Genomic DNA, 139,912 nt, shown 5'->3' with positions numbered 1-139,912 from the left:
CTTGTGAAAGAAATGACCTTTGGAAAGGTCATCGCTGCTAAGATAAATAAGCAAATACTGGTCGAGGTGGAGGCCAGCAGCAGCTAAGATGACCAGACATGAAACTTAAGATTTCTGGGATGGAAGACTGTGTACACAGCTGAATCCCATGTGATCTAAAAAAATCAGGCATGCGTGCTTATGAACACGCATGCCAGGGGGGAAAGGGTGTGCACTGACAAAGACAAGGACAGGTGCTGACAGCTAGTGACTGGCTGAAGCATGAAGGTGGTTCTGTACTTATGTGCAATATCCCTCTCTAAAAGTTTTGGAAAGATTTCCAAATGGAACACAAAGCCCCACAGAGCAGCCCTGCTCACCTTCTTTTGCAGACTCTGAGAGCTGCTCAAATTTCTGGCAGCACGCCTGCTGGTGCGCCTCGGCCACCTTCACATCTCTGCTCTTCAGCCGGGCCTTGTCCAGAGCTTTGTTCGAGTTCTCGTAGTCAATGAGGGCTTTGGTACGTCTGTACAGGAGGTCCTGGAGGGAGAGCAGCAGTGACTGCATAAAACCCTCTGGGGAACACAGCAGGAGTAGCAGACAGCTACCAGCCCAGAGGCCAACACAGCACCCACACACTGCCAGAAACACATGCGTGAGAATCTTCCTTCACACAAGATCTATAGAAAGGGGCCGGGGATTTAGCAGTGGCATCACACCTGCCCTGCAAGCACAAGGTCCTGAGTTCAATCCCCAGTACCACACACACACACAAAAAAAATCTATAGAAGGGATGCACAACTCAACATCTGAGAACTTTTTCAGAGCTTTGTGCAGATCAGGTGAAAAAGCCCAGGGTAAAGACAAAACACACCCAGTTGCCACTGGGTAAGTCATGGGGATGAAGAACATACAGCCTGCCCTGCAGCCCTGCTTCTGAGAACCCACACTCCGGTCCCACCTGGCCTGAACAGATTCCCTGAAATCTCACAGCGAAGTAGAGGTTCCCACAGCATCTAAAATAGGCAGTGATGTGATAAAATGGATCATGCTGTCTCTAAAACATTCAAGACTGGCAGCCGGGTGTGGTGGCACACACCTGTAATCCCAGCACTGGGGAGGCTGAGGCAGGAGGATCACTGCAAGTTCAAGGCCAGCCTGGGCTACATAGTGAGTTCAGGGCCAGCCCGAACTACAAAGGGAGACCCTGCCTCAAAAAACCAAAAAAGACTGGCAAAGAATTATTGAAGCTCATTGAAATTATTGTATGTACCTGTATTCACATGTAAAATAAACTCTTATCCTGTAAAACTAGAGGACACACTATAAATAGTAATCTAAATGTTACAAATCACCCAGATGACACTAAGCAACGTGTCAAAAGGCCTGTGTGTGCAATGTGTAGGCAATGTGTGAGGCATATAACAAGTCTGAGAAGTACCAGCACCTCCTATGGAACAGCAGCCAAAGGGACGCCTCACCTTGGCAGCCTCAATGTTGAGCATGTAGTACCGGAGCAGCTCTGTCAGCTTTAAGTCTTCATCCGAGGAGACACGACCCTCCACTTTCTAGTTAAAAAAGGAAAAGGTTACTATTAAGGCAGATGTCTACAAATTACTAAATTTATATCATCAAGAACACAAAAATCTTACCCGAAGTTTTTCAAATAGCTCAGCAACCTTCAATAGGTACCTGAAAATGCACACAAGACAAAGGTGCCATTTAAAGGCCTAAACTGTCTATGTGATATGATCTTATCAATACTCGAACATGTGAATGTCTCCCACCAGAAATACCCAGAATGGAGAAATTGTGAAAAACTTAGTAGTATCTTTCTAGGGTCGGTTTCATAACCAAATACCTTCAAGAAAGTGAGGGCATCACCAAGCCAAATGGTGAGAACCAACTGCCTGAGGACATGGACCAAACTCCTCTCAAAGGCACACAAGATCACTGTACTGAGGAAACATTCAGTGACAGGACAAAAGGCTTTGACAAGAACTGCATCTGCTGACCTGCAGAAGAGCCCGCTCAGTTCCCTGAACTGTCTCAGACCCATTATCTAAGGGCACCTCTCAGGCTGGGAAATGCTTCCCTACTCACTCACTTCTTGATGACAGTGGGCTCCTCCAAGGCCAGGCTCTGCAGACAGGCCGCTGTGTGGATGTAGTCATCTGCGACACCTGCAGAGACAAGCACAGCCCTTTGGCGGAGTGGACCAGGTGCAGGGTGGAGCTCAAACAGCCAAGAGCGGAGGGCACTTACTTTTATGTGACCGGGTCATCCTGTCAGCTTTGCCACAGGAGTCCTTGATCCTGTTGTAGTAGTTAACCAGGAAGTTCTTCTCCTGCTCAAAGAAGTCATCCACCTCCTAAAGAAGGAAAAGGAAACACAAGAAGAAACCCCAAGAACATGAGGATGTGTTTTGCATTAGAATAAACCCTACGGGGGGGGGGAATGGAATTAATATGAGAAAATGAAAAAACAGAAACAAAATCTTTGTAAATAGGGAGGGATGGAGGGGTTGAAGACAGGGAAGGGGGGAAAAATAAGAACCAAGAGAGACTATGTAAAGGTGCGTATCTCCAAATGATGAATGTCACTATATTGTACACCTAAAATGTACCAATAAAAGGATATACAAAACAAACACAAAACCCTACGGTAGGGAAGTCTGTGAGTCAGAATGTACACCGCTACTGACTGGGACTTCCACATCTAAACAATACTATATATCTATGACTGGCAAAACCGGGTGCTGACAGAAAACATCAACAGACAGCCACCATTACAAACAGTATTTTCCAGGGCCAGTAACGCTGGTGCCCCAAGACCCAGCGAGTCTACTCTGGGGCAGCGGTCCTGCAGGTGGGAACATGACCCAGCTGTGGTTGCTCATCCGTATGCAGGTGGATTTGTTAGCTTTTAACCTGGCTCACTTCTAACTGAGGCAATCCTGCTCATCCGGCAGGCACTGGTGAGAGGCCCAGCATCCCCCGGTGCACAGACACAGGGTGTCCACAACCTTGAACTGTGCCAGTCTCCAAACTTCTGCTGTTCCCTCCCCGCGCAAGCCTGGACGGGCAAAGCCTGACCCAGAGAGCAACTGCGAAGGCCACTCAGCCGTAAGGTGGGCGAGGATGAGAGTGAATGCATCACAGCTAGGGGAAAGGAGAGGCGGGTTCTGACCCTTACACAGCACTGCCCAAAAGGACAGGTGAAACTAACATTAGCATTTCATTTAAGTTTACCTAAAAATATAATTACAGGTAAATACTAGTGAGACATTTTATGTTCTCTTCTTTGTACCAAGTCCTTAAAATCCTGAAAATGTAACCGTGTCAACACCAGCCACTAGGGAATGGCACGCAAGACTGATCTTTCACCTCATTTCAGTACCGGGTATCAAACTCCGGTCCTTGCACTTGCGCAGCAGGCAGCAAAACCACTGAGCTAAATCCCCAGTCCTCACTTTTTATTTTTTATTGGTACCAGGGATTGAACTCAGAACCTTGCACTTGCAGGTCAGGCATAGTGCTACTGAGCTAACTCTCCGGTTCTTCATTCACTTTTTAAAAATGAGTAACCTCTGTCCTTACAGAGAAGGAGAGAGACTCGAGTGGCAAGGCTCATCTCAGCCCTCCTGAGAGTACAAGGCTGCTGGGGGAGGTGAGACGGCTGAGCTCGGGTGGCCCCAAATCCTCCTGTTTGGAAGGAGCCCGGTGGGAGCAAAAGGCCCATCGCATCTCCCTCCTGCTGCCCTGGGAGTGGAGACCCTGAAAGTGAGTCGAGGTAACCTTTCCTGCTCTACACCTGGGCATTAGGGTTGTGCCCCACAACCAAGTCAGCCATTTCTGAAAGTTAACGTGGAATGAGTCACAAGGAGCTGGAAGGTCACTTATTCCCATCAGTCAAGAATTTTCTCCTCCAACCAAAGCCCCTTACCTTAACTCCAGAAAACAGAACTTCATCAGCGCTCTTCACCACGCTCTTAAAAAACCCACCAAACACCTCTTTGGTGTTTTTCCGTCTGACGCTTAGCTGTGAAAGAAGGAAATTCCAAAAGACCACTTTACTTTACACGCTTTTTCCTAGGATCCCACACAGGTGCTGAGCAGCATTCCCAGTGACTATTACGACACGGCCGAGGAGAGCCGGCTAGGACTCCGCCTAACACCAAGTCAATACACCTAACACGTGGCCAACCTCACTCAAGCCCTCTCCTGAAAGGCTAACAGGATTCTGGACGGCTGTGCAGGTGCCAAGGCTTACGGTTTCTCCGTCCTTGGCAATATCATCATGCTGCTCTGGCTTATGCTGTTTCTTAGGCGCTCAGTGTCAGGAGACACTGAAGAAATGTCCGAACCAGGGCTCACCTCACACACATTATGTAGCAATGACTACAACGCTGAAAACCAAAACAGGCTACATATGTATGTTACCGCTTGAGCTCCTCCTCTGTTTCAAACATACACTGAGGGAAAAGCCAGTCTTTGAAAGGGGGAAAATGCCAAAATTTAGGTGGCTTTACAAAACTGCCTTTGTAATGTGGATCTCTGGGGGAAGCAGCATCTAACCTGCCCACTGCATCTGTGTTGGTAAGAAACTCAAAAAACTTTAATAGTCAATTTTTCAGTTGCCCAGGCTAGGCTCAAACTTGCGATCCTCCTGCTCAGCCTGAGTAGCTGGGCTGACAAGCATGTGCCATCTCACAGGCTAAAGCCTATTTTTAAAAGCCCAATCACACATTTTAACTTAAAGGACCATGGAAATGGAATAAAATTGCCTTACATCCTGATCATATTCCAGGAAAACATGAAAGTTGCGGTCTTTACTGAGGACGGGGTGAGAAGAGAGACGCTGAAGAAATACTTCGTGGGAGGACACGGTCTTCTTAAAGACAGCGAGGTACTCCCTGCAAAGAACCACACAGGACCCAGCTGGCACCACTCATCATGGGACCAGCACCGCTCACTCCCTGGCAATGGAACTGCTTCGGCTCACCTTACTGTAGATACCATGGCTAAACCAGAGCATTATTTTGGCATAACTCAGTATCTAGTCAGGGACTAAATCGAGGAATCCCTGTGCTACAGCTTGTGTCTAGGTGTCTCCCCTAAGCCTCATGCGGTCATAGGGGGGACTTTTTCAGAAGTGGCTGGATCTAGAGTGCTTGATGCTGGGACGAATTCATGGTGCAATGCTAGGATCAAGGGCTCTAGGATTAAGGGTGTGAGTGGCATCTGCTCTACATAGCCTGGATAAGATGTAAGGGCTAGATGTGGTCCTCCCTTGTTCCTTTGCTACCTTCTGCCTGCCACGAACTGTTTCTCCTCTGCAATGCCTGTCTGCCATCCACCCTGTCTCGGAGCCAGCTGATTATAGACTAAAACCTCTACGAACAGTGAACTAAATAAACTTTCCTCCCTTAATTTGTGTGTATCAGGTATTTTGTCTCAGCAACTAAAAAGTAATTTAGACACCATGGAATCAACCAGTGGGGAGGAAGTGGTGCTGTATGGACTTGCTGGATGGACTCAGCCTCAGAGCCCTCAAACCTACACCCAGCCACCGCAGCACCTGGTGCAGCACACTGGTCCAGCCAAAGGAGCCCGGCCACACAGGCGGCATGGGCCCAAGCAGGACCGTAGGGAGCCGCAGAGATGGCACCTGAGTCCCACATGCCCCTCCTGAGGGCTGAGTGCTTCTGAGCCAAGAAGAAGGGGTAGAAACCTCCCCACCCCAACTCCTAAAGCCCACCTTGTATCTGTTAAGTAAGACTTGTTATACAGATCTTCCTCCTGAACTTTCAGATATTTAAATGGCATTATTTGTGGTTTCAGAGTTCATGTTTGACTCATTTGGTTTTCATTTTAAACCCAAATACTCAAGAATGAAAACCTAGCCAGGGATTTAGCTCAGTGGTGCCGATGCCTGCCTTGATAGTGCAAGGTCCTGAGTTCAATCCCTGGTACCAAAAACAAAACAAAAACAAAAACAAAAAACTTCTCACCAAAGAATGAAAATCTACAACTATGACAGAGAGTAAAGAAATCCATTTTTTCCTTTTGTTTCTTTTTTTTGGTACCAGGGATCAAACTTGGAACCTTGTGCTTACGAAGCAGGTGGGAGAACCACTGAGCTAAATCCCCAGCCCAAGAAATCCATTTTTGCTCAGAAATTACAACCAGCTTAGAGAGAATACGCTGCCTGTGAGCCTGGCCCCTCCAGTGAACCATCAGAAGTTACTTGGACAGTTCTAACAGCACTCACTGCAGTCTAGTTTCTCCTGTATCTCTGGTAACCAAACTTTAGGGGAAAATAACCTTGGTACCACCAGCCTGATAATGTATAAAGAGCCAGGTGTGGTGGTACACATCTGTAATACCAGCACTCAGAAGGCTGAAGCAGGAGGAATGCCATGATTTCAAAGCCAGGATGGGCTACATACCGGTAGAAAGCCCTTGCTTCAAAACAAAAACAACAAAGAAACTATTCCAGACCCACAACCCTAATAGGCACAGCCTGTGTAGAGAGAAAGAAAAACTAGTTTGTACCATGTTAATGGCCTCAAGGAGCACATCCCATCCTCAGCAAAATGCAGTCTTAGAAAACAGCAGCAAGACAGGCATGATGGCTCATGGCTAAAATTCCAGCACTTAGGAGGCTGAGGCAGGAGGATTGCCATGAGTTTGAGGCCAGTCTGGACTATAGGAGACCTTGTCTCAAAAAACAAAACAAACAAAAAAGAAAATAGCAGCAGGCAATTAAGAACTATGCTAAAACAAAATAAAAAACCCAATCATCTAGCTTTAGGTTGTTCTTCTCCTATGTGTACAGGACTTTGCTACCTCTTGAAGATGCAGCCAGTAAAAGCACACTTACGCCTCCAGCTCCTGCTTCATTTTGGCAAATTCCTCTTTGGTCATGGATCCTTCCCCTTCTCCCAGCTTCTGCATCTTCTCACGGGGGCCGTCGAAGTCTGGCTTTGTAGGAGCCGGAGGGATCTGCAGCAGGGACGGGGACCCATGAGCACTGTGTGAGCGGCATCATGCTGGCTGGCCTCATGCCCATCACTGAGCTGTCCCAACCAAACCCTGCTCCTGAGGGAAGGAGCGTCCTCCACAGCTGGGTGTTCAACTACAGACAACAGCAGAGCACCAGTTTCCAAATGACTTCACTATCAGCTTAAAATTACATACTATAACCAGTGCCAAAAACCCATTGCTAACCAAGATTAAGTTTTCAGACATCAAAAAGAATCCAATTACAAAGGATAATCAAAAGAGTGTCATTTATGGGCCGGGGATTTAGCTCAGTGGTTTCGCCACCTGCTTCGCAAGCGCAAGAACCTGAGTCCGATCCCTGGTACCAAAAAAAAAAAAAAAAGTGTCATTTGGAACAAAAGGGACTTTTCCACACAAGTGTCAAGTACTAATTTTGTTCAATAACTCATTTTTCATTAAGAAATCAGCATTTGGTAGAGTCTCCGGTCTCCCAGCAGCACAGGATTCTCATCTGAAATACCCAAGGTCCTGTTCCTGAAGGCAAGGATTGACCAAGAGCCTCCTTCATTCTGTGGCACCAGAGAAATCTTACTACACACTGTCAGCAACACTAAGGTTTCCTAGAAACCAATTCTACTGGGGTCTGAAAAAAGAGCAAAACCAAACCTAAAGGCAGATAAGATTTGAATCAGTATTATAGTATTTTATATACATATATAGTCTTATAAGCTTCACCTCATTCTCCATGCGTCTCACACTTTACCCACAAGGGAGAAAGCAAACACTCTAGGCAAATGAAGGCAAACTTCACAACACATTATAGAAGTAGATAGAAGTCTCTTGACACAAAGAGAATAGCAAGGTAGGAAAAAACAGCCTTCTTGTTTTCCTTTCCAAAGTGTACTCACAATAAGCCCAGCATAGTCTGTAGTTTCAGTGAGAGTGTCGTGTAGCCACACGAAGTCCTCATGTTGCCTTGTAACAGAAAACTCTGGACTCTGGAACACGGGCAGTGTGGTCTGTGAAGACAAGGGAGACACAAACTGCTAAGCAGCACCTGATGGGGTGCCTTGGACGGCACTGCAGGAAAACTGCATAAAACATCAGTGAGAGCCAATAAAGAACTAAGTACCCAACACTCGAGAGGCTGAGGCAGGAGATCACCCAAGAGTCCAAGGCCAGCCTGGGCTACATAGTGAGCTCAAGGCCAGCAAGACTCTGTCTCAAAACAAGCAAGCAAGCAAGCAAGCAGTACTACTGCATCTCCCCACCAAGAAAGCTAGTAGCCAGGACTCAAAACTGATTATATATGTCTCTCCTTTCTGAAGCTTGCTGTGAACATCCAACCAAAATGACAAGAATCTTACCAGTAAAAGGAAAAGCCCCAAGGGCCAGGGATTTAGCTCAGTGGTTTCACTGCCTGCTGTGAAAGTGCAAGGACCTGAGTTCAATCCCTGGTACCAAAAAAAAAAAAAAAAAGGAAAAGCCCCAGGAAGTTAAAGCCAAAGGCAGAGGACCCGGCCTCAGAGGCAGGGGCAGGAGCTGTGCCTCCGGCTGCCCCCACAGGCTTGTCTAATGCTCACGGCAAGCCAGGTGGCCAGGTGTCTCACCCAGCAGCCTGCACACTTGCAAACAGCACAGCATCATCTCAGCTGGAGGAGTCTCTCCCCATATCCACATGGAAAGCAGGTGGCCACTCACCTTGGTGTGCACTGTGAACTTGACTTTGTCCCTCTCGCTTAGCGCATCAGGTATGTCGATTTGCAGCGAAGGGTCGATATTCAAGTCCACAGACACAGATCTCAGCTGAAAGGGTTTTTCAATTATTAGTCTCAGATTTATTTTAGTCCTAGAAAGTATCCTTCCAAAGTGAGAGGCAGCTACTAAAAAGCAGCCTACAGACAGATCATTTAGGGTAATGTCACACAGCTTTATTTGGAACAGAGAGGAAACCTGCTTCTCAGTCCCTGAGTCCTAAGCATGCTTTTTTTTTTTTTTGTACTGGGGATCAAACTCAGGACCTTGCACTTGCCAGGCAGGTGCACCACCACTGAGCTAAATCCCCGGCCCATGAAGCATTCTTGTCATGTGAACAAAGCGAGTATGATTTTGGCACCAGTGAAACGTATTTAACCACATACCTGACTCCACACTTAGGTTTAACCAGATGAGAATAAAATCCTGACTTTGCATGTAAATCTTCAAGTACAGAAACATTCAAAAAGCATTAATCAGACCATGCAAAGATGTCTGTTTTTTCCAGTAATGAGGATTGAACCTAGGGCTTTCATGCTGAGTTACACTACCTGACCTTGTTTAAATTTTTAGGTTTCAGACAAGGTCTCACTAAATAGTCTAGACTGGGCTTGAACTTGTGGTCCCCCTGCCTCAGCCTCCTAGATTGCTAGAATTCTGGGGCACTACCACATCCAGCTCAGAGACCAGGAAACCTACCCTAGGAAGATGGCAGAACCATTTGGTGGGGCAGACAGATAAATGAGCCTGTTTACATTTGGACTGCTGCCAACAGCTGAGAAAACAACAGAAAGGGTTAAAAACTGACCACTGCGGTTACATAAGGCACAAGAGGGAGCTCCGCCCTGTAAAACAAAGTTTGTGTGCTAGAAGTTTAGAGGGCAAAAATTTATGACTCTACCTTTGCCAGTTTAAACTGTTTCCTTTTTTTTTTTTTCATACCGGGGATCAAACTCAGGTCCTTGTGCTTGTGCAGCAGGCACGAGAACCACTGAGGTAAATCCCCAGCCCAAACTGTTTCTTCACAGTAAGAAAAGCAGTAGCATTAATAAGAGCTAGGCTATCAGGAAAACATGGTTAAATGGATTTCCTGCTCAATTTAAAACAGTGAACTCTCAACACCAGCAGGTGGTCAAGGGTCCCACTTCCCCCTTCTGCTTTCTGTTTCTGCTGAGGTGAGGCTGCCCAGGCCATTGATACAGGGAGAGCTGAAGACATGTACTTCTCTCTCCCTGTGTCTTCTAAGTACTTCCCCTTTCTTTAAGCACTGTGCCTTTAAATTTTTTTTCAAATTAAAAATACACTAGCTGTGGCCCTGACAGCTTTCCTTCAAAAGTTTCAAATTCTGTCAATGAGCACTGATCACAACCCCAGCAACTAATAAGATCACAGTATAATCAGTCTCAAACCTCAGCCCAACCATCTCTCCTTCCCAAATGCACTCTTGACAACTGGCACGAACCACATGATTTGGTGTGGTTTAACTCAGATGACCATTTCTTGAGATCTCTGCATGAAAATAAAGCATGGGGGCCAGGTGTAGTGGCAACGCCTGCAAACCCAGCACTCAGGAGGCTGAGGCAGGCGGATCACCAGGAGTTTGAGGTCAGCCAGGGGTACATAGTGAGTTCAAGACCAGCCTGGACTACACAGCAAGACTCTGACTCAAAGAAACTAAATGACCCTGGCTCTCATGGTTTTTCTGATAAAAGCTTCTTTCTTCCTGAGAAATAAAAACCAACACAGATGCAACGTGACTACAGAGGAACACTGGCAACGCCCCTATCCTGTGCTATTAGGGCCATCAGGGCGAGATGGACAAATACAGAACAGAGGCTACCAGGCTGTGGAATGAGACAGATGCTGGAGGAGACCCGGGTGCGTCCGCCATGCACTTCCCAGGGTGCTGCAGAGTCCAGATTCATTTCCTAAGGAAGTCACAGCCCTGACCTCCAGCTATCTCAGTGTGCAGACAACTCCACTCTACTCAACACAATAAGAGTAAATATGGAATTGGGGTTAAGAACTCAAAGTAGGGCCAGGGATTTAGCCGTCTGCTGCGCAAGCGCAAGGACCCGAGTTCAATCCCCAGTGGGGGGGGGGGGGACGGGACACACCTCAAAGTAGATCTAATCAAGTAAATAAATGGGGTTTATTCCCATACCATGGTTAGGGCTGGGGTGCTTGTCTGGTATGCATGAGAACCCGGGCTCGATCCTGAATACTACACACACACACACACACACACACGGTTTTGTTTTGTTGGTTTTTTTTGGTACCGGGGATCGAACTCATGACCTTGCACTTTCGAGGCAGGCGTGGTGCCACTGAGCTAAATCCCCAGCCCACGTACAGATGTTTTTAAAAGGATTCGTACAGATGTTTTTAAAAGGATTTAAAGTTAACCACACGAAGAGTCCATGGCCAAACCATCCTGAACGTGCCCAACCTCCTTCGACTGATCTCAGAAGCTAAGCAGGGTCGGCCTGGTTAGTACGTGGATAGGAGACACACAGTGAAGATTTTGAAAACTGCTCCTCTAGCCGCCCGCTGTGTCCAGCACTGCCCTTCTGGAAGGACTGGAATGCAAGTCCCAACAACCAGATGTGACAGCCTCAGCCACCACACAATGGGCTACTACTGCACAGCAGCCGAACTGGGGCCACAAAAATGGTCTGACAGCAATGTAAACCCATACCACCCCCATGGACATCATAAGGGGTCTCAGAAACCAGAACTGGACCTCCCACAAGACTCTGTGCGCAAAGTGCAAAGGCCTGTACCTCATTTATGGTGAGCCTTTCCCAGGAGCCAAGACTAAAAGCAGCCTAGGTGCCAAGGAATGGGTGAAAGCATTAAGAAAATGTGGCACACACACGGAGTATTACTCAGTCGTAAAGAACAATGACATGTCATCTGCAAGAATGGATGGAGTCGAAAGCAACCAACTTAGGTGAAATAGAACAGACTGAGAAACATAAGTAACCATGTGTTTTCTCTGGTGTGGAATATAAAAAAGATGACATACCGCTGGGCGTGGTAGACATGCCTGTAATCCCAGCACTCAGGAGGCTGAGACAGGAGGATTGCTGTGAGTTTGAGCCCAGCCTGAACTACAGCCAGATCCTGTCTCAAAAACAAACTAACTAGGGGCCGGGGATTTAGCTCAGTGGTTTCGCTGCCTGCTGCACAAGCGCGAGGACCTGAGTTCAAAAACTAACTAAATAAATACTTAAAAGACAACATGCAAGAAGGGGGACTATTACAAAAGGAGTTAACTGGGAGGGTAAGGGGAAGATGGAGATGATAAAATATACATATGTAGGAAGCACCACACTCAACTGTAAGTACACTGTAAAATTACTAAGCACTAACAAAACAGATTAAAAAACCAAGAGGGGCCAGGGATTTAGTTCAGTGGTTCCAGGGCCTGCCTCACAATCGCAAGGTCCCGAGTTCGATCCCCAGTCCAAAAAAAAAACAAACTAAGAGAATGTTCTCAAAGGTTACTGGCAAAGTTCCCCAGGCACTCAGGCCCCAGCCACCAGTAGAGGCTGAAGCAGGAAGAGCCCAAGTTCAAGGCCAGCCTAGGCAATTTAGGAAAACCTTGTACAAAAAAAAGGGCTATGAAATGCTTAGAGTTGCTAAATCAGCATCTGAATCCTCACTGCGGAAGTACTGTGTGATTATATGTTCAGCATTCCTTCTTATGCTTAGTCAAGGAAACCAATGTTCTCCAACCCTGTTTCAGCCCTGTTCCGGTGGTACTGTGCTTACTAAAGAAATCACCAGACTCCAGCGGGGGTGGTCTTCTTGCTCCCACTCAAAGAGCATCAGCGCTTAGTCCTGCTCCCACCTCCGGATCCTGACCTGGGCCAGGTGCCGTCCTGCCTGAGTGGCCATCATTATATTAAATCAGTAGGGAAGGGGCAGGCCTCATGTTGCATTTTACTGCTCTTTCAGATCTCGCACAAGTCATTCAAGACAATCCAATTTAGACCCATACCTACTCTTGCACAATGGAATTTCCGTTCTCTGACTCTTGTAGATTTCCCTAGAAACCACTGCACCCAGTATCCCATGTTTCAGACCCTTCTGCTCCCAACACAATCCTTACCAGAGCAATCATTAACAATAAGGAACGTGGTCACCTCCTCACAGGAGAAGCAAGCGGGGGAAGCAGCACTGCTTCACTTGGCCAAGTTTTAGCTCGCCGTAGAAATCTCCACATTTTTGGGAAGAGTCAGGGCACTTCCGGTTGGGTACCAGGCAACTGCCAGGACAACTGCCAGCCCTAGCTGCTGAGGGTTCAGGTGCTCACTTCTGAGCTATTCAGCAGTAAAAGCTCCCTCTTGCAGAGGTCTTCATGGCTCACAGATAGCAAAGGACACCTATGTGACTGACCAGACAACACAACAGCTAAGATTCTGCAATTCAAGAATCCTAATGCTGGCTCCTGGTACCACACAACTAAGATGACACAACAAAATTAAGCTCCACAGTAACCAGTACCTAGACTGTGGCTAGTCTACAGCTACTTTAATCACCCTGTACATGATGTTGAAAAGCTGGATACAACGTTAGCCCCCTTCCCCAGACCCCCCTTTATGGACAAGGGTTAGTATCCTTTGCAAGGATAAAATGGGGACAGGGACCTCACAAGCAGAAGGTCCCAAGTTCAATCCCCGGTACCCTCCCCCCCAAAAAAAGGGACAGGGATTTTGCTCAGAGGCACCGCACCTGCCTGGCAAGCACAAAGTCCTCAGTTCAGTTCCCAGTACCGAGAAAAAAAAAAAGTTAAAATGAAGGCTAGGCATAGTGGCACAGGCCTGTAATCCCAGCACTGGGGAGGCTGTGGCAGGAGGAGCTCCAGGAGCTCAAAGCCAGCCTGAAGTACATAGTTAGACCCTGTCTCAAAACAAACCAAAAAGTTAAAATGTTTTGGTACTATCTGTGAATATTGCTGTTTTTTCCCACGCTGAAGATAACCAAAGTTTCATTTACACTCGCCCGACGTCTCATTGCAGCAATGGTGCATGAGAAGCAGACCCAGCTTGAACTTTGGTCTCATCCCTGCCCTCCCTGACTGGCTGTACCTTCCTGTAACTGAGGCCTGAGATGCTAACTGAGCTCTTCTGACCTCAGACCACTAACTCTAACAGGTGCAAGCTCACAGAAAGCAGAAGGGCCACAGCAAGTGATCAGATTCCACCACTCATCTCGGTGAGTGGGACCCAGAGGCCCCACCCTGCCACCACCAACTGGTCCTCCTGCAGTCCCCAGCACCAGGCACCCACAGCAGAACACTGCAGGCTGAGGGGCACTGGGGGCCACACACCTGGGTTCCTAGAACAGGAACCTGGGCTTGAAGAAGGTCGGGACAGCACACTCAGCGAATGGATAAACCGAATCATCACTTCACAAAGCTGCGAGCCCATGCACCAGATGAATATCAACACGACAAGCAAGAGACCACAAGACCATGTCGGATTACTGCCTTAACTCACCCATGTCAAGAAATCCATTTAATTGTTGATGTCAACAATTTTCAGTTCACAAAGCTAAGTGATCTTTAAGGCTCTCCCAACTTGGAAATCCAATTGGGCTACACAAGGCTACAGAAAACTCTAACCAGTAAAAAAAGGGAAAAACCTTTTGACAAGCTAGTGTGGCCCTTGTGACACAGCCCAACCTGAGTGACCGGACATAGCACTTGGTCCCAAAGGACACCCGACTGTGTCTGCAGGTGTTCTGGGTTGTCAGGCCTGGAGGGGAGGAGCTGCTGTCACAGGAAAGGCTGGTAATGTTGCTTAACATCTACTGTCCACAAGGCCACCTCCCCAAAACACATGGGAGCAGTGACCAGGTTGCAAAAACCCAGTTTAAATTAATGGTAGAGATTAGTCACAAGGTCTCATGGTCTAGAAAACTCTAAAAGTCTGTTGCCCACTGCTTCCTGTGTAGTCAGAATGCCTAAGCACATCTTGACTTGATAAAGCAGTCACAAATGGAGACCAAGGACACTGTGTGTGATTACTGATCCAGAACTAAGTGTAGGCAGCTGCGATAAGCCAAACGAACTTCCTGAATTTAGAGAGAAGTCACATGATTGTGCTGAAGAAATACTCAAGTCTGCAAAACTGGTAAACGAGCAGTTGTTACAGCACTGAGCGAAGTTCAGGACGATCCTGTGGGAACACACTGCAGGCCAGCCAGCCCTGTCCCAGCGCCCAGGCGGCTTCCACACCTGAGGATCCTAGCAGCAGTTTAGTCTACACTGCTGCCCAAACCAATGTAACCCACTAATAATTACTACCCACTGCTTTCCTTTCCATGCGCAATTTCCAATGCAAAATTCATTCCCAAGGCAAGAAGCCTAAAGCTTTTCAGATTCAAAGTCCCAGGAGCCAGGACCCCACAGGCAGTACTGTCACACTCCATTTGCCTTCAGAATAATGGGAGCGGCTAACCCTCAAGACCCCCGGGGCACCCAGGGACCTAAACATGGTGCAACACAAGTAGAGAAGGGAAACTTATTTTTATGTGCGGCATAATCCCAAATTTCCACCTACCTGCTAAAATTCCCAGACATCTGAGTGGGGAGGGGGCAGGCAGCACCATTTCCTTAGCTACTGTAAAAATCTTCTAAATTGTAATGATCAGAACTCATTCTTTCCCATTAGCAGAGAATTAAGAACCCAATTAACAAGCAATTCTGCTGCACTCTATTTAAGGAAGAACACAAATCAACACCTTCAGCTAAAGCATGTAAATGTGTAGCAAGGTGTGGTGATGCATGAGGCTGAAGCAGGAGGACCAAGGTCAGCCTGGGCTACATTTATCCTGAACATAGTGAGGCCTTGCCTCAAAAAGCAACAAAAATTTGGGCCAGGGATTTAGCTCAGTGGTTCCGCTGCCTGCCTTGCAAGCACAAGGCCCATCCCTGGTACCGAACCTTGGGACACCCCCCCCCCGCCGGAAAACAAAGCAACAAAAATTTAAGTGTCTAGGTAACAGCTCAAAACTCCCTTTGAGTTTTGCTTAGTTTGCCCAAATGAGTACCTCATTAGCATCCAAACTTCAAAACCATCTTATGGTCAGTGTTCACTCAAGACTTGGCCTCTGGATCACTCTTACACTTGCCAAACCCACTCGGTCAACTCTTAGTGACCACCACAACACAGTGCCAATCTGCACAGGGCAGGCAGCAAAATGCAGCCAGGTGCTAGGTCAATTTACTCATCTCCTTTCTACAGCTAAAAAAAAAAAAAGGAAATAAGGCTGTATAATTTTCTTTACTAGACACTAAAACCAGGAGGCAGCTGATAGCCTTTGCTGAAGACCAAGTAGTAGAGAACTCATTTTAAAAACCAGTGTCATCTAATAAGATGGGAGGTTGAGCACTGGGTCTTTTTACTTGCCTCACACTGACTAAAAAAATGAAAAGGAAAGATACTGTACCAGGAAAAAGAATCTCTCAACTTTTTCTTAATGTTAGCAAAGTTTATTAAAGATAGGAAAGCTTTATTAAACATATGAAGAGAAACTGGCTGTAAAGTAAGTTTGGACCAAGTAAAAGTAGGAAAAGAAGTACACTCTACAGCATGAGGGTGGCCTGACATGCAAAATCGAAGGAAGGGGGACGGGGATTTAGCTCAGTGGTTCTGGCGCCTGCCTCGAAGGCACAAGGTCCTGAGTTCGATCCCCAGTGCAAATGAATAAATAAATTAAATAAAAAGCGAAGGAAGAGAGACTTCACTTCACAGGGTCTCACTCTAATTCAGTCCAGCCTTGAATTCGCTACGTACTCCACGCTGGCCTCAAACTCTTGGTGATCTTCCTAACAGTCTCCAGAGAGCTGGGACTGCAAGCATGCACCACCCTGCCTAGCTCAACTTTCAAAGAAATAACTACTGCAATCAAAACCTTCCACATAGACAACCCACTTTCTTGTTTTGGGGGGGGGTTGTTGTTTTTTTTTTTTTGGTACTGGGGATCGAACTCGGGTCCTTGCACTTACGGAGCAGGCGACAAAACCACTGAGCTAAATCCCCGGCCCAACAACCCACTTTCTTAGTGCACAACTCTCGGATTTACTTTCTACTTAATGGTTACTTCATTCAAAGATACTTCTAAAAGACGAAGTTTTCAGCAAGACTACTAGTTTCTTAAATTTGACAGCGCCTAGAATTTTTACATTTCCTTCAAAGACGATTCTGCATAAAAGACTGTGGCTCACAACTTTTATGCAATGCAAAACTAGTGGCTCAAATTCAAAGGACCAATAACAATAGACTCTGTTGCTGTATGACAACAGCAACCTTCGCTTATTGTACCAGTAATAAATTCAAAATACATGCGGCCTGCCTGGAGATTACAGACATATAAGCCTTAAAAATAAAGGCAAAAGTCAGGTGTGGTGGCGCAGGCCTGAAATCCCAGCACTCAAAAGGTGAGGCAAGACTGCCAGTAGTTCGAGGCCTGGATTACATAGTGAGTTCAGGACCAGCCTAGACTACACGGCAAGACCATGTCTCAAAATGCTAAAAAGGCAAGTTCACTAAGTATTTGAGCATCCACTAAAAATCACACAATTCCCACGTCGATAAACTAAGCGTTTTTAAGAAGTTGTAAGCAACATGGTACAGATGCCTGACTTAATAGGATTTCCTCAGCTGTTTGGGCTCAAAGAGCGATTTCTCCACGTGGGAGAGGCAGTTGGAGGCAACAAAATTTCGGCTGTTTCTTGCATATTAAGGGGATTTCAAGCTCATCTTCCAGTTACCAGAGACCCAAGGAAAGGACTATTTTGTCTGGCCTCGCTATGTAGTTCAGACTGGTCTTGAACTCATGGCGATCCTCCTGCAAACCGAATGCTGGGATCACGGTTATCGGCCACCAAGCTCGGCAGGAACTTTTAACCCCAACCTGTTTCTGAGGGTCTCCAGGGCTTAGCACGAGCCTGGCCAGTGGTCTGCTCGGGATCAAGTGCGGAACAGGGACCACCGGAAGGTCCCACGAGTCTGGCCCCACCCCGGCGGGAAGCTCGGGGTAGCGGCGCCCACGAGCAGCAAGCCACGGGCAGGGGGCGGAGGGAGCGCGGGGCCTGCCGTCCCTCACCTTGCCGCGGTCCTCCTCCTGCGACTGCAGCGACTCGGGAACCGCGGCCATGGCGACGCGGGCCTCGAGCAGGGGACACCTGGCTGCGCGAGGAAAGAAGAAGCTGGGCCGCCGCCGGGGCGCCTCTCGGGGGTGGCCACGGCCCCGCCTCCGCCAGCCTCCCTGCCCGACGGCAGCCGGCAGCCTCGGAGTCCGCCACCGTCCCAGCGGCCCCAGGAGCAGGCGAGCGACGCGCCACGTGCTCCCCTAGAGCGGCCTCCCCCGTCCCCGCCACCATCCATCTTGGAGCCCGGCAAATAAAGCAACGCGGGGCCTACCCTCGCTCCGCACCGCGAGGGGACCTCCGATCGCAAGACTGCGATAGGGACACAAGGCAACGGCCACTGTAGCAACGAGGATGCCTCAAGAAAGAGCGCGCGTCTGTGCGGAGGGGAATTTATGGCTCAGCCCAACTCCAATATGGCGACGAGCAGTGACGTACACAACCTCGCGAGAGGCAGAGCGCGCGATTTGGAGGACCCGCGCTTCCGCCTGAGGGGCGGGATCCCCACCGATAGTAGGTATATAGAGGCGAACTAGCGGTGAGGGGGCGGGGCATGAGCGCCGCAGAGCATGCTGGGGCTGCTTCCCTGGGGCGGGACCTAACACCAGTCCAAAGCGCGGGAACGATGAAAGTAAGGATCGCGGGAGGCTGCTCGAGTCCCGGAAGTTAAACAAAACGTGGTGACGTCCGAGATACTACCCCTTCGGTAACCAGGCCTTCTTGTCTCTTCTGGAATACAAACTGTCGTTCGAGGGGCCACCGGCATGCTGTCTGGGCATGTCCACACCTGTGTGGAACAGGGGTCGCAATGCTCCAGGGTCATAAGCGGCCCCGCCTCGAGGGTGTGAAGAGGGAATGAGAAATATCCATGCAGAATTTGTCCCCCGAGAACCTGGCGTCCCGCGCCTCCTGTCCTGGACTCGCTTTCCTCAGGATTAAAGCTCAGGGGCGGGCTTGAGGGAGGGAAAGGAATAGAATAAAATTTATTAAATAAAGACCAGGGGCGTCTTGCCCGGGCTCCCACCAGTTGGTATTTAACAAATGGTGGCCTTTCTGGTATTGAGTGACTTTGGAAGTAGCTTTCTCCGAACGTGTCCAGAAGTTATCCTGGATACAGCTCTGATAACAAAGTCGTTCCAATGCAGATTTCCCTTTGGTGTCTCAAGTACAAGGCGTCTACACCTAACACCATTTTTCTTTTAATATTTTAATAGGAATCCAAACTTTAAAAGGCACTCGACGTTGTTTGCAAACAGACTAAGGAAGTGGAAAATAGTTGAAGATGAAGGCATTTCAGACCCTTTGCAAGCAGCTCAGGTCCAAGGCGTTTTCTGTAGAACCAGCCCACATTGCTGGTTTTTCCACTTCCTCTTATTCATGTGGTCCAAAGAAGAAAAACCCCTATGAAGAAGTGGACCAAACCAGATACTCTGAGTTAGTAAAGTCAGTCTTGTCCTTCCGAGGTCCTGCTCAGACTCCAGAATCGCTGCTGGAGGAGGATGCTTTACTCTTTGGACCTGTGAGTAAGGCCAAACCCCCAAAGCAAGACAAAGCCAGAGTTCCCCGGAACTGGTTTCCTATCTTCAATCCAGGCCGAAGCCTAAAACCAAACACAAGTGAGCCTTCAGTTCCTTTGAAAATCCCTCTGCAAAGGAATATGATACCAAGTGTGACCCGGGTCCTGCAGCGGACCATGACAGCAGAACAGATTTTCTACTTGGAGAGGTGGAGACAGCGAATGATTCTGGAGCTGGGAGAAGATGGCTTTGCAGAGTATACTTCAAGTAATTCTCTTTAATTCTAGTTCTGTGTGGTCACTGTGCTTTCTAGAATATAGAGGCATTGGTGTCAAAAGAAGGAGGCCTTTTAGAAAAAACCTTACTAGAAAGGAACTACAGTACTTTTGAATAGTTAGCATTAACTAGCTCTCTTCCTCTGTGTGAACTCAAACCATGAAGCATAGATATATCATCCTTACTTTACAGATGAAACTGAAGCAGAGATCAAGTAATTTGACTAAATTTGCAAAGTGCATTTGTTTTGTAAACTACAAACTATCAGAGTTGCTTGTTTTTGTTGATTATGGAAGTCAGTCGCTTGCAGGAAGTTTTCTAGTTGTTTGGTAGGCATTCTGTCCAGAGTCTAGTAAATGCCCACTTACTAGTTCTACTTCTCATTGTAACTGATGGTGAATTTAAAGCCACTGGCACCAAGGCGGGACACGTGCAATCTATGTTATATCTCAGTCATTTGAGCTAGTCAGATGCTCTTGGTTAAGAACTGAGAGTAAATAAACTAGCCCTTAAGTCCTACTGGTGAGCAAGGAGCATAGCTTCCTTAAAGCACACTCAGCCAAAACCGGACCATTGACACAGGTGAGTTAGCTGGTCCGTGAAGATTACATGGGTGTTTTTGGGTAAAGCCGTGTTTTTGGGTAAAGCCATGTCTTACAGGCGTTCCTTAACGCATGCTTCCTCCAGAGCACTACCTGCTGGCACACAACCACTTTTATATTGTCTTCAGGCATCTTAGAAAAAATATGGAGGGACATGGTGGTGCACCTCTGGAATCCCAGCATTTTGGGATGCTGAGGCAAGAGAATCACAAGTTTGAACCTAACGAAGAGCTGGGGATGTAGCTCCATACAAAGGCCCTGGATTCAATCCCCAGTCCTGAAAAAGGAAAGAAAAACAGTGTGAGTGTGTTAACCCATTAATTTGCTAACTACGCAGTCACTTTATTTTTGATACTGGGGATTGAACTCAAGGCCTTGAGCGTGCCAGGCAGCCGCTATGCCACTGAGCTACATCCCCAGCTTTTTGTTTTAAGACAGGGTCTCACTATGTACCCAAGCTGGCCTAGAACTCACACCAGTCCTACTGCCTCTGCCTCCTGAGTGCTGAGATTACAGGTGAGCACCACCACACCCGGCTATGCAGTCATTTATGTTTCAAAGAAAATTGTTAACTATGTATGTGGTTCCTGGGTATGGCAAGAGTGGTCAAGTCCTGAGCCCCTTAAGAAAACATCCTGGGCCGGGGATGTAGCTCAGTGGTTCCGCTGCCTGCCTTGCAAGCACAAGGTCCACAGTTTGATCCCTGGTACCAAAGAAAAAAAGAAAAGACAACATCTCTCAGTGGCGTGGGGCAAGGACAGTGTGCAGGGGCTGCTGCTTAAGATGGTTCACCCATGATAACCACCAAGATGTGCTCTGCTTTCTGAGCATGCAGCATAGAAATCTATCAGTGAAATCTCCAGTCTGTATTTGTACCACTAGAATTTAGAATTGATAGTCTCCTCCTGAGGAGTTAATTTTCCTTAAGCCAGGAATGTAACAGCTTTCCAGAATCCTGAAATGCCTAATAAAGGAGCTAAAGGTAGAAATCTGCTGGTAGTAGGGAAGCCTAGGGTCTATAGCTCTGGACAGAGTAAGGAAGGGTGCTGATGGCCAGGCCCTTGACACTGGAGGGAAGGCCCACTATGGTGGTGCACACCTATTATCCTAGCACTTGGGAGGCTGAGGCAGGAGGGTCATCGTGAGTTCGAACCCAGCCTGGGCTACATAACAAGACCCAAAACCAAAGATACAGGAGCGGAGTTTCTGTTTGGAATGTGAATGAGCCCTGGTAGAGATGCTCACAGAGTTAGCTTTGTTGCTGCAGGTAGCACTTTGCTGTGTTTCGCAGTGAACTCATTGTAAGCCTTGAGCAGGAGCATGTTCACTCTTTCACAGCGGGGGGCAACCACAGACAGATAGTGTCAGGGCAAGAGTGAAAGACAAAGAAGAAGAAAGTGAATATCAGAGTCCAGCATGCCGATTAAGTGGTCTGGAGAGACCATCTGAAAAACACCAGGAGTAAATTTCTTTTGCCCAGTCTTGCCAGAATCCAAAGTGTAGAGATGTGCCAGAGCTAGTGTTCTACCCAAGACTTGCATGGTTTCCCCAAAATCACTTCTCCTTGGGCCTGGGGATGTAGCTCAGTGGCACTGTGCCTGCCTCATAAGCACAAGGTCCTGAGTTTGATCCCTGGTACCAAAAAAAAAAAGAAAAAATCACTTCTCCTTTTGAAGGTCGGTGAGAAGAAGAAATCTGATTTTTTTTTGTTTGTTTTGGAACTGGGGATCGAACTCAGGACTTTGCACTTTTGTTTCACAAATTTTTTTTTTAAACCCTAGAGTATCAGCCATCGTGCTGGGCATGGTGGTGCACATCTGTAGTCCCAGCACTCAAGGCCACCCTGGACTACTACATGACTACATAGTGAAACCCTGTCTCAAAAAACAATACCACAAGGACCTGAGTTCGATCCCCAGTACAAAAAAAAAAAAAAAAAAATCAGGCATCCTGACGGCTCTAGCATCAGAATATTGAAGATACATGTTTTTTTTTTTTTTAATGTACTTGTATGGAGAATTGAAAACATTTCACTTCTTTAATTGTTTTGGCTCAGTACTCTTGACTTGATGCTACTTATAATAAATTTACTCTTGGGTCATTTTTTTGTTTTTATAAATTGAATCATATTTAATGTCCTGATCCTAAAATCTAGATTTCCATTTTGAGGCCACTATGTGAAGAATGAAGGTTAGATATACTTCGGGGAATGAATCATCTCTTTGCAACGCTGATAGAGCAGTTTTTCTTGTTTTCTTTTTTGGAGGGGGTTAACGGGGCATCAAACCCAGTTTGCTAACTGCTCTGCTTCTGAAAAACCCCATTTCTCTTCCTGTTTTGAACAAGTTTGCCTTCTGATTTGTTGAGTCTAGGTGATTACTATATTTCTTTTCTTTTGATTTTAATTCCACAAGTCTTAAGTTTCTTGTAGGCTTTTCATGTACTAATAATTTCACTTGAGCCAAGTATGTGGAGTAGCCAGGCATGGTGGTGCACGCCTGTAATCCCAGCACTCAGGAGGCTGAGGCAGGAGGAGTGCTGCCAGTTCGAGGCCAGCCTGGGCTGCATAGTGACTTCAGGACCAGCCAGAAATACAAAGCGAGACCCTGTCTCAAAAAACCAAAAAAAACCCCAAATATGTGTGGAGTAAAGTAATTTAGCTCCTAGTTGAATTCCACTTCGCCCTCCAAGTAATTTCCCTGGAGCAGTTCCATGTTTTTGCCAGTGGTAGAACTGACCTCTCAGAGTCTGTGTGGAAGACACTTGCAGATGGAATGTGGCTCCCTGTCCCCTTACTGGGTGAAATTGCCCTCTCCCTTGGGGAGCAACCCCTCGCTGCCAATCTGGAAGGTTCAGGATGCCAGTCAGGCTTTTGCTTTGAGCAGATTAACAGCAACACCTGGGCCAGTAGGGCTTCATTCCTTGGATGATTGTCCACATCTTGCTGGATCCCTGTTTGAAATGAATGTTCTGACAGCATCAAGGCCTCTGCTTAGCCTAACCATTGTCCCTTTCTGTGGCTCCTTCCCTTAGCAACAGTCAAGTGACTGTACAGTATTTCTTACAATTATTAAACCTGTTTCTGTCCTTTTTCTTAACTGGGAAACATGAGGAAAATCAACCAGGACATAGCAGCTGCGTCTTCTCTCCAAATCCCACCACCTCCTGTCATTTTTATTCATGTGACTTGATTTTCATGTCTTGTGGTCACTAATCCTGTTAATAAAAGGATTCCCTGCTTAATTATGTTCATATGTAAAAAGAACTAAAGATCCCAAGTTCGATCCCCAGTACCAAAAGAAAAGAACTAAAGAGAGGCAGGGTTCCCTACTTTTTTTTTTTTTTCAGTACCAGAGATCGAACAGGCCGTGAAACCACTACTGAGCTAAATCCCTGGGCCGGTTCCCTAAATTTTTAATGATTTTTTAAATACAGCCATTTAACCCATTAAATTAGATACTTAATAGATAGTGCTATAAACTAGATGCACTTCTGTAACTCCCGGATCTGCAGTTCTAGGTTTGGCCTAATTCTGTGAGAAATACTTCACTTTAATGCATTTCATTTCTAAACTATTCTAATTCCTTTGGCTTTTGAAAGTGCATTCTTAGTTTTCATAAGAAGCTGAAATTTGATGTTGTAGGGCTTGCCACTTAAAGGTAACTTTTATGATTTTTTTTATCTTGATATCAGAAGTTTTTAGAGCATTTGGTTGTTAGTTCTCACTGGTTTTGTTTTCTGTCTCCTTGATTTTCTTTCTAGACATTTTTTTGCAAGGGAAGCGCTTCCACGAGGCCCTGGAAAACATACTCTCAGCCGAGGGGAACATAAAAGAGGAGGATGAAAGTCCCCTTGCCTGTGGCCACATCAGAAGTGTGCAGCATCTTCTGAAAGATGTGTGTGGAGTGCGTGCTCTCGAGAGCGCCGTCCAGCACAGGGCTCTGCAGTACGTGGGGCTGCTGGACTGTGTGGCTGAGTACCGGTGAGTAGGAGACGGTGCTGCAGGGAGAGATCATCTTGATGCCTGTCAAGAGAGATTCTTTTCCTCTCAACCCTGGCTGCAGGTACCATGGCTTCTGCCTCTTTAAAGTTAAACCAGGCTGGGCATGGTGGCACACGCCTGGAATCCCAGCCCTCTGGGAGGCTGAGGCAGGAGGGTGGCAAGTTTAAGCCCAGATTGGACAATGTAACAACACAGCAAGACCCTGGCTCAAAATTAAGTCCAACCTACATGAGAAGTAAAAGTAGGGCAGGAGGCAAGGGCAGATACAGTGGGTTAGAGCCATATCATCCGGATCAGTCAGTGTTCCACATCTGCACACTTCTCTGTCCCAGGTGTGGCCTGGCTTCCAGCTGTCCCCCTTCCCAAATTTGGATACCAGCTGTAAGCTCCAGTTGGATCCTAGCATTCTGTTTCCTGTTCTCAGAATTTTTACTTTTGTTTTTCTGGTCTCCTAATTTTTCCTCTTTTTTCTTTTCTGTGTTCCTGTTTCCCTAAAGACCATGATCCTTTGGCCTTGAAAATTGCTTCTTCCTGTCTTCCAGGCAGTGGCTGATGTGATAGGAACACAGACTCTCTACACTTCCTGCTGCTTTTAGACTGCTGCTGTGTTACCATTTTTGCCAGTTCCTCCAGATGCCCGGGGTGACTAACCCGAAGGGGCCTCGCCCCAACATAGCACAGAGCCCTAACAGGGTGGGGAAGCACCTCTGTGTGTTCCCCGAGGGCGCTTTGGTTGAGCTCCATGGGAGGGGTCCCCTGGCCATGTGCAGGGCCTCGGGTTCAAAAGCAGGACAGCAGACTCATCCATCTAGAAACTGTGGAGCACCTGACAGTTTTGAGGCAGCGCAGCTTCGTATCTGAGAAGAGCCCTGTGTGCCCAGAAATGCAGCGGCTCTTTCTGGCTCCCTGTAAATTCCCTGAGGGAGCCACACAGTAACTTCCGCCCACAGCCTACAACACATCCCCAACTTCAGATGCTTCTCATACAGATTATAAAACACATACATAGCACTGCTGTCTGTTTTTGTATTCTTTCAGTCTGAGCAACACGTGGTGCTGCACACATGTATTCCCAGCACTTTGGGAGGCTGAGGCAGGAGGATCCCAAGCTCAAGCCCAGCCTGGACAACGTAGTAACTTAGCAAGACTGTCTCAAAGTGAAAAATAAAAAAAGGACTATGGGTGTAGCTCTCTGAAGGCCCCATGTTCAATCCCTGGTACCAGAAAGTTTGTTAAAAGGGGATGGGGGGACAGAAAGTGGAGAATAGAAGCAGTGTCATTAGGTGCTAGTTGCAAACTGCACAGGGGGAAGTTCCGGTCTGACCCAATATGCAGATACTTCTCTGGTATCGTAGAGGCAAGCTGTGCGTGATCGACTGGAAGACATCAGAGAAGCCGAAGCCCTTCCTCCAGAACACATACGATAACCCACTGCAGGTGGTGGCGTACATGGGTGCCCTGAACCACGATGCCAACTACAGCTTCCAGGTCAGGTGGTGCTTTCCACCCCAGGGGTCCCACGCCCCCCTGAGAACCACCGTTTCTTCCTTCCCTGGCTTCTTTCCTCTGTTCCTCCTGCTCCTAGTCCATTCTTCAGTGTTGTGCCTGGCATCTTGGTATCCCCATGTGCCTTGGGTGCAGTCTTTATTTCTTTATGCTTTTTGAGTCAAGGTCTCGTCATGTAGTTCAGGGTGATCTTGAACTCCCTGTGTAGTCCAGGCTGGCCTCAAATTCACAGTGATGCCCCTGCCTCAGCCTCCTGAGTACTGGGATTGCAGGCGTGGGCCACCACACCCAGCACCATGTACAGTCTTTAGTCACCACCACCTTGGAGGTAGATTTTCCTGTAGTCAGGAGACGCTCTTGAGGGTGATGTGGTCCTGAAGTAACAAACCTGAGCTGTGGGCTCACAGGAACCCTGGCATCGCCCATCTCTGCGCAGGTGCAGTGCGGCCTGATCGTGGTGGCCTACAAGGATGGCTCCCCCGCACATGCCCACTTCCTGAACGCCGAGCTCTGCTCCCACTACTGGGCCAAGTGGCTGCTGCGCCTAGAGGAGTACAAGGAAAAGGTTCGGAGCCAGGATGGCCAGAAGCCAGGAGAAGGCCAGGACGCAGCCAGAGCAGGTGCTGCTCTCCCTGTAGGAGAAGAGGGATCGCTGTCTCCTGCTTGCTGAGAGCCAAGTGCCACACCGGCAGAGGCAGGAGGGTTGCTCTGCTGAAATGCACTAGTGCTGACAAAGGTCAGCCGCGGCACTGGCAACACCACCCTGACACGTCTTGACCTGACAGACGGGGAGCAAGGGAGCAGGCCCAGGCAACTCTCACCCCCCTGGACACTTCTTCATCCTTGGCACAGCACTTGGGGCTTCAGTTAAGTCGGAAGGGGCTTATGGGCCAAGGCCCACCCAGGGTGTGTGTGCCACCCCATGCCTTCTTATGGCATGTGCATAGACTGAGGTGCTCTTTCCCATCAGGGAAATAAGCTGTTTTTTGGTTTTTTCCTTTTTGGTTTTTTTGGTGAGGGGTACCAGGGATTGAACTCAGGACCTTGCACTTTCGAGGCAGACACAGTGCCACTGAGCTAAATCCCTGGCCCATCTTTTTTGGTTTTTTGAGACAAAATCTCACTGTGTAGTCCAGGCTGACCTTGAACTCACTTTGTAGCCCAGTCTGGCTTGAGACTCACAGGGATCCTCCTGCCTCAGCCTCTGGAGTGCTAAGATTACAGGAATGCACCATGCACCACCACACTGAGCCCTTTTTCTTCTTCCATTGTTTGAGACTGGGTCTGGCTATGTTGCTCAGGCTGGCCTTGAACTCATAGAGATCCTCCTGCCTCCACCTCCCAAGTGCTGAATAGGAGGTTTGGTTTTTTTTTGGTACCTTGGATCGAACCTGCAACCTTGGGCTTGCGAGGCAGGCAATGGAACCACTGAGCTAAATCCCCAGCCCCAGGAGCTCATTTTTAACATGAGCTGCATGTACATATGTCTGCCCAGGAGGAAGCACTGCTGTCTGACACCTGTGTCGCTCAGTGTCCCGTACCATAGCCAGGCCCCAGCCAAAGATCATCACTGTGGGTGTTCAGTGGCTGCTTCTGGTGTAGTGAACAGAGAAGGAAATTTTTTGTTCATGGGACTTTTCAGCTGTGGGAGCACTAATAAAGTCATGTTTCCATGTCTGAGAGGTGTTAATTATAAGCCCCCTCGGGTTTGAGAAAGTTGAGGTGAGCCGGGAGGCCTCAGTCACAGTTGCTGCCACTCTCGCCTTGCGTCTCTTGTCAGCCATTTATAAAAAATGAAGATGGGAGCAATGAAGTCGGCTTTGTTTACTTAAATCTGTGCAACTGGGGCAGTGTCACAGCCAGGAAGCTTTCACACTTTGTTTTTGTTTTGCTTATTTCCTGAGCTGCTGAAGCTCCAACCCAGGACTGCACATGCTGGGCCCATGCTCTACCCTGAACCACATGCCCAGTCCCTGCCCTTTGTTTTCTTGATTAGAGCTTTGCTTATTTTTTGGTCGGAGTTTTGCAGTGTTTCCCAGGCCAGCCTCTAACTCTTGATCCTCTGCTGCAGCCTGCTGAGGGCTGGGGTTCACACCAGACGCACTTGATTTTGAAACTCCCAGCCCCATGCCCCGCCGTGTCCATCCATACCCTGCCCCCCAGCTGTGTGTTGGTTCCACACAGGTGCATGGAGGAAGACACTATTTAAATGGCTCTCAGGCTGGGCATGGTGGCACATGGCTGTAATCCCAGCACTCAGGAGGCTGAAGCAGGAGGATCTCTGAGTCCTAGGCCAGCCTGGGCTACAGAGTGAGTTCAAGGCCAGCATGAACTATATAGCAAGACCCTGTCTCAAAAAGCCAGGAAAGTGAAAAGTAAATTCCCAAGACCTTTGCGTAGGGACTGAATCCCCCAAGCAAACGGCAGCCTGGAGACCCAGGGGAGAGACCCTCAGGAAGACACGGCTGTCTGAGGACAAGGCAGGTGTATCCTGGGCAGGTGTTCCAACCTGCTCATGGCCCCCCAGCTCCTAAGTCCTGACAGCCCCCAGATCTGCCAGCCAAGGGTGTCAGTGCCCAGGGAGGAAGTAGCCATTGTAAAGTCAGCGCCCTGGGCATGGTGGCACACACTTGTCATCCCCACCACTCAGGATGCTGACACAAGAGAATCGTCTGGGCCTGAGGCTCTAGACCACCCTGGGGCAGCACAGCAAGACACCATCTCTTCAAAAGAAAAGGCTGTGATCCACCTACTAGGGAGGGTGAGGCAGGAAGACTGCAAATTTGAGGCTAGTCTGGGCAACGTGGCAAGACTTCATCTTTAAAAAGTCACTACTAGGGCTGGGGATTTAGCTCAGTGGTTTCAGTGGAGCCTGCCTCAGGAGCACAAGGTCCCAAGTTAAATCCCTGGTACCAAAAAAAAAAAAAAAAAAAGAGAAAGTTTCACTACTAAGAAATAGGAGGAGAAAGCCAAATTTGCATTTCTAAATAACCACCAGTTTTGCAAGAGTTAGCAAGTAGCTGTGTGGATTCCACCTTGGCCCTCAAGGGGTATGTGGCAGATTAAAATGCATTGAAATGAAGCAGGATCCACAATAAGGAGAGATTTTTCTAGTTCTTTTTTTTTTGGTACCGGGGATCGAACTTGGGTCCTTGAACTTGCGCAGCAGGCGGTGAAACCAGTGAGCTAAATCCCTGGCCCTCTAATTCATCATTTTAAGCTGGGCGTTTTGGCGAACATCTGTGATCCCAGCACTTAGGCTGAGGCAGGAGGATCACCACAATTTCAAGGCCAGCCTGGGCTACATGTGAAACCCTGTCAAAAAACAATAGAGCCGGGGATTTAGCTCAGTGGTTCCACTGCCCGCCCACCTCGCAAGTGCAAGGTCATGAGTTCGATCCCCAGTACCAAAAAAAAGACAACAGAAAACAAGTTACTAGAGTGCTGAGGGGACCTGGGGAGGCTCCAGGGAGATATCCTGTTGAACCTTGGTGGGAGCAGCTGTCAGGTTTGAGTAAGGCATCGGCGAGGATCTGGTCACAGTAACATTCTGGGTTAGGGTTGAGGTTCTTCCTTTTTGCTTAGGAGCTAAACAGGGAGGAAATAAATAAAACATCATAAGTAAACCTAATCCCACTGGGAGTCTCACTAATCCCTTTGCCCTCTCCCATGGGACTAACACCATAAATGTGGTGTGTTTCTTTCCACTGTGTTCCTTTATAGTTTGCCACAGATACCAGTCTCCATGAATAATAGAGTTTGGTTTTCTGTGCCTGTAGTTTTTACTTGACTTTATCTCAATGTTTTGATTTTTTGGTGTTTTGTTGTTGTTATTCTTTTAGACAGGGTCTCGCTGTGCAGTTCAGGCTGGCCTTGAACTCCCTATGTAGCCCAGGCTGGCCTTGAACTCATAGTGATCTTCCTGCCTCAGCCTCCCAAGTGCTAGGATTACAGGCCTCTGCCGCCACACTTGGCTCTCTTAACGTTGTGTGTGTGTGTGTGTGTGTCTGTGTGTCTGTGTGGTGCTAGGGATTGAACCCAGGGCCTTGTGCATGACAGGGGCTCTGCAGCAGTAATACCACTAGCCCTCAGCAATTGCTTTTGAGATCTTCCTGTCCATCACTTCTTGATTACGCATAGCAGTATCCTTTGTGTGTGTGTGTGTGTGTGTGTGTGTGTGTGTACCTACGTGTGCACTGGAACCTAACCCAGGCTGTGTACATGTTAGGCAAGCTCTCTTCCCTAACTAACCTGACCCCTTTTTTAAAAGTTTATTTTACTGGATGTGGCGGCACACACCTGGAATCCCAGCACCCAGGAGGCAGAGCCAGGAGGATAGTTGTGAGTTCAAGGCCAGCCTGGGCTACATAGCGAGACCCTGTCTGTAAATAAATAAGTTTATTTTAAGACAGCCCTCATGGAGTTGCCCAGGGTGACCACTAATTGAGATCCTCCTGCCTCAGCCTCTGGAGTAGCTGGGGTGACAGGCTTGTGCCCCTCATTCTTTTCTGCCAGCTAACGGAATGTCAGGTCCACAGCGTTTTGCTGCTACAGGTAATGCTGCAGTGAGTGTCCCTGAGCGCCTCTTCCATTCCGGTACCCAAGAGGCACGAGATAGAATAGGAAAGTCACCTGCCTTCTGGCCTAGGTCCCTCATTCGAAAGTTGAGGGGAAGTAACAGTACTTAGGGCAGGAGGGCTGAAGGCGTTAAGCACTGGGGACGCGGCCTGCCACTTCGTGTCAGCCACCGTTCTCACTGCCGGTCAGCCCTGGACACGGCCTTGCTGGGCCTCAACATGCCCATGACGGCCAGATTCCTCTCCAGACTGGTGACGCAGACTGACGTTCCCACCGCGGTCCCGGATGCTCAGCCACACCAGCTTTCCGCTTTCCCTGACGCCCCGTGGGTGAAACAGCCCAACCTCTCCGGCGCCTGCCAGTGCTCGCCAAACGGGGCTGCCCTCTAGCGGCGGAAGGGCGCACTGCAGCCCGAGGCTGAGGGCGGAGGGCGCCCCTGTCGGCTCCCTCCCTCCCTAGGCTCTGCTAGGCTCTGCGTTCCGTTTCTACTCTGGCCACCTGGAGCCTTTTATCTAGCTCCGGGATAGAGGAAGCGCTTTGTGCAGACCCCTGGCGGATGGTCTCTGATCACAAGAGAGGAGTGTTAATAAAAATAGCTGGGCTTGGCGGTGCGCGCCTGTCATCCCAGCACTTGGGAGGAGGCTGAGGCAGGAGAATCACTGCAAGTTGGAAGACAGCCTGGGTCACATAGTCAGACTCTACTTCAAAAGAAAGAGGAGTTCGGTAAATTAGCACTGAGGCTCCCGAGCAAGCTGGCTCGGCTTCTCTGGCAGCGCTAGCTCCACACTCGAGACAGCGGTGGCACACCACTGCAGGTCACCTAGTGCTGCAGAGTACTGAGCTGACATCTTTCCACCCCAGCCTTGACTGCTGGGTGTCGCTCGGGGCTGAGCGCCTGCCTAGCGGATGTGGGGCTCTGGGTTCCATCGCAGCCTGGCCAGAAGCACAAAATCAAATTGGCCTGGAATCGTATCCGAGACTTTAGTGTTAGATGTTAATCAGCAAGGACAGCTGTGTGCCCTCTGCAAGCAGGGCAGTGAGCGACTGGGACAGAGGCCCAGGCCGAGAGACCAGTGTTGCAACTTGGTCTGCAACGAAGGCCTGGAGCCCAAAGGCTGGGGACCAGCTTGTGACGCCCGTGATGCCCGTCCGAGGTGGAGCCAGGTCACCTCCCACTGTGTCCTGCTCCATCCCCACACACCTGGGCTTTCAGGGCTCCTCTGCACCCCGACAACCCAGTGCCGCCACCCCCCACCCAGGACACCATGCCTGTTCCCTGAGAGCCCCTCAGCCGGCCAGCAGGAGTCCCTGGAGGTTTTCATGCTTCACCTGGCAAACAGGGAAACTGAGGCCTGGAGGCCCAGAGCACCTGCCTGGGTCACGCCGGCATCGGGTGGGTAACGGAGCAGCCACACATCCTCCCGACCCACACCTCTGGGGCGTGGCTCCCATTTCCCCAGCCCTGAATCTCACTGTGGCCAGGTATCGTGCAGTGGGGAGGGGGCATTAGGGGACAGGGCTCCTGCAGAGGCATATAAAGTCCTTGTACACAGGGTTCTTGGGGCTGTTTAGACTGGTGTTTTTTATTTTGTTTTTTGAGACACTCCTCTCCTTTTTTTTGGTACTGGAGATCGAACTCAGGACCTTGCACTTATGAGGCAGGTGCTGTGCCACTGAGCTACATCCCCAGCCTGAGACACTCCTCTTGCTATGTAGTTCAGGCTGGCCTCAAATTTGAGGTGATTCTCCTGCCTCAGCCTCCTTTGGGCTAGGAATCACAGTTGTGCACCACCACTTCCAGCTTGGACAACTGCTAACCAGCAAGAAGCTGGGGACAAAGAGCCCTGCAGGCCAAGCTGGGCCAAGGTCTGTGGTCATGCTGAGGCACCACTGGGGTCCACTCACTGACCACACTGCAGTGGCCTCTTTCCCAGCCCCTCGCTTCTCTGCCTCAGCTCAGTTCCTGGGGACAAACTGAGCGAGCATTGCCTCAGGCTGGCTTCTGGGGCGCCCAAACCAGGGCGGTTGCTCAATCAGTTGACTGGACCTGGACGTGGGGATGAGCAAGGGAGGAGGCGGAAGCCAGCTGGCCACTGTCCCCATGTGCACGTGCAGACCACGCCAGAGACATGTACAGCCGACAGTTCCGGCACAGGCGGAAGCACGCGCAGCTGTCCCCTGTCCTACTTGTCATTCCACCCATCTGCTGGCCCGAGAAGCTCACCCACGACAGCTAAAACGGTATGCTGGGCTCGGAACCCGCTGGGGAAATGTCAGCCCCACGGAATGGAGGGACCCAAAATAGCAGCTGGCACGGCAGCAACACAGATCGGCCCCTCCATCCACCCCTTCCTGGTGCCTGGCCCTCTAGGTCCTCCAGGAACCAGCCCTTTGCACCAACAACAACAGGGGAGCTGGGTGTGGTATACATGCAGCACTCAGGAGGCTGAGGCAGGAGGATCTCTGTGAGTTGGAGGCCAGCCTGGGCTCCATAGAGTTCAAGTCCACCCTGACTACCACAGGGAGACCCTGTCTCAAAATAAAAAAGTGCCAATGCCAAGGACGCTCATTGTGCTGTATTACACCAGGGAACACGCACCAAGAAAAGCTTCCTCCTGGGCCGGGGATTTAGCTCAGTGGTGCTGTGCCTGCCTCACAAGCACAAGGTCCTGAGTTCAATCTCCAGTACCAAAAGAAAAGCTGCCTTCTGTCCAGGCAAGTGCAGCATAGAAGCTGATGCCCCCACCTGCAGTGCCCCTCACCCTGCTATGGCTCTCATCCTTAGGCCGAGGTGTTCCCGTGGAGCCCCCGACCCTTGTGCCACATCCTCAGCCCTTTCTGTTTGTTTCTTTTTTATTTGGAGACAGCCTCACTAAGTTGCCAAGTTGCCCAGGCTGGCTCAACCTTGCGATCTTCCTGCCTCAGTCCCAAGTGCTGGATAACAGGTGTGCGCACCCCCACTCAGGGCCGGATCCTGTCCTGGTGACTAAGGCTGGGTACTTACTGCCATGCGCGCCTCTCTCCATCTTCTGCCATCGGTCGGTAGCCACGTCCCCACCTCAGTGCTCCCAGTAGCACTGAGCTCCTCTCCATCTCCCACAGCCAAGGCGAGCCGGTTCCCTGTTACATAAGCCGGGACCGAAGCAGACGGACAGACAGATGTGTAGTCACTCAAGCCCACATGAGCCTGCAGCAAGCCCAGCAGGTCTATTTTAAACCCGCCCAGCCTCTGGCCACTGCTCACAGCCTCCAAGTCACCCCAGGGCCAGGGATCCTGGGGCTCTGCTTGCTTTCTAGTGGCTTCTTAGTCCATCTCCCTACTTCTGCCATTGCCTGGCACACCCTGAGCAGGCCCAGTATGTCAACACAAGCAGCCTGGTCCTCCACTCAGTGCTGCCCTCGGAGCGGGCCTGGTGGTGGGCCTGGGAATTCCAGCTGCAAAGGAGGCGGAGGCAGGAGGGCTATGAGTTCCAGGCCAGCCTGGGCAACTTAGCAAAACGCTGTCTCAAAATTTAAAAAAATGTTTAAAGGGCTAGAGATGTAGTGGTAAAAAGCCTTTGCCTAGCATACATGAGGCCTGAGTTCAGATCACACACTGAAAAAACAAAAAGCAAAATCCTCTCCATGATATCTACTATAGACAGTTTCTGCCAGAGTTTGTTTTTTTGTTTTAGTTTTTGGGTGTTTTTTTTTTTTTGGTTGGTTATTTGAGACAGGGTCTCGCTATGTAGTTCAGGCTGGCCTGGAACTCACTATGTCACTCAGGCTGCCCACTTGTGGCAACCCTCCTGCCTCAGCCTCCCAAGTGCTGAGATTACAAGCATACAACAACATGCCCCGAGCTAGTTTTGTTTAATTTTTTGGTTTTGCTTTTGGTGACAGGGTCTCCACATAGTTCAGGCTGACCTTGAATTCACTATGTAGCCCAGGCTGGCCTTGAACTCTCCAGGATCCTCCTGCCTCTGCCTACTGAGTGCTGGGATTGCAAGCATGCATTACCATGCTCAGCTTCAAGGTGGTGTGCACTTACCTACTTGTTTATTGTCTGCCTCTGCCCAAGAGACTGAGGTCTTTACAGCATGGACCAAGGTCTCTTTTTCTTGCCTTGATATCTAGAAGAGTCCCCAGCCCACCACGGGCACTGGAGAAGTATGTGTTGAACAAATGAATCTTACTAATTAAGGAAAATCGCTCCTTACTATATAACTTGCGGGGCCTTCCGCTGAGGCGTGCGACCTTTCCTGACGCAAGTGTTCCCGGGTGTGTTTTGGAGCCTCTCCCTGTGAAGCAGACTCCCCATCAGCCATCTGGAGAACAGCACAGTGGATCCACAGCTCTGTGTGCACAGCAACCACTTGGCGATGACTGGAGATCTCCAAGTGACGTCCTGGAGGCAGACTGCCTGCCTGGCCCGGCTCATCAGACCACAGGAGAAAAGGCCCCAAAACAACCACACTTCTGCTTGGCCGAGAAAGAAAAAGACTCTGCAGAAGCCAAAGCTAAGTGACATCCCAAAGCTAAGTGACATCCCTAAGTGGACAGCCAGCAGCATAAATCACAGTCCTGAGACTGTGTCCACACAGACAGGCAAGCACTCAGGAAATCAGGGAGGAAAGAAGTCAGGCAGGATCGGGTGAAGAGGATGATACGTCGCTGTTCCCAGCAAGGAGCAGCTGCCGGCCCTGGGTGCAGGGAGACACTGCCCTGACCACACTGGGAAGAGAAAGGCACCCAACCCACTGGGAAGCCACTTCCCTATCAGATTGGCCAGGGACCAAACCCGAGCACAGGGTGGGCCCAGGGCAAGGACTGGGCCATGGCATGCTGTGAGCTGGCATGAATTACCGTGGAGGGCACTGAGTCCAACTCTACTATAGAAGGCAACCACAGGGACTGGCAGACAACTGAGCACAGCAGGCAAGGCCCGGGCTTGACCCCAGCACTGAAGACTGAAGGGTTTTTATTTTTAAAAAAAGAAGTTAGGAAAAAAACACCAATGCTGGGTGTGGTGACACATGCCTGTGATCCTGGCACTCTGAAGGCTGAGGCAGGAGGATTGAATTCGAGCCTAGCCTGGGCTATGTAGTGAGTTCAAGGCCAGCCTGAACTACATAGCAAGACCCTGTCTCAAACTGCCACCCCCCAAAATAAAAATGAAAATAGATTTAGGACTATTCTAGAACAAACTACTTGATGTATAATAAAAATACCAGCCAAGGGCCAGGGATGTAGCTCAGTGGCACCACGCCTGCCTCAAGAGTACAAGGTCCTGAGTTCAATCCCCAGTACTAAAAAAAAAAACAACCAAAATACCAGCCAAGCATGGGTGGTGCATACCTCTAGTCCCAGCACTTGAGAGGCTGAGGCAGGGAGGGGGATTGCCACAAGTTTGAGGCCAGCCTGGACTACATATGAGTTCAAGGCCAGCCTGAGCTGCATAGCAAGACCTTGTCTCAAAAAACCAAAATAGGGGCTGGAGACGCAGCTCAGTGGCACAGCGCCTGTCTGGCAAGCTTAAGGTCCTGTGTTCGATCCCTGGTACCAAAAATAAAAAATAAAAATACTAAGTACCATATAGTATGCATAATATGCTCTCTGCTAATTCAGACTTTAAAACAGTGAAAGGCGAGAATATACAGCTTGCTATTTATTTCTGTATGGGTGAAGCTAAATGAGAAGCTGGTGACAGCAGCTAACCAAGATGGTAGAGGCTTTGGAGACTTTTCTCTACGTACATTATATAAGTACGTTCATAATTTCTTCCTAGTCAGAAGGCTGAGGCAGGAGGATCACCTGAGCTCCAGCCCAGCCTGAGCTACATACCAAGTTCAAGACCACCTGAACTTCATAAGGAGACATTGTCTCAAAAAACCAAAGGAATTTCCTCCCCAAACACCACCTAATCTGCATTGACTGATTTACTTACTCAGCCACAAAGCAGGTCCTTTATCAAATACCAGTGACCCTGGGAGACAGCAAAGCTGGGGACCTCAGTGTTTGTGCCTCCACCTCCAGTGACTTCTCTCCTCCCCCCTGGAGCCCCAGCACTGTGCACCAGGTTATTTGCCCCAGCAAGTGGCAGCCACACATTGTCTGGGCCCCTTGCTCAAGCCAGGAGGTCTGAGACCCATTCACACCCGCAGCACCCCAGGATGAGGCTGCAAGTAGATTTCAGTGGCCCCTAAGCCTTTTTTTTTTTTTGGAGATGGGGTTTTGCTAAGTAGCCAACACTACCCTCAAACTCAGAGATTCTCCTGCCTCGGCCTCCTGACAAGGAAGAAATTGTGAGTGCTAGGGTTACAGGCATGTGCCACCACACCCACCTCTGCTGAAGTCATTTTGAACGGGTTTCTGTCATAGCCTAGAGTGCTGTTTACTGAAAATCTGACCCTACAGAGTTTGTCAGCTGGTTCACCACTCTGTGGGAAATGGGCTACAGGCCACCGGCCAGTCACAAGGATGCCCTGTCCTGGCTCATGCTGGTGGCTGCAGCCGCCAGGCCCTGCCCCTTCTAGCCTTGCTGTGGCCACAGCTGGGAGACACAGGTGTCAGCTTCGTGTCCACAGCTAACCCTGTGCACCAGCTTGGTCCCCAGAGGCTGCAACCTAGAGCCCACATCCAACCCTGCCCTGCCAGACACCTAAATGTGGCCAAATAAAACAGGCCACACGCGTGGAGAGCCAGGTGACACAGCTCAGACCCTGTTCAGCCCTGCAGGGGTCACCAGGACCTGGAGGGGGGTCCCCAAAGCTATCTGGGTCATGCAGTTGAACCTGAAAACAGCTCACTCGCTCTTTGGTTCGGTTTTTCTTTTTGGTACCGGGGATTGAACTCAAGACCTTGTGCTTGCTAGGTACCTGCGGTGCCACTGAGCTACATCCCCAGCCTTTTTTTTTTTTTTTTGGTACCGGGGATCGAACTTGGGTTCTTGCACTTGTGCAGCACGCAACGAAACCACTGAGCTAAATCCCCAGCCCCCTTTTTTGTTTTTTTGAGACAGAGTCTTGCTATGTAGTCCAGGCTAACCTGAAACTCAAGAAGATCCTCCTGCTTCAGCCTCCCAAGTACTGGGATGACAAGCATTCGCCACCATGCCTGGCTTCTCCTTGTGGAAGGGAGGGTGAGGACAGGAAGACACGGCTTGGCCCCCTCATGAGCAGCGGGCTCTGACCTGGGCAGCCCTTCGGTGTCCTGGGGCTGCTATGTAGCCCCACCAAAAGGCTTTGCTTCCTTCCTCTCACTCAGGAGAGAGACAGGCTCATGTTTGAGATGCCCAGATGTCAGCACAGGGCCAGGATCAGAGCAGCAGAGGGAGCGGTGGGGACAGGGACAGGAGAGCTGGGGATGTAGCAGAATGAGGGGTGAGCTGCGTGGGGACCAGGATGTGGCCTCGGCCCCCCCCATGTCTGCCTGGACCGTGAGGCCCAGGTGGTACCAGGGCTGGGCAGGTGGCGCCAGGCAAGCGGTAGGCACTTCCTGCTCCACATGCTCAGCTCAGGATCCAAAAGGCCCCTTGGACCCTGGGCTTCTTGAAGGCTGTACCTTCTGCGCCCATGCCCTCTGCCTAATCCACCTGGTGGGGCCTGGCCTGCTGACTCCAGCCATGGGCCACAGGCTCCCAGCAGCACCACACAGTGCCCAGCCCCCAAGAGAGAGCAAGCAGGCCTGTGCAGTGCTCTGAGCATTCTGGGCACCTTGAGGTGCTACTCTGCCCTAGCCGGGGGAGTCTACTCAGCAAGTGGGACTTGCCAGCCAGGCATGGTAGTGCATGCCTGTATCCCCAGCACTTGGGAGGCTGAGGCAAGAGGATTGCCATAAGTTCAAGGGACTATATAATGAGTTCAAGGGCAGTCTGAACTACATAAACAGAGCCTGCCTCAACCCGGCCCCCCCAACAAAAAAAAAGTCTTACCAGCCAAACATGGTGGCACACATCTAGAATCCCAGCACTCCAGAGACTGAGGCAGGAAGACCGCTGTGAGTTCAAGGCCAACCTGAGCTACATAGGTAAAGCCCTGTCTCAAAAAAATAAAAAGATTTGCTTTCTGACCCCACCCACCAATGCCAACCATTAACTCCCTCAAATGACCAGTGTCCACAGCAAGCCCCGCAGAGCTATAGCTCAACAGCCAATTTTTTTTAAAGTTTCACATGAACGTTTCATTTATTAAAATAATTTCTGTGAACTCTCTAATAAAATTCATTTTCCATTCTTGAGAAGCATTTCAAGGCACCATAAAATGATGGTCTAAGCACAGCCCTCTTTCCATGTGCTAAAATCATACCAAAAAAAAACTCTTGCTGTTGACCCCAGCCCATCGGCAGTGTGGAAAATGGACCCAGTCACAATCACACAGGAGCTGGCCACCTAGGAAGGGATCTACTGCTGCTGTCCCAAGCAGACAAAGATGAACCCAACACTTGTGATGAAGGGTGAGTGGGAGCCAGCTGTGGCTGACATATCTGTGACCCTAGCGCTCAGAGAGGCTAAGGCAGGAGGGTTCCAAGTTTGAGATCAGCCTGAGCAACTTACTGAGAGCATGTCTCAAAATAAAAAACAAGGGCTGAGAATGTAGCTCAGTGCGAAGGTTCTGGGTTCAATACCCAGTACTGGGGAAAGAAAACAGCCAGTGGGATGGGGGCGCAAGGCACCCTCAGACAGAGCCCTCACTTCCGGGCCTCTTCTTCGCTCAGGCTAGCGTCCCCAGGGCATGAGGCCACCAGCTTGGTCTGCAGCAACGCCGCCAACTTCTTGGAAGTCTTTTGCAGGAGGGCACTACCCGGGTGTGCACGGTGTGCATGCAGGTACAGGTCTTCCTGCGAGGGACCCGTGTGGCCACAGTCCTCACACACGTACAGCTTGTCTCGCCGCTGCTTGTAGGCGTACTGCTGATGCACGCCATGGATCTTCTTCAGGTGCGACTCCAGTGAGCAGCGTTGCGTGAAGGCCTTGTTGCACACGTCACACTTGTAGGGCCGAATGCCTGCAAGGAAGAGGGCGACAGCCAAGTCACCACCAGGTCACTGCCTCCCTCCCACCATGCCAGGAAAGGTCGCATGACCAGAAGGGGGCCGCAGCTGGAGGACCAGGACCCAGCGGTACCCAGAACTGTCTAGAGGGCGACATCTCCAAGGCCTGCCCTGCTTCTTGAGGGAGACCTGTCCTCCCCACTGGGGGCCTTCAAATTCTCAGCTGAGCATGCCAAAGGAAAGGAGATGGGTGTGGTGGCCCATAGCTGCCATTCCAGCATCTGGGAGGCTGAGGCAGGAGGGCCCCAAGTTTGAGCACAGCCTGGTAGCCTAGTATCTAAGTGAGATCCTGTCTCAAAATAAAAAGAAAGAGTTGAGGATGGGGCTCAGTGTAAAGGCCCTGGGTTCAATGCCTAGTACTGAATAAAAAAGACAGACAGAAAGAAAGAAAATTACAGCTCTTGCCGGGATGCAGCTCAGTGGCACAGCACCTGCCTGGCAAGCACAAGGTCCTGGGTTTGATTCCCGGTACAAAAAAAAGAAAATCACAGCTCCAAAACAATGCAAAATGAACCCTAAGGACAAGAATGGGCATGGTGGCGCAGGCTGAGGCAGGAGAAGAGGGTCACTCCAAGTTCGAGGCCAGCCTGGGCTACAAAGCAAAACCTTGTCTCAACCCCTCACATAAAAAAGCCAGGGGACAGCACTGGGCAGTGAGGGACCAGGGCCAGTGCCCCTCCTCCAGACTGAGTGTCCCAGGACCCCGACAGAGGCTCACAGGCCAGGGAGGGCACTCAGACACCTCTACTCATGAATTTCCTGTTCAAAATGAGGGAAAAGGGCAGGCATGGTGATACATGACTGTAATCCCAGCACCTGAGAAGCTGAGGCAGGAGGATTGGTATGAGTTCAGGGTCATCCTGGGCTACATAATGAGTTCAACGCCAGCCTGAACTACATAGTGAGACCCTGTCTCAAAAAAAACCCACAGGCATTGTGATGCATGCCTATAATCCCAGCACCTGGAGACGGATGCAGGAGGATTCTGAGTTTAAGCATAGCCTGGGCTACACAGTAAAGCCTGTCTCTCAACAAACTAAAGATCCTATCTTTGGTGGGGGTACTGAGGCAAGGTTTTGCTATGCAATTCAGGCTGGTCTTGGACTTGCTATGGACTCCAGGTGCGTGCCAGCTGGGGCCTTCCACCCTGCCTCCAATTACACCTTCACTCCCAGCCTGCCCCACTGCACACGTGTGTGTCCGCATGCCCACACACACACACCCTGCTGCTTCACCCTCCTTTTTTTTTGTCTCAAAAAATTAAAAGGAGGGCTAAGATGTAGCTCAGCATGAAGGCCCTGGGTTCAATCCCCAGTACCAGGAGAAAAAAAAAAATTAAATGCTTATCTGTAGATTTCAATTATCTTAATGCTGCCCAATGGAAATTAAAATACAAGCCACTTTATAATATTTCTGGTACTGGGGATCAAACACAGGACCTTGTGCTTACAAGGCAAGCGCGGTGCTAATGAGCTAAATCCCCATCCTGTTAATTTAGTATTTTCTAGGAGCCTTATTAAAAATCAACAGAAATACCTGAAATTATTCTTATTATACTATAACTCAATATATCTAAACCATTACCATTTCAATATGAAATCCATATTAAAAATTGAGAACTCTTAGGGTTTTCAGTTGTTGCTTTAGAGTTGTCTTCAAACTCTAGTGTCCACTGCTTTTTTTTTTTTTTGAGTCAGGGTCTTACTATGGAGCCCAGGATGTCCTTGAACTCAGAGTAATCCTCCTGCCTCAGCCTTCTGAATGCTGGGATGAAAGGCATGCACCACTGCGCCTGACAATATTTGTCCCAGCATTAGTTGTGTAGGTATGTTCCTTTTGGGAAAAACCTACACCTTTGGATTCTTGTTATTTGTGCACTTTTCTGGATATACGTTACCCTCCACGAAAAGTTCACTTTAAGAAAATATTTAAAAAGAAAAAACCAAGAAAGGTATCTGTTAGCATGGCAGCCCACTCCGCAAGGCAGGGGACACTCTTCCCAGGCCAGCACCTGAAGGACAACAAGGCATGATAAGCACTAGAAAAGAAAATCGAATACAGCAGACCTAAGACAGGCACTGTGGGGGTGAGGAGCTCCCCAGATGCTGAGAAGCCTAAACTCAGAAGGGGTGAAGATGAGGGCTCTACACAGGGCCCATTAGGAGGCTGTGGGAGGGTGGGCAGCAGCCTGAGTGGGGTTGGAGGGGTTAGAACCAGATAGATTTAGATGAGATAGTGCACGATCAAACTGGAAAGGGTTGAGATGGGATTTCCTGAGGGGTCTGTGGGTGGAGACTCAGGCCAATCTCTCAGGAAGATCACGACAACAGCAGCAGATCAACAGGGCTGGGCATTTAGCTCAGTGGTGCCTGCCTCAAAAGCACAAGGTCAGGGTCAGGGATTTAGCTCAGTGGCTTCACCTCCTGCTTCGCTCAAGGACCCGAGTTCAATCCCCGATCCCCGGTACCAAAAACAAAACAAACAAACAAAAAAAGCACAAGGTCATGAAGTTTGATACCTGGTGGGGGGGGGGGGTGGAATAGCAGGGATCAACAAATACAGAAAATGTTTAAATTTTAAAGTAAAATATACATTGCCATGAGTGTCCTTTAAACCACCCTCAATTGCTTCAAGTACACTTTCTTTCTTTTGGCTTTTTTTTTTTTTGGTACCTGGGATCAAACTCAGGACCTTGCGCTTGCGAGGCAGGCACCGGAACCACTGAGCTAAATCCCCAGCCCTCTTTTGGCTTTTTGAGACAAGGTCTCTCTATGTAGTTTAGGTTGGCCTTGAACTCATAGCAATCCTCCTGCCTCAGCCTCCAGAGTGCTGGGATCACAGGTGTGTGGCACCATGCCCAGCTCTCGTGTACACTTCTCCCATCATTGGTGGCACTTTCTGCAGCAGCTCTGGAAGTCCTCTTTCCTGAGTGTCTAGTTGTGCTTTCATGGGTGCCTCTATGTCCTGAATCAACTCAAAATGCCCTTTGTGGTCATTTTGACTTTGGGGAAGAACCAGAGTCTTAGACCCAGTGGATAAGGACACAGCATCATGTCTTTATGAGCCTGCCTTTCCTTTTGGATGGCACTCAGCAGCACCATTCACCATATTTTTGATCACACCTCATAGAGACTCTCAGGAAAAAGGATTCCAGAGCTGCTGCAGAAAGCGGCAAGGACGATGGGAGGGCATGCATACCCATGAGTTCTTTACTGTAATAAGTGGCATATAATTTAAGCAGTCACTATGTTTTTCTGTCACCCTGGTGTTTACCGAGTCAGGCCTCCTTCCTGGGAACAAAACAGAGTGCTGGAGAGGGACACAGAGCCACATGCTGGTGGCAGGGCCTAGGTGCTGACTTAGGTCCCCACCCAGCGTGTGTCAAGTGCCCCAATTCTACGAACCCCCTGACTAGCTCTGGGCCTCTCCAGAGTCCAAACAGGCTGGAGGAGCCCAGCAGGTGGCAGCATCGAGAGGGGACCCGGATGTCCCTGGTGACCTCACCTGTGTGCGTTCGGACATGCCGCTTGAGGTCGAAGGTGTCGTTGAAGCCCTTACCACAGAAGGTGCACAGGTGCCTCTTCACCTGGCTGTGGCACTTGAGGTGGCGGTTGAGCATACGCTGCAGGCGAAAGCCCTTGCCACAGAGCTCGCAGCTGTGTATCACTGAATCGCTGCATGTCCCTGTAGTGAACTGGAGTGGGGAGAGGCTGTGAGAGCCCGGGACTCCTGTGCGGACTCACAGGGGCTTGGCTCCAGGTAAGGTGGTCTCCTCTCTTCTGTACACCAGACTTCTGGTCCCCTGGCTTATAGAAGGGAACTTTCCTTGCAGGAAGGGGTGGCTCCTGGTGGCCAGGGCCCCAGCAGCCAGCTTGCACCACAAGGCAGAGCCCAGCAGTGAGGATAGAGTGGCAGAGGGAGGAGTATGGTCCTGTCCTAGTCTAAAGACTGTCAGGCCAGGGCCGGGGATTTAGCTCAGTGGTTTCACCCCCTGCTGCGCAAGCGCAAGGACCCGAGTTCGATCCCCGGTACCAAAAAAAAAAAAAAAAGACTGTCAGGCCACAGTTACTCCTTCCTGTGGTGAGTGCTGTCCATCATCAGGAGCTGGGTGCTGCTTCCTCCCCAACAGTGTGGGCAGGGATAGGACCCCTGGACCAATGGGTGAGATGGAACCCGACAATGCACAGCCCTAGAAGACCCCGCAGCCAGGGCCTCCCCCTCCTATGCCAGCTGCTGTGTACAAAGGCCGAGCCCACACACAAGAACACTGAGATGTGGGTGCTGACTCGGGTCACCACTGGCCACAGAAGAGCAGCTGGCTGAGCTGAGCCGGGCTCCTGACCCACAAGGTCTCAAACAACAGTGACACAGGGCCAGGCATGGTGGCGCATGCCCGTCATCCCAGCACTCAGGAAAGTGAGGCTCCAGCCCAGCCTGAGCAACTTAGTAAGACCCTGTCTCAAAAATTTAAAAAGTAAAAAATAAAAGAGCTAGGGATGCACCTCAGCATGAAGGCCCTAGGTTTAATCCCAGGTGAGGACTCTCTCTCTCACACACACAGTTGCTAGGCTATAGGGAATAATGACAAGAAGAAAGCCTGTGTCGTGTCCAGTACAGACACAGCTTTTCAGATTTTTTTCACTCCACACAGGGTTGAATCCCTGGACACAGAGGCCAAGCCTGTAGAGGGCTGACAATGCCGTCCATCTCCTTCCAGAAAGTTCTGCTCACATCTTCCATGGGGCTTGAGGCTCCCATGGCCCAAGGCCCTGGGGTCAGCAAGTGCGGCCCAGGCTGGAGTGTCTCAGGGAGCAGGTGTCTCCAGCCCCGAGACAAACCCAGGCACCCAGACAGCTATCCCTGAGGATGCCATAGTCCAGGTACACAGACAAGTCTCCAGGCCACAACACTGACAAGCTGGGGTGCACAGGTACCTCGGGGGCCACTGACCCTGAATGCAACCCGAGATGAGGGAAGAAAGGAGGCTGTGGCCAGGGCAGTGGGACCTGGAGACCAGCATGGGGCTCAGGATGGAGTAGGGGAGGGACAACAGCATCGGAAGTCCCCTTAGGGCCCTAATACAGCTGCACTAATTCAGACACAAGAGAGCGCCCTGGAGGGCAGAGAGCAGCCACTGCAGCTGAGTCTGTGACCCAACCAGGGGGCCACCTTCATCCCAGAGCCACTCCCCCATGGGCACCAGTAGGGGCCAAGGTTCCCCAGGTCTCTTCCTGTCCAGCCTTCCTGGTCCCTGCCTCCCTTGAGGGGACAGGGAAAGACTCTGTGTGGCCACTAACTGCCCTGCACCCTTCAAGGTCAAGTCTATACAACATAGAGGTCATAGGGGCAAAGGAAACAGGACAGACAACAAAACCTTGTAATTCCAGGTAAAGATTTGTGAAATGCTGCCAGCCTTTGAAAACCTTGCCAACTACAGTTAGAGCCTAAACTCTTTCCTTTTTCCCTTCCTTCCTTCCTTCCTTCCTTCCTTCCTTTTTGCCAGGGTCTCATTATGTAGCCCAGGCTGGTCTCAAACTCAAGGCGTTAGGATTACACAGGCGTGGGCCACCATACCCAGCAACTCTTCCTGATTGATTGACTGAGACAGGGTCTTGCTGAAAAGTCCAGGCTGGCTTTGAACTCACTATGCAGCCCAAGATGACCTCAAACTCGCAGGGATCCTCCTGCCTCACCCTCCCAAGTGCTGGGATTAAAGGTCTGCACCCTACAGCAGGCACTAAAGCCTGAGCTCTAGTTTGCCGACTTTAGTCTTTTTGGTAAATTCCTATTTTTAAAGTGTTCGGCATGGAATATGGGCGGAAAACTTCTACTGCTGTCCAGGAGGGAAAGCTCAAATCATTGGCGTTGTTTGTTGGAAAAGAGTAAAATCTTGAAGGGCACAGGCAAGGGTGCTTAGCAATAACTCAAGGGGCGCCCAGAAAAACCAAGGGATAAAACAGGAACAGGCAGGAAATGGGAATGGGGAAAAGGAGTTGCCTGTGGGCCTGTAGGTCTCTCCTACCCACGGTGACCTTTCCTCCAGTTTTCTTACTGCAAAAGCAGATATTCCGCAAGTTGATGCTCTATGGAGGCTTTATTTTTTTTTCCCATTTCTCCACCTTCCCATCCATCCCCATTTCATAGCATTTTAACTGAGTCACCATCAAGTGGCTTATTTAGGGAATTCACCCGGAGGCCAACCCCGCAATCCACCAAACTGGTGTGGTGCAGCACACCCATAATCCCAGCACTGGAGAGGCTGAAGCAGAAGGATCACCATGAGTTCAAGGCCATGGGCTACATACACAGACAGATCCTGTCTCAAAACAATCAAAAAACAAAAAGCAGACAAACAAAATGAATGATGGAAAAAAAAAAAAAAATGAATGATGGAAGAACCACTCAATGGAGCAGCTGGGGACCAGCAGGTGGCACCACACCCATGAGTGGCTCCCAGGTGCCCAGCCCAGGGCAGGAGAAGGAGAAGCCACAGCAAGAACAGCAGCCCAGTCGCTCATAAGGGAAAAGAGACCAAGAGACTACACCAATGCTTTCTAGGTACTAGGTTTGGGGTGACAGCACTGGAGGAACAGATCAGATTGGAATAGCAAGAACCTTGTCACATTCTCCTTAGAACACCAGATTCGCCTCCTTCCTTCCTTCCTTCCTTCCTGTTTATTTGCAGCACCGGAAATTGAACCTAGGGCCTTCACCCTGAGCTATATGCCCAGCCCTTTTTATTTTTATTTTCCAGACAGGGACTTGCTAGGTTGCTAAGTTGCCCAGGCTGGGCTCAAATTTTTTTTTTTTTGGTACCAGGGAACGAACTTGGGACCTTTTGCTTGTGAGGCAGGCACCAGAACCACTGAGCTAAATCCTCAGCCCACGGCCTCAAATTTATAATCCTGCCTCAAGCCCGAGTGCAGAGAGATAGGGGTGCAACCACCGCTCAGCTCTTCTTTCCTTCTTCCTGTGCCAGGCACGGAAGCCAGGACCTTGCACCTGAGAAGAGTGTGTCCAGACACTGTGCCACATCCTGCCAGGCCTGCCCATTTCTGAGTGTCCTGTCCCAGACGGGTCGCACAACACAGAAGACACAGAAGACTGGAAGGTCAGAGGACTGGTCACTCTCCCCAGGTAATCAGTCACCTGGCTAAGCCACCTTTATTAATAATAATTAAAAATGTTTCCACAGGTTTGTCCACAACTCTCTGCCTCCTAAAAGTTCAAAAATAATAGCAGCTTCCCTTCACTCCACACTACCAGCAGTAGACAAAGTTACCCCTAAGCCAAAACTTAGTCCAACTGTGGAACAAGAGACAAAAAATGCTGAAGTGGGAGTGCTAGCGCACATCCACAATCCCAGCACTCCAGAGGCTGAGGCAGGAGGATGACCATGAGTTCAAAGCTAGCCTGAGCTATATAGCAAGACCCTAATCTCAAAACAAAACAAGAGATCAAAAAGCAAACAAAATATATGTTGAAAGGGCCAGAGGTTTAGCTCAGTGGCACCAGCACCTACCTGGCAAACACAAAGTCCTGAGTTCAATCCCCGGTTCCTCAAAGAAAAAAAAAGTGTAACAAAATATATGTTGAAAGAAATACTGAATGTAATAAAAACCTAGCCTGGCTGTGTGATTTGTCATTTAACATCCCTGGGTCACAATGCCCCTATGCAACGACACCCTCTCCTCCAGCGCACAAGCAGATAGGAGCAGGGCCTGTTTTCCAGCTTCCCGAGTCCAATTCCTGCCCCACCAGTTCTTGTCTGAATGGTACAAGCAAGTCACTAAGCCTTTCTAAGCCTCCATTTCATCACCAATGATATTTGCCTCTTGGGAATAAATGAAAGACTCAAAGAAGAAAAACTTTAAACGGACCCAGCACGTGGTAATCCTACTACAATTAGACCACCTCCAAAATTCTGGGATCCTAAGAAAAACCTAGTGGGTCAAAATCCCTTGTTTCTCAATTTGCTTTTGAATCGTTCTCTATGATGCAGGGGAAAGACCAGGAACTTCTGGTGTTAACTCCAAGCCTACCCCTTCACCTGCACCTTTTTACCCCAAAAGTCTGGCAGTGAGACACAGTCCAAATCAATGTGAGAAGATGCAGACTTTAACCCCCGTAGCACTGACATCTGTGTGTTTGATGCAGAAGTCATTAATGTCTTTACTTTACAGAGCCCTGTCTCAGACCTGCCTCAGGAAGTGGGATTTACACCCTGCTACCTTCTGAAAAGGCCTGATGGTCTATCTCACCCTTAATCCAAAACTAACACTTTGCAAAAGGCTTATTAACAAAGTGGGGAACCTATCCTAGAGGATGGGAAACAACATCAGTCTAGAAATAATTGAGGTCAGGAAAGACAAAGGGTGAAGAAAGCAATTCCTGGAGCCTAGGTTGGCGCTTCTCTGCGGGATATCGGCTTTCATTTTAAAAGACACCCAAAATCCCCCTCAAATACTTCTAAAACCCAGGCCTCTGCAGCAGAACAAACCCATCATTGTATCAGGGCTTCTGAAGGGTCAGGAGCATCCAGGGAACAAGGACCTCAGTGGGCTCTGTGACCAACTTCAAAGCTGGCTGGGATCACTTACCTGTCAAAGCTCTGAAGGAAATCAACAAAAAAGGGAGACGACCCTTTATTTCCTGTTAATGCTGCCACCACACCAGTTCATTAAATTTATGGTCCTGTTTCCTGTGGGAGGACACACTAGGTCCAAAGCTATCTTCCGGTGGCCACTTGGACAAGCTCTCCACTGGTGTGTTGGCTGTGCGTTGAGTGCTCAGAACATGGCAAGTACATCTCCCACTTCCTCTGGGATTCAGACCCACTCTGGTCTCATGTACCATTTCCTAAGGCTTCGCAATACCCCGTTCTCAATGAAGAGATGACTACAGTATGGGTCCATGGGGCTGGGCATGACATAGGGGAGGGAGGAGGGAAATGAACCTCTATAGTATTTCATACTATGGTAAAAAGAAGCTTCAGATTCTTTATGTCCTGTGTCAGACTCAACAATGGCCAAAGCATCAAAGCCATACATTGACAATGGCTGCCATATTGGACAGCACCAATGTTCTACAATGCACTACGCCAATGCTAAAATAAAGATCGTTGGGTTGGGCTTTGCCACTAACAACTGAGAGAGTCTCAATGAAAACTTGGGTTAGAATTTTTCTGTAGCCTCAGAAATTTCTATCCCACATTTGAGTCCTTGCGGGCCAGGGATTTAGTTCAGTGGTTTCGCCGCCTGCTGCACAAGTGCAAGGACCCAAGTTCGATCCCCGGTACCCCCCCAAAAAAAAAGAATGGAATGCATTATGGCTCTGAGTCATTCTTGGAGCTTGGCTTAGTCTTTCTTTAGTTCACCTGGTGCCACATAATTAACCATCCTTTCTTTGCTTAAAATAGCTGCTGTGGATTCTGTTGTCTGCAACTAAACCCATGTGGTCCTTTCCAACAATAAAAATCCTCGTCAGTATTCAGATTTAAAATTGGCACAAGGTGGCACATGCCTATAATCCTAGTGCTTGGGAAGCTGAGGCAGGAGGACTACCATGAGTTCAAGGCTAGCCTGGGCTATATCGTGAATTCAAGGCCAGCCTGAACAACATAGCGAAACTCTGTCTCAAAAAAAAAAAAAAAGGTACAAGGGGTTGAGGAGGTGGCTCAGTGGCAAAGCATTTCCCTAGCTTGTTTGAGGCCCTTGGTTCAGTCTCCAGCACTGTAATCAATCAACCAATCAATCAATCGATCAAACTGGTATTATTAATAGATGATGTTCTCTTAGTCCTCCTTTCTTCCTTTTAATTAGGTTAACTTTTTTTTTTTGGTACCGGGGATCGAATTCAGGGCCTTATGCTTACGAGGCAGCAGAACCACTGAGCTAAATCTCCAGCCCTTAATTAGGCTAACTTTTATTCAGCATCCATTCCAAGCATTTCTCCAGATCTTGCTTTCCTCACTTCCTTTCAAATGCTGTCACTTGTGTCTAGGAACTGTCCCTTCTCCACTGCCTGCGCTCTTGTTCTATGTTGACTTGTGTCCACTCTGAGACACCACTCTGCCGGGTGCTGGGGATACAGCCCCAGCAGGGAGTCTTCTCTGGCTTTGACAGGAGCACTGTAGGAGGAGTCTGGTTGCTCCAATGCACAGCCAGGAGGTGAGCAGCAAGTTCCACTGGGGAAGAGGAGGGAATTTAATTCTGTCCTGGGAGATAGGAAATAGGAGGTCAGGAGTTAAGACACAGAGCTTTTGTTCCCTTCTAAACAACAGATGGATAGTTTTTTTGTTTTGTTTGTTTTTTGGTACTGGGAATTGAACTCAGAGACTCACACTTGCCAGGCAGGCACTGCACCATGAGCTACATTCCTGCCCTGCCCCTTTTTTGAGGGAGACAATTGTTTATTTTTTTAAAGCAAAACATGCATTCCTACATTTTAGATATACATGATAACATTCATCATAGGGAATTTGTACCTCTTCCCCTCCTTATATACAAAAGCTTTGTTTCCATTTTTCCTTCCATTTTCTCCTTTTTTAATCCTTCTATCCTTTCCCCCTCCCTCTTCCCTTGTTCTCCATCTCATTTGAACATTTTCTTCCCATTTCCCAATGTCTATTGTACATTTTAGAGATTGGCAGTTTTTTAAAAACTACTTAAAATCATGATTCACAAAGCCAGGTATTGTGGTACACACTTGTAATCCCAGCTACTCAGAGGCTGAAGCAGGAGAGTCAGAATTTCAAAGCCAACCTGAGAAACTTAGTGAGACCTTGTCTCAAATGAAAACTTAACAGGGGGAAGGGAGGCTGGAGGTGAAGCTTACTTAGTGGTACAGCACTTACCTAGCATCCCCAAGGCCCTGGGTTCAATCCTCAGTACCAGGGAGAAAAAGTTATGAGTCACAACAATACTTAGAACTATTTGGCCATCATTGGAGAATCCTGGGCAACCCACTGATTATCTTCATTTATAAATAAAGATAAACAAAGAGAATCAACAATTCTGTCTTTCCCAAATGAACTATCCCACCAGGAAATCAAACAGTAGTTCAGAGAAGCATCTCCATAGAAATATATCAGCCAGGCCCTGGGAGTGTGGCTTGGTGGAACAGCACGTGCTTAGCTCAGGCAAGGCCCTGGATCCTGTCCCCAGCACCGAGAAAAAAAAAAATAGTAAAGGAAAAATACATCAGCAAAAAAAATGAACAGCACTAATACCATCTGTCCCTCCCTCCCCGCCCCGCCCTGCTAAGCATTCCATGCTGGTCTTTAACTCTGTATAGCCAGGGCTGGCCTCAAACTTGTAGCAATCTTCCTTCCTCCCAAGTGTGGGATTCCAGGCATGGGCCACCATGCCTGGCTTAATACCGCTATTTTGCAATACAGAATAATCCAAAGCATTTAGGCTCTGAACACAAAAGCTGCTAACATCACACAAAAAGAGCTAACATCTAGTTCCTCTCAATGGAAACGCATACCTACTGTGACATATTCTAGCCAAAATGAAATGTCTCACCAAGCACACAACTTTCTAGGGTGACAGGAAGATGCAATTCTGGGCCAACCCACTTTCTGGTCCCCCTTCTATCTCTCTTAGGCTTGCTTTCTCTCAATAAATTTTTCCTATTCTAAAAAAGAAAAAAAGAAAAATGCAATTCTGGGTTGTCCAGGACAGGAGCTCCTAAGCACACACAGCCACTCAGCACTGAAATTCTTTTGCTGGTACTGGGACTTGCACTCAGGACCTTGTACTCACTAGGCAAGTGTTCTATATAGGGCTGAGCCATACCCAAGCCCACGGAGCTCACTTTTTCATCTCAGTTAAAAGCCACTATGCCTATGGGAGCCATACTGAACAACGCAGTGTAGCCCAACCACCCACTAGAGAAAACGCTGTGGCCCAGGAATGCTCAACGCCTTGGCAGGGCGTTCAACCCAACCCAGACTGTTGAGAACTACAAAACAAATCCACTTGCTCAGCCACAGAACAGAAAGGGAAGGCAAATGTGTAAAGAGACTGAAAGACGAGAGTCAATCAATTACAACACCAGATTAAGCAACCTGAGGGAGTACAGGAATCAGCACAATTGGTCAACAACTCCCATGCAATTGTTCACATGAGTGTGATTACGTATTACAGCTGAAATACAGTCACTCATGACTTAAAGACGGGGCACTTCCGGAGAAATGTCTCCTTTGGCCATTGTGAGGCCACTGCTTACCCAAACAAAGCAGCCAGGGGAGGGAGGGGCACTGGCATCCTTGGGACCACACCTGCAGGTGTGGCCTGTGCTTATTCCATAAGTGACTGGTGTGACATCTGAGATTTGCTTGGAAGTTGCGTTCGGGAGAATGAAGCAGTTGTGGATGGGAAGGAATGGTCACAATGGTTATTGAAGCAGGCGACAGATCTGTACTACGCTGCCTCTCCATAATTAAAAGCTATGTCAGGGAGACTACCCCAAGTTCACTCATCTGTCATTGCTGAGAGACTTGCACTAGACAGCCAGATGAGAACTTGAGAATGCTTTGAAGGAATCTAAACTCACTTTCTTTTGAAGAACCCATAGAGGAGAGCGGGGCGGTATGGGGTGAGAGGGCACACGGGACATCACTTGCTCTGGGTTGGCTCTGGACTTCGTTTCTGGGGAGACTCTGAGGGACACAGGGGTCAGCATTCCCTGGGGCTCCTCTGCCCGGAGCTAGAGACCTGCAAATGGGGCCATCACAGAAGGGACCAAGGGGACCTGGCATACACACCTTCCAGGATGTTGGTATCTCCCTCACCCTATCTGTTCTGCAAATCACAGGGCCCCCAGTGGTGAAGACAGCATTTCACAACCTGCCCCCAGGCCCACAATCTGAGACAGCTGGTCGGGCTGGATGCCTTTCCCAAGCTGCCCCAGGGCTTCCCACCAGACCCACTAGCTTGGGGAATTGCAGGTCGCTGCTACAGCAACAGCAACACAGCAGGTGGACATTAGCACACCTGCTGTGGTCACTGTCTGGTGACTTCCTGCTGGGCCACCTGGTATGCACAAAAAGCGCTAAACATCCATTACCTTAGTTAGCCTCCCTGACACTTCTGAGGCCAATTCTATTCTTTTCCCATTTTACAGATGAGGAAACTAAGGCTTCGAGGAGATACCAGATCTACGAGCACAGTTGGCAGGCTGCCCCTCTGCACCTCCAGGAGCACCCACACTTCTTGGCATAGCCCTGTAACACTCTTGGCCCATCCAAGGAGCAATCTCAGCTCTCTGGGTCCTTTCCTTCCCCAAGCTGCCCACGTGCCCTGGGGCCTGCCTCTCCAGTCTCCACAGCCTTCAAACCCACATCAGAAGGATCGTTCATATCCTCACTGGGGCTTCTGCTTTGACAATTTACTGTCCTGTTCACAGAGTTAACAATGGCTGTCTCCCCACCAACCAGGTGGAGCCTACAGTTAGTGGACACATGTACTCCTCTGTCCTCACAGCTCTATCAGGCAAGGATCATCAATCATTAGCTCCATTTTACAGACACGGCAACTGAGGCCCCAGGAACGCAAAGTTAGCTCAAGGTCATACAACTAAGCAGCTGAGAAAGCTTAACTGGTACTGCTAGAGGTTTATCTTCCTGGCCCTGTGCACAGCAGGGAGCCTCAGGTGGTAGGTGGCTTGCTGCTGTCCAGGGGCATCAGCTCAAGCCCAAACTTCCTTTGGTGCCAAGAGGCCACTGCCCACCGAAGGTCTTCAAGCTATGAAAACTAAGTTATGCAATCAATGCCCTGGGCTGCAGAGGAAGCTCAGTGGCAGGGCACTTATCTACCATGTATGAGGCCCTGAGTTCAAACCCAGCACAGCAAAAAAAAGGAAAAAAGAAAAAAAAGGCAATGTCCCACATCATGAATGGGCCTCATGCTGGTGTGGCTTTTCTCCTCGCCCAGTAAGGACACTAATTCTTAGGGAAACTGCAAGAGTTCGGCATGCCTTGATTGGTCATGTGAAAACTGCCAATGCCTCCACCCCAGGACTCGAGACTGAACCCAGGGCACCTCAACACTGAGCTGCATTTCCAGCCCTTTTTATTTTATTTTCAGGCACTATCTTCCCAAGTCACTAAGTTGCTCAGGCTGGGTGAAACTTGTGATCCTCCCGCCTCAGTCTCCCAGAGTGCTGGGATCACAATCGTGTGTAACCAACCCAGCTGGCTGCTTGGAACACATTCATACCAAGATGCCTCCATTTTCTGAGCAGAAGCAGAGAGAGCCAAACGCTGAATACCCCCAGTAAATTCTCCCAGTCAAAGGACAAAGGAAAGGCACCTTGATAACGGTCCGGAACCGAGGGCGCCGCGCCCCTCCCCCAGCACACCGCCGAGACGACCGCGGCGTTCATTCTCAGGGCTGGTTCCGAAGGCCTGCGGCGTCCCCCAGGAGTAGTTAGCGGCTGGCTCTCCCGCCCGCCCCCTGACCCCCGCCCCCCCCACTAGCTCTCAGGGGAAACTAGGCTGGGGGTGGGGGGCAGAAGGGCAAACTGGCTACAGCCGCTCCCAAAACAATGTTCCAATTGTCCTTCCGGCCCAGCGATAGATATGCAAGTGGGGCACTTTGTAGAATTTACCGGAGGGCAGCGCCACCGGTTCCCTCCCACTTAACCCCACCGGCCCCAGAACCGCCTCGGGCCAGGCGACTTTGAACTTCAGCAACAATCCTGTTAAATCCCCGGTGCAGTTGACAACATCCTCTAACGCGCCAGCTCTGCACTCCAACCCTAATTCATAACCAAATGCTCCCAACCCACCCCGGTGCCAGGTGGGGAGCCAGGAATGTGCATAGGAGAGCGGTAACCCACCCACCCCACCCCAGGAAAGTAACGGCAGCCTTCCTAGCCCGCCGGCTACCAAAGGTTCTCCCCCACCCCACCCCACCCTACCCTCCACCCTAGAGCACCCTGGAATCCTCCCCTGGCTCTCCCACCCCACCCCACCTTACCCTCCGCCCTAGAGCACCCTGGAATCCTCCCCTGGCTCTCTGGGTGGCACCATCGCCCACCAGGCAGGGCACCGGGGTCGGGTGACTCATAAATCCCCACCCCCAACCTCTAGCTGGCGAGGGAGGGGGCGGGGGCGGGGAAACGGGATTTCTTAAACCTTCGGGTGCCGGAACCCTCCGGCCGGGACAGATAATCCTGGAACTTCTACCGGGAAAGTGTAGATGGGCACCGAGACAAGGTCCCTGAAAGTTTTAGAATTCTCGACGGGGCATCGAAGCGCGACCATAGCGGGGACCATGCACTGGGTTAAAGGCGCTAACCTAGGTGAACACTTGTATCGTATCAATCAACCCGATGCACAAAGGTCTGATACAAGACACATCCAAAGCGCCCACACAGACTCCGTCTCACCTGCGCTCCAGACCCGGCCTTGGGCAAGGTCCAGATCACAAGGGGCGTAGGCTGTGACAAGTTGTCGCCACCGTCTCCTTCCCGACCCCGAGTCCCAGGCGGCCTGGGCACGCGCCGCGCAACGCCCCGCGCGCAGTGGACTCGGAGGGGAGGCGGCTGTGCCTGGTCCTCCCGGGCGGCCGGGCGTCAGGGACCGCGCTTGGAGACGCGGGCCCCGGGCGCGTAGAGGAGGCTGGCGGGCGCCCAGGGGCAGGGACAGAAGGGAGGGCGCCGGCCGGGGCGCCTGACGCCAGGGCGTGGTGCAGGTGGCGGCGGGGGCAGAGTCGACATCCTACCTTGATTTTCGACCTGGCAACCGGGCGCTGCTTCGCCGCCAGGTGTCCATCTGCGCCCCCGGCATCGCGGGGCTCGGGGGTGTCGCGCTCCGGGGCACGCGGGGACGAGCTGCTCTCGGTGCCTCCGGGCTCGCCGGTACTGCTGCCGCTGCCGAAGTCGCTGCGACTGTCTTCAGGAGGGCCGTGGAGCAGCCGGCCCAAGGCCACTACGGGGGGGGGGGGGGGGGGCGCGTCCCGAGACACGCGGCGTCAGGTCCGGGTGCCCGCGGCAAAAACCCGCCGCCCGGGACCCGGGCATCTCGCCAAGCAGGCGGCGGTACGGGGCTGGGCGAGAGAACTCAGAATTGAGGCCTCGCACCATCCGTGCGGGGGTCGCGTCCTCAGCCCCAACCGCGGCACCCACGAGGGACAGAGGGCTACGCGCCGCGCAGGACGTGCGCGCCAAGTTCCTTCGCGCCGAGGAAGGCGGGTCTGATCTCCCTGCTCCTCGGGGGGGTGGGGGTATGCGCTCCCTTAGGGTGCAGGGAACCCCTGGGGCCCTTCAGCCCACTCCCCGGGCCACTTTGATCGCGCCGCAGCCAACGGTCCCGACAGCCGGGTAAGGAGAAACTCGCACTGGGGAGGACCGCGGGGCGCCCCGGCTTCCCGGCCTCGATCCCTGCCCTCCCAGCCTGAAAGACCCCCGGGGGCTACGAGGGACGTGAGGAGAGACCGCAGCGCCCTTCCCGCCAGAAACCGCCTCCCCTTCCCCATCCCCGGCGCCCACCTGGGATGTAGACGTCCGCGCGGTTCTCATCCGGGAGTGCAGTCCAGGTGCGCGCCGCGGCACCCGGGCTCCTGCGCTTTACCAGGAAGGCTTTGGGCATGGCGAGGCCCCTGCACCGCCCGGCTCCGCTAGGCGCTGGGTCTCGGCCGCGCCCCCCCCCGCGCACCTCCCCCCCGCCCCTGCTCCTCCCTGCGCCCCGCGCGCCCGCGACTCCCGGCTCTCCGACACAGGTGTCTTAAATCGAGGATGAGACCACGCCGGGGGAAAAAGTTTCCTAAGGTGGAATAGAAAAGGCACCAGGAAACTTGGGAACGAGCATGCGCCCTGCAACATAACGGTGTCAACAAGCTCGCTACCTGTCCGACCGGTTCCGGCAGCCGCTCGGCCTGTCCCAGCCCTTCCCGCGGCATGAATGTTTGCAAAATAATTTAACGTCTCAGCCCACCCTCCTCTTTTTTAAAAAAGGAGAACATTTTTTAATCGACCCACGCCCCCTTCCCCCATCCCAAGAACCTCTGGACCAACTCTAAGGTAAACCCCAGGTCCGCTTCCTGGGACACCCCCCCCCCCGCAAGTGGGGTCTCCCGAGTTGGCCCCCACCCCACCCCCAATTGGATTTGTCCCAGACAAGCAAGCCAGAAAAAGGCCGGATTCCTCCTCGGGTCGTTCCCTGGGACTGCTGAAATCTCGGTTGTTCGAAGACGAAGTTGCCAGGAACCTCCTAAGGACTCTTAGCTGGTAATTTGGGGACTTAAGCTCCCTATCATCTGCATCAGCCCCTAAGTCAATCAGTAAATTTATTAATAAATTTTAAAAATTTTGAGTTCAGGATGTTTTAGTCAAACATTTCATTCCCCTGAAGCCTCATAGAATTCATTGGTTTTTTGTTTTTGTTTTTGGTACCGGGGATCGAACTCGGGACCTTGCGCTTTTCGAGGCAGGCGGCGGAACCACTGAGCTAAATCCCCGGCAAGTCAAACATTTCAGAACATGTTTTATTGATTTGTGTCACTCAATCTAAGAAAAACAAAGCTTGCCCTCCAGAGCAGCTTCTACCCCCAAGACCTTGCACCCCAAGAGTCCCTCCACCCCCAAAGGGACACACAATGGAAACAAAAGCCAAATGAATATTATGCAAACGCAGCTTCGAAGTTAAGTGTCCAAGCCTCGCCCACTCCCATTATTGCCGCCCCCAGACGCTCGACCCCCACATTTCTAGGCTGGGAAACACTCTCCAGAAAGGAACATACTCAGCGACACTTTCTCACTTGTTCTGCCGGGGGGGGGGGGGGGGGGGCGGTGGCTGGGAAACCTGGTGTTTGGTTTTATTTTTTTAATTTTCCATCTACCTGTATTCCTGGGAGGGAGGAGGGTGAGGAGGGGGCTGGTGTAGAAAGAGACAAAATTCCTCGAGGCGGCCGTGCGCGCCTTGGGGATCCGCGCCCCCCTCCGAGGCCAGTCGGACTCCCGCCAGCTGAGGGGTGCGAGGGCGCGTGTGGCCCGAGGTGCCCCGGTGTCCGAGGCTCACCCCGCAAACAGCCTCACCTGTCTGTAACCCGACCCGCTCCGCACCCAGCCCACGGGCCAAGAATCGACAGAGCGGTTTTCCCGGTCGTCTTCCGCCTGGCGTCGGCCTTTGGGGCCGCAGCCTGGTAACGGGTTTCTCTGCTGGGCAGGCGGATTCCCAGGGCTCACGCACGGGGGACGCAGGGGAGAGGGGCGCCAGGGCCCCAGACTGCCCCGAGGATTCACCCACTCCGGACTGAACTCTGAACCACCGCTTTAGTCAGAGAAAAACCCTGTAAGAATGACAAAGACTTTGATCCTGGTGATCCGGGGAGGAGGCGGACGTTTCCTTAGCCCTACACGGAAAGGAGGCTGCTTTCTTGGCTCGCAGGCTCGTGGCGCAGCTTCTGGGAGTCTGTGGATGTATTTTTATCTGCCAAGGAAATGGAGATTTGCTAGAACGAAGGAGCTCGGTTAAATGAAAGAGTAAAAATAAAGTGTAGCTATGAAATCACACAATTATCCCTTGTCTTTCAAAGTCTTCAAGACTTCATTAAAAATGCTTTGTTTTGAGACAGTTGAGCCTATTTATAACACACCCCCCTTTTATGGGATTCTAAATCCATGAGTACCTGGACCACTTGAGTATTTTTATTTAAAGAGATTATAGGGCAGTGGCTTATATAGCTAGAAACCTCAGAAAGCAACACAAACTTTAGGGACTTGAGAATGAAAAATAACAGGATCACTACACTTTTATTCTAAACTATTGACAACCCTCAACTGTGATTTTTGGCTTGTTTGTTTGTTTGTTTTGAGACAAGGTCTCGCCATACTGCCTGGGCTGACCTTGAACTCACCACAATCCTCTTGCCTCAGCCTCCCGAGTGCTGAAATTACTGGCGTGCACTGCTAAGCTCTACTGTGATATTTGCAGGCTGTTTCTTTGGGAAAAGGGAATTCTAATATATTGTCTTCTTTTGTTTTTTCTTTATCAGACTTGATAGAGGTTTATCAAGGTTATTGACATATAAAAAGAACCAGCCTTTGTCTTCGTTGATGCCTCCAGCAATAGGGTGTGAAATGAGCCCCAAAACCTTTAGCGTGAGGTTGGAAGGGACATGGTCCCTAAGGGGTGAGGGTCTTGTACAGCATCCCTCGAATGTGTAGCCAGGCTTGAATACTTCCAGCACCAGAGAGCTCACTGTTTCAAACATCAACTTATTCTCTGATTGGCCAACCTGATGTTGAGAAGCTTTTCTCTCTCCTGTGAGGAAATCTGCCACCTTGTGCTTCCCCTCACCTCTCTTCCCATCCTGGGTGCTGTAGAGACCATCCCACCGCACACACACTCACACGCGGGTCTTCAAATTCAGGCAGGAGTTGTCTGTTACAACAGCACAATTCTTTTTTTTTTTTGGTACAGAGGATAGAACTTGGGACCTTGCGCTTTCGAGGAAGATGGCAGAACCACTGAGCTAAATCCCTGACCATAACAGCACAATTCTTGAATCCTGGAAGCAGCTTATATGTCCGTCAACAGATGAGTGGATAAAGGAAATGTGGTAATTGCACACAATGAAGTACTACACTGCCATAGAGGGTAGACCTGAGTCATTTGTAGGAAAATGGATGCACCTTAAGACCATAATGCTAAGTGAAATAAGTCAGACACACAAGCTTAAATATCACATGGTTTCTCTTATATAAGAAACCCAAAGTATAAATAAAGAGCAAAATAAGATAGATAATAGGAAGTAGGGAAACATCTTTCCCATTAGGAAGGGGATGAAGAAATGAACCAAAAGAGACGGAGGGAAAGAGGATGGAAAAAGGAATTATGTTATATACATGTACCAACTCCACACAAGGAATGTAATCATTATGTGCTACACACATGTACAAATAAAAATAAAAGCTGGACAAAAAAAAGACTTCTGTAATATGCTAATGGATAAAAAACAGGTACAAACCCAATGGGGGCACACAGTTACAAGAGGTTAAGATGTTGAAAAAATATTCCTAAAAATATTTCGTTCGGTTTTTATTGAACCATAAAATTAGAAAAGTGAACAGATCAGAGCCACACAGCGTGATACACATTTTGAGGCGGATTCCCCTAACAGAAGCAGTGCCCCCCCAATCCAATATTAAATCAACCTCCTGCAGGCTCTACAGGACAAAACAGAAGAACTAAAGGTATAGGATTATAAAGGAAAAGACAAAACTACCATAATCTGCAGTCAGCACAATTGCCTATGTAGAAAATTCAAAATTACTTAGAATTAGTAAGAGAATTTAGCAAGGTTATGGCATACAAAATTGTGTGGGAGTGAGCATGTGCACCAATTATATTTCCAAATACTGAGACAATAAACAGTCCAATAAAATTCACTTATGACAGCAACAAAAATACGAGGCTCCTTAAAATAAATGTTTACCACAAAAAAAAAAATTTACAGACATTGGCTTTGGTGTAGCTGAGCAGCAACAGCATGCTCACCTAGAAGCTCAAAGCCCTAGGTTTCATCCCAGCACTGTGGAAGGAAGAGAAAGAAGTTGTATACCCTTGTGGATAAATTTTTTTTTTTTGGTACCAGGGATCGAACTCAGGTCCTTGAGCTTTCGAGGCAGGCGGCAGAACCACTGAGCTAAATCCCTGGCCCCCTAAATTTTGAAATTTTTTTTTGGACAACTTTAGAGAAAACATTAATCAATGGAAAATTTGCCATATTAGTGGATTGGAAGTCTCAGGAACAATAAGAAGCCCAAAATTCCCAAATTCATCTGTGGATTTAATTTTTTTTTTTTCCTTTCTGAGACAGGTTCTCACTATGTAGCCCAGGCTGGCCTTGAACTTGCAGTGATCTGGAGCTGGATGTGGTAGCACATGCCTATAATCCAGGCACTTAGGAGGCTGAGGAAGGAGGAGTGCCGCAAGTTTGAGGCAAGCCTAGGCTACACAGTGAGTTCAAGGCCAGCCTTGAACAAAGGGAGACCCTGTCTCAAAAAAGAGACCCTGTCTCAAAAAGAAACAACAACAACAACAACAAAAAACTTGGAAAAATGTCTTTTTGTGGGACCCAAGAAACTTATTGAAAAGTGTATATGAAAGAAGAGTCCAAACATCCTGATTTTGGTCTGGGGATTTAGCTCAGTGGTTTCCCCGCCTGCTTCGAAGGAGCAAGGACCCAAGTTCAATCCCCGGTACCAAAAAAAAAATCCTGATTTCCACAGGAACCAGCCCTTGACCATCAACACTGCCCCTCAGCCTGGGCTGGGCATTGTGGGGCCCCCTTGGCCCCAGGAGAGCCCACAAGGAATTGTCCAGGATCTCAGGTCCACATAAGCAGGAAAGAAGGCTGTGCCGCCTAGCGTCCACCTGCCTTCCTTGCAGTCTGGCATCCGTGGTGTCCCCTCCTGGGACCCACAGTTCTAGACTAGCAACTCCTACTCACCCTGCTACTGAGAGCCACTGTTCACCCCCACACTGATGGCGTCAAGGGCAGGTGGAGACCCGAGCTGCAGCTGCCACTCCCTTGTCCGGGTCCAGGAGAGGCTGTGACACAGCCTAGGACAGGTGGCCACTTCTGTAGCCAGTAGCCCCCTGAGAAGGAGCCAAAAAAGGACAGCAAGACCAAGGGATAGAGAGGGCAAAACCGAGTCCCAGGATGCTGCACCCAGCCCTGGCTGAAGACAACAAACAGATCCTCCTCTCTTCTCCTGTCCTCCTGCCCCCATGCCCCTGTCCCTCTATCCCCCTTTTAGTCCCTCCCTCTCTCCCAGCTAGAACTGTTTTTTCTTGCTTGCTGCCATATGAGGGCTAATCATGCTGTATCAACGTGAATGGACTAAGACCCACCCAGCAGAGGAGCCAAGCACAGTGCTAGGTGGGTGACTGACAGCTAACCAGCGAACTCGGGGGGAACCCCACCCCAGATGGAGGTGGCACTGACCAATACTTTTGTAGCCTGGAAGGAATAAAAAGGAAAAGGAGAAGGAAGTGCAGCCATTTTGGAAGAGCTCCAGTCTGTTGTTTTGGACACGGTCTCCAGTTTCTTCAACCTCCCATGGGAGACTCGCACTGGGAGACTCTACAGCAAGATTTTAGGCCTTCACCAGGGACAGGTCCTGTGTCCTAGATCTCTTATGTTCTACAGCTTCCATCTTCCTGGGCTGAGAAGCTACTGGATTCCCCCAGCTCTCCAGAATGGGCAGCCATTGACTGTCCATCTCTGATCTTTTCAGTTACCTGAAAAACCCCCTTGCAAAATTAGACACCTGTCTTCTATTGCTTCTGTTCCTCTACAGGCCCCCTCGCTAATGCACACCAAGACTCCCTCCCTACTAAATATCCATGAAAGGGACATGCGCTGTCTTCTGTCCTCTCTTCTGTTCTCTCATAGAGAAGGCAGTGTCCCTTCCTAATGAACCACAGCTGCTTCTCCAAAGGCCATAGGGCACAGTGACGTCTCAACTAACCCTCCTGAGACAGGGTGTAGAGCTCTGTGGATGGCAGATATGCATGGAACACAAATCTCCCTCATCTGGGCACCATAAGTACGAATGCAGCTGGGGGGCTGGGAGTGAGTGAATTGTTACTGTGAGAATTGCTGATTTGATAGGCTCGGTGTATGTGAGCTTAGGTACGCAAATAATGCCAGCTGACTTTATTTTCTTCAGTCTGACTCTCAGGGCCTGTCCCATGAGTCACTTTGTCACCAATGCCCCTTCTCAGCCCCCTCCCCCTCTGAATCAGGTCTCCAGGGAGGGCTCTTTCTGCTCTCTGGAACCTGAGCCTCTGTCTCCCTTCTCTCCCTGCCATGGACCAATGTCTATACCTTTCTGTCCTCCGCTCATGAATTCAGCTTCCTTTAAAGACTGAGAGGGCCGGGGATTTAGCTCAGTGTTTCTGCCACCTGCCTCACAAGTTCGAGGACCCGAGTTCGATCCCCGGTACCAAAAAAAAAAAGACTGAGAGAGGTGCCTTCAACAGATCTCACTCTCAGCCAGGTGTGGTGGTGCACACCTGTCATTCCAGCATCAGGGAGGCTGAGGCAAGGAGGATCGTTATGAGGGTAAGACCAGCCTGGCCTACATAGTAAGTAAGCCCTATGAAGCCCAGGCTGGCCTGGAATGTACACCAAGGATCCTGCCTCAGCCTCCTGGCTGTTGGAAAGACAGGCTTCAGCCATGAACTGAAACCTCTGAGACCATGAGCCAAAACCATCATCTCCTTAGAAGTTGGTTCAGTCTGTATGATGTGATGGAGCTGGCAGAGGCCACCTGAGCTCAGGCACTGTCTGGAGTAACCCTAGGAACCTGGGCTTGTCCCCGTGGCTGAGACCCCAGCCTGCCACACTTGTGAGTGGCACATTCACGAGGCTGCCATGTTAGGGGGGGCATGTACATATCTAAACTCCTGTGGGGACATCAGAGAGAGAGTCTTGGGGCAATACTGTTCTAGATAAGTATGCTACTCCTGAGCTGTAGCCCCCAGCCCAGCAGCACTTTTCTAAAGGAACGTGGCCCCTCAAGTGGAGAAGGCGACACTCAGTGCCTGAACCTACGCCTCCTGTCCCATCTCTCTGAGGTAGGAAGAAAAATTTACTCCTCCCCTGCCACTCAGGAAGATGCCCAGAGTCCAATTCCTGGACACTGCATGACCCTATTTGGAACAAGTTCTTTGCAGATGAAACTGAGTTAAGGATTCTGAGGCAAGATGACTCTGGATTCTCTGAGAAGGCTCTAGGTGCAGTTATAAATGTCCTTATGAAACAGAGAGCCCAGTGAGATGGTGCACAGCTGTAATCCCAGCACTCAGGAGGCTGAGGCAGGCAGGCTGGCCTCAAACTTGTGGCAATCCTCCTGCTTCAGCCGCCAGAGTTCTAGGATCACAAGCGTGCATCACACTGATTTTGAATCCTGACTTCCCAACCTTCAAACGTAGGTGTTGACAAAGTACCCAGCACTGAGCAACATGCTACTCACAGACAATCGGCTGACACAAAGTGGTGGCCCAGGAAATGTGCACTCACCACTCTGTCCTTAAGAAAAGAACTCTAATTTTACTTGACAAACTAATTACCCATCTTCACCCTGTGATGGCTGCGTGGTCCGAATGGAGCTTTCGCCCGTCTCCTTGATCTAGGTTTCCTCCTGCCCCAGTTTGGTCTCTGCAGCAGGAGGGGTTGCGCTCCCATCAGGGGGCGGTGAGGCAGGCACAGCTGGACAGGGTGCAGCCGCTAGTTTCTAGGTCTCTGAGGTTCTTCACAGAGAGGCACTGCCTTCACAAGTGTTTCCTTTTTTCTTTTTGTTCTGGGGATTAAACCCCTCTGAGCTGTATTCCCAGCCTCTTTTTTTTTTTTTTTTGGTACTGGGGATCAAACTCGGGTCCTTGTGCTTGCGCAGCAGGTGGCAAAATGACTGAGCTAAATCCCCTGGCCCTTCCCAGGCTTTTTTATTTTCAAACAAGTTCTCCCTAAATTGCTAAACTGCCCAGACAGGGCTCAAACTCGTGACCTTCCTGCCTCAGCCTCCCAGAGTGCTGGGATTACAGGTGTGTGATGCTACACCCGGCTTTCATCAGGTTTTTCTTTAATTTTGTTGCACGGTGGTCTTTTCTTGCCTAAGACAGTGTCCAAAGTGTCGCTATGGATGAGGTCAGCAAGGGGAGAATGCTTTCACCGTGAAGGGCAGGGCCGCTTCGAAGCTGGATGACTCCCAGTGTTTCTTCCCTGGGGCTTCACTCAGTCCCCTCTCTCATAAGCTCTGCAGGGTCTGACAGCATTACCCACAGAATGTCATGGAAGGGTCGATGCACCAGGCTTGGGCTATAAGAGCAGAGGTTTCCACCACCACCCCTCTGGACAGTTTCAGACAGGGCCTCACTACGGAGCCTATGCTGGCCTGGAACTATGGGCAATCTTTCTGCCTCAGCCTCCTGAGTATTGGGATTAGATGTGTGAAGTATGGTGAATCCTCATCTTCTGTCTCTTGGAAATTTGGGGGAAGCCAGTGGTCGTGTGAGAAGCCTAAGAAGCCTTCAAAGAAGCCCAAGCCAGCTATAGGGAAAGGAGACAGATAGACAGACAGACAGGTGCCTGGCTGGCTGTAGCTGCTCGGCGTCCGAGACTAGGCCAGATGCGTCAGTCAGAGTGGCCCAGGCTCTGGCATCAAGTGCCTGGGTGAGTCACGGTGGAGCCCAGAATCACAGAAGGTAATGATGGGTCATGTGTGCGGCCCCCCGCACAAGTGTCTGGAGAGGTGCACAGTTACTATCACCCTCCAGACAGCAGAGTAAGTTTAGAGACGTTGTCATGAGAACACCAACAGGACACAGCTAGCCTGCTCAGGAGTCCTTGTGGTCTTGCTGCAGTGGGCCTGTTGGGAGAGATTTTTTTTCTTTGAGACAAGGTCTTACTATGAAGCCCAAGCTAGCCTTGAACTCGCAGTGATCCCCTGCCTCAGCCTCCCAAGCCCAGAGGGGAGAGAATTTGTAAAGGAAGCTGTGGCCAGGCACTGGGGGCAGAGTGTCCCCCAGGTGGAGGGGTCTTGGTTCCTCAGTCGGACAGGTAGGGGGAGGCAGTGGGCAGATGCCAGGGAAGGACTGAGGGTCAGGGCCCACAGAACAGCAGTGACAGTGCCCCGGGAGGGGGGGCTGTGACAAGGAGAAAGTCTCTCCTATCTGAAAGACTGGGTGGGCTGGGGATTTAGCTCAGTGGTTCTGCCGCCTGCCTCATAACCTCAAGGTCCTAAGTTCGATCTCTGGTACCAAAAAAAAAAAGCCTGAAAGACTGGGCCCTGTGTGTGTGTGTGTGTGTGTGTGTGTGTGTGTATTTTGGGGGTGTCCTGAAGGTCATGAGGGAGGTCAAAGGGCACGCCCTCTGCCTCATGCTCTGCCTGGAAGTCTGGAACTGCTGTGGAGCTTGTTGTGTTGGGACCAGAATCGCTCAAGGGAAAACTGAACACCTGCTTGTTTAAGCTGCCTCCTAACAGCAGAAGATGAATGGGTTTTCCATGTAAAGGTGTTTCTAAGCAGACAGCAGGAGGAGGATGGGCCCAGGCGATGCTTGGGTCAGGAACACGAGGAGTGGGGGTGCCCCAAGAGCCTTGCAGGGAGTGAGGGGGACCGGAGGGACTGGAGGCAGAGCCACACCCAGGGGTGACCACATCTCAGCCCACCCAGCCATGGGGAGCTCTGAAGGACAAACCACAACCCTGGATCTGTCGACATTCAGGCAAGGGGAGGGACTTTCGTACCCTGTGACAGCCTTGGCCTCGGCCCCTCAGGGTGTGTGTGTGTGTGTGTGTGTGTGTGTGAAGCTGGGGTTATTTGCAAACTCTGGCAGCTCCTGTTGCCTGAGGCCAAGTGCAGGCTGAAGGTGCAGGTGTGATGCACAGGTGTGAGCCCTTAGCGGCAGCTTCCAGCTTTGGGGCATAAAGGGTCCTTGGAGACCAGGCATTGGCCACAGAAGATGACAAATTCTTCCCATGAGTTAGGACAAACCTTGCAATCTCATTTACATCAGCACCTACAAGAGTGGCTACTGTGTCACACACGACACTGGGTGAGGACCCAGCACATAGACCCCCTTATGTCATCAGCACAACTACTCTGGAAAGCAACTTGGCTGTTCTGCTAGCGTTCAGCCTCTGCAGGGCCAGTAGGAAGGCAGCTCCATGCATGTTTATGCCTCACCAGCAGCAATCAAGGCAGCAGTAAGAAAGAAATGTGGCCGAGGGTGGTGGCACACACCTGTAATCCCAGAGCCCTGAGAGGCTGAGGCAGGAAGATCACCTTGAGTTCAGGGCCAGCTTGGTCCACATAGTGAGTTCAAGGCCAGTCTCTGAATTATACAGTAAGACCCTGTCTCAAAAAAACAAAAAAGAAAAAAAAGAACGAAGATAGCCAGGCATGGTGGCAAACACTTGTAATCTCAGCACTGGAAAGGCTGAGGCCTGGGCTACATAATGGGTTCAAGGCCAGTCTGAACTACATAGTGAGACCTTGTCTCAAAAACAAAACAAAAAAACTTAAAAAGATATGAATAGGAATGCTTTAGCAGCCTTATTTATGACATCCTTTTTTTTTTTTTTCCAGTACCAGGGATTGAACTTGGGACCTTTCACTTGCAAGGCAGGCACCAGAACCACTGAGCTAAATCCCCAGCCCAATTTATGACATCCTAAACTGGGAACCTTCCAGACGTTCATTATTAGAAGAACAGACATGCAGATTATAGTCTCTTGAGCCAGATGTGGCACCACACACCTGTAATCCCAGATTTTGGGAGGCTGAGGCAGGAGGTTTGCCGTGAGTTCGAGGCCAGCCTGGGCTACATATCAAGGCCCCATCTCAAAAAACAGAACAAAACTGAGGAGAGAAGGAATGGACAGAGATTGTCAATAGGCACAGGCTTTCTTTCTGCAGTGATGAAAATGTTTCAGAATTAGGTGCTAGAGATGGTTGCTCAACTCTGTGAACATAATAAAACCCAGAAAAAATGTACACTTTATTTTTTATTTTATTTATTTCTTTAAAAAACTTTATTTCAATGTAATACATTGAATAAGTAGATAGTAATAAAGACAACTTTTAAAAAAGAACAAAAAACAAAAGTTCATTAAGCTACACACTTAAGATTTGTACTTTCACTCGGATAAATAATACCCCAGAGCTTTAAAATGCTTGCAGATATAAATTATTTTCCTCTCCTCTGATTTGTACATGTCTAGGACATGAGTATAAAGGGCCCAAATTTTTTTCTTTTCCAGTACTGGGGGATCAAACTCAGGACCTTGTGCTTGGGAGGCAGGCAGCGATACCACTGAGCTAAATCCCCGGCCCTGGGCCCAAATTTACTGTGGATCATAGTTTCTTGATGTCATTTTCTTTTTTTTTTTGGTACCAGGGATAGAACTCGGGTCCTTGTGCTTGCAAGGCAGGAGGCAGAACCACTGAGCTAAATCCCTGGCCCGGATCATAGTTTCTTAATGGCAGACTCCTTACCTGTACTCTCCAGCAGACAGAGCACTTGCTGGGGCCAGGGCCAGGAGAACAAAGGCTCAGTCCCTGTCCTCGGTCAATATTTGCTGCGGATAGCAAAGGGGATGATGATACTTGGGCTCCTCCAGAGTCAGGACTGTACTTCCATCCTGAGAACAAATGATCGTTTTCCTCACAGGAGGGAGGTCCTTAAGTGAACCAGAAATACCACCATGGTTGGGAGAGGTGTAAACTTCCCTCAGTACAGACCTACCAGAAAGCAAAAAAGCATGGATCAGAATTCACTCCAGGGTAATCAGAGGAGCAGGGATTATTGTGTCACTCAATTTCTGATAGCGCTTTCTAGAATACATTGTTCTTGCTTTTTGTTGCCACTTAGTTTGATTTATGTTTGTTTGGTTTATCCTACACCTTTATGTTCCTCACAGTTTCCAAATAACACTGGAAGTCCATTACCTTTTTCTTTTTGGTACCGGGGATCGAACTCTGGACCTTGCACTTTCGAGGCAGGCGGTAGAACCACTGAGCTAAATCCCTGGTCCAATAAATAAAGTTTTGATAAAAGGTTAAAATAAAAAACCAACAGCCAGGGATGTAGCTCAGCAGTACCTTGCCTGCCTGGCAAGCACAAGGCCCTGAGTTTGATTCCTGGTACCAAAAACAAAACAGCAACACAAAACAAAACTTTCACTCATTTATTTATTTACGTGTTAGGTTTGAATAAAATTCTGCTTTGATTTTTTTTCACTCTTATCTTTTTCCAAGCTCTCAAGATATTATGAGCCCATACTTAAAATGCCAAAAAGCATTCCAAACAGAAACTGAGTCAAATGTATGTTTATTTAGATATAATTTGAAGCCAGGAGTATCCCAGTGCTCAAGAGGCTGAGGCAAGAGGACTACCGTGAGTTTGAGGCCATTCTGGGCTACCTAGTGAGTTCAAGGCCAGCCTGCACTACATACCGAGACCCTGTATCAAAGAACAAAACCAAACCAAACAAAAAAACACAAGATTTTGAAAGTACCGTGGTTATGAAATTGTGTTACTCTTGGAAAAGGGTAGGTAATACATACATTTTCCTAATAGTAATTCCTTTCTTCTGTAGAGATCTACTCTGCTCATTGTCTTTTCAATTTATAGCGCCACAAAGGAAGCACTGTAAGAGATGAACTGTAAGAGAAAAAGAAGATAGATTTTGCCCAATAATAGCAATAGTAATACAAGAATTAAACCACACGTGACTGTGTAAGGTTTTATTCTTTAAATTTCTACAAAGACATTAATCAGCACTCAGGAGGCTGAGCCAGGGGATCACTGTGAGTTTGAGGCCAGCAGAGGCTACATAGTGAGTTCAAGACCAGCCTAAACTACACATCCAGACCTTGTCTCAAACACACAAGCAAACAAACAAACAAACAAAGACATTGAGAATGGGAACAGTAACACCAGTAGATGCCAGAACATTAAAAGCACTGGTAAAGACAGAGAAAATATCTGGATTTGTTTAAAGGTAAAGAAACCCTGAAAAGATCCACGGAAAACCAAGATAGGGGCCATCCTGGGTACTCAGAACAGAGCAAAGGGGAAGGAGTTGTCCCTGAGAATCATCTGGTACTTGGGACATGACAATGTTGGTTTTAAAGCCCACCCAGGATTTAACTGGTCATGGTACAATGAGCCAGAAATGACTGTCATGAAGGAAGATGCTTCTTACACTCACAGGTCCCAGAAACAGGCAACAGAACAAGCCATGAAGGGACACTTGGAAAAGCCTTGGGGCAGGTGTCCCCAGACTCTGGACCAGGGACTGGTACAGGTCCGTGGCCTGTAAGGTTCCAGGCTGCACAACAGGAGGTGAACAATGAAAGCTTCTCTGTATTTACAGCTGCTCTCTCCCCTGTCAGATCAGCAATCAGCACTGGATTCATACAGGAGCTCAAACCCTTCTGGGAACTGCCAGGCCAGGAACATTGGTTGTGCTTTTCTTGTGAGAGTCAAATCCCAAAACCACCCCCACCCCAAATCCATGAAAAAATTATCTTCCATGAAACTGGTCCCTGGTGCCAAACAGGTTGGGGACAACAGCCCTAGGGGACACAGCAGGCCATCCAGGGACACTGGTTAGCTCCAGAGTTGGCCAGAAGCCCAGCAGAGTGAGTGAGTACAGCCAGAGTCTTACTGATGTTTCCCTGGAATGGAATGGGTGAGGCAGGTGGAGCAGGCTTAGGAATGACTAAGTGGAGTGATTTCAGTGGGCTCCAGGGCTTGGGCCTGTGCCTGGTTTCCTGGGGTGAATAGGGCAAGGGGCAATGGCCAGGTATGACAGCCTGATGGAGGAAGGACCTGGGGGTGGCTGGTATAGGAGGGCTGCAGGCTAGACCTTAACTGTTTTTCAGAATTGCCCAGCCCTGGAAGGGGCAGTCTCTGCAGATCAGCAAGGTCTTGAAGATGTCAAAGGATCGGGAAATGCAGAAAATAGAAAGCATGGTTAACACAATACTGCATGCAAAATGATTAAATATTATCTTAGGGTGGCAGCCTAATGAACATCTCCTCAGCTCAGAGACCCAAGGTGACCCCTGTGGCCCAGTCTTCAGTGTTAGATCACAGCCTCTGGCCATGGTCCAGGCTAGGCCCAATATAGACCAATGGGATTTCTCTCTCTTGCAAATCTGATACTTGGAACATAAGAGACAGAGGCAGAAAAAAAAAAAAAAAATTGGGAGGCTGAGTTTCTTCAAGGCAGTAACAATTGTTTTTTCTATCTGATTGTCCAATATGGTAGCCACTAAGCACATGTAGCTATTGAGGCCTTGAAATACAGCTGGTCTGAACTGAGATGTGATGTAAGTGTAAACTACATATGGTTTTGAAAAGTTAGAATAAGAAAAGGAGATGTAAAATATCTCATAAATAAAAGGCAGGGGATGTAGCTCAGCAGTACAGCCCTTGCTTAGTGTGCACAAGGTCCCTCCTTCAGTCCCCAGTACTTGAAAAAAAACTCATTGAACATGGTAGCACACATATTATGGTTTGTGTCTAGATGTCCCCCTAAACCCTCATGCAGTCATAGATGGGGCTTTTTCAGAGGTGACTAAATGTAGAGTGTGTGATGCTGGAATTGACTCAGGGTGCAATGCTCAGATGGAGGGCACTAAGATTAAGGGGGTGAGTGCTACCTGCCCTAAATAACCCGGATAAGATAAAAGGGGCAGAAAGCCGCTGTTAAGGTCTCTTGTTGCTTTTAATGTCTTTGCCTGCCATGAGTTTCTCCTCTGGGGATGCCCCTCTGCCTTGAGCCACTCTGCTTTGGAGCCAGACAACTATGGACTGAAACCTCTATGAACTATAAGCCAAATAAACGTTTTCTCCCTTAACTTGTGGGTGTTAGGTATTTTGTCTTAGTAATGAGAGAAAAGTCAAAGTAACTAAGACAGAATTTGGTACCAGGGCAGTAGGGTTGTTGCTATGATTATACCTGATCATGTGGTTCAGGAACCTTTGGGACTGGCTTGTGGGAAGAGTTAGAAAAGGTTCAGAGAGCCTCCTGCCCTGAAAGTGCAAGGACCTGAGTTCGATCCCCAGTACCAAAAAAAAGAAAGAAAAAGAAAAGGTTCAGAGATGCTGACTGAAAAAGTAGAGCTGGAATGCCTTAGGCTGTACTTGATGGGAGATTCTGGTCAGAGGTCAGAAGACCAAAAGGCTGACAAAAATCCTGCTGGTAAAAACCAGGCTTAGGTTGTTTCTGCTGAGAAGAAGGTCTCCAGTGGCTGTTTCTGCAGTGGAAGAAGGACAATGTGTGTTGTAGGTTGGCAGAAAACTTGTCCACATTTTGCTTATGTCCAGAGACTGCCTGAGACTAAGATTAAGGGCTTCAGACTAATTAATCTGGCAAAAGAAATTTCAAGACAGTCTAATGTTGAGGTGGTAGCATGGCTACTGTTGCAGGCTTTTAGCCAGATCTATGTTGAGAATCAAGAGCAAAGTGCCCAGCAAGATTATTTAAAACATTTTGAGTTTGGTTAGAAGTGAAACTCCAATAAAGCTGTGAACTACAAAGAAAGAGCAGATGAGATCTTGATTGCTGAGAAGGAACAGAAATAGAAAAGATGGCCTGAGGGCATCACAAGAAGCAGCAAGTTCTAGCCTTTGTAGCCCTAGAGTTCCAAAAGTGGAAGACGGCTTTGAGAAGAAAGCCCTAGAGGATCATGGTCCTCTAGGGAAGTTGTTCCTCTGGATTTTGTTCATAGGCATTGGACCCCTACAGCCAAGAGAGAAGGAAGCCTGGCTACTGCTCCAGCTGGGAGCAGACCCTAACATCATCCACACAGTGCTGGTTTTAGGCACATGCAGAATTCAAGAGTTGTAGAGTCAGGAAGATTTCCACTCAGATTTCAGAAGGCCTGGGAGGCCAGGCAGTGTTCCCCTGAGAGGGCAGTCAGTGTGTGAAGCTGTGAGTGTGAAGCTGAAGGTGCAGTGGAGATCCCAGAAGTTTGGAGAAGCCAGGAACGTGGATCATATGAGGAAAACTGCAAGGACGTATCAGAGCCGGCCCAAGAGAGAAGCTAGGAGAGCTACAACCACTAGCAGTGCCATAGGGGTGGAGACACCCAAGCCCTTTGGAGTTCACTTCTTGCCACAGATTTCCAGAGATGCTGGACACGGAACTATAGGATTTAATGTTTGCCCTGCTGGATTTTGGACTTGCTTTGGTCCCATTCCTTTGTATGCCCCTGTTTGTACCTTTTGGAATGAAAATGTCCATCTTGTGCCATTGAATGTTGGAAGCGCCACTGAGCTACATTTCTGGCCCTGTAACTTTCTTTTCATTTATACAGGCGTTTGCAGCTAAGAGTCTGCCTTAAATCTCAGAGGAAACTTTGGACTTAGATTTTTCAGCAATGCTGAAACTGTTAGGACTGTTTCAGCAACTCTTTGGCAACTCTTGGAGATGGCTAATTGCCTTTTACATAAAGGGATGTGCATGAATCTTTGGCAAACTGTTTGGCAACTCTTGGAGATGACTAATTGCCTTTTACATAAAGGGATGTGCATGAATCTTTGGAAGACCAGGGGTAGAATATTATGGCTTGTGTCTAGATGTTCCCTCAAAGGCTCATGCAGTCATAGGTGGGGGGTTTTCAGAGGTGGTTGGATCTAGAATGTGTGATGCTGGAATTGATTCATGGTGGAATGCTAGGCTCAAGGGCACTAGGATTAAGGGTGTGAGTGCTACCTGGCCTAAGTAGCCTAGATAAGATAAAAGGGACAGAAGAACACTGTTAAATCCCTTGCTTTTTCTACCTTCCAGCCACCATGAACTATTTCTCATGTCACCCTGCCTTGGAGCCACCCAATTATGGACTGAAACTTCTATGAACTGAAGCTAAATAAACCTTTCCTCCTTTAACTTTGGGTGTTGGGTATTTTGTCTCAGCAACAAGAAAAAGTAAGACAACATACCTGTAATCCCTGCATCTGGGAGGTTGAGGCAGGAGGATCACCATGAATTGGAGGCCAACCCTGGACACATAATGAGTTAAAGAACAGCCTGAGGTATATAGCAAGACCCTATCTCAGGCTGGGGATGTAGCTCAGCAGCACTGCACCTGCCTGGCAAGTGCAAGGTCCTGAGTTCGATCCCTGGCACAAAAAAACAAAAAAAACTCTATCTCAAAAAAAAAAAAATCTCATAACACATTTTTATATTGGTTATATGTTGAAAGGCTGTTCTTGATATATTGGGTCAGATAAAATATATGAAAATGAATTTAAACTCTTTCTGTTTCCCTCCATCCCTTCTCCTTCCCCTTTCCCTCTCCTTTCCTTTTTCTTTTTCCTTCCTCTTCCTTTTCCCTTCCCTATTTCTCTTCCTCCTTTCCTATACTGTGGCTCTCTTGGACAATCCTGGTATAGGAAAAAGAGAGCTGTAACTATCTGGTAAAGATTTTCTATCTTCTTCCCTTTTCATGTCTTGGTCATTAAAGAGTTCCTTCAATTACAGAATGCTTCGTGTATATGTGTGTCTGTAAATTGGCTAGAGGGCACTTCTATTTCTTGTCACAAAATTAAATCATAGAGTGTTGTAAGGATTCAGAAAAGTATTAAATCATCTTGACTATGGAGGAAAAATGACAAATTAAACACATGCATTCATTCCTAAGAGTCTCTGAATTTATTAAAATAACCACATAGGATTAAAAACAATATAAGTAAAGCACACTGGACATAGAGAACAGAAGGAAGACATATAGGTGAATGATGTCCACATAGATCTGGAAGATGGAGCATGAGTGGACAGTAGGAGCAGACTTAATAAATCACAGAAAGGTGAGTCTAAAGATTGCAGTGGGCAGGAGACAAAAAGAAGTAATCTGATTTTTGCAGCAAAACAGTGGAAAAGCTAATAGAGCAGAAATTCCAGAGTCTGCTGGACATGAGGGTGTATTAGTTACCTATTGCTGTGTAACAAATAAAAACTTAGGGGCTTAAAACAAATGTAACATTATCCTGATTCTGTGAGATAGGAATGCATACAGGGCCCTTTGAAAATTCTTAGTTTCTGCCCCATAGTGTCATGACCACAGCCCAAGGACTCAAAGGTGGGGGCTGGGTTCAGGAGAAGGCTCATTTGCTCAGGTGTTTGGTGTTTACACTGGGTGTTGCCTAGAACCCGAGCTGGGGTGATGAGAACACTCACTGTGACTTCTCCTGTTCCCTAGGATCCTCACAGCTGGCTTTCAAGGGTAAGCATCCCAGGGAGAAGACAGGTCCAGGATGAAGTCCTTCTGCCTTCTTCGACCCAGCTTGGAAGTCACAGAGTATCCCTTCTGCTGTGTTCTCTTGGTCACCAGGGTTCACAGGATGGAACACAGACCCCCCCTCTGTCAATATCAGTTTGCAAGAAGCAGTGGTGATGGGCCAGGGATTTAGCTCAGTGGTTCTGTCACCTGTCTCACAAGCGCAAGGATCCGAGTTTGATCCCTGGTATCAAAATAAAAAGAAGAGGCAGCAGTGGAAAATAAAATTTGCCACAGAGAGTAAGAGGTGGGGGATACTACATGCATATAGGGCATCTCTGTCTGCTATTCTCCCTCAGCTGTTTTTGCCATCTCAGAAATGGAGAGTTGGAGCCAGAGATTCTCCCCCTGGGGACACCAGGCACAGGGGAAGCCATAATGGAAACCTGGACTTGAACTCGAGTTAGTCTACCAGATGGGGAGATTGCCGTGTCTCTCAGCCTGGCTTCCAGAGCAGTAACTGTCAGGCCTACAATTGTCCAGGCAGGAAATGAGAGGATTACTTTCTGGAAAAATATTCAACTTAAAAGACCTACAGGTATGAACATTCAGGGCTCCCCAGTGAAGCAGTCCCTGCCCAATCCCACCAAAAGGAGTCCCACAAGCTACCCAGCACCACACCCAAGGTGACAGTCACAGAGCTCCAGCTGCATTTTTGTTTTGTTTTTCCTTTTTTAAAAAAAGTTTCTTTATGAGAAGATCTAGATCCGCTAGACAATTGAGAAGAAGGTACAGAGACATCCCTCCTGCTCCCATACGTGCACAGCCTCCCTCGTAACAGCATCCCTGGCCAGGGGGAGCCCTGGTTGGAAATGATGAAAAAACATCAATCCAGTCCCCCAAAGTCCGCAGTGTAAATTAGGATTCACACTTGGTGTTGCAGATTCTGGGGGTTTGGACAAATGTACAGTGATGACACTGTGGTGTCACATAGCATAGTTTCACTGCCCTAAACATCCTGTGTTCCCCTATTTATATTTCCACTCCCCATTCCCTGGCAACCACTGGGCTATCTGCTGTCACCATAGTTTGCCTTTTCCAGAATGCCACATAGTTGTTTATAGCCTCTCCAGATTGGCTTCTTTTACTTAGCAATATGCATTTACATTTTGTCCGTATCTTTTCATGGCTCCATAGCTCATTTCTTTTTAGACCTTGTATCAGTTAGGGTTCTGTAGAGGAACAGATTTAACATCAAATATATATATATGGATTTAAAGATAGGCTTACAATGGCCACCTGCAGAGTCAGATGTGAAAGAGTGCAAAAGTGGCATCCGAGCCCTGGAGAGCTGAAGGATCCAGTTGAAAGCTGAAGGCCTGCAGCTCATTGCAGAGTCCATGGGAGTGCCTATCAGAAAAGCTGAGGAGTCTGTGCTCTAACCCTGAACAGTCTGCGCTGGAAGGCTGGAGATGGCTGTCCAAAGGCAATGGCAAAGACAGCTCCTCCTCTAAAGAAGCAGAAGCGAGACTTCCTCCTTTCCCTTTTTACTCTACCCAGGCTGTAAGCCTATTGGTTGGTGCCCCCACCCCCAGGGTGGGTCTCCCCTCTTCAGTAAATCTATAGTCCTCACCCAGAACTGTGCTAAACCAATCCATTGGGCATTTCTTATCCAAGCTGACACTATAGTTAACTGTGGTTACTCACCAGACCTGAGTAACATTCCATCATCCAGACAGATACACTTTTCCGAGTCACCTACTGAGTGACACCTTAGGTGCTTCCATGCTTTGACAATTATGAATAAAGCTGTGATAAAAAAAATCAGTGTGTAGGTTTTTGTGTGGATGTTAAGTTTTTAGCTACTTTAAGTAAACAACAAGGAGTGTGAATGCTGGGTCATCTGGTAAGAGAATGTTTAGCATAGTGAGACAGTGCCCAGCTGTCTCCTGACTTGGCAGGGCCATGCTGCCTTCCCACCACCAAACAGGGAGAGTTCCTGTTGCTCCCTGTCCTCGCCAGCACTTGGTGGAGTCAGTGATGTCCATTTGTATGTAGTGGCAAATTACTTTTGCTGTATTTCATACTTCCTTGATGAAAAATAAGCATCCTTTCATATCCTTATTTGGCAATTATATATTTTCTTTGGTAAGGTGTCTGTTGAGGTCTCCTCCCACCCCTTCTTTTTTTGTTTTTTTGACACAGGTTCTTACTGTGTAGGTCAAACTGGCCTTGAACACACTATGCACTATGTAGCCTAGGCTGGCCTCAAACTCATGGCGACCTTCCTGCCTCAGCCTCTTAAGTGCTGGGATCACAGGTGTGCACCACCACACATGGATTTTTTTCACCCATTGTTTTGTGGGTTTTTTGGTACCAGGGATCGAATTCAGGATCTTACCCTTTTGAGGCAGGCTAAATCCCTGGCCCTTTTTCACCCATTTTTAAACTGGATCATTTTCCTATTGTTGAATTTTTTTTGGTACCAGGATCATCTATTGTTGAATTTTAAGAGTTCTTTGCATATTTTGAATACCAGCACTTTAATATATAAGTGTCTTGCTGTGAGCTATTTGTTTTTGTTAGAAAACCCCATTTGGTAAACACTTCCAACCCAGACAGAGTCTGAGTAGCCTCCAAGAGTCCTGAGCCCTCTTTCCATCTCCCACCCTCTTCTGACAGGGAGGGCAGAGGTGAAGCAGGTGTCGGGCAGTGTCCTAAGGCCTGTCCTGGACCCCTGCATTCACACTGCCAGCAAAACACCAACAGCGCCTTTGGCTAGGGGACAGTGGGCCCTCTGGGCTCCAAGCTGCGGCTGCAGGCACCTGTTTGTACGGCTTCAGGGCGGGACCCAGCCCTGGGTGTAGAGCCGTGACAATTGCCTTAATTGTCCTGTCAGTGAGACCTGTAGTGATGCCCCCTCTTCCATTTCTGACATTAGTAATGTGTGTTCTTTTTTTCCCCCAGAGTTAGCCTGGCTGGAGCCTTGTTTTTTTAAAACAATTTTTTTCAATGGAATTAATATGAGAAAATGAAAAAATGGAAACAAAGTCTTTGTAAATAGGGAAGGATGGAGGGGGTGAAGGGAGGGTAGGGAATGGGGAAAAATAAGAACCAAGATGCATCATATACAGGTCCAAGTTCCCAATGAGAAATGTAAATATATTGTATACCTAAAATGTACCAATAAAAGAATTTAAGGAAAAAAATTTTTTTTCAAAAACTATCTTTTGGGGGGTGGGGATTTAGCTCAGTGGTTCCACTGCCTGCCTTGCAAGTGCAAGGTCCTGAGTTCGATCCCCATTACCAAAAAAATCCCCCAAAACCCATCTTTTGGCTTCATTAATTTTCTTTATTAATTTCTTGTTTGAAATTTAATTAATTTCTATTCTAATTATTATTCTTTATTTCCTACTTGTTTTGGGTTCAATTTTCTCTTTGTAATTTCCTAAAGTAAGCTTAGATGATTAATCTTTTAAATCTTATTTCTTGCTGGGGATTTAGCTCAGTGGTTCTGCTGCCTGCCTCATAGGCACAAGGTCCTGAGTTTGATCCCCAGTACCAAAAAAAAAAAATCTTATTATTATTTGTCTAATATCTGCATGTAATGGTACGAATTTCCCTCTAAGCACTACTTTTACTGCATCCCACAAATATTGTTAAGTTTTATTTTTTTTCTCTGTGTGTGTGTGATTAAATTTTAAAATTTACTATAGTGGCTGTACATGATGGTGTACACCTGCAATCCAGCACTTGGGAGGCTGAGGCAGGAGGATCCTCATGAGTTCAAGGCCAGCCTAGACGATATAGTGAGTTCAAGGCCAGCCTGAACTACATGAGACCCTGTCTCAAAAAAACAACAAAAAAAATTACTACATACATATTGCTATTAATTGGTAAGCTCTATTTTAATTTAGTTCACAATATTTAAAAAATTCTCAAGATTTTTTCCTTTGCCCTACATGCTATTTAGAGGTGTGATGTTTAATTCCCACATATTCCAGAGCTTTCAATTACCTTTTGGTTTTGATTTTTTTTTTTTTTCTGGTATGGGGCTCAAACTTAGAACCTTGTGCTTGCGAGGCAGGCATGGCACCACTGAGCTAAATCCCCATCCCTGTTTTTGATTTTTGTTTTGTTTTGGTTTTGGTACCAGGAACTGAACTCAGAACCTTGTGCTTGCAAGGCAGGTGGGGGAACCACTGAGCTAAATCCCCAGCCAAAATTGATTTTTAAAAGGGCTGAGAATGCCATGCAGTGCTAGAGCACTTGCCTAGTATATGTGAGGCTCTGAGTTCAATCCCCAGTACCACATACACACAAAATAAAAAAGGACAAAAAAAGAAGGTTGATCAATATCACCAGCAATTAGAGATCCCACTTCCTAATATATATATATATATATATATATATATATATATATATTTTTTTTTTTTTTTTGGTACCAGGGATTGCACTCAGGACCTTGTGCTTGTGAGGCAGGTGGCGGCACCACTGAGCTAAATCCCTGGCCCTATATTCTGATTTTGGGTAATCCAGAATGGCCTTGAACTCACTATATAGCCCAGGCTGGTCTCAAACTCGAAGCAATCCTCCTGCCTCAGCCTTTCTGAGTGCTAGGATTACAGGCACGTACCATGATGCCCAATGGGAGTTAAATTCTAACAAAGAGTCCACATACTTAGATCTGCCTAACAGGATGCATTATCTGATGTGTGCATTTTAACAGAATAAATGCTGCTGTTCTGGTGTCGTGGCCTCCTGAGGCCACCTCAGCTAGTGCCACTGTCCTGCAGGGGACACAGGGATTCCGTTCACAGCTTGTGTCCTTTACTGTCAGTGCTGACTCAGGCTTGTGAGGGGCAGGTGTTGACACAAAACCTGGAAGCCAGGATCAAACCTGCTGAAGCCCAGGTGAACCAGGACTGGGGCCTCCTGGAGACAGTGCCCTGGCCAAGTTGTTTTCCAGCCTCCTCATGGTTTGACGGCCAGGGTCCACAGGGATCCCCTCTCTTCCTTCCTCCCACCCCAGGACCTGAAGCCACCTTCCCTCAGGGCCTCTCGTGGCTCCCCAGTACCAGAGTCCCAGCTTGTCCAGCACTGCCTCATGTCCCCAACCCCCTCCAGGTAGGAGGCACCCACAGCAGGGCTGGACCTGGAGAAGAGCCAGGAGGGAGAGCAGGAGGCTGAACCCGTCACCTCCCCTGTGTGGACAATGGATCCCCACTCCTCACAGGGCAGGACTAGAACCAATACCTGGCCACTCCCTGTGGGACCTGCAGTGGGCCAAGGCCTGGTGGTGATGGGGAAAGGCCTGGCTTTGAGGCCCTGTCTTGGGAGCAGCCAACTTGGTTCCCTAGTGCAGGACTCAGGGAGGCAGAGGTGACAATGGCACCACCATCACTGGAGGGGGCAGAGGCAAGGACTGTATGGGGCAGTCTGGGAGGGGCCAGGAGGCCCGGAGGGAGGTTTGTATAGGAAACAAGGTAAAGGCCAGGAATTAGCTCAGTGGTGTCATGCCTGTCTGGCCAGCACAAGGTCCTGAGTTCAGTCCCCAGTTCTGGGGAGTGGGGGTGGAGGGTGGGAGAAAGAAGGTGGAAGGGCAGCAGAACTGGCACCAGGAAGCGACTTTCCTGTTCATGTTTCCATCTCAGCAGCAAACTACTGGAGAAACATGGTGGGGTGTAGTGGGGCACATCTCTCATCCCAGCACAGGGGAGGCTGAGGCAGGAGGATCACTGTGAGGTCAAGGCCAGCCTGGGCTACATAGTGAGACCCTGTCTCAAAAAAAAATTTTTTTTTAAGTCACATTTTGTTTTCATGAGGGCTGCATAAAATGTACTCATCTGTTCCAATACCAAATATAGCTGTAAAGACAGGGCAAGTCTAACCTCCTTTTCAGTTACTTAATCACTTTGCATGGTTTTCTGAGACAGGGTCTCAGTATGTAGTTCAGACTGGCCTTGCACTTACGGCAGTCTTCCTGCCTCAACCTCCTGGTGCGGGGATTACAGGTGTGTACAACCATACCCAGCTTCTTTGCATCATTTCTTTTTTTTTTTTTTTTTTTTTGGTACCAGGATCGAAGTTGGGTCCATGCGCTTGCGCTCGGGCAGCAAGTGGCGAAACCACTGAGCTAAATCCCCGGCCCTTCTTTGCATCATTTCTTTTTTTTTTTTTTTGGTACTGGGGATTGAACTTGGGACCTCAAGCTTGTGAGGCAGGCGCCGGAGGAGCCACTGAGGTAAATCCCCATCCCAAAGGAATAGTTTCCCCAGGACATCACAACAAACTGTGAAGCCCAGGCATTTTATTTATTATTATTATTTTTTTGTACCGGGGATCCAACTGGGACCTTGAACTTTCGAGGCAGGCAGTGGAATCACTGAGCTAAATCCCCAGCCCTGCAACATTTCTTTTTTTTTTTTTTTTCCTGCATCGTTTTTTAAAGTGCACTTTATCTCTTAAATCCAATAACTTCAGAAACTGGACTGTGTTGTTGTTGTTGTTGTTGCTTTGGGTACCAGGGATTGAACTTGGGACCTTGTGCTTTTGAGGCAGGCGGTGGCACTGCTGAGCTAAATCCCCAGCCCTGTTGTTGTTTTTTGGGACCAGAGATTGAACTCGGGACCTTGTGCTTTTGAGGTAGGTAGCCATACCACAGCTAAATCCCTGGCCCTGGACTGTGTTTATAAGTCAGTTTTCCTTAGGCATTAGGTACCCATTCAATTTATGGTTTTATCTCCAAAAAATTATTAAAGTTCATCTATAAATATATTTTCTGTTCTGTCGCTTTAGTTTTCTTTTTCAGGGACACTGATTATATGTGTATTGATTTCCTCTGTCTGCTTTTCACATTCATCATTTTCTTTCCCTTCCTTTTTATTTCTGTTCACTTCAGTTTCATTTGCTTGTCTTCTTCAATTCTACTCAGCAAGTCTCCTACTTAAGCAGTGTTTATTCTATTCTGGCAAAGTTTGTTGGCAGTTGTTTGTATTACTTTCTTGTCACTGAGACACAATATTGACAGTAAAAGTTAAAGAAGGAGTGGTTTATTTAGCTCACAGTAGAGGTTTCATTCCACAGTTTGCTGGCTTCAAGTCAGGGCAGCATGGCAGAGGGTATCACAGAGGAGAAGCGGCTCAGGCATGATGGTGGGGAGCAGAGAAAGACAGAGATCCAAGGAGAGGAAGAAGGACCCTTCCAGGCCACACCCACAGTGATCCACCTCCTCTCACCAGGCTTCGCCTGTCAACACCACAACCAGCTGTACCCCACTGATAAGTATCTGGACCCCATGATCCAATCACCTCCAGAACCCCACCTATAAGCGCATGAGTCTTTGTGGAAATCTAGATATAAACCATAACAGCAGTCATTTTTGGAATGCCATCTCATAAAGCATTACGTTAGAGTTCCAACATATGAATTTTGGGAGACACAAGCATTTGCTACTTGTCAACTGTTGCTCTTGCCTTTTTTATTGCGGTGATTAGATATATAGTCTATCTCCCTTCCTAGTACTGAGCTGCTTGGAGCAGTTACCATGAATCCACAGTCAAACTTTATTGAAAGAATCAATCTAATTCACACCAGAAAAAAACTGGCTGGCAAGTGCTGAATTTCCTTTTTGAAAATCTATTCATTAATAGGAACTCTTCAAGCTGTCCCAGAAAACTGCTGTTATTCTAAGACACTGTACATGCTTAAAAATATACTTAGAGCTGGGTTTGATGGTACATACTTAAAACCCCAGCACACTGGAGGCTGAGGCAGGAGGATTCCCATGAGTTTAAGGCCAGCCTGAACTACATAATGAGACTGTCTAAAAAAAAAACGAAAACAGGGCTGGGGATGTAGTTCAGTGGTGCTGTGCCTGCCAGGCAAGTGCACAGACATGAGTTCAATCCCTGGTACTGAAAAACAAACAAAAAGTACTTAGACTAGTAATTATTTCTCATAGAAATTTTTTTTTTTTGGTACTGGGGATCAAACTCGGGACCTTGGGCTTTCGAGGCAGGTGGCGGCACCACTGAGTTAAATCCCCGGCCCTCCCATGGAAATAATTTTCATGGGAGAAATAATTGCTTTTCAATATTTGATAGTATGCCGGCACTCTTTCACAGCTCAGTAACATCAGTGACCGTAATCACAAAAAATATCCCACTTAAGCTTTTGAATATTTAAACAGATACTCCACTTTTTTATTTGACACAGTTAACACATGGGGGAATTTTTTTTTTTTTCGTACCGGGGATCGAACTCAGGACCTTGAGCTTTCGAGGAGGTGGCAGAACCACTGAGCTAAGTCCCCAGCCCCACATGGGGGATTTTTAAAAAAGTAGAATACATTTCAAGAAGACAAGTTGAAATATTAATCATAGAAGGAAAAAGGCCCTGTAACTCCCTGATATACATTCTAAAGCCTCACGTCTCTGTGGAAGGTCACTGCTATACAGGGATGAAAATACCTGGTGTCTACAAGTAAAGAGCAGTCTAATATAATTGTTATTTTGTAGAGAAACGCCCTGATTGCTTCTCATTTCAAGGTTCATTAGGGCTGGAACTCTTGTTTTCCAATTCAATGGCTCATTCTCCGAGGATGAAAAAAAATGCTGAAGATGGAATGATGCTTGGAAAAGGTATCTTTTCATTTTATTACATTTCCTAAGAGTAATATTCGCCTCATACCATTTATGCTCACGGTGACACCCTGTACATATCGCTTCGCACCAGGAATCTTGCACTACTGGCCTGGAAATTTAGGTTCCAAGGGTAGGGAAGCGTCTCTAGAAGATGGCATGGAAAGGGGCTGAGAGCATAGCTCAGTGGTGGAAGGTTGCATGGCTCGTGCAAGGCGCTGGCTTCCATCCCAGGACCGAAGAGGGCGAAGTACACAGGCGAGGGGCGCCATGGTGTGCTCTTGTAATCCTAGCACTAGGGAACTTGGGAGGCTGAGGCAGAAGGATCCCTTGAGTCCAGGAGTTAGAGGTCAGCCTGGGCAATATAGTGAGAGCCATCTCCAGCAGCCTGCTTTTCAGCTGGAAGGATTTTCATCTCCTCTTCCTCCGGCAGTAATAGTGGTTGAGCCCAGGGTCTTCTCAATGAGGTATATCACCAGCCCTTTAAAAAATGTTTTTTTAATCTTGAGGCAGGGTCTTGCTAAGTCAGTAAAATGCCCAGGCTGGGCTTGAATCTGCAGTCTTCATCCTCAAGGTGTTGAGGTGGGGATGGGACAGGACGCAGGGTCAGCTCCCGGGAGGAGCGCTTTAGGAGCCCAGTCTGAGGCACCCCTCCTCCTGAAGGGTACGCAGGGCACTCGGTGTTCGGCTTTCGATTGCTAGCACCTGGTGCTGCTGGGGGGCGGAAGCTCTGCGCTCCAGGGGTCATGCCTGGCGGCCTCTGCGCATGCTCGGCGACCTCGGCGGGCGGGGACGCGGTGGCGCGCCATGTCTCGGGCTTCCAAGGTGGTGCTGGGCCTCTCCGTGGTGCTTACCGCGGCCACTGTGGCCGGTGTACATCTAAGGCAGAGGCAGGACCGGCAGGTCGGTGGCAAGTGACTGGCCCTTCTGGGCCCGGTCACGTCGTTCCTGGGCCTCGGGGTCAAGGCGATGTGGTCCCCGCTGTCCTCTCGGTCCCGCCTGGGCCAGTGCGCTCTGGGGGTTCGATCCTTTCGGGAAGTGGAGCGGGGCTCTGGGGTGCGTTGTGGCAGAGTCCCCGCCCCCCGTCCCTGGGGCGGTGATCGCTACCCGCGCTGCGGCCGGGCTCTTTGGCTGAGGTAGCCGTCACCTCCTGCCGGGACGGACAGTTCACTGCGCTGACTGCAGGTTCTGGAAAGGACAGAGATACCGTCCAGTGGTTCCTTTTTGGCACATATGTTTCTGGAAATGTTCTTAGCTTAGCGATCAACGGCTGGTCGTGTGTCCCGAGTCCGCATTTTTCTCCTTCAAGTCAGCAAAGGTTTAGGGGCTGATGCGTGAGCCCGGCAGCCCACTGGGCACCCTAGGAGTAGGAGACCAGGAAGCGGTCGCTTCACGCCTGTTAAGAATCTGCAGCTGTGATGAACGTTGCAAGCCAGTCGTTGATACACCTGGGGAGTAGGTGTTGGAGTTGAACCTGGTTTGCGGAATATTGAAAGTAATGAACGGGAGAAATAGAGAGCAAGCAGAGATGAGAGATTTGAGATTAGGAATCAAGAGAGGAGAGATTTGAAATTAATGCTAGATTCCAAGGGGGCAGCTTTGGGAATAGAGGCAGATTTCCTGTGTAGAAGGAAGAGAAGATCCTGATCCCCAGGAAACCTGAGAAAGTGGAGGGCAGATGTCTTCGCAATCCTGAGGTTGATGAAGCCAGTGATTTTGATAGAGGTGGGTTGTGGCTGTATGAAGATCCCTGGCTACCAATCCTGTGTTCCTGGGAAGTTTTTATTGGGGGCTTGGACGCCCAATTAAACCAGAATCGGTTTAGTATGGGGACTTCATTTAGGTCTGTACCAAAAGCCATCCAGAGAACGCTAACATAGTCAGGGTTGAGAACGACTGTGTCAGAGAATGGGAAAGCGGGAAATAGAAAGGTTTAGTTATTTGGAGGTTGGAGAAGGGGAAAAGATTGAATAGATTAACCAGTGTTTATGTTACATGCAGACCTTCCTTAGGAACTTCCTTTCCAGCATGGGAAAGGGCATGATAAGATTGGCACTGTGAGTGTGCCCAGAGGTTCAAAGGGGCAAGAAATCAAATAATGACTCTGTTTTCTGACTGCCACATACCAAGCACGGTGGTAAGCTTTTTGTATACATCCCCTTTTCCCGTCCAGCCTTGCAGAAACCAAGGAAAGGTGGTCTCCAACTTAACAGTGGTTCAGCTTAGGATTCTTGAACTTGGGAGAGCAACATGGTTTGCATTCGATAGAAACTGTACTTGACGTTTTGTATTTTGTTATTTTCCCAGACAAGTGATGTGTGGTATGATCCTTTCTCAAAATGCTGGGCAGGGTCCAAGATGCCACAAGATCATGATCTGCTACATGTACCGGTAGCTAACCTCATGCTGGGTAGGCGTATTCTGTGCACTTGCGACTTCTGATATTTTGAGTTTATGTAAGTTATCAGGGTATTTGTAATGGAACATAAGCCAGAGCTTTAGGTGTTAGGGTTGTGATAGTGAAGAGGTCTTGGTGGTTAGCTGGGGAGGTGGTTACTAGGTAGAAGGTAGTTAAGTGGAAAGCAGGAAAGCAAGTGTGTGTGTGTGTGTGTGTGTGTGTGTGTGTGTAGCAATACCTCAATAGCAAAGGATGGGTGGAAAGGGTATAGATGTGTCCTGTAAGGAGCACAGGGACACGGTACAGTGGAGTGGGCACTTCTGTTTCTGACTCAGTGGGGATCTTGCCAAAGGCACAGGGCTTAGGAAGTTAAGTTTTTGTTGACCCAGCAGTGCCAGGACTCATACTTCCCAGCTCTCCCCGATAGTGAAGGATGCTGAAAGCCCAGGGGAGGTCCTGCAAGTGGGACTAGGCAAAGTTTTAAAAATAAATATAAAAAGCTTAAAACCAAATATACCCAGGCCTTAGGCCCCATCCCCATTAATTCTACCTTCTAAGGCTGTTGTTAAAACTTAATTTGTGATCTGTAGAAGATAACATGTCAGTTATTGGTAAGGACCGAATCAGTGTTTTCAGGTATCAGGCCAATGTTCTGGACTTCTCTTTTTAGTGCCTGTCAAGATAACTTGATGGGCCTTATTTTCCCTCTGGTAGTAGTATTTTTTTTCATGTTCTCTTTGTTATGTAATTGATTAGTGATTTTTATATAATTTAAAACTTGATAATTTACATACTAGGAGAAGGCTGGTTTTTTATTTTCTTATATTCCCAATAGTTAAGATTTCAGTAATGTTTTCTCTCTCACACTCTGTTTTTATTATTTTGCATACTGGAGATTGAAGCCAAGGCCTCCATACTTGCTCGCTCGCTCTCTCTCTCTCTCTCTCTCTCTCTCTCTCTCTCTCTCTCTCTCTCTCTTTTGGTACCAGGGATCGAACTGAGGACCTTGTGCTTGGGAGGCAGGCGTGGTGCCACTGAGCTAAATCCCCAGCTAAAAAGAGTCCAATTTTTTTTTGGTACAGGATCAAACTCGGGACCTTGCACTTGCAAGGCAGTAGGCAGAACCGTTGAGCTAAATCCCCAGGCCCCCAAGGCCTTCATACTGAGCTACATTTCCAGCCCTTTTTATCTTGCTGCACTTTTTTTTTTTTTTGTACTGGGGATTGAACTCAGGTCCTTGTGCTTTTGAGGTAGGCGACAGAACCACTGAGCTAAATCCCCAACCCCAGCCCTTTTTATCTTGAGACAGAATTCTGCTAAATCACTACATTGCTTGGTCTGGGCTCAAACTTGTGATTCTCCTGCCTTAGCCTCCCAGGGTGCTAGGACTATAAGGCATTCAGCATGATGCCCAGCGTTGATGTTGTTTGTTCATCTAGGATAATTCCTAACAGGAAAATAGTTCATAGTGTTAGTGCAGTATTTTTAAAGCATTCTCTCTCTCTCTGGCAACAGTGTAGATTGAACCCAAGTCCCTCACTACATCCCCAGCCCTGTTTGTTGTTGGTGACAGGGTCTCACCAAGTTGCCAAGGCAAAACTCCCCAAACTTTTGATCCTCCTCCCCCTGCCTCACACCTTACAGGTGTGTGCCACCAGTTAAAATTTTTAAAATTCCATGTAGTGCCAGTTTTTTCCGGTTTTGTTATTTCCTGTTGTTTTTTTTTTGTACCAGGGATTGAACTCAGGACCTTGGGCTTGCAAGGCAGGCGCGGTGCCACTGAGCTAAATCCCTGGCCCTGTTAAGTTTTCTGTACTACATATTCAGGAATTTCTTAAGATGTGGTAAGAAGTCATCTCAGTGATAACATTATAGCACACTACCAAATTTTTCTTCCAGTTTCTTCATTACATTTCATATTTGGATGGAGAGTTGAAATAGTAATCGGGCATTTGGAATCTGAGCCTCTGAAGTGTATTTTGGTAACACTGGTATTTGGATTTGAATGGCACAGGTTGGGAACCACCTGCTCAGGGTGTTACTAAAATCTGTTTCTTATGTTTTTAGAGGCTTCGTGACGGAGTGATCCGAGACCTTGAGAGGCAAAACCGGAAAAAAGAAAACATTCGTGTTTTGGGCGAACAGATTATTTTGACTGAGCAACTTGAAGCAGAAAGAGAGAAGATATTGTTGGAGAAGGGATCTCAAAAAACATGATTTTTGGTCAGTGTGAACTGTTTCTGGGACAGACAGCTCCGAGACTGTGCGTGTGTGTGTTGGTGGAGAAGAGCGTGGTGAGACCTTTGTCCTTTTTTTCCTTACTGTAGTTTTAAGCTTGATCGAATAAAGGACAGTGGACCCTTTATTCTCAGGCCCTACTTTGAGAAGCCTTGTGTCTGAGTGAGGAAGCTGCAGGCAGATGCTCTGTGACACGCTGCTGTCCCTGGGGTCATTAAGCAGCCCTTGAGCTGCTGCCTGGAGCTTGGTGTTGGCTCAGGCGCTTCTGGCCCAGGAGGGATGGAGAGCAGTGTCCACCTGAGTGGGCTGCTGAGCCGCCACGACGATGAGGCCACCAGGACGTCCACCTCCGAGGGGCTGGAGGAGGGGGAGGTGGAGGGCGAGACCCTCCTTATCGTGGAGTCGGAGGACCAGGCCTCGGTGGACTTGTCGCATGACCAGAGCGGGGACTCCCTCAACAGTGACGAGGGCGATGTGTCGTGGCTGGAGGAGCAGCTGTCCTACTTCTGCGACAAGTGCCAAAAATGGATACCAGCCAGTAAGAAGCTTTTTATTCCTTTGACTTGTCAGTCCCTGGGTGAAGGTTTGCTTTCTCAACCCATGGAAGAAACATGAGTGTCCAGTGGACTTGTTATTATATATCATTAATTTAGTTTATCAAATTCAAGCTTATATGAAACAGACACATTTGAACTGATAAAAATTATTGCCAATCTCCCATTGTTAATTCACATTCTTGATGGTAACCCAATAAAAGTTAGAAAATTGCAAATCCTGTGTTACTTAAGGAATTAATCACATTTTTCTTAGCAAGTTTATGTTATAGATTGAGGGCCAAATTCTAGTTCTAGTATAGAATTAAAGCTCTTAAAAATTACTGTGTTATGTTTGGCTTATGTGGGAAATGGCCACTACTGAGCTAAGGGGGGAATTGGCTTTAAGTTGTTGAATCCCTGTCCCGGGCCCAGTCTTGCTTCCTGCTTTACCAGGTGGCAGAAGTCACACTGTTTCTTTTCTTTTCTATTTTTTTTTTTTTTTGGTACCGGGGATCGAACTTGTGTCCTTGTGCTTGTGAGGCATGCGGCACAACCACTAAGCTAAATCCCTAGCCCATCACACTGTTTCTTCAGCTGCTCCTGCCTGGCTCCATCATGTGATCAGGTAGCACATCAGGATTTCCTCTGGGCAAGATTGGAAAGATACCTATGGGAAGAGTGCTTTGTGTAAGAGGTTTGGTAACTAAGTGAAAATAGAGATGTATAAAATTGTGAAGTTGCTCATTTTATGCAAATGTTTTTGTTAAAATGTGTTTGACTATTCAAATTAATAGTAACTTAATAAGAATAACATTTTCACAGAAAACCTAGAATGTACTGTTTAGCTACTTCTTGCTTCTGGGTTGTCTGTGTCTGACTCACTGACAGGTTCTGTCCAGGTGTCTCAGCAACTGTCCTTCTGTCCTCCCAGGTCAGTGTAAAGTGCCCTGTATGGCCCAGTGCCTGCTGACCTCTGGCCCCACGCATACTCAAAACCTTGTGAAGGCCAGGCTGACTGTTCCTGCTCCACAAACAGTTCTTCTCTTATCCCTGAGACTCTGCGAGTTTGTATCCTCCTGGAAGCCGCATCTCTCAGGCACCCGTGGCTACCCCATGCCCAGTGTATTCCTGCTCACCACTGATTTCCAGTTCCCCCTTCCCCTGCTCTGGACCTTGTCTTTCTCCTTCTGTCTCCCTCCTGTGGGAAGAGCACCCCCCTTCTAAGGGCTTCTCTGCCCCTAGCACTTCCCTGTCGCTGCCCTGGTTTCATTCCCTGGGGAGCTAAAGCAAAGCTGGGCCCACCTTAGACAGATCTGATTCCATCCGGGTGGCCCCAGGGCCCAGGCACTGTTAGAACAGAACCACTGTCTAGGTGGTTCTGAGGTGCTGGGAAATGGGAGACCGTGTGAGTGTGACTCGTTTTCTCCTCTGCAGCCCTCGGGTTTGGGAGTAATGGCCACTGCAGCCCCAGTTCCTAGCCTGGGCTTGGCCGAGGCAGGAGCGCAGAAGGCCTCAGGAAGGGAATATGAGAAGCCTGCCTGGGAACCAGGAATGAGACTGCTGGGACACATGCTGCTCAGGCCTTTCTCCTGGGAGCCTGGCCTTAGGAGAGTCCCGATCTTTTTACAAAGGAGAACTTGAGTGTGGGCTCTTGGCAGTCTGGCTGTGGAACTGAGATGTTTGGGTAGCAGCCACTCTCAGGCCCACCTGTCATGTGACTTCTGTTTTTTTCTCCTAGGTCAGCTGAGGGAACAGCTCAGTTACCTTAAGGGAGATAACTTTTTTAGGTTTACTTGTTCCGACTGCTCAGCGGATGGCAAGGAGCAGTACGAGCGGCTGAAACTGACATGGCAGCAGGTGAGTAGAGGGGTTCACAGGTTGTACCCCAGACCTTTGCAGCAAGGAGCCTGTGGGGAGCTTTTGGATTGTCTCTTCTTTTGTGGTGTTTTTATTTTTTTTGGTATTGGGGATTGAACTTGGGTCCTTGAGCTTGGGAGGCAGGCAGCGGAACCACTGAACTAAATCCCCGGCCCTTTTGTGGTGTTTTGAGATAGGATTTTGCTAAGTAGTTTGGGCTGGTTTTGAATTCATTATGTAGCCCAAGCTGGCCTAGAACTCCCCTAAATCCTCCCGCCTCAGTCTCCAGAGTGCTGGGATTACGGGTATGCACCAACATACTTAGCCGATTTTGCACTGATGTAAGGGGCCCTTTTATTTTTTTTGGTTTTAGTTTTTCAGACAAAGCTCAGGCTGGCCTTGAACTCACTATGTAGCCCAGGGTGGCCTCAAACTTACGAGATCCTCCTGCCTCAGCCTCCCAAGTGCTGGGATTACAGGCATGTGCCACTGCACCCAGCTGAGCACTTTTTATTTCACAATGAAAAGAGAATATGGAATAGTTAGAGATAGAAATTCGTGGTAAAAAGTACTCCCTGCTAACCTAGGGAATGGGGTTTGAGATTCTTGAAAATCTCATATGGTTTATTTATATGTAATGCCAAGTCCTGATTTTAATGAATTAATTTTTTTTTTCCGGTGCTGGAGTTTGAATTCAGGGCCTTCATACTGAGCTACATCCCCAGCCCTATTTTTTCTTTTTAATTGCCTGGGCTGGACTAGAACTTGTGATCTTCCTGCCTCAGTCTCCCAGAGGGCTGGGATTACAGGAGTGAACTCCATGGCCAGCGAAGTTCTCATTTTATTGTTTGTTTGCTTATTTTTCTGGTACCGGGGATCGAACTTGGGTCCTTGCGCTTGCGCAGCAGGCAGCGAAACCACTGAGCTAAATCCCCAGCCCAAGTTCTCATTTTAATAGAAAATAAAGTTCACATGTTTTGGCAGCCACTTGAGAACAATAAAACTACATGGTGCTACACTGGAACCAGATGTGGAAGAAGTAATGTGTGCAGATGGTGAGAGCTCACATAACCCAGTCTTCTGCATTTGGGCTCAGATGTTTGAGTATTTTTTTCTTGATGAATACTTATGTCCACTCCTGTCTTTAGTGCCAACACAAAGCTAAGCCAACTATACCCTGAGCAGTAGCTTTCCACTGACTTCTAGATTATGTTAATATTTTTGGTTTGTTTTTATTCAATGTATATAAGCCTAGTGTGGTGGTACACACCTGTAATTCCAGCACTCGGGAGACTGAGGCAGGCAGAACATTGTGAATTTGAGGCCAATCTGGGATACATAGTAAAATGCCAACCTGAACAACATAGTGAGACCCTATCTCAGAAAGGGGGAAAAAAAGAAAAGCGTGTGTGTGTGTGTGTGTGTGTGTGTGTGTGTGTGTTTGTATGTATATATGATACTGAGGTCTGTAGTAGTAAAAGAGATGAATTATGCATGATTCACTGGTTTTTATGGGGTTTTTGTTTTACTTTGTGCTGGGGTTCAAGCCCAACCCTTGCTGGCTCAGACTCCATTGGAGAGACACCCCACCCCTGGTTATTGTCGTGCAGCAAATACTAAGTGCCCATAGCAGGCTGTGGCCCTGTGCTCAGACAGCTGACGTTGGGCGCATTTTCAAGAACCAGATACACGTGGTTATTACCCGTAGCACATTTTGCTTTGAAGAACATAAACAGTTATGAAGAAGATTTTATTTTATTTATTTTTTTGGTACCGGTGATGGAATTTAGGAACTTGTACTTGGAAGGCAGGCGGTGGCACCACTGAGCTAAATCCCTGGCATGAAAAAGGTTTTAGATTATGCTGTTTTGACCACTTTATGGTGTTCTTTGTAAGTTGTAGGCTGTGGCCACCCCTACTGTTATCTTAATTATTAGAGCTTTATCAGTGCTTTGTTAGATCTCATGAAATCTGTTAGTGGTGAATGTAAGAAGTCTTTTTTTTTTGTACCAGGGATCGAACTCGGGTCCTTGCGCTTGCATAGCAGGTGTTGAAACCACTGAGCTAAATCCCTGGCCCGTAAGAAGTCTTTTTTGACTTGCCAAAAAAATATATAAGTAATCAGGTGTGGAGGTGCACACCTGTGATCCCAGCACTCTGGGAGGCTGAGGCAGGAGGATCACTTTGCAGTCAAGGTCACCCTCAACTATGTAGCAAAACACTGTCTCAGAAAACAGAAAATTACTGAACAGTGACTTTTTCTTTAAATTGAAGTGAGGGACACATGAGCTTCACTGCTGCTCAGCGTGCAGATGGGCAGCATTCTGTATATTCATGTTTGTGCATGACCACTGCCACCCAGCTGCAGTGCCTCTTCGTTCCGGGCTCAGCTTCCCATGTGCTGGGCCATGACTTTCCTTGGCCCTTTCAGCCTGATGCAAACAAAAGTGGAGCTATAGAACTCTGGTCTGGGCTTGATTGTGTTCCCAGGTTAAGGATGGCAAATTGAAACTCAGAACATCAGGGTAGTTGGACCCATGTTGTGTAAACATAGCTCTTTGCAGAAGGGTCACTGGATATTGAATGCTGGGGACAAAGACGGGCATTAACTGCAACCTAGCAGACTTTTAAAATTTTTTAATTTTTTTCCGGTACTGGGGATTGAACTCAGGACCTTGCGCTTGCAAGGCAGGGATGGTGCCACTGAGCTAAATCCTCGGCCCTCTAGCAGACTTTTAAAGCTGCAGGGTACTCCTTGAGAGAAGAAGTTATTTAAGAATTATCTTCTAAGCTTGGCACGGTGATGCACACCTCTGATCCCAGCATGGAGAGGCTGAGGCAGGAGGATCACAAATTCAAACCCAGCCTGGGCAATTTGTCGACTTAGTAGACCCTGTCTTGGGATAAAAATTTAAAAATTCCTGGGGTCATAGGTCAGTGAAAAGGCCTTGGCTTCAATTCCCAGTGTCCAAAACCAAACCAAACCAAAAAAACCTACATAAATAGATGCAGAGAAGTATATGAAAGGACAGTTACTAAAATGCTGAAAGTTGTTATTCTTCTGGTGGTACTAGGGATTGAATCCAGGGACCTTGCATGGAGCTATATCCCAGCTCTTTTTATTTCTTTATTTTGAAGCAGCGTCTTGCTAAGTCACTAAGTTGTCTAGGCTGGGCTCAAACTTGCAATCCTCCTGCCTCAACCTCTCAGGGTGCTGGACTTATAGGTGTGCACCACCACACTGAGCAGAAGTTATTTCTTGATGGATTTCAAGTGATTTTTAGCTTCCTTCTTTGTTCTTTTGCTGTTTTTCGAGTCTTTTATACTAAGCATGTGTTGTTTATATTTCTGGAAATCACCTCCCCATTTAGGGCCATGAACCCTTACCGTGAACCTGGCCTAGGTTGGGCATTGGAACCCTGAGCATGGTGTGAGGGCCGAGCAGCCTGACCTTTTCATTACCCGTTCATTCCGTGTGCATGGCTGAATTTCAGAATCCTGACTAGAGAGTGGGTAGAGCTTCAGCGGGAGGATGCGGCTGGGCACCCTTCCCCTAGGGCCTCGTGGTGTGTGCATGGGGTTTGTGGTGAAGCCTGTGTCCGCGCTCTGTCCGGATGTCCCTCAGCCACACAGCAGGCCTACATGCATGACAGAGGAGCTGCACAGAACCGAGCAGAGGAATGTGGCTCATAAGCACAGCACAGGATGAGCCATGCACACAAAGTCCCTGGTCCCCCAACCTCGCCATGCCTGCCCGGACTTTAAGACAAGAGAGAGCCCCTCCCCCAAGACCCCCATCCTTCCCCATCGCCTCCCAGCCCAGTCTCTCTGTGTTGCAGGTTGTCATGTTGGCCATGTACAACTTGTCCCTGGAAGGCAGTGGGCGTCAGGGCTACTTCCGGTGGAAAGAGGACATCTGCGCTTTCATCGAGAAGCACTGGGCCTTCTTGCTGGGGAACAGGTAACATGGTCTGGGCAGAGCTTACACCTACAGGGAATTGTGACAGCCCAGTGCATCCCTGATAGAGATTCGGAGCTTTACTGGGTCAGTCACAAAGAATTTTGAATTCCAGGATTCTTTTTTTTTTTTTGGTTTTTTGAGACAGGGTCTCACTGTGTAGTTCAGGCTGGTTTTGGACTCACTGTGTAGCCCAGGCAGGCCTGAACTCAAAGTGATCCTCCTGCCGCAGCCTCCCAAATGGTGGGATTATAGGCATGCCCCACCATGCTTGACTCTTCTTTACTCTTTTTTCTGGTACCGGGGATTGAACTCAGGACCTTACACTTGTCAGGCAGTGGCACCACTGAGGTACCCCAGTCCTCTTTTTTACTCTTAGCTTTAAAAAAATTTTTTTGAAGCAAAACATTTATTGATACATTTTAGATATACATAATGATAACATTCATCATAGGGAATTTGTACCTGTACATGATGTATCTTGCTTTCGTTTTGTCCCATTCCCCTCCCCTCTCTTCAGTCCCTCTTCTCCTTATTTACAAAAGCTTTGTTTCCATTTTGTCCATCTAGTCTCTTTTTTCTTCTCCCTTTTTTCCTTTCCCCCTCCCCCATCCCTTGTTCCCCTTCTCATTTGAACATTTTCTTCCCATTTCCCAATATCTATTATACGTTTTGGTTCTTATTTTCACTTTCAGTTTCTCACACCAGAGAAAAATGTGGTATTTAAATGTGTGTCCGATTTATTTCACTTAAGAGTATGGACTTAAGGGGCATCCATTTAGATAGAAATGTCTCAAGTGTATTCTTTTTTTTTTTTTTAAGCATATTCTTCTTTATGGCAGAGTAGTACTCCATTATATTAAAAAAAAAACCACAAGGGCCAGGATTTAGCTCAGTGGTTCTGCTGCCTGCCTTGTAGGCACAAGGTCCCAAGTTTGATCCCCAGTACCAAAAAAAAAGAAAAAGAAAATGAAAAAAACCCCACATCTTTATTCATTCATCAGTTGATAGGCATTTGGGCTGTTTCCAAGATTTAGCTATTGTAAACTGTGCTGGTATAAACATGAGTGTGCATATCTCCCTGTGGTATGACGCTTTTAATTCTTTTGAGAAGATACCAAGAAGGGGAATAGCTAGGTCAAATGGAACCTGATTTTGAGGAATTTCCACAGTGGTTCCATCAGTCTACACTCCCACCAATAGTGGAGAAGGGTTCCTTTTTCCCCACAGCCCTGCCAGCATTTGTTATTAGTTGATTTCTTTTTTTTTTTTTGGTACTGAACTCAGGACCTTTCACTTGCAAGGCAGGTGACAGAACCACTGAGCTACATCCTCGGCCCATTGGTTGATTTCTTTTTTTTTTTTGGTACCGGGGATCGAACTCGGGACCTTGCGCTTGCAAGGCAGGTGCCAGAACCGCTGAGCTAAATCCCCGGCCCATTGGTTGATTTCTTGATGACAGCCATTCTTTCTGGTGTGAGGTGGAATCTCAGTGTTGTTTTAATTTGCATCTCTTAAAATGACCAGTGATGTTGAACATTTTTTCATGTATTTATTTGCTGTTTCTGCTGCTTCATCTGAGTAGTATCTATTCATTTCAGATGCCCATTTTTGGACTGGGTCTTTAAATTCGAGGGGTCTGATTTTTTTGGAGTTTTTTATATACTCTACAGATAGTAGTCATTTGTCTGAGGAACAGCTGCAAAAATTTTTTCCCACACTGTGGGTTGTCTGTTCATTCTGTTGGTGGTTTCTCTTGCTGTGCAAAAGCTTTTTAATAAGATGAGGTCCCTGTTATTGATTCTTTTTGATAGTTCCTTTGTGATCGGGTTTTGTTCATAAAGTCTTTGCCTACACCAATGTCTTCAAGAGATCTACCTATTCTGTCTTCTAGCAGATTTAGGTGATTCTGTTTTAATATTTAGATGTTTGATCCATTTTGATTTTAGTTTAGTACATGGTTAAAGATATGGGTCTAGGTTTAATCTTCAGCAAGTGGAAAAGCCAGTGTTTTGAGCGCTGTTTATTAAAGAGGCTATCTTTCTTCCAGTGAAGGTATTTGGCTTCTTTGTCAAAGATAAGGTGACCGAGTGTGTTTGGAGTTGTTTCTGTATCTTCTAATCTGTTCCATTGATCCTTAGGTCTGTTTTTTTGCCAGTTCCATGCTGGTTTTTTTTTTTTGGTACTGGGGATCGAACTTGGGATCTTGCGCTTGCGAGGCAGGCACTGGAACCACTGAGCTAAATCCCCGGCCCTAGTACCATGCTGTTTTTATCATAGTAGTTTTATAGTATAATTTCAAGTCAGGGATTGTGATTCCTCTTGCTTTTTTGTCCAGGATTGCTTTTGCTATTCTAGGTCTCTTCTGGTTCCAAATGAATTTTAGGATTGTTTTCTCTAAGCTGTGAGATATGCTATTGGTATTTTGATTGGGATTGCATTAAATCTGTAACAGTTTTGGGAGTATGGCCATTTTCACTTTATTGGTTTTTCCTACCGAAGAACAAGGGATATCTTTCCATTTTTCTGATATCCTCTTTGATCTCCTTTTTCAGAGTACTATAGTTTTCGATGTAAAGGTCTTCCTTTGTTAGGTTGATTCCTAGGTATTTTATTTTTTTGGATGCTATTTTGAAAGTTTGTCTCCCTGATTTCTCTCTCAAGGAGTTTGTTATTTATGTACAGGAATGCTATTGATTTTTGAGTGTTGACTTTTTTAGGGGGGGACGGGGAATAGAACTCAGGACATTTCGCTTGCAAGGAAGCGTGGTGCCATTGAGCTAAATTCCTGGTCCTGAGTTTTGACTTTTTATCCAGCCATGCTACAGAATTTGTTTATTAAATCTAGATGACTTTTGGTGGAGTTTTTGGGGTGTGTATGTAGAGTATCATGTCATCCACAAATAATGATAGTTTAACTTTTTTCTTTCCTATCCTTATTTTTTTAATTTCTTTCTCTTATGTAATTGCTCTAGATAATGTTTCCAGAACTATATTGAATATAGTGGACATCTTTGTCTTGTTCCTGATTTTAGAGTGAAAGCTTTCAGTTTTTGTCCATTTAGTATGATGTTGGCTGTTGGTTTGTCATAGGTGGCTTTTATCAGATTGAGATAAAGACCATCTATTCCAATTTTCTGTAGAGTTTTTATAATGGATAGGTGTTGGACTTTGTCCAAAGCTTTTTCTGCATCTATTGAGACGATCATATGGTTTCTGTCTTTGGCTCTGTTAATATGGTATATTACATTTATTGATTTGAGTATGTTGAGTCTTCTTTTCATCCCTGAGGTGAATCCTACTCGGTCATGGTTGTATAACCTTGATGATTAGCTGTATCCTGTTTGCCAGTATCTTATTGAGGATTTTTGTGGTGATGTTCATTAGGGAGATTGGCCTATAGTTCTCTCTCTCTTTTTTTTTTTAAATAATATATATATATTTTTTGGTACAGGGTATCGAATTTGGGTCCTTGCACTTGTACAGCAGGTGGTGAAACCACTGAGCTAAATCCCCGGCCCAATAGTTCTCTTTTTTTCTCTCTTTTGTAATATTCTTTCTTTTTTAAAAATAAATTTTATTTTGTCCCACTCCCTGCCTAAACCCCCTCCCTTTCATTCTCGTTTTTAGTTGGTTCCTTCTCTGGTTTAGGAAACAGGGTAATGTTTGCTTCCAGAAATGAATTTGGGAGTATTGTTTCCCTTTTGATTTCATTAAAAAGTTTGAGAAGTAGTGGCATTAGGTCTTCTCTAAATTTCTTGCAGAATTCAGCAGTGAATCCGTCAGGGCCTGGGCTTTTCTTTGTTGATAGGTTTTTAATTACATCTTCAATTTCATTGACTGACACTGGTTTATTTAGAATTTTTATATCTTCTTAATTCAGCTTTGGTAATTCGTATGTATCAAGAATCTGTCCAAAAATAAATAAATAAAAGAATGTGTCCATGTCTTCTGAGTTTTCCATCTTACTAGAATACAGGTTCTCAAAGTAATTATCGATCTTCCGGATTTCTGCAGAATCTGTTGTGATTTCACTCTTTTCATTCCTAATTGCACGGAGTTGAGTCTTTTCTGTCCTTTTTTTTTCTCCTGTACTGGTTATCCAAACTCAGGATCTTGCACTTGTGAGGCAGGCGTGGCACCGCTGAGCTCAATCCCTGGCCCATCTTTCCTTTTTTTGATAAAATTGGTCAAGGGTTTGTCAGTTTTATTTACTCTTTCAAAGAACCAACTCTTTGATTCACTGATTCTTTATATTGTCTTCTTATTCTGAATTGCATTAATTTCTGCTCTAATCTTTATAATTTGCTCCCTTGTATAAGCTTTGGGTTTGACTTGCTCTTTTTCTAGAAGCTTGAGGTTCAACATTAAGTTGTTTAGGCAGGGGTACCAGCCTAAAATACAAAAAAAATACAAAAAAATACTAAAAAAAAAATTAAGTTGTTTATTTGACCCCTCTCTGTTTTTAATTATGGGAATACACCACTATAAATTTGCCTTACTGGGCGTGGTAGCAAACACCTGCAAGCCCAGCACTTGGGAAGCTAAGGATTGCTATGAGTTCAAGGCCAGCATGGGCTGCATAGTGAGTTCAGGGCCAGGCTAAACTATATAGTGAGACTCTGTGTCACACACAGACAAAAAAAAGTTTCTCTGGTAGGACTGCTTTGATTGTGTCCCATAAATTCCAGTATGTTGTTTTGGCATTATTGTTTAAATGTAGAAACTGTTTAATTTCTTCTTTAATTTCATCTGTGATTCAGAGGATGTTATTTATATATTTATTTGGTACCAGGGATCGAACTTTGGACCTTGTGCTTGCGAGGCAGGTGGTGAAACCACTGAGCTAAATCCCTGTCCCTGGAGAATGTTATTTAATTTCCATGTGTTTCTGAAGTTCTTGTGGTTTCTTTTGCCATTGATTTCTAATTTCATTGCACTATGGTCTGACAGTATGCACGGGACAATATGACTTCTTTTGCATTTACTTAAGCATGTTCTATGAGCTAGTATGTGGTCTGTTTTGGAAAATGTCCTATTTGCAGCTGAGAAGAATATGTATTCTGATATAGTAGGGTGGAACACTCTGTAAACATCTACTAAATCAATTTATTCAAAAGTTTGGTTCAGTTCTGATTCTTTTTTTTTTGGTATGGGGGTCGAAATTAGGACCTTGCACACTTACAAGGCTAGTGCAATGCCACTGAGCTAAATCCCTGGCCCCTGATATTTTTTTGTTGATTTTTTTTGTCCAGTTGATCTGTCTATTTGTGACAGTGGGGCATTGAGGTCCCCCATTACAATTGTATTAGTGCTTATTTGATTTTTCATGTCTGTTAATATTTGTTTTACATAGTTGGGTGCACTGGTATTTAGTACATATACATTTATGATTGTTATCTCTTCCTCTTGGATTGTTCCCTTTACAAGGATGTAGTGACCTTCTTTGTCTCTCGTAATCAGTCTTGGCTTGAAATCCACTTTGTCTGCAAATGGGATAGCTACCTCTGCTTTTTACCGGGTTCTTGTTGCATGGAGTATTGTTTTCCATCCTTGGACTTTCATCTATAAATTTCTTTTTGTTTCCTTTTTTTTTTTTCTTCCAGTACCAGGAATTGAACTTAGGACCTTGCACTTGTCAGGCAGGTGTGGCTCCACTGAGCTACATCCCTGGCCCTATTAATTTCTTTCTGAATCAGATGTGTTTCTTAAATGCCACATATTGTTGAATCTTGCTTCCTGATCCATTCTGCCAGTCTGTTTCTTTTGATTGAAGTGAGACCATTTACATTGATGGTTATAACTGATATGTATTGACCTATCCTTGTCGTGTTATTTTTCTGTTGTTGGTCCCCCCCACCCCCGTTTAATTGCTTACCTTGCCGGGTAGATTCATTCTCTTGGGGTTCATGGAGTTGTGGTCCTTGCTATCTCTTTCTAGAATGTCCTCTAGAACATTTTAGAGTGGTAGTTTGGTGGTCATGAATTTCTTCAGATGTTCTTTGTCGTGCAAGTATCTTTATCAATTTTGAAAGACAGTTTTGCAGGGTACATCAGTCTGGGTTGGAGGGTTTTTGTTTGTTTGTTTGTTTGTTTGTTTTTAGCTGTGTCTGGATTTACTCATTATCAGAAATTGAGCCCACACGGGGGCAGAGCCTGGCCACCAGAGCCTCAAATGAACCTTGTTTCCAAAGTATGGCCACCCCTCTTGTCCTCAGAGGCGGAGAGGGGAAACTCAGTCTGGCTGGGTGGACACTTTCTCCCTTTTTGATAAATTAGCAGAGTAGTATTTCCTTGCCAGCCTGATCAGATTGGAGGTTCTTTTCTTTTAGGGCTTGAAATAATTCACTTTAAGCTTTCCTTGACTTGAGGATTTCTGTTGAGAAGTCTGCTGATTCTGATGGGCTTTCTTTTATAGGTGATATGTTTCTTTTTTCAACAGCTTTTAATATTATGTTCTTGTGTTGGATTTCTGGAATCTTGACTGTTATATGTATTGGTGAAGATTTTTTTGATCATGGCTAATTGGAGTTTTGGGTTTTTTTGGTACTGGAGATCGAACTCGGGTCTTTGCGCTTGCACAGCAGGTGGTGAAACCACTGAGCTAAATCCCCGGCCCCAAAATTAAACAAACACTCTTAAATTTAACCTACATTGTGTTTCTACAGTATTCCCCATATTCTCTCTCTCTCTCTTTTTTTTTTTGGTACTGGGGATCGAATTCAGGTCCTTGTGCTTGTGCAGCAGGTGGCAAAACCACTGAGCTAAATCCCTGGCCCTCAATGGAATCTTTAATCTCCCGGATGTCTCTTTGAATCTGTTTTATGGATTCCATTTCTTTCTTATGTTGGGCATTCATAGTTTCCATCATTTTCCTAAACTCCTCTGTTTTTGTTTATCTGTTGTTCTAGAGTTACTAACCATGACTTTCATTATAGTCACCATCTCTGTAGTTATCTGAGAAGCTATTTCGGATTTGATTTTTTGTAGAGCCTCATTTTCTGCTTCATTACCTCTGCTGTTATCACTTCAGAGAGTCCAGATGAGTGGTTTCAGATTGTTCCACATTGCCCCCTGGGGTGTGCCTTTGGTGAAGCTGGCTTTTGGGTTTTGAGCCTGTTGTGAGATCCTACCTCTTCACTTTATTGGGGATGAGAAGTTGCTGCCTGTTTGGCCTGGTTCTTTGGCATTGACCTATGCTATTTATTTATGACCCTCAGGCAATCTCAGTCTTGGCATACCAGGAAGAACAACAGATTGGAACAATTATGTCACCTTGGCTACAGTAGTACAATTAGCAATAACAATAGCATCAAACACAGCCTAGAAAAAGACAAACTGGTAACTATTAATTTGCCACCTTTACTTATATGAACTAGATTTGTGGTTATATAGCAAAATCTAAAACAAACCAGAAAATTGTATACAGTAAATATGCCCTCAGTATGGTGATTTTACCCTCAGGGGAGAAAATTTGAAAGGGGTTGCGGGGCGGGGGGGGGGGGGGGGAAGATAGAGAAATAGAAGAATAGGAAGAGATTAGAAGCAAGGCTGGAGGACAAAGGAAGATTACACAAACTTTGGGAAACTGGTGAAGAGGACAGGAGGGAAAGAGAAGGAAGAAATAAATAGAACAAAACAAAAAACTAGAAGCAATGCTCACAACTTAGAAAACCAAGAAAAGCAAAAGAAAAAAAAAAAAAAAAAAGGATATTAAAAGAAGTCCACTTCAAGGCATGTTTCTGCAGTCACTGGTAGACAGAGTCCAGGTTCGTGTTGATTAATCCCAGCAAGCCAGCCATAGATGTATGGTGGAGTAGTGGATAATCCCAGCAAGTCTGCACTGTTAGTTCTGAAGTTCAGGCTTGCTTCCAGCTGTGAGGCTGGAACACATTTTGTTCAGCCTACAACACCTTGTCTGGCTCCTGTTTACTTGAACTTGGCTCCTTGACCCCTCTCAATTCTGCCTCACCCTGATGGAGTCAGCCCACATCTGATCTGAACTCTGAGCTCAGTTGGCCCCTCTCCAAAATGGCTATTTGCCCTCTCCTGGAGGATGTTTGAACTCAAATAATTCACCAATCACTGAAGCCCGCTGTGTCCACTGCTCTGTTCCACTGATGCATTTCTCTATAGATGCCTCTGGGGTTACCAGTAGTCAATGTGCATCTGTATTTCGAGCCACCCTTCCCACAGAGGGAGTCAGGGCTCAGGGAGAGAGCGCCACTTGCCACCTTCTCCTTCATTGAAGTTTCTCTCCTCGATCTCCCCTTGGGGTTCATTTCTCACTCAGATTCTTGTTGAGTTGCAGGTATCCACATCCCTCCTTCTTCTCTTCCTTTTGTTGCTATATTCTAGTGTCTGGACACCAAATGCCAGAGAGGCTGTTTCTCTGCTGTCCACCACTCCCCCATAATTTTTTACTTCCAGAGGAAAGTATTGGTTGTTTTTCTGAGCATGATTTTTCTTTTCTTTCTTTTTTTTTTTTGGTACCGGGGATCGAACTCGGGTCCCTGTGCTTGCGCAGTAGGCAGTGAAACCACTGAGCTAAATCCCCGGCCCATGAGCATCATTTTTTTTTTGAGATAGGGTCTTGCTATGTATTTCAGGCTGGCCTTGAACTCACTATGTAGCCCAGGCTGGCCTTAAACTTGTGGCAGTACTCTTGTCTCAGCTTCCTAAGTGCTGAAATTATAGGCCTGCACCACCATGCCTGGTCCATGAGCATGATGTTATTGAAGAGAGTCATAGAGTGTTAAAAAATATTGAGATTGTGATTAAGTGGGACCACCCAAGTGCGGGTAGGTAAGCTATTAATTTGAAGAAATTAATCCTTTGAATTGGTCCTTTGAAAGTCACAGGAGGTCAGAGGAGAAAAGGTAATGGATGCTGTTGAAGGCACTATTGTATTCAGGGTTTGCAAAGGAATAGATTTAATAGAGGCCACATAGTTTATAGGATTATTTTATAATAGTCACCCAAAAAGTCAAATGCAGAGGAGTGCAAGAGATCTAGCTGCACACTAGAGACCCAAAGAACCCAGCTGAGGGCCTGGATCCCACAGTGTCCAACACAAGTCCAGTTGAAGGCTTAAGAGTCCAAGGCAGTGTCCTCCATGAGTCCAGCCAGAGGCCTAGAGCCCAGGGCAATGTCTTATGCTTGCCCGTATTGAGGATCTGCCCCAGGAAGGCCCAAAGGCCAGTGGTGGAAGCTAGAAAGCCTGCTCCAGCAGGGTGAAGGATTTGTGCCACCAGGCTGAGGGATCTACACTGGAGCCAGGAAGTGACACTCATGGCAAAGATTAGAGCTCCCCTGATGAGAACAGCAGCCATTCTCAGCAACAGTGAGGCCCTGAGCTCCTCTGATGAGAACAGCCAAGTTTACATCAGAAAAACCAGCATTGGCAAGCTTCTCCAAGAAAACCAACAGCCAATGATCTTCCCCTCCCAGTTCTGTTTTTATGCTGCTGGCAACAATCCTCATCTGGATCTTCCACGCCCATACCACACCGATTTAGTTCAGCTCGGCATTCCAAGTTGACCATTAGTTAATCCACCACAGGCACCCATTTAGATTGCTCTTAACTCATGGAGTCTCTTTGTTCTTATTACCTCTGGAAGTTCGGCTATCTTTGTCTTTTGTTTTTTCTTCCAGTCCTGGGGCTCCAAACCAGAGCCCTGGGCCTTCCAGGCAAGCACTCTCCTTTAAGCTTTGTCCTCAGCCCCACTCCCCTTCTTTTTTTAAAACAAGGTCTCCTTAAGTTGCTCAAATTGGTTTTGAATTTGCAGTTCTGCTTAGCATGGTGGCACAGCTCTGCAATCCCAGCACTTGGGAAGCTGAGGCAGGAGGATCACTATGAGTGCAAGGCCAGCACGAATTATGTAGTGAGACCCTATCTCAAAAGTAAAAAGAATAAATGAATGAATTTGCAACCTCCAGATTAGCTGGGACTACAGATACACGCCACTGTCCTGCCTGTGAATGCTGTTAATGTTTTGGTGTTGGTTGGGAACAGAGTCTGGCACATTACTGTGCCTGCAGCTCCCTCTATGATGACTGTAGTTGTGCTCAGATTTGCTTCCGAGTGCTTGGCCCCTCAGAGACTTGAGGTGCAGACACCAAAACCTCACATGAAAGCCCCTGCAGCCTAGACAGCTTGTGTTGCCCTGGAGGTCTGTAAGCTCCCGTGCCCTAGTGAGTCCTGTGAGCGTCTGAGTGTTAGCGCTTGTTATGGTTTGGATCTAGAGGTCCCCCCAAAGCCTCATGTGGCCATAGGCTTGATATAGTGTGTGAAGCTGGAATTGATTCATGATGTGATGCTAGGCTCAAGGGCACTAGGATTAAGGGTGTGAGTGCTACTCGCCTTAAGTAGTCTGAATAAGATAAAAGGGGCAGAGAGACCCTGTTAACTCTCTTGTTACCTTTCCTGCCTTATGTGTGCCATGTAGTTTCTGCTCTGCCGTGCCTGTTTCTCGTCCCTGCCTTAGAATTGGCTGATTATGGACTGAAACCTCTAGAACTGTAAGCCAAATAAACCCCCTTCCCTTTAACTTTGGGTGTCTTGTATTTTGTCTCAGCAACGAGAGAAAAGTAACTAACACAGTGCTGTATGATGACCTGTATGCCTGTGTTGCGATCCTAAACCTGGCAGAACTCAGCTAGTGTAGATGCCAGAGGTTTGGTTCCTTCAAAGGGAGCTGTGCTCATGCGCTCGCCACTCAGTGCAGCCTAGCCTGAGACATCTCTCAGCCTTGTTGCTTGAGAGGCCAGGGAAGCAGGACAAAGGCTGTCCTCTGAGGGCGCTGTGAGGAGGAGTAGAATCAGCTCAGGCTGCTTACTGCAGGGCTTCTTTTACATACATACATACATTTATTTATTCGCTTTTTTTGACCTAGGCATTTTTTTTTTCTAGTACTGGGGATCAAACTCAGGACCTTGCTGCTTGTGAGGCAGGTGCAGCGCCACTGAGCTACATCCCTGGCCCTTATTGGCTTTTTTTTGGAGACAGGCTCTTTGTGGTTCAGGCTGGCCTTGAACTTGAAGCCATCCTCCTGCCTCAGTCTCCTGGCTGCTGGGACTACAGGCATGTACTGCTCACGCCTGGCTATTTTAGTTCTTGTTTTTCAGTGGTGCTGAGAAAAGCTGTGACACCGTGACTGGGTCTTTCTTATGAGGAAATGGAATTTTGTCTAAATTCAATGCTTTCCCACTACTTATGAACTTAGTATCCCCTATTTCTGAACATTTTTTTTTTTGGTAATGGGGATTGAACTCGGGACCTTGCACTTGCAAGGCAGGCGGCAGAACCACTGAGCTAAATCCCCACCAGTATCCCCTATTTCTAAGGGACAAGAAAGGGGAAAACTGGTAAATTTAGATCTTGTGAGGTTTTCCTGATCTCCAAGTGTTCTAAGATGCTGGACTTGAATTGCCTGTTTTTAAGTATATTGCCAGTTGTCAAAAGAAGTTGTTCAGCTGTTTCATTTGTCTGTTTCTAGAGCATGTTTTGAGAACAAACACTTTATGCTGTTTTTGTTTTCATCTCTCCAGCCAAAGCTGCTCAAGACTCTCCAGTATAACCATTAAACTAGTGATTTTTGCTATATTGGTATAAGACCTGTATAACTTCCTTTATCTGTTTAAGTCAAGCCACTCGAAAAAAATCATTTAGAAAAGGATAAGACGGGGTGTGGTGGCGCGTGACTGTAATTGCAGTACTGGGGAGGCTCAGGCAGGAGGATCACTGAGTTTGAAGCCAGTCTGCACTACATAGTGAGACCTTATCTCAACAAAACAAAACAAAACCAAAGCCCAGTCTTGGAGTTGGGCTTCTTGTTTGCTTTATTTCCTGAGAGCTGCCCTTATTTTGACATGTGAAAGCACCGGGAGGAAAAACGAGCCCTTAGACTGCTCCGCCATGCTCTTGGGGAAGCATTTAATGTGCTTTGCTTGAATTACTTCATCTCACAATCCTGTGAGGTAAGTTCTGTTTCTCTGGTTCTACAGATGAAGAAACTGAGGCAAGCCAGAATTTGAAACTAGGCAGACCCCAGGCCTCTCTTTTGATCCTTTTGCTGTGTCTCTTCCACACTTGGGGTCATGTGGCGTCCCCAGCCTTCGAGTCAGGAGGGGCATTGGGTCTCGAGTGTTTCTGCCAGAGATGAATTGAATGCCAATCACTTCTACACCCCTGGGCTCTAGGAAGAAGACTTCCACTTGGTGGAGCACTGTGGCAGGCTGCCTGAGCGTGGGGAGTCCCATGTACTTCCGCTCAGGGGCACAGGAGTTCGGGGAGCCAGGCTGGTGGAGACTGGTACATAACAAGCCGCCCACCCTGAAGCCAGAAGGGGAGAAGCTGTCTGGCTCCACGCTGAAGGCCAAAGGTGAGAGTGGTGGGAGGCTGCCGGGTGAGGTGACCAGGGAGCTAGGGTCTGCCCTTTTTGGAGCTGTTCTGGTGACAGTGGCAATGTCCTGGTGATGCTTCATTTGCATGCTGTAAGTAAGTACTAAGTGAAACCCATTCTGTCATTTCCTAATTAAGTTACTAGTTTTATAAATTTCCTTTGGCATTTGAAAGGTTCAACATTTTCAATTTGAATTTTTAAAAAATTTATTATGGAAATTTTATTTATTTTTTGGTTTTTTTGAGACAGGTCTTGCTATGCAGTTCAGGCTACCCTTGAACTCACTAGGTATCCCAGGGTGGTCTTGAACTTGTGACAATCCTCCTGCCTCAGTCTCCCAAGTTCTGGGATTACAGGTGTGCACCATCATGCTGGGCTCTGTTATGGAAATTTTAAAACATGCAGAGGCAAAGGAGAATGATATAATGAATTCCTGTGTACAGTCACCTCCCTTCAACAGTTGCCCCGGCCATCTCACTTGTCTAGATTTCTGGTACTTTCCCCCAGCCTTCCACACCTCTCTACCCTCAGATTATTTAGAAGTCTCCATTAACTGCTCACACTAGCGTTGAAATTGCAGTCTTCCTGGCTCAGCCTGAGTAGCTAGAATTTTTCTTAAAGATTTTTCAGTAATTGTCTTCTAAGAGATAGATTCTTTCTTCCTTACAGGCTAACCGTAATGCTGTTTTACATTCTTAAAAATGAACAGCAAACTTACTATCACATACTGATCGGATGTTTTTTCTAAAAAGTTTTCAGTAAGCTGGGTAAGGTAGTACATGCCTATAATCCCACCAACCTGAGAAATAGGATCAAGAGTTCAAGTCCAAGGGCTGGGGATTTAGCTCAGTGGTTCCGCCGCCTGCCACATGTCTTGCAGGCGCAAAGACCCAGCTTCGATCCCTGGTACCAAAAAAAAAAAAAAAAGAGTTCAAGTCCAGCCTGGGCAGTTTGTCCAGACCCTGTCTCACTCCCAAAGTGCTGAGATTACAGACATACACCACTGCCTCTGGCAAGCTTTTACATTTTAAAAATATTGAAAGGTATGAAGTTTGGAAGTTCCTGCTCCTGTTCTCTTTTCCAGGAGGGTCCACTCTTGTGAAGGCTTTTGGAGATTATCTTTGCATTTTGAAGGGTTTTTTTTAGACAAAGCATTAAAAACCTCTTCCCCATTTTCCCCCAGTATACCTGTTCCTTTTTCCATTATGATACATCTAGATTTGCCCTACTTTATTATATGGCTGTTTGGTAATGTATTAAATGATTCTCTATTAATGGCCACTTTTGACTGTTTTTGCCCTTTTCTGTTACTTTGAGCAATGCTAGAATTGTTCAAATTTGGGTGCATGTGCAAATTGTGGTAAATTTCTGGAAGCAAGTGCCATATCAAATGGCATATTTATTCAAAATTTGTATTTTTTTTTTTGGTACTGGGGATCGAACTCGGGACCTTGTGCTTTTGAGGCAGGCGGCAGAACCACTGAGCTAAATCCCTGGCCCTAAAATTTGTATTGTTTTTGCCAAATTACCCTTCTGAAAGATACAGTAAAATTTATGCCATACTATAAAGTCATGAAAATGCCCGTTTCCCTGTACTCTTGCTCAGCATTATCAAACTTTGGCTTTTTGTTTTTTGGGGATTTTTTTGGTACCAGGAACGAACTCAGGATCTTGCACTTGCCAGGCAGGTGCTGTGCCACTGAGCTAAATCTCCAGCCCCCATGCTTTTTGTTTTTTATGATTTTGAGACAGGAGCTTTTGTGTAGTCCAGGCTGGTCTTGAGCTCACAGACCTGCCTCATGCTGGTATTATAGGCCTGCACTGCCACAGCAAGCAACCATTGTGAAACTTCTCATGTTTAGCAGTTCCGATAGGTAAAAGATAGCAGTATTTAGTTGTTTAAATTTGCTTTGTAACTTTTAAGAGAGATGTCTTAAGTCTTTTAGTTTGGGGCATTCTTTGGACATTTCTCCATACAGAACCCAGTACAGGCGCACTATAACACATTGTAAAAGAAGTTAGGATTGAATGCTTATCTTGGAAGTTGGACATGTGTCGTCTTGCGGCAGCCTCAAAGCCCACCCTGGACCCCATCATCACTGTAGAGGGCCTTCGGAAACGGGCCAGCCGGAACCCTGTGGAGTCTGCCATGGAGCTGAAGGAGAAGCGGTCCCGCACGCAGGAGGCGAAGGACATCCGGCGGGCCCAGAAGGAGGCAGCCGGCTTTCTGGATCGCAGCCCTGCGTCCACACCTGTGAAGTTCTCCAGCCGGGCCCGCCGGCCAGATGCGGTCCTTGAGCGGGGTGAGGTGATCGACTTTGCATCACTGAGCTCCTCAGACCGCACCCCGCTGACCAGCCCCTCCCCATCACCCTCGCTGGACTTCTCTGCACCTGGGACACCGGCGTCACACTCGGCCACGCCGAGCCTGCTGTCGGAGGCCGACCTGATCCCCGATGCCATGCCCCCGCAGGCACTGTTCCATGGTAAGGAGGGCTCCGCCGGCCCTTCTAGGGCGGGCAGGGGTGTCCTCGGGTCTTGGTGACACTGCCTGTGCCCTGTGCAGATGATGATGAGCTGGACGGTGATGGCGACATTGACCCAGGAGTGGAGGACCCGCCACCGTCCCTGGGGCCCGTGGCTTCAGGGCTGGGGACCGGAGGCAGGAAGAAGGTCAGAGCCCCCGAGCACATCAAGCAGGAGGTGGACAGTGAGGAGGAGAAACCAGACAGGGCAGATCTGGACAGCGAGGACACAGACTCCAGTGCGTCCCTGCAGACCCGGGCGCGGGACAAGAGGAGGCCGCCCCTGCAGAAGGATGCAAGGCCACAGGGGCCCCGGTACACGCCTGCCAGCATCTACGAGGAAAAGCTGCTGCTGCGCAGGCTGGAGGCCTGTCCCAGTGCCGTGGCCATGACGCCTGAGGCACGCAGGCTGAAGCGCAAGCTAATTGTCAGGCAGGCCAAGAGGGACCGGGGGCTGCCCCTCTTCGACCTGGACCAGGTGGTCAATGCTGCCCTTTTGCTAGTCGATGGGATCTATGGAGCCAAAGAGGGAGGGGTGTCCCGGCTTCCAGCTGGACAGGCCACCTACCGGACCACCTGCCAGGACTTCCGAATCCTTGACCGCTACCAGGTGAGCGAGTACAGGCTTGGAACTGCTGGGGCCAATGGTGGTGGGACAGGCGGCATACAGTGGATGCTGTTATGCTGAGACTGTTAAAGTCCTGAGTAGTTTTAACCAGGTTTAGTGGCCCACATCTGAAGTTCCAGCATTCGGGAAGCTGAGGCAGGAGGATCCTTTTGAATTCGGGCCAGCCTGGTTGACATAGTGAGTTCAAGGCCAGCCTGAATTGCATAGCCTGTCTCAGAAAATCAAAACAAACAAACAAACAAAAGTCACAAATAGTTTTGGGAGACAGAAGAAAAGAGCAAGGGAGAAATATGTAAAGATTGCCAGGCTTTATCTTTTGAAACTGTTCAGTATAAATACCCTTAATATAGCTGAGTTTTTCCTCTCCATTGGACATTCACAATGTCCACACATCAAAATACACACATAGAAAACCGCAAATTGAATATATTGGGGGAAATTGTGTTCATCTGAACATGTACAGGCCTTTTTCTTATTCCCTAAGCCATGGCTGGCCAACCTTTGGCTTGCCTGGGCCATGTTGAAGAGAAATTGTCTTGGGGTGCATGTAAAATATGTAATGTAATTAACATATAGAAGTAGCAAACCTTTTTAAATTTTTTATTATAACATTAAAAGAGGGCATCTGACACCTACACAGTCTGTACTCGAGACTGAGTGACTGAGTGACGAGTCATGAAAAACACGGCCAAAAACCACACAATGACATTAAGAATTTATCACCATGTTGTGGGGCGGCAGCACTGCCCTGGGCAGTGTGACATTTAGCTGCAGGGCACAGCTTCCTTGTTAGCAGGACTGCAGTACAGGCTGGGCTGCTTCTCATGGGACCCAGAGCCTGCTCCCAGGAGGGGTAAAGTACTTACCAGTTGTTTCTTCTCTTGGTCTCTCTTCTTGTGTGTTTGCCTTTCCTTGACTGTAGTTCCATTGGGGCTTTTTGAGGCGTGTGTTTATCTCCTGTCTTACCTAGACCTCAGTGTGAGTTTCAGGCGGTTACACAGTGGGCAGCTGTGAGGCATTTCTTCCATCCATCCTCTCTCTGGCTTTCTGATGCATAGATTCAGAAGTGTTCATACCTCTAAATTTCCCTATCAGTACTGCTGTGGTGATGACTTAGGACTTTTTTTTTTTTTTTAGGACTTTTGAAATGATGTGATTTTACTGCCAGTCAGAACTTAATGTTCTGTAATTTTTCTCATTATTTCCTTAACCGAAGATTTAGTGCTTTTTTTTGTTGTTAAGGTTTTGGATATGTGAGAATTTTAAGGGCCTGGGATTTAGCTCAATGGTGCCACCGCCTGCCTCACAAGTGCAAGGTTCCAAGTTTGATTTCCTATACCAAAAAAAAGAAAAGAAAAAAGAGAATTTTAAGCTATCTTTTGGTACCAGGGATCGAACTCAGGACCTTGCCCTTGCAAGGCAGGTCCCGGAACCACTGAGCTAAATCCCTGGCCTAAGCTATCTTTTGGTAATTGGTTTCTTTTTTTTGTTTGAGGCAGGGTCTCACTTTGTGGTGCAGGCTGGTTTGAATGCACTATGTAGCAAGCTCTTGTCTCAAAAAATTTAAAAAAGTACACATTGTTCTTGCACATTGTCTTCTTTGTCCATTAGCATGCTTAACATATGAATCATAGTTATTTTAAATTCCTGATCCAGTAATTTCAACATCCCTGCCATATCTGAGTCTGGGTATAGTTCTGAGGCTTGTTCTGTTTCTTCAAACTGATTTTTTAGAAAAGAAGTGTGAAGGGCTGGAGATTTAGCTCAGTGGTGCTGCTGCCTGCCTCGAAAGTGCAAGGTCCTGAGTTCGATCCCCAATACAAAAAAAAAAAAAAGCATGAAGAGGTTTATTAGGCAGATGGGAAAGTTCTGCACACTCACAGAAAGTAGTGTGGGCCTGTGGGAGAGATCGAGCTGTGTTTCTGTTTCAATGTCCCTGTCTTTTCTTCACTCTTTTTTTTGTTTTGTTTGTTTTTGGTACTGGGGATCCAACTTGGGTCCTTGCGCTTATGAAGCAGGCAGCAGAACCACTGAGCTAAACCCCCAGCGTCCCTGTCTTTTCTGTTTGAAGCCGGTGCTGGCATTCAGGGTGAGAGGACCGTAGTACACAGGCCTATGTGGCTGGCGGTGAGGCATAGGGCTGGACTTAGTCCTGTGATCAGGTCTCAAGGAGACTGTCCCTCTGGGCTGTGATTTCGCACGTGCTTTCTGTGTCTCCCCAGTCAGGTGAGAGGACAGCTGCGGGACTGGCATCAGGGCTTCCCTTCCCTGAGGACAGGTATGTGCTCCCTCCTGCTTGAGATGGAAAGACTTGGGGAACAGAAGATGGTGCCACACTTCGAACCCTTGGAGAAGGTGTACTCATAGTTGTCGATGACAGGTGTTTGGTGGGTACTGGTTCTGCTGGTTCTCCAGCGGGGCACCTTTCTCTCCACTCTCCACTCCGGTCTTTGTCTGGGAAGATTTGTTGCCTTTTGCAGTTCATTCAGATTTTTTATATTTCAGGGGTTTTTTTTGTTTTTTTTTTTTTGGTACTGGGGATCGAACTCGGGTCCTTGGGCTTGCGGGGGCAGGAGGCGGAACCACTGAGCTAAATCCTCAGCCCCAGTTTTTTGTTTTTGTGTTTTTGTTTTTTTGAGACAAGGTCTCAATATATAGTTCAGGCTGGCCTTGAACTTACTGCATAGCCCAGGTTGGCCTCAAACTCCTGGCCACCTCCCTGCCTCAGCCTCTGATTATAGGTGTGCACCACCATGCCCAGCTGTTCTGAGTTGTGCTACCCAGTACAGGGTGACTGCCTGCATCTAGACTGGAAACCAGACGTCCTCTGATGTGCTGCTTGAATCCCAGATCGCCTCGTCTATTTATTCCTTCTTTATTTTTCACCTCTCCTTCTGAATTGTTACTATGGTTGTTGTTGCCATTATTTCTTTTACTTATCTCTTCCCTTGGCTTTATGAAGAAACCCTTGATCTTTCCTAATGTCCACTGTATGCTTTATTTCAGTGATTATGTGTTGAGTGTTCAGTAATGAAGAGGTACGGAGTCCCTGAGGACTCCTTCCTGTGTCTAGGTTTTCTTTTACCTTGGGGCCTATTAGGCATTTTCTTCTGTAACAGCCTCATTGAGATGCAGTTCATTTACCAAATAAGTCACCCTTTAAAGTATAGAGTTTAGTGGTTTCTCGTGTGCTCACAGAGTTGGATTCACACTCAGTTTGAGAACTTCCTAACTCTAGAGCCCCTGAGCCATTATGTGCGCAGCGTCCAGACCCCCTTTCAGCCTCTCTAGGTGGACCTGCCCTGGGCATTGTATGTAGAGAGGGAGTCTACACTTTGGCTGTTTCTGATCCCCTTCTTTCACTTAGCATAACGTTTGCACCGTTCATCTGTAGTGTAACACACCTTCATGCTTGCCTTCTTTTTTAACACATCATCTGATTGTGTAGCCCACATTTTGTTTATACTTTCATATTAGATGAGCGTTTGCCTTGTTTCAGCCTTTGACTGTTGTAATGCTGGTTGAACATCCTGTGGAGAGGGCTTCCTGGGTCAGGTGTCACTCTGTTGAATGTTTTGAAGACTGGCCAGGCTGTCTGCCTGTGTGGTGGCACCGTGTGTCCCCACAGCAGTGTGTGAAGGGTCTGGTTCCTGTACCAACCATGCTGCTCCTGCTCTTTCTGGTGACCAGCGTCCATGGTGTGTGGGGCAGTGTCATTGTAGTTTGGATCTGCATTTCCCCAATAACTGTTTATTGTGCTTTTGAGACATTCTTGTCTGTTTGTTAAATTATCCTGCCTTTTCTGGACCAGTTGTTTAAGTGGTCACCCTCTTCTTTCCTTGTGCTCATTTATGTGTCTTGATTTTCCCCGTGAGCTCATCCCCCTTCATCTCTTCCCCTCCCTTTGCCTCCCTTTGCCTGTCGCATACACCCAGGGGAGAGCCTGGTGCCTACCTCTAACCCTCCTGGTGAGTTTGGTAAGATGTAGGGCTGTGGGACAACCCACTTCCTGTGTCACTGTGACCACCAGCCCTGGCCTGCCTTTCCTCCCGCTCTGTCACTCCTGGTGATGAGGTCTCAGAGCTATCGCAGTGGTATCCCCTCACCTGTACTCACATTGCTCTCTGGCATCCACTTGGCAGCTACATTGACTGCCTGTCACTTCCCAGAGAAATGCCCTGTCCCCACCACCCCTGAGCCCCCAGACTATTCCTGGCTTTGCTGTCAGTCTTCCTCTCCCATCTGGGAAGGGACATAGTAGCCCACCTACCTCTCTACTGTGTCTGGAACCAGGAGTCTAACTTCGGTTTGTTCCCCATCCCTTCATCATTCAGTGAATGTAAATTGGCTCCTTAGTCCTTGCCAAGCACTTTTGTGGCTGGGGAGGGGTTCCCTGGCATCTGGAGGAGGGAGATGGCAGCAGTGGCTCATTGTGCACGCAGGTCTCCTGGCCATGGTGGGTGCTGAGCTGCGCAGTAGTGCTGCTCTGTGGGTCATACTTGACCTGAATCCTTGTCAGCTAGGAGAAGTAAGCTGATGCAGGCTCAGGGACGAGGGCAGCAGCGAGGCTGGTATGCTTGGCATGCTGTGGTGGCAGAGGAATGGGGTGGCAGGGCCTGGTCCTACAGGACCTTGCAAGTCTCAGAGGAGTTAGGACTTGCAGAGCAGATGTGTGTATGTATATATTTTTATTTCTTTTGGGCTTTTTGATGTAGGCTCTCATTGTGTAGCCCAGGCTGTCCTCAAACTCACAGTAGTCCTCCTGCCTCAGCCTCCCAAATGTTGGGATTACAGGTGTGTTCCACCATGCCAAGCATAAATGTGTGTTTCTAAAGGAAGAGCCCAGCCTCTCAGGAAGCAGCCCCAGTGGTGGCCAGGCAGAGGGAAGAGTGGCTTAGTGCAGGGTAACATCCACGGGGTCCATAGGACTCCCCTTGAGACTAACCAGTGCTGAGAGTGTTCTGTGGGCTCGTGGTTCATGGCTGGTGTTACAGTTTCCTGGTTCTGCATTGGGAACCACCCAGACCCAGTGATTTTACAGTTTCCTCTGAGTCTATGGGCAGACTGGGCTCAGCTGGGCGGTTCTTCCCCTCCAGGTGCCTGAGGCTGGGTCACTTATGTGTCTGCCTTTGCCTGGGTCCCAGCTTGGGACTGAATGCCTTTCTTCCAGGCCCATCTGTCTCTATGTGGCCTCTGCTCATTGGCTGCCAGTTGGTTCCTGTCCCAGGGTGTTGCCTATGCTGCTCTCTGATTGGTCACAGCTGTTCCTGAAGCCACCCAGATCCCGGGGTAGGGGAAATTGGCTCTGTCTCAGACACAGGGAGCTGTGTCCACCTCTAGGATAGAGAGGAATTGTTCGTGGTTATGTTTGGAAACCATAACCACAGCGTTGAATGTTACTTTGAAACTTTAGGCCTTAGAAGCATTTCAAAGTTGGCCTTTGAAAATGTTGGTGTCCAGGTTGGGAAAGTATGAGAGCAAATTACAAAGGAAGAAATCATGCTCTTCTTTCAGCAAAGTTATTTTCTAGGCTAAGAGCAAAGTGATTCTACAAAAACAACTTGAGTTTCTAAACTTCATCCACCCCTTGGCACAAAACCACTTTGTAAATGTGCCTTTTCATCTTCCCCCTGCACCTTCTGCTATAAAACCCTAATTGTGCACATTCTGTTACCAGACAGCGGCGGGCCCGGGCACGCTCACCCAGTAATGGCCACCTCCATGCAGCTCTTGGGGCACACAGGAGACATACGAGGCTTCCATTCTCCAGAGCCCTCCTAGGAAGCACACTGAGCCTCAGGACTAATGAGATTTGCTTTAGGGATGATAATCTATACCACTCCCATTTTTGCCAAATATTTTACGTATTGAAAAAGGACATGTTTTTAAAAATCTGGACACATGGACAGCAGTAATTGTCCCAAAGCTCTTGGATAGCAAGGTGGTCATATAACATGACCCAGGCGTATGTGAGCTCCTTAGTACTCCTTTTGGCTAACGTCAGCGAATGGTGGAAGGCACGATAGGCAGCAGGAAGTCTAGAGAGGCATCAAGTCCAGATTACGTGCTGTGCTGTGTTTCACTGAAATGACAAGATTTGTAAATAACTTTAAAATTTTTAAAATTATTTTTGGCTTTAAACTTTTAAAACCAGGGATAGGTTTTTGGATCTCATTTTAGGCCAAAGTTCCTATAAGGTTTGTATTAAAACTTGAACTTTTCAAATAAGCAACTCAGAAAGGCCTACTTCCTGCTACATAAAAAGATCATACGCGTCACTTCCATACAGAACTTATTTTACACAACCACTGTTTCCTCACACAGACAGCCTTGCCATCCAGGAAGGGATTTCGACACCAGACCAGCAAGTTTTTGTATCGCCTGGTGGGCTCAGAAGACCTGGCTGTGGACCAGAGCATTGTCAGTCCCTACACTTCCCGGATCCTAAAGCCCTACATCAGGTGTGCAGAGAAGATGCAAGGATGGGTTATGCTGGGTGAGGTTTGTGGCATGCTCGCCCTGGCCTCTTGCTGGAGTGAATAGAGACCCAACACCTGAGCAGGTGCTGGTGGGGACGCTTGTCCATGTCCCCAGTCACCCTTTGCTCCTTCAGTTGTGGCCTTGCAGAGAAGATGATCCTTTGAAACACATAAAAAACAAGATAAGTGAACTGTTGCTATTTCTTTCTTTCTTTCTTTTTTTTGGTACCTGAGATCAAACTCAGATTCTTGAGCTTGTGAGGCAGGTGCGGTGCCACTAAGCTAAATCCCCAGCCCAACTGTTGCTATTTCTTTGTGATTATCATAAATCATTGTTTTGTTTTAAATATTAAAGTTGTATATATTCAGTAGTATGTGAAATTAAAATAAAAAGGGAAAGATGTCACAATTGAGTGAGCCAGTATCTGAGCTACATGTTGGGACCTTTTCTAATATGGGTCCAAGCAGTGCACCAGAAGCAGAACTCCCTAGAGAGGCCTGCAGTGGTGCTGGCTGTGTGCTGTAGGCCCAGTGTCTGTGTGGGCCCTGCACTTGCAGTGCCTATTCACCCAGTCTTCTTTACCTGGCACTGGGTTCTGGGCAGGCCTGTGGGCAGGTGGTCTGTGAGCCTGCCAATGCCTGGAGAGAACCGTGGGCTGTTTGCTTTTCCTCACTTTGTTCACAAAGGCAGCCAGCACCTAGTGTGGTCTCTGGAGGGTGCTGAGGGGTTTGACCTGATGAATGAATGTTAGTAGACTGAATTTCAGATTTCATGCCAAAAAAGTGTTATAACTATAATCAAGCTAGTTATCACATAAAGTGGTGCAAATTAGTTTAAGATTTCAAGTATATCAAAGTATGTATGAGTCACATAACTGGGAATAATACTGGGCATTTTCTTGACTTGACTTTGTTTATTTTCTGTGTTCTGGAGGCGTGATTATGAGACAAAACCACCCAAACTACAGCTTCTGTCCCAGATTCGTTCCTACCTGCACAGAGGTGACCCTCACTGGATATCCGAGCCCGACGCACCTCTTGATTACTGCTATGTCCGGCCAAATCACATCCCAACGATCAACTCGATGTGTCAGGAGTTTTTCTGGCCTGGTATGTTACCCCCTCCAACCCTGGCAGATGGATTTCAGTAGACCTCACCCCAGGAGTTTTTAAATCATTGTATGCCACATGACCCTATGACCTTTCCTCATGTGATTTCGTGTAGTTTGTCTCTACTAATATAGAAATGTTGAAATTAAATGCCTCTTAGTTTCCTAAGATTGAGACAAAGCCAACAATTGCAGTAATAAACAGTGTTCTTGTTTGTTTCTCTTCCCTGTTTGTCTGTTTCCAGAATAAAAGATTCATCTTGTTTTGCTTCTACCTTTTTTAGATACCTGGTAATGTCTACCACAGATATGTAGACTGGTAGCTTGGGCGTGTTTGGACACTTTGGGTTTTGGCTTAACAACTCTGTACACTCTGTGTGTTTATCTGATCTTTAGAGAGTGTTAACACACCCAAAGGGCATTTTTTTAAAAAAGGCAAATACACTGATCATAGACTGAGGACAGGAGTGAGGCCATATGATTTGTCATTTTAACTGTCACCCAGGCCATCAACTAAAGAAACACATGTTCTTATGGGTCTGCTTAGGAACCTAAGGAAGTAACAGCTGTCTTTAGACGTTAAAGGAGATGTCACGCAGAGCCACATCACCTTGGCTGTCTGATAACCATGTGACAGTACGTTGGTGGCAGTTGTACTCACTCTTCTGGGACTGGTCTTGGGCCCTAGAGTGGGATTCTGGGAACATCTGTGACTTCCACCTTCCTGCCAGGCACCTTCTTTGCCTTTCGCCAGAGTGCTTTTTTTTTTTTGGTACTGGGGATCGAACTTGGGACCTTGCGCTTTCGAGGCAGGCACCAGAACTACTGAGCTAAATCCCCTGCCCTAGAGTGCTTTCTTTGGGTCTTTGTTACAAATTGTGGCATTCCTACGAAGGAATGTGCACACTTTCTGGGGGTGGGGCAAAGCGTGTGATGGGGACACTGTCTAGGTCTCCTCCCCGGCTATGTTGTGTGCTTCATAAGCACCACTGGGGCATGAGGCCTCTGAGAGTTCTCAGATGGCCACATTGCACTCACATCAGGGAGGCCGAGACACAGCCAAGTCCAGTTTCAACCTCGAGCACTCTGCTGCCCTGCCTTTTCGTCGCTCATCTGCTAACATATGTGCTTAGAAGAGACTATGTTAATTTTGATATTTTCTGAAGTTCATTTTTATGATCTGAGTGTGTGGTATCTGTGACAATGTCTTTGTGTCCAGTTTGGGGATTTTTTTAGCACTCAGGTGTAGCTGTAAGTGCAGACTTAGCAGCTTGGTATTTGAGTCCCAGAAAGTGCAGGGGGTTTTTTGTTACCGGGGATTGAATTTTCTTTTTTTTTTGTTACCGGTATTGAACTTAGGTCTTTGCACTTGTGAGGCAGGCACCGGAACCACTGAGCTAATCCCCAGTGGAAAGTGCAGGTTTTGAGTTTTGGCTCTTTTTTCTCTTCAGGCATTGACCTGTCTGAGTGCCTGCAGTATCCCGACTTCAGTGTGGTCGTCCTCTATAAGAAAGTCATCATCGCCTTCGGCTTCATGGTTCCCGATGTGAAATACAATGAGGCTTACATTTCATTTCTGCTTGTCCACCCGGAATGGAGACGAGCAGGGATCGCAACTTTCATGATCTATCACCTGATTCAGGCAAGTTTTTTTTTTTTTCTTTTGGTACTGGGATCGAACTCGGGTCCTTGCGCTTGCGGCGAAACCACTGAGCTAAATCCCCAGCCCTCAGGCAAGTTTTCTCTGCTTGTGACTTAGTGTAAACCATGCAGCTTACCTTTCAGGGCGCCCTGGGGACTTGGAGGAGGCGAGTGGCCATTCTGGTCCTTCCCAGCACTGCTGGGCAAGGTCCTGGGAGACCATATGAGAAGGGCTAGTGGTCACCACTCTGAGACTTTGAGCCCACAGTGAGGTCACTGTGCAGCCTTGGGGTTCAGAGAAACCAGTTTGTGAACACCTGTCCTACACGGAAGCCAAGATAGCAGGTGTGGCCCACACTGTGACTGCTGCTTGTGTAGACTCCAGCTCTGAGACCTGAGAGCTGAGCGAGGCGGGGTTTGTATCTTCACTCACTGCATGAGCTGCAATGACCTTGAGACTGAATTCTAAGATTGAGTTCATCCTTTGACTTATCTCTCACCTTTGGAGAAAATGTGCGATGTATATATATACTGATAGGAAAAAATTCAGGTGTTTTTCTTTCTAGAATTTTTCTGGTAACTTTCACTTAGGAACTGATAGGTATGGAGAATTGTGTATAATCCTGATGTGGGCAAGATTCATGTTATTTTGTTTATATATTTTTGGTTTTTTTGTGACAGGGTCTCACTATCTAGTTCGGGCTGGCCTTGAACTTGCTTTATTACCCAGGCCAGCCTTGAACTTATGGCAATTCTTGGTATAGTCTTGTACCCTCTTTAGTCCCCAAAACACAAATGCCTTTGGATGCAGTGGTGGGGGCCGTGAGCAGAGAGGAAGGCCACTGTCAAATGAGGTGTGATTGAATTATAAATAAAATGGTAAAATTGACTAAATGTCCCCCTTGGTCCTGTGCTTCAGAGGGGGACAAACAACGCCCAGGTCATCGGTGACCAGGCTCCTTGGTCTTAGGATGCATAGATCAGTAGCAAAATGCCCTACAGTATGTAGTGGCACTGAGCCTTCCCTGGTGTCCACACCAACTTCCTGTGCTAGAAAGGGCTTCTCTACTCTCATTCTCATGCTTCCCACTCTCTTGGCAGACCTGCATGGGCAAAGACGTGACCCTCCACGTCTCAGCGAGCAACCCCGCCATGCTGCTGTACCAGAAGTTTGGGTTCAAGACAGAGGAGTATGTTCTGGACTTTTATGATAAGTACTACCCACTGGAGAGCACAGAGTGTAAGCATGCCTTCTTCCTGCGGCTCCGGCGCTGATGGCAGGGTGCTCTTTGCCGAGAATTGTGTGTCTGTTAGGGGTCTGGTCTTTGTGAGGACCCACAGGTGACAACCATGCCCTGTGGATACAGCCCCTGCTGGCAGCAGGGTGGCCCTTTTACTGTCACCACAGTCCTCTCTGGAGTGGCCGTAGCCAGCCATGGGTCTTCTCTGTCAGCTCTGCTGCTGCTGTCCCCAGTGGGTGGCTTGTAGGAGTGGAACCCCCTGAGCTGCTGCTCTCTCGGAGAGAGCCCTCTTGTCCCAACCCAGGGTGAAAGCAGTGACCAGGAAGCTCTGCACTGCCCCAGTGACAGACTGGGACAATTCTGGGACAATTCCAGCTGACCTGTTTCCAGCTGGTGGTGTGCTGTCACTGAATCCAGGAGGACTTCCAGGGTCCCCGAAGTTTTGTGTCTCTTTTGCTGACCTTGGTCACAGCCTGGAAGAATAAATGTCTGTATTGCTTTTCCTGTCAGTGTCCTTAACTTGGCCTTGGCAAGGAGCCAACAGTCCCATTCTCCCTGCACTGGGAAGCTCACTGCCAATTCCATCCCTGCCCCAACAGGAGGACTGGGTTCCATCCCTTCTCAGCCGGAGGGCTGCTGCAGAGCAGGGCTGGAGCTGAGCAGGTCTGGGTGGGGCAGTTGAGAGGAGGCCATGGCCACAGTGGCCCTGTCTGCTTCATTAAGAGCCATGGGTTGCAGAGCTGGAGGAGCCTGTGCACCCTGCAGAAAGCCACCAGTGTTTGTGTTCTGTGCCCACAGCCGCTTAGCTGGGAGGGTGAGGGTTGTCCTATCAGCTGGTGGCAGCCTGGGCCCCGGGTCCCTTGTGTGAGAATCGCAGCAGCACCATCCCTGTCTTTTTGCTTCTTCCTCCTTCTTCCTCCACGTTTCCTGCCTTGTCAAGGTTTTTGTTGATGAAGTGAATTGTTAGTCCCATGAAATAAAATCAAAAGCCAGAAAACTAGCTTGTAACTTGCCTGTGAAGGTTGAGCTTGGTTGTGGCGGGTGGCTTGGGGCTGGTCACCTCCAGGACTTGACGAAGGCTCTGTTTGCACTGCCCAACTCCTTGATTCATGTTTATAAATCACAGACATTTTCAGTCATGTGTAGACTCAGAGTAGTGCAGCACAGGCCACTGCTGTGCTCAGCTCTGATCCAAGGGCACCACCGTGCTCAGCTCTGATCCAGAATGTAGAAACTTTTTTTTTCTGGGACAGGATCTCGCTATGTAGCCCAGGCCATCCTCAAACTCATGGTGATCCTCCTGCTTCAGCCTCCTGAGCACAGGCATGACAGGCATGCCCCACCACGCCCGCTGTTCTAAGATTTTTTTCACCATGGATTGCATTTTCTTTTTTTCTGGATAGAAACCCAGAAGTGGAGTCCTTAGGTCAGATGTGATCATTTTCATCACCACTTTCTCACTGCCACCATCATCATGGATGCATTAGGGTCTTGCCTCAAACTACCAGAATTAGGCATTATCATTTAAAGTCATTTTTGCAGGGCTGGGGATTTAGCTCAGTGGTTCTACCGCCTGCCTTGAAAACTCAGGGTCCCAAGTTTGATCCCCAGTACCAAAAAATTATAGTCTTTTTTGCTAATTTTTATCGTAATTTTTATTAGTACATGTTTGCCATACATAATGATCACATTCCTCATAGAGTGCTAGTACATGTACCTAACACATCTTGCTTTTTGGTTTTTGGGTTTTTTTGAGACAAGGTCTCACTATATAGTTCAGGCTGGTCTTGAACCCACTAGGTAACCCAGACTGGCCTCGAACTCATGGTGTGCCACCATGCCAACCCTAACTCATTTTAATTCTTTTTATGAACGCTTCCCCTCCTCTCCCCTGGCCCTTGCAAATTTCTAAATAGGTAGTAATTTGTCAGTTAAAAAACCCATTAGTGGGTCGAACATTTCCATTGTTTTATAGTAGCATTTCTTTTGTACATTCTTCATGTCCATTGTTAATCTCAAGGGACTAGGGAACGTGGCTGTTTCTCCTCATCTATTTTAAAGGAGTTCGGTCTACAGTTTAGAGGATGTGGGGACCTCACCCTGGTCTCACCTGTACAACCTGTTCACAAGGTATTACAGAGGGCAGGGCGACTGAGGGAGGAAGGGCGCCCTGGGGAGGGGACAATAGAGATATGCAGGTATCTTTTGTGCTACTTTGATTTTTGCAACTTCCTTTAAGTTTGCAGTCACTTCCAAATTGAAAACAAAAACAAGAAAACATCTTTTCCTGGCCCTCAGTTGGTCCTCACCTACCCAGGGGGTCTCTGAGGCCTGGGAGCTAGGATGGTCACCTGCTTTCTCCTGCTCCCCACTTGCGCCTCTCCTGGCAGGTCCCCAGGCCGATGTCCCTGGCTCCCACCCAGCCCAAGCTGTGTTCACTCCTAGTGCTCAGTGGATGGCCTCTCAGAGGTGTGAAACGGCTGTGAACTGCCTGGCCTCAGGGCTTGGGGGGCCTGAGCCCGGCCTCTTTCATCTCAGCTTTGAAATGGGCTCCTTGTCCAAGCCCAGGGCCGCCTGAGCCTTTGTAACTGGCCTGCTCTGGAGGAAGCAGAAGGACCTGCTCTCTCATCTTTAGATGGAAGTGGACTTGCTATTTGATTCCATTTTACTCTCACAACTATGTTTCATGGTAGTTTGTGCTATCATAGTGGTGCTTATGCTTCTCTCCCTTTCATTTCTGCTGATGGAAAACCAGTGACTGACTTTAGTGGTGCAAAGTCTAAATCCATGGGGTTCCAAGTGTGACAGTGCACACCTATAATCCCAGCACTCAGGAGGCTGAGACAAGGAGGATCACTATGAGCTCAAAGCCAGCATGAAGTACATATCAAAGCCCTGTCTCAACAAACCAAATCAAGCAAAAACCATGGGCCATGGGTGTAGACTAATGTTTTGGGGAAGCAATCAGAGATTCCTTGGGGCTGAAGAAGAGGAGAGAGGGAAACCATGGGGTGGGGAGGCTACAGGTGAGTCAGGCAATGCACTTTGTTCTACAGGTGGTAGGAGCTGCACCTCAAAGTGATATAAACAACCATTAGCACCAGCTGTCTCACCCAGCTAAGTCCAGAGGCACTGTGTCCCCAGGGGACGCCTCTAGCAGCTCATTGGCTACTTGACCTTGGGCAAGTTACAACCTGGGTTCCTTATCTGTGACAAAATTGTTGGTGTCAGATGACTCAGTATAAGTTAAACCAGCACCACCACCAGGTGCCTCACCCCGCACAAGTCTAGAGCCTGTGTCCCATGGTCACACCACTTACTAGCTCATCAGCTATGTGACCTTGCACAAGTGACTTAACCTGAGTCTTCTTACCTGTGAAAAAGAGCAGTTGGCATGGAATGAGGGGTAACATGAGTAAAGGTCATTCCTGGCATGGGGTGTTGTATAGGTGTTTGTAACAACTGTATCGGTCAGTTGTCACTGTAAGAAACACGCCAAACTCCCTATGGTGTCAGCAGTGAACATTTCTCCTGTGTCAAGGGTTGGGCAGGCTGGTTGCCGCTAATTCACGCTGCTCATGTAGCTGGGTCACCCCATGTTCCTTCTGCACCCAGTGCAGTCACCAGGAACCTGCAGCTCTGGGGTGATGTGAGGGCAAAGGGTGGCAGGAACTGGCATGTCATCATGCTGCCCCCTTCCTGTGGGCCGAAGCTCAGTGTCAGCAGGGAGGGAAAACATCAAGTGGACCAGGGAACAGAGAATTAGAAACAGTGTACAAAGTGAACTGAATCTGTAGATGGAAGTATTTTATTGTTTAACATTGTGAAATTAAAAAAATTTTTTTTTGAAATTCAAAATATTGTCTAATTTATCTTGTGACTTCCGTTTTGATCCATACTTTATTTATACATGAGTTGTTTAACCTCCACATCTTTGGGGAATTTCCATCCACCTTTCTGTTACTGACTTGTGATCACAGAATACACTTGGTGCCAGTCAGTGGACTTATGTTGCTGGCCGTGCTATACTGATCTAATCGGATGCCTCCATGCTCAGGCAGCACCCGGGAGCATTGGGAGTAAGTTGCCATGGTGCATATGACTTACTCTCAAGTGAGTCAGAAGGAAAACTGTGTGTGTGTGCACGTGTGTGTGTTCAGGGATTGTGAGAGAAGGAAAAAGAGTTGGGGGTAAAATGTTAAGAGCAGGTGAATCCAGGTAAAGGATATATAGGTATCCTTTGTACTGCTTTTACTTTTGCAACTATTAGTTTGCAGTGACTTCCAAATTAAAAAATAGGTAGAAATGAAAAGCTAAATACCTTCCCTGCCGTGTCTAGCCCTCTAGGGATATGTCCTTACATACCGTTATGGATTTGAACCAAAAATGTCCTCAAAAGGCGTATGTGTTCAGAGGCGGGGCTCTGGGTGGTGATTGAACATGGGGTGCCAACCCATGGATGGATCCATCATTGATGAGTTCGCAGCGGAACGTGCCTGGAGGTGCTGGGGCCTCTGTCATGGTCATGGGCTGTGCCTTTGAAGGGATAGTTCTGTCCTTTCCCCTTCTCTGGCTCTTCCTTTCACTTGGTTTCTGGCTGCCATCTACAAGTGGGGTCCATTTCTAGCACAATGAACTAAGCTAACCTTATGGTTTCCTTTTCCACATGAGACGTAATGCCTCACATAGTCATGGGCTGTGACCTCATATCTGGGGGACTCAATCAAGCACTCACCTAGGCCATGCCTTATTTATTTATTTATTTATTTATTGGTACAGGGGAATGAACTTGGGTCCTTGCACTTGCGCAGCAGGTGGCGAAACCACTGAGCTAAATCCCTGGCCCAAGGCCATGCCTTTTAATTTCCTCCAGGACTCCGAGCTACAAGAGTCGCTTAACCCCATTGGGCCATTCCTTGATTGCCACAATCATTCCTCATAAAACCACCAGGAAACTTGGTGTCTTAAAATAATGGTCTGTTGTGTGTTTTAGGCTCCAACTTGGGGTGGGCTCAGCTGAGTGTCCTCTGGACCTCATGCGTCCATGGACAGCTACAGGTCAGCTGGGCGTCTCAGCGTCTGAAGTTGGCTGGTGTTGGCTGGAGTGACCCAGGTGGTCTCTCCTCCTCCACGCCCACCTGGGCTGATTTATAGGTGGGGAGGTGACACAAGGAGGGGCTGAGCATGGGAGATGGTGGGCTTCAAGGCTGGTGGAGGCCACCTCAGACCTGGCATGTCACATTGCCACATTCTCTTGGCCAAAGCAAGTCCCCCCATCAGCCCATACCCATGGGGTTGGAAAAGACCTCACTCCTTGGGCAGAGCTGAAGAGTCATGTTGGGAAGGGGATGACACAAGGAAGAGTCGGGGGTTGGGACCAATTTTTGTCACTAAATCACCTGTTTTTGTGGGTTGGGACAGTGAGGAATTGGGAGGTCACTGAAACTGTCTCAGGTTTGGACCCGGACAGCCAGGCACCAGTGCCTGAACGTGCAGCCCCCTTTCCCTCTGTCTGTGAGAGCATCCTGACTACTGTAGCTCCATGGCTCACCCTCTCTGAAAATCCCCAACACACATGGGCAGCCTCAAGAAGAAAGCCAAAGACCATTAGCTCCTTAGGGACGACAGGAAGTGGAGGAGATTGTGGATAGAGGTTTACTAGATGGTTAGGTGGGCAGAAGGTACATGAGTAGGTACTCGAGTGGATGAGTGGACGTACGGATAGAGGAATGGACAGATGGGTGGATGGGCGGAAGGATGGACAGACTGACAGATGGCTGTGGCAGGTGTCTAAATATTCTTTCCAGTACACAATGTCCCTGCAGCAACACTCCTTTACAAAGTGGCTTTTGCTAATTCTTCACCTTCTTTGGAATGGAATCATCTTGACCTCGTGCTTTCCTACAGTTACACTTGTTGGTAGTTTGCCCATGCCCTTCCCCTTGGGGCTGGTGCTCCTGGAGGCTGGGACTTAATCCTTTCTGCCCCTCACCCAACCACCAGCAGCAGGCTAACAGCAGGGTGCACAGTGGACCTCCATGTGGAGAGGGGCAGAGTCTCTCCACAGCACGGGTTAAGAGCACAGGCTGCGGCCTTCAGTCCTCACACTCTCGTGTCACTGGGCAACCTTGGGAAAGCCTCCCCTCCTCGATGGTTCATACCAGGCAAGTGCTCTACCACTGAGCTACACCCCAAGGCCTCTTAACCTTTCTTCACTTAAACCAAATAGAATAACAGTACTACGGTACCTCAGTTCTCTCCACGATTCTCATTGCAAACTGAACTGGATAAGAACTAAATCAAATTTCCCCTTAAGGTCAACATTGAACCTAATTGTTGAATTTGACTTGGTTCTCATCCAACTCGGTTTTTGACCCGAATGATGGAAAGAATCAAGTTCCTGAACCAAAGTACCACTGTATTGGGATCATTGGGATGATTAAATGCACCAATATTACAAAGGCTTACAAACATCTGTGACTCTAAAGGTGCCATATAAGTGTCTGTTAAATGAAAGCATGAAAGGACTGGAGATTTAGCTCAGTGGTGCCACCACCTGCCTTGAAAGCACAAAGTCCTGAGTTCAATCCCCAGTACGAAAAAAATAAAGTGAAAGCATAAAAAAGAAAAATATTTTGCCTACCTTAGCTGCTGAGGGTAGGGTTTAGCTCTTTTTTTTAACCACTGACTCCTGAGTCAGGAAACAGCCAGTGCCAGCCTGCCTGCCAGCCTGCAATAAAGTTTCACTGAACAGCCACACCGATGAGTGATGTACTGTCTGATTCCCCTCTGAGCCAGTGGCAGAGTTGTGTAGATCCTGTGGCTTGTGAAGCCTGAAATACTGACCCTGTGGCCCTCTGTGAGACAAGTTGGTTCTTCCTCTTGTGAAGCCCCTTGAGAAATGTGGGCTCCCTTGGCCTTCAGCATGGCTCTCGAGAGTCCCCTGTGAGCCCGGCCTTGGTGGGTCTTTGTTGGGTGGGTGGGTTTGAACTTGTGATCTCTAAGAATGAAAAGACAGCAGACAGGCCCTCTGGGAATCCCAAGCCACACAGGCTGGCTGCCCCTTCGATGCCAGGCAAGGCACACTCTTGAGCGGCCCTGATTGAAGTTGGTTCTTAAGTGCTGGCCTCAGGGCCAAACCCTGGCAACCTATACCTCCTTGTCTTTCTACCGCCAAGCAGAGCTGGCAGCTGGCGGCTGCCCGGGAAGGTGCCAGGATCGATAAGGAGACCCAGGTCTTGGGTAAATCTAGAGCTGGTTCAGCAGGCTGGGGTGTGTGGGTTGTTGCTCCAGGTCTGCTGTTATTTTTAGGGATAGGCCAGAAGAAAGAGGAATTCTGGCTTTTTTTTTTTTTTTGTACCAGGGATCGAACTTGGGTCCTTGTGCTTGCAAGATAAGTGGCAGAACCACTGAGCTAAATCCTTGGCCCAAGTTAATCTTTGTTTTGGGGGTTTTTGTTGTTGTTCTTGCTGTTGTTTTTGGTACCAGGGATCAAACTCAAGATCTTGCGCTTTCAAGGCAGGCGCCAGAACCACTGAGCTAAATCCCCAGCCCAATAATGGCTTTTTGAATTTTGATTTGTAAAAACATTTAAAAATATTTTTAATACATGTTTGCAGTACATAATGATTACCTTCATCATGGAGAGTTGGTTGTTTTAATTTTTGTTTTTAGGTACTTGGGTTTAAACCCAGGACTTTCACACTGAGTTATATGTCAGCCCTTTTATTTTTTATTTTGAGACAGAGTCTAAGTCAATAAAATGACCAGGTTGGGCTCGAATTTGCAATCATCCTGCCATTTGCAATTCTCCTGCCTCAGCCTCCCAGAGTGCTGAGATTACAAGTGTGCACCACCATCTCTGGAATAGTGATCAGTTCAGTGTAAGAGGAAAAATAGCTCAATCTTAATGTACTTACTTGGCACCATCTACAAGATATGTTGAGCAGTAAGAACAAGATGCAGAATAGTGTGTGGTTTGCTATAATTTGTGTCGGAAAGGAAAAATGTGTGTATATACATTCCCCCTTCCCAAGATGTTCACATACTGTCCTGGAGCCTGTGAACCTACATGTCACATGTGGTGACAAGGGCACTTAGGGTTGCAATCACCAACCTCGGGATGAGATGAGTGCACTCATTGGAGGCCCCTGGTAATCCCTAGCATTCTAGTTGACAGAGAGAGGCATGGGAGTCGGATCAGGGTGATATATGAGAAGGGGTTATCCATCCCCCCACCTCCTCAGTTGGCTTCCAGGATGGAGATCAGGCCATGCCAAGGAATGGGGCAGCTGCTGGACACAAAGGAGGGAAGGAAGCAATTCTCTCCCAGGGCCTCCAGAGGAAGCAGCCTTCAGGCCACAGCCCGAGTTTGGCTCAGTGAGCCCCAGCTCAGACTTCCAGCCTCCACGACTTAATATCATGAATTTGTGTTGTGTTAGCCATGAAGCTTGTGGCAACTTGTCACACAGCTGTAGGAAGCATATATATTTATATGAGAAGAGAAACTAAGGCTTCTCCTCAAGCAACAGATCCCTAGAGAATCAGCATTATTAATACTATTATTATTACTATTATTACTATAACTATCAGATTGAAATAATTGGCCTGCCAGGTATGGAGAAAATCCTCTGTTCCACACCACTGGGAGGCAGTTCCTCTCCTAGGGTCAAGCGGAGTTCTCTTTTCAAAGCTTCAGCTGATAAAGAATGTCGCTGGATCCTCTCTATTCCAGTATTGTCAGGGACTGGTGGCAGCACCGCCCCCTAGCTATCACCCCTTGACCTACTGAGTCACAACCTGAGCTCCAACAGATGACTGTGACATGCGTGCCCACGGTGCCCACGGAGGTGAAAAGCGCTGACCACTTCCTCTCCCTTGAGTTGGGTGCATTGAAAGAATGCATCGCACCTCATCAGCACAAAAACTCATGCAAGGTGGTTTCCCCTGGTTTTTTTTCTCTCTCCTGCCTCCAAATTGTCCTGTGCTGTCCCTGAAGAGCCTCTCCTTTGCCCAAATCTCAAGTGGTCACCTTCAGACTTGCCTTCCTCAGGAGCTTCTCACAACCTCTCTTTGGCACTTGGCCACTTCACCCTTGTCCATCTACTCAGCACAATCTGCCTGCTGCTGCTGCTGCTGCCATGTGCCACCAGGTCCTCTCCAAGTGCAGGGGACACATGGCATCCTCCACCCTTGCACCTTGACCTCTGGGCACAGTCTGTCCAGCCACCACAGGGCTTCTTATATCTTCAGCGAAGTGTTCCTGTCATCTGTAGCTGGGTGCAGGCAAGATGGCTGTCCAGGGCCTCCTGAGTGGTCACTGTAAGAGATGCCTCAGGACCAGAAAAGCCACACACCTGAGAGGCTCTGCTGTGGGGTTCCTGGAGCAGGCTGTGAGCAGCATTTGCACCACGATCCTTGGTAATGCGCAGATTCTCAGCCCAGATGTGGTGCAAGACTGAGTGTGGTGGGAACTGCAGGTGCAGCCTCCCGAGTGTCTTCCAGCACCTAAGAGATAAATGTGCAGGGCAGAGCCACTAGGAAGACCCAGGTATCCTCCTCACCTGACCATGGACATTGGGACAGTAAGGGCAGGAGCTGTGACCTGGGGGAGCTGAGTGTGCTGTCTGTGATGCTGAGGAGGCACTGGATAGCACTGTGGCCTGGAGGGGGTGAGTGGTGACCACACATGACCCATCCTCTGGGAGCGTCCACCCCGGGCTCCAGTGTGATTCTAGGAGGACTGCAGCATCCTGCAGCTGGGAGAGATGCTCATGAGGCAGGATGGCACCAAGCTGGGACAGAAGCTATGTGACTCAGCCTCTCCATCCTGTTGACAGGCAGGGAAACCACGGTGCCAGGAGGTCATGGGGACCACACAGGTGTGACAGACCCTCCCCAGCCGTGTGGGCATCCTGAGACAGCATGTAGCGTGTTCTCCTGGGTTAACCTCAGGGGTGTGTATACACGGGAAAACCCAGGTCTTCCTGTAGTATCCGTCTTTTTCTTTTCTTTTTTGCTTTTGAGACAGTGTCTCACTATGTAGCCCAGGCTTGCCTTGAACTCACAGGAATCCTCCTGCCCCGGCCTCCTTAGTTCAGGTATTACAGATGTGGGCCACCATGCCTGGCTCCTGTAGCACCAGTTTTTTTGTTTTTTTTTTTTGGTACCGGGGATCGAACTCGGGACCTTGCGCTTGCGAGGCAGGCGCCGGAACCACTGAGCTAAATCCCTGGCCCTGTAGCACCAGTCTTAACAGTCCAGATTATGATAAAAACACTGTTAACTACTCCAGAGGCTGTACATTTGGAGGCCCTGCAGTATTAAAGCCCCACTGAACAAAGTGCATCATCCTTTATAGAAGCTAAACGGAGGTAAAGGAACAGTCAATGATTTTGTTTTACTCAGATTTGGGAATTAGATGCCTCTTTATTGGGCTTCTTACTAATCCTGAAATGGCCCTGAAGTCAGCTGGTGGTGCGTCTCTGCCTATTATCTTTGCTATAAAAACCATCAACTGGGCCAGGGATTTAGCTCAGCAGTTCTGGCACCTGCCAAGCAAGCTCAAGTTCCCGAGTTCAATCCCCGGTACCAAAAAAACAAAACAAAAACCCCCCAGCAACTTACAGCAATTAACTGAGGATGATTCTTTATCCCAACAGCTTTCTGGAAATGTAATTTACCTGCCATAAAATCTGCCTCTTTGGAAGTGCACAATTCAGTGGTTACATGTGTTTACGGAGCTGTGAAACCATCCTCGTCTTCCAATTTCACAACATTGTCATTGTGCCCAAAGTGACCCGTAAAGCAGGCGAGCGGTCCCTCCCAGCCCACCCTGCCCCCTAGGTCACAGGGGAGCTTTGGACCGGCCATGTACTCTAGTTGCAGACAGGTTCTAGGGACCCGGCATCGCTTTCCCCACATGCACAGATTCCCCTGTGAAGGAGGAGTCATGCACGAGACCCCGCATACCTCCTCCAGGGGCTCAAGCACAGCCGCTTTCTTCCTCTTACCTGTCCCTCCAGCAGGAGTCTGCGTAGGACTGCAGACTGATGGTTCCATCTAGAGGCCCACAAGAGTCCTGGGTGCGCACAGGCCGGACTTGTGGAGGTGACTGGCTTCTGGCTGACATGCTGCTAGGAGACGTGGCTCATAGGAGGCGGGGCCTGGTGGGAAGAGAAGGTCGCTGAGGGCGTGGCTCCCTCCCGGGCCCTCCCCTCAGTCTGCTTCCTGTCTACCCTGCCATGAGCTGCTTTCCTCTGCCAGGCGTCTCCACCTTACTGTCCTTCTTTGGAGCAGGCCAACCACGCAAGGACTGAAACTTGTGAAATATGAGCTGAAATAAACCACACCTCTTTGAAATTGTGGGTGTCTGGGATCCTGCGGACACAGACCAAGGTCCTTTCCACCATCCACATGGATTTGTGCTGTCAAGTCCCAGGCCTGACATGCAAGCCAATGCTTCCTCTCCAAGGTTGAATTCTGAGCCTTGGGGACACAGGTGAGTGTGAATGTATGTATTTGAGTGTAAACACCAGGTCTTGGCCAGCCAGCAGCACAAACATCACTTCTAGTGCCAGAACCCCAAAGCCCCAGCCTGGCCAAAGGCTCTCTGCTGATGTCCTATGTGATCAGGGGGAGGAAGGGAATGAGAGGCCTCACACTGTCTACTGTATTTTCTTTTTTTGGTACTGGGGATCGAACTCCGGTCCTTGCGCTTGCGGGACAATTGGCAGAACCACTGAGCTAAATCCCCCGCCTGTCTACTGTATTTTCTAGCAGGTTATTTGCAGCTGCTTTTTGCGTATTAAATTTAAGCCAGGCATGATGGCACATGCCTGTGATCCCAGCACTCCAGAGGCTGAGGCAGGAGGATCACCGAAATTTTGAGGCCAGCCTGGGCTACATAGTGAGTTCAAGACCAGCCTGGACAACATGGCAAGACCTTGTCTCAAAAATCCAAAAGAAAAGAAAGTCCAGGGTAATTTATTTCCCCTGTGGAGTGAAGATTGAACCCAGGGATGTGTGAGAGGCAAGCGCTCTGCCTCTGAGGCACTATCCAGACCAGAAAGTCGCCAGCCATGTGTAAGCTTCTGGACAGGAGTTGCAGTAACATCTGTGGGGTGGGGAAGGGATCCTGCTGCATGGAGAAGCCAGGGACAGCGGCTGGGTGGAGAGGAGATCACAGGGAGAAACAAGTAACCAGGCCTGGCCAGAGCCTGGTGGGTGGGGAAAGTGACAGCACACCCTGGCCCCACTGGGATCCTGTGACCTGAGGCCTAGGGTTAGGGCCCAGTCCCCTCCCATCAGACCTGCCCTAAGGTCCCCAGCCCAACAGCCCTGCTGACCAAGATGCAGTCCCTGCTGATCACTGAGATCGATATCTGTGCCTGCCAGCCCAGCACATCCTCCTGCCAGCCCAGCACATCCTCCTGCCAGAACCGAGCTCACTCCACCTACAGGATGAAGCCAACCCTGGCCCTGGCCCGACTCTTCCTGGGTTCCCAGGTATAGCTGCTGTCACCTGTGTGGTACATGGTGTCCTCGCCCAGGCCTGGTAACTAGCCACTGCTGGTCTCGCCTGGCAGGTGCGGTGTCCTGTGTCCTGGAACCCTGGCCAGGAGTCCCTCCCTCTCCACCAGGGATCGGGCAACCCTGGACCTGGCTAAACAGGGTCAGCACTGGTGAGTCCAGCCAGTGCATTGACAGGGGTGACACAGTGGTAGCAGATCTCATCAGGGACACAGTGGGAGTACCTGGTAAGAGATTCTAACTCAGATCGGGCCAGGAGCCAGGGATGGATGGGGAAGGAAGCCTCTAGAAGAGTTCAGGATGCAGAAAAGGGAATCAGGTTGTCCCCCTTCCATAGCACTGGGGACTGAACCCAGGTTCTCATAACTATACCCTAAGCCTTTTTATTTTTTATTTTGAGACAAAGTCTCACTAAGTTGCCTAAACTGGGCTCAAATTTTAAATCCTGCCTCCGCCTCCCACAGTGCTGGGATTATAAGTGTACACCACCACACTCAGCTCAAATTGGTCCTTTTTACCCAAAAGGAAGTAAATATGTGCTGAGTACCTTAGTGGAGGAATGAATAGTGACGGAGCTGTTACTGGGTGCTGCAGGATTTGGGAGATATGTGCAGGGTGAGCACTTGATAAGGGCAGCCGGCCTGCAGGCTGGGGAGGCTGCGGGGGTCCGCTTGTACTCTGCTCACAGAGGTTTGTAGGAGGTAGGAGGAGAGCAAAGACAAAGACACAGCCCCCAGGTGCCAACTGTGATCTGTAATCCCAAAAGATGACTAGCACAGGTGAGATTGCTGATTCAGGCTAGACCACCACGAGAAAAGATAAGAGTTGATTTTGAAACTAACAAAAACCAGGGAGCTGGGCGTGGCAGTGCACACCTGTAATTCCAGCTATGCAGGAGGGGCTCATGTTCAAGACCAGCCTGGACAGTTTAGCAAGAACTGTCTCAAAATAAAATTTTAAGAGTTAAGGGGCAGCTTACTGGTGGAGAATTTCCCTAGCATGTAGGAGGCCCTGAATTTGATTCCCAGCACCAAAAAAAAAAAGAAAACGCAACCCAATAACAGCACAGTCTTTCTATTCTTCCTTGTGGGAAGGATGAAACTTAATACAGGATCCAAGCACGGATTAACTAGCAGATCCAAATTTGGGATTTTAAAAAAAATCGAGACTAGAAGATGTTATTAAGGTCCCTGCAGTGTGATCTCAGGAGAAAATTTAGATGAAAACTCAGTGTATTCAACACTAAAACACCTTTATGCCTGTGGGTCGCATCCCTGGGCGCATGTTGAAACACCCAGGGAGGTTTTGAAACATGTAATCATTGTACATATTTATGGGGGACTGTAATGTTTAATAATAATTATGCAGACTATTTCAACACATGTATACAATGTATGTGGATCAAATCAGAGTAATTAGCATGTCCATCTCCTTTCATTTGCTTATGTTTGGAGTCTCTGCGGTCCACTCTTCTAGTTCTTTTTTTTTTTCTTAAATTCTTTTATTGGTACATTTTAGGTGTACAACACAATTACATTTCTCATTGGGAAAATCATATCCTCAAAGTTTTGTTTTTTGGGGTTTTTTGGGGGGTTTTTTGGTACCGGCGATCGAACTCAGGACCTTGCACTTTAGAGGCTGGCAGTGAAACCACTGAGCTAAATCCCCGGCCCTCACTCTTCTAGTTCTTCATGAAATGTAGAATAGCTGGGCGTGGTGGCACCAGCCTGTAATCCCAGCATTTGAGACCCTGAGGCAGGAGGATCGCTGCAAGTTCAAAACCAATCTGCGCTACAGAGTAAGACCCTGTCTCAAGACAAAACAAAACAAAAAGACAAAGTACATAATACAGTGATACAGTCTTTTTTTTTTTTCTCAATACCAGGGATCAAACTCAGGACCTTGTGCTTGTAAGGCAGGTGTGGTGCCACTGAGCTAAATCCCTGGCACCTACATTCTCATGAATGTACTGAAACCTAGGGTTCCGTACCCAGATGGTAATTCAGTTGGGGAAGAACAGACCCTAGAGATCTATATTTCTGTTATCTTAGCTATAAGGGAGCTGTCGGTGTATGACAGATTGTTAGTGCTTGGGTTAGAGTTTGGAGTGTATTGGAGTGTACATCTTTATATAGCCTACCCTTCACAATAGACTATTTCACATATATTAGAACAATGAAGGGCCAAGGCTTTAGCTCAGTGGTGCTACACCTGCCTTGCAAGTGCAAGGTCCTGAGTTTGATCCCCAGTACTGGGGGGAAAAAAAAGGTAATATTAGAATCATGAAATACTTCCATTTCTGGGTGAGGTTGTTCTCATGCCTTTGATGTCCATATTTATTAAACCCATGATACTTATCATTTTTGCTTTAAGTACTTCAATTTTCTTTTAAGGCTATTAAAATTTTAAAGTATTTTTATGTAACAAATAATTTGTAATTTATAGTGTTTTTTATACTTTTGTGTAGATCCAGTTTTTTTATCTGGTATCCTATTTTCTGTATCAGGAATTTCATTTACCATTTTTAGTATGACAAAGTCTTCTGGTAATTTCTCTCAGCTTTTATGTGCTGAGGAATAATCTGCCTTCACTGGGAGATTTTATATATATATATATATATATATATATATATATATATATATATATATATTTTGGTATGGGGTATCGAACTCAGGACCTTGTGTTTGTGAGGCATGTGTGGTGCCATTGAGCCAAATCCCCAGTCTGGGAGATGATATTTTTGCTGGGTATAAAATTGCCACATTGACAATGTTTTTTTCTTTCCTTATTTTTTTTTCCCTGAGACAGGGTCTTGCCATGTAGTTCAGGCTAGTCTTGAACTCACTTTGTAGCCTGGGCTGTCCTTGAACTCTGGGATGTCCTTGAACTTGCAGCAATCCTCCTGCCTCAGCCTCCTGAGTCCTGGAATTATAGGCATGTGCCACCACGCCTGGCTCTCTCCACATTTTTTTTTTTTTGTACTGGGGATCAAACACAACCTTGTGCTTGCAAGGCAAGCACAGTGCCACTGAGCTAAATCCCCAGCCCCTCTTTCCACATTTTAACAATGCCCCTGCACTATTTCCCAGTGAGCAATATTTCCTGACATGATGGTCTTATGTTTTCTGTTTATTTCTCTAAGTGTGGGAGTCTTTTCTATGGGTGTTTTTAAACTTTTAAATTTCCATCCTGAGAATTGAATGTGGGGCCTTGTATATGCTCTACAAGCTTTCTACCATCAAACTCATCCCCAGCCCTGTTTATTATTATTATTTTTTTTGGTACCAGGGATCGAACTCAGGACCTTGTGCTTGCAAGGCATTTTTATGAATTTAAATAATATACACAAATATCTTTCTTATGGCTTTAACTTTCATCTTATTTCAGTGCCCCTCTGTGAAAATGAAGGTATTATCAGCGTAGACTTCCATATTTCCTCCTTCCTATCATTACCCAACCTCTACCAGTCCAGCTATCATCTTATGTTATCAAAGTTTTAAAATATTTACATTCTGCTGTTTTCCCAACATTAAATATGATTTGTTCATAAAACTTTCAAAAAATTGAAGTGCACTAAATGATTATACCCATGTGTTATGGTTTATATCTGGACCTCTCCCCTCAAAGCATCATGTGCTAAGAGGCAGGCTTATAGTAGGTGATTGGATTTAGAGGTCACTATAGCTGGTTTGGTGTTGGGAGGTAGGGTCTGGATGGGGGAGGTGGTCACTGGATGTGTGGCCTGGAAGGGTGAATCTCCCTTCCTGGTTCTTCCCTTCACTCTCTGCTTCCTTGCAACCATGATGTGAGCAGCACTCCTCGCCCAGGCCCTTCCTCTCTGTTGCCAACCATGCAAAAATAGAAACTTTCAAAACGTGGACCAAAATAAACCCCTCCTCCTTTAAGTTGTTGGTGTAGGGTATTTTGTCCAGTGATGAGAAAGTAATGTAAGCATTTTACATACTGCAGGGTCACACAGAAGTTTTTGTTGCATTTTCCTTTCTCTAGCTCCCTTGTCTTACCCTGGAGCCACTGAAAGGGAATGATCTATTCATCTAGGCAAATGAAGACTCTCTGAGCAATAATCGCACCTCAGATAAACCTCATTGGCTACGATACTGTCACTGCGCAAAACTAAGACTCTTCTTCTGTACCATGAATCATCTAAAATCAGTCCTCTTTGGGTTTGCTTCATATTTGGACCATGATTTTCTTGTACAGTGCTGTTTTTCTGTTCCTCATTTGCTTCCTGTCTTTTTTTTTTTTTTTTTTTGATACCGGGAATCAAACTCAGGACCTTGTGCTTGCGAGGCAGGCTGTGGAACCACTGAGCTAAATCCCCAGCCCTGCTTCCTGTCTTATCGGTGAAAGTATAATGCACTCTCCTCTGTCTTCACGTTTATCTGACTTTTCCATCATTCTTTCATCTAACTCAGGCCAGATCACTCTGATCTTGATTGTCTTCTCCCATGTCCCTGGGGAGCTTCCTTGGAGAAGTGAGAGGTAAGTTTCCCACATGGAAAGTAAACTTTATGAACTTTTCTTATGTCTGTCCATACCACCATTTTGCTGTCACCACTGACATTTCAGTTACATGTAGAATTCCAGCCTCCAAACCACATGTCTATTGATATCTGAAGATATAGATTCCCCACCCCTGCCATCTTCCTCCTCCCTGTGTTCTTCTTTGTCATCCATTTGTTTACATTTATACGACTTTAAATGTATATTTCTGTTCAGCCATAAAAAGAATGAAATTCTGTCATTTGCAGCAACATAAATGAAACTCCACATTACATTAAATGAAATGTCAGGCATGGAATGACAAATACCACCTGTTCTCACTTAAATATGGAAACTAAAATGTTGATCCCAAATAAGTAGAGAATAGAATAGTGGTTCCCAGAGCCTGGGAAAGTGTCTGGTAGAGGGGGATGATGGAGGGAGGATGGTTAAAGAGCAATAACTTATTGTTTTTTTGTTTTTCAGTACTGGGGATGGGGATGGAACCCAAGGCCTTGTGCATGCTTGGCAAGCACTCTTTTTTGTTGTTGTTGTTGTTTTTTTTGGTACCGGGGATCGAACTTGGGACCTTGCGCTTGTGAGGCAGGCGCTGGATCCACTGAGCTAAATCCCCAGCCCTGGGCAAGCACTCTTATCACTGAGCTATACCTCCAGCAGGAATAACCTTCAATATTCTATGGCACAGAAGGATAATTATCGTTGAAAACAATTAATGGAATATTTCATAATAGCTAGTAGGAGGCTTTTGAATGTTCCTAACACAAAGAAAGGATAAATGACTCAAGTGATAGATGCCAGTTACCCTGACCTGATCATTATATAATATATACATGTATTGAAACGTTGCACTCTGCCCCATAAATATGAACAATTGTTATGTGTGAGTGGAAAATTAAAATGTATTTAAAAGACATCAGTTCTCCATAAATTAATCTATAAATACTCTAATTTAAAAAAATACCTTTAGAGTTTTTAAATCTCATGAGGTGTATATGTCTGCTGTGGGTCCTTTTCTCACATAACCTTTCTGATATTTTTCATCTGAAGACTTAACTCCTTGTTCAGCTGTGAAAACTTTATAATTTCCTAAATTATTTTCTCACTTCCGTCTCCATTCTTACCTTCTGGGGCTCCTTGGAGTCAGATTTCAAACTTCTTAAATGGAAACTCTATGTGTCTTTGCTTTTGTCATCATTGTACCCCTTCTATAGAATGACTTAATGTTCACATTTGCACTTTCAGTTCTCAGCGGGTTTTTCTTTTTCTCTGGTTGCACCTTTTGAAAGACATGCTGTGTTGCTGCCAATATGTAACATCCTATCAAATTTCCCTATGTATACTAATTTAAAGCTTTCCTTTAAAACCTATTTTCCAGGGCTGGAAATTTAACTCAGTGGCACAGTGCCTGCCTGGGAAGTGCAAGGTCCTGAGTTTACTTCTCCGTGCCAAAGAATAAAAAATAAATAAAACTTATTCTCCAATCCCTTGTTTATTTCTATTTCCTCCACTGTCAATTTTCCTGTTTGAATTCCTTGATCTTTCATACTCCTTGTTTGTATGAATGGAGTCTTCCCTCCCCTTCCATGGAGGATTCTGCAGCCATGTGGTTTTCGGTGCAGCATGTGTGGAGGTCAGCTTCTTGGGGACAGGTGGAGTCAGGGACTGACTGGAGTTGGAAATAGACATCCAGGGTGACCTGATAAGCAGATTTCATTCTATGGGTCCAGGCTGCAGATGCCTGATGTGCTGTGGGGAGGCAAACTCGGCCTTTGGCTTTCTCCAGGTAATACAACTTTCATTAGAGAGGAGAACCCTGCTTCACTTAGACTTTTTCCTTCTGCCTGGGGTAAATGAGGCTGTCCACTCTTTCTTTGCAAAGAGGTCAGGGATTTTCTACATGTAGATTTTAAATTAGATTTTACCATTTCTCACTCTTGCTTTCTGCTTTCCATGGCAGTGTTGGCTAGAGAGACTTGAGATCTCCAGAAGACAGAGAGGCCCCCATTCCTATAATGGACCATGGCCTTTACCCTGGAACTTCACCATCAACACACTTTCACCCATCCCCTAAATTGAGTGGAATCTATGAACTGATGGCAAATACTCTCTCTCATACTCATCAATATTTTAGATTTTTCCCTAATATTTTTTCTCTATACATGTATTTTTCCTCATACACATACTTTTAAAAATAAACTTATTTTAAAAGCAGGTTAAGACTGATAGAAAAGTTGTACAGAAAATTCAGGATTTCCACTAATTCTACGTTGCTTTTGTTATTAACATCTTGATATAGTGAGGTACATTGGTTAAAAGGGATGAACCACTATTTATTCATTGTTATTGAACTAAAGTTCATAGGTTTCCATAACGTTCACTTTGTGTTGTACAATATAGGACTGTAAGTCTTTAACAAATGCATGCCACATATCCACCATTATAATTTATAATTCTTTTTATGCATTTATATTAGATTTGCTATTTATTTATTTATTTTTTTGGTACCAGGGATCGAACTCGGGACCTTGCGCTTGAGAGGCAGGCGCCAGAACCACTAAGCTAAATCCCCGGCCCAATATATTAGATTTGCTAATATTTTTGTTGAGGATTTTTGTATCTATAGTCATGAGAGATATTATTATGTACTCTTTGCTTTTGTAATGTTTTTGTCTGATTTTCAGCTGTACAACACTGCTGGCCTCAAAGTATAAATTAGGAGTCGGGCCTGGTGCATGCCTATAATTCTAGGGAATTCCTGGGAAGCTGAGACAGGAGGATCACAAGTTTGAGCCCACCCTGAGCAAGTTAGCAATTTAGCAAGACCCTGTCTCAAAAACTAAAAAGGGCTGGGAATGTAGCTTGATGCAAAGGCCCTGAGTTCATTCCCAAGTTACACACACATACACAAATATGAATTAGGAAGTAATCACTCTACTTTTATCTTCTAGAAGAAATAATTTTTAAACGTTTGGTAGAATTCAGCAGCATGACCACCGGGGCCAGGAGCTTTCTATTTGGAAAATAATTCA

At 47.6% G+C, this 139,912-nt stretch overlaps 5 protein-coding genes, 1 long non-coding RNA gene, 1 other non-coding gene and 1 pseudogene across 16 annotated transcripts in view; 4 read left to right on the top strand and 4 right to left on the bottom strand.

Annotated features, from left to right (window-relative positions):
* The window catches only part of Snx5 (sorting nexin 5), a 20,381-nt gene extending 2,109 nt beyond the window's left edge, over positions 1-18,272 (bottom strand). The window contains exons 1-12 of one of the 3 annotated variants that reach the window (XM_004840861.4): positions 18,179-18,272; positions 17,862-17,944; positions 8,688-8,792; positions 7,895-8,005; positions 6,865-6,986; positions 4,771-4,894; positions 3,925-4,020; positions 2,245-2,350; positions 2,087-2,162; positions 1,632-1,671; positions 1,461-1,547; positions 360-519 (exon numbers count right to left, since the gene is read on the bottom strand). In XM_004840861.4, the coding sequence (XP_004840918.1) occupies positions 360-519; positions 1,461-1,547; positions 1,632-1,671; positions 2,087-2,162; positions 2,245-2,350; positions 3,925-4,020; positions 4,771-4,894; positions 6,865-6,986; positions 7,895-8,005; positions 8,688-8,792; positions 17,862-17,912 (1,078 nt within the window). In that variant the 5' untranslated portion in view covers positions 17,913-17,944; positions 18,179-18,272. Of the gene's footprint in view, positions 1-359; positions 520-1,460; positions 1,548-1,631; positions 1,672-2,086; positions 2,163-2,244; positions 2,351-3,924; positions 4,021-4,770; positions 4,895-6,864; positions 6,987-7,894; positions 8,006-8,687; positions 8,793-17,861; positions 17,963-18,178 lie in introns of those variants that run through there. The other 2 variants (XM_087188637.1, XM_087188638.1) reach the window with 2 other exon arrangements.
* On the bottom strand, positions 13,939-14,163 carry LOC147824629 (small nucleolar RNA SNORD17). The gene has a single exon (XR_015442091.1). It is a non-coding gene; the product is annotated as a small nucleolar RNA SNORD17 (small nucleolar RNA).
* Positions 18,243-27,485, top strand: Mgme1 (mitochondrial genome maintenance exonuclease 1). 3 transcript variants are annotated; one of them, XM_004840859.3, is made up of 5 exons: positions 18,243-18,421; positions 19,119-19,688; positions 24,062-24,281; positions 25,658-25,790; positions 26,245-27,485. In XM_004840859.3, exons 2-5 carry the CDS (start codon positions 19,187-19,189, stop codon positions 26,476-26,478), a joined length of 1,089 nt encoding a protein of 362 aa, XP_004840916.1. In that variant the 5' UTR covers positions 18,243-18,421; positions 19,119-19,186; the 3' UTR covers positions 26,479-27,485. The 3 variants fall into 3 exon arrangements, with proteins under 3 accessions (XP_004840916.1, XP_021110763.1, XP_004840917.1); XM_021255104.2 differs by having other exon boundaries at positions 18,284-18,417; XM_004840860.3 differs by lacking the exon at positions 18,243-18,421 and adding an exon at positions 18,452-18,610.
* Positions 27,486-34,231: 6,746 nt separating this feature from the next.
* Positions 34,232-56,197, bottom strand: Ovol2 (ovo like zinc finger 2). Of its 5 annotated transcripts, XM_004840862.4 has the most exons (4): positions 55,917-56,197; positions 55,151-55,356; positions 42,921-43,110; positions 34,232-39,370 (listed from the first exon to the last, which is right to left on the bottom strand). In XM_004840862.4, exons 1-4 carry the CDS (start codon positions 56,014-56,016, stop codon positions 39,054-39,056), a joined length of 813 nt encoding a protein of 270 aa, XP_004840919.1. In that variant the 5' UTR covers positions 56,017-56,197; the 3' UTR covers positions 34,232-39,053. The 5 variants fall into 5 exon arrangements, with proteins under 5 accessions (XP_004840919.1, XP_012926311.1, XP_012926309.2 ...); XM_013070857.3 differs by lacking the exons at positions 55,151-55,356; positions 55,917-56,197 and adding an exon at positions 54,816-55,032; XM_013070855.3 differs by lacking the exons at positions 55,151-55,356; positions 55,917-56,197 and adding an exon at positions 54,404-54,650.
* On the top strand, positions 55,352-56,744 carry LOC110348343 (uncharacterized). The gene is made up of 3 exons (XR_002393494.2): positions 55,352-55,963; positions 56,147-56,447; positions 56,543-56,744. It is a non-coding gene; the product is annotated as an uncharacterized LOC110348343 (long non-coding RNA).
* A 26,821-nt stretch (positions 56,745-83,565) lies between these two features.
* On the top strand, positions 83,566-87,577 carry Pet117 (PET117 cytochrome c oxidase chaperone). The gene is made up of 2 exons (XM_004840865.4): positions 83,566-83,717; positions 87,280-87,577. Exons 1-2 carry the CDS (start codon positions 83,622-83,624, stop codon positions 87,427-87,429), a joined length of 246 nt encoding a protein of 81 aa, XP_004840922.1. The 5' UTR covers positions 83,566-83,621; the 3' UTR covers positions 87,430-87,577.
* Positions 87,578-87,729: 152 nt separating this feature from the next.
* Kat14 (lysine acetyltransferase 14) lies at positions 87,730-120,332 on the top strand. Of its 2 annotated transcripts, none has more exons than XM_087189037.1 (10): positions 87,730-87,988; positions 89,725-89,843; positions 93,683-93,804; positions 106,003-106,184; positions 108,311-108,691; positions 108,772-109,340; positions 115,683-115,819; positions 116,772-116,947; positions 118,398-118,588; positions 119,689-120,332. In XM_087189037.1, exons 1-10 carry the CDS (start codon positions 87,730-87,732, stop codon positions 119,860-119,862), a joined length of 2,310 nt encoding a protein of 769 aa, XP_087045163.1. In that variant the 3' UTR covers positions 119,863-120,332. The 2 variants fall into 2 exon arrangements, with proteins under 2 accessions (XP_087045163.1, XP_004840920.1); XM_004840863.4 differs by having other exon boundaries at positions 108,275-108,691.
* A 16,102-nt stretch (positions 120,333-136,434) lies between these two features.
* LOC147824628 (U4 spliceosomal RNA) lies at positions 136,435-136,495 on the bottom strand (annotated as a pseudogene).
* Between the last annotated feature and the right edge of the window lie 3,417 nt (positions 136,496-139,912).

The sequence above is a fragment of the Heterocephalus glaber genome, unplaced genomic scaffold, assembly GCF_053883595.1.
Source record: "Heterocephalus glaber isolate CG9 unplaced genomic scaffold, H.glaber_assembly_v1.0 deba00001532, whole genome shotgun sequence".
NCBI classification, from domain to species: Eukaryota; Metazoa; Chordata; class Mammalia; order Rodentia; family Bathyergidae; genus Heterocephalus; species Heterocephalus glaber.
Note: the sequence above shows the minus strand (reverse complement) of the source record. Positions and strands in the feature narration are given on the sequence as shown.

Excerpts from the sequence above, each read along its gene's own strand:
- Mgme1 (XM_004840859.3), top strand. The coding sequence starts at position 19,187 with ATGAAGGCATTTCAGACCCTTTGCAAGCAGCTCAGGTCCAAGGCGTTT. Across the intron at positions 24,282-25,657 it reads GACTGTGTGGCTGAGTACCG|AGGCAAGCTGTGCGTGATCG; the intron begins GTGAGTAGGAGA and ends CTGGTATCGTAG. Across the intron at positions 25,791-26,244 it reads ATGCCAACTACAGCTTCCAG|GTGCAGTGCGGCCTGATCGT; the intron begins GTCAGGTGGTGC and ends ATCTCTGCGCAG.
- Ovol2 (XM_004840862.4), bottom strand. The coding sequence starts at position 56,016 with ATGCCCAAAGCCTTCCTGGTAAAGCGCAGGAGCCCGGGTGCCGCGGCG. Across the intron at positions 43,111-55,150 it reads TTGCCAGGTCGAAAATCAAG|TTCACTACAGGGACATGCAG; the intron begins GTAGGATGTCGA and ends TCCCCACTCCAG. Across the intron at positions 39,371-42,920 it reads GCATGTCCGAACGCACACAG|GCATTCGGCCCTACAAGTGT; the intron begins GTGAGGTCACCA and ends TCTTCCTTGCAG.
- Pet117 (XM_004840865.4), top strand. The coding sequence starts at position 83,622 with ATGTCTCGGGCTTCCAAGGTGGTGCTGGGCCTCTCCGTGGTGCTTACC. Across the intron at positions 83,718-87,279 it reads GGCAGAGGCAGGACCGGCAG|AGGCTTCGTGACGGAGTGAT; the intron begins GTCGGTGGCAAG and ends TTATGTTTTTAG.
- Kat14 (XM_004840863.4), top strand. The coding sequence starts at position 87,730 with ATGGAGAGCAGTGTCCACCTGAGTGGGCTGCTGAGCCGCCACGACGAT. Across the intron at positions 89,844-93,682 it reads TGAAACTGACATGGCAGCAG|GTTGTCATGTTGGCCATGTA; the intron begins GTGAGTAGAGGG and ends TCTGTGTTGCAG. Across the intron at positions 93,805-106,002 it reads GCCTTCTTGCTGGGGAACAG|GAAGAAGACTTCCACTTGGT; the intron begins GTAACATGGTCT and ends CCTGGGCTCTAG.